The sequence below is a fragment of the Perca flavescens genome, chromosome 11 (genome assembly GCF_004354835.1).
Source record: "Perca flavescens isolate YP-PL-M2 chromosome 11, PFLA_1.0, whole genome shotgun sequence".
NCBI classification, from domain to species: Eukaryota; Metazoa; Chordata; class Actinopteri; order Perciformes; family Percidae; genus Perca; species Perca flavescens.
The window spans coordinates 27,802,418-27,946,596 of NC_041341.1; the positions used below are offsets into that span (position 1 = coordinate 27,802,418).

Genomic DNA, 144,179 nt, shown 5'->3' on the forward strand with positions numbered 1-144,179 from the left:
GATAATGGGTGCAGCCAGACCTATCTCTCCAGCACTCTCCCAGTGCAGTGCTCGAGAGATAGGTCTGACTTTGCGAGACTAGCTCGCTTGCAGGTTTCAAATATGATCACTTGATCAATTCAGATTCCTCTGGCAATTCAAGTGACATAAGTTAGATCTTACTGAGATTAATATGTAGCTGGTTCATTAGAACATTCCGGTTTAACTCCTTGCCATCGCCTCTCTGCAGAGTTCTTCTTCCAGATAACTGGTCAGCTGGTTGATTCCAAGTGTTTTTTATGATCCAAATAATGTGTGTCCAATTACGATAGGGTCACTGAGCTGACACCGGCCCAGCCCTTTGAGAGAAAAGAAGCAGGATATATCTGAATTGCAAAGAATTAGGTAGTTTTTGTTGACAGACTGCAGCCATTCTCAGTGAGAGGCAGATGCCTGGAACAGGGTTTACTTTCATTACTTGCTGTAACAAGACCATCATTTTGCATAACTTAAGTTCCTTTCTTATTTTCTGCTTCTGGACATGTAAAATCATGTGGCAGCGGGAGGTATCAATATTTTATACTACAACCTCTCACACTTTCAGTGTGTGTGTGGGTGTGTATATGTGTGTGTGCCAGTTATGAAGGAATTTCATGAACATGCCTTTCTCCTGGGGATTCCAGGGATGACTGTGGTTTGTTTTAAAAAGGTTCGGGGCGTCATGTGTTTTTGATTTAAATCTAATTCAAGTTGTCATATAAAATATTAGCTCCTACGGGATTCCTAATCTATTTTCGATCATAAACGCCCGGGAATGTGTTTTGTGGACTTTGCAGTGCGGGCGAGGCATTTTTTTTCTATGGAAACAAAGGGGCACACGTGTGGTACAGAAAAAGAAAGACAGGAAAAGAGGAGGGTGAATGAGAATCACATCCAGAGATAGGTGGTGCATTCTGGCAGACAGTAGGAATCCATTTCACGCCCAGATGAAAGCAGTGTGAGAGGGGGAATGTGTGTGTAGCCTGTGTATGATAGGTGTGGCAGGACAGGGGTTAGGACTGTTAGCTTTTCCTAGGTGGAGGAGGGAGGGAACACTTCATAACCCGGACCAATGCTCATTCAGTTCAATCAGTGTTAGACCCAAGGGGATACTAAAAGTTATTGCAACTGATTGTTTATTCAGTATGTTTTCTGTACAGATAAGCCTTCTCATATGAGACTGTCCAAACACAGTATGACACAGTATACAGTTTAATACGGAATGCCATTACAGTATAACAGTACGGTAGATTATATTGATCCACTGTGACTTGTGTGACATTATACAAACTGGGTACAGTATTAGGGTACAGGTAGTTTAGGTCCTACAATTGCTGTGCTTTTTTGTAAACAGAGTCCGCTCTGTAGGCTACTCAGGCACAGCAATGCTTTGAGCTATGCTAGCAGGGCAACATGCTCACAATGACTAATAGCCGCTTTCCGACCAAGTAGTTACAGGAACGTAGAAAAGTCCACTTCTAAGCAGTTCTACTAACTACTCTCCCCGAAAACCGTTTTTGCCATTTGCATTCGCACTGGCCAAGTGGCCATAGGGACTATAGGAGGGGTAAGAGAGTGATGCAAGCACGGCAATGGTCTTTATAGCGTTAAAATCAGAAAACAAATACACCAAAAAAGTATGAACTAAATACTAAATCTAATGTATATAGCATATTTGTCATAATTTAAACAAGTCTACCGAAGAGAAACAGGTATCTCTCTCTCCCCCACCTCTGCCGGCTGCACTGTGGGCGTGTGTGTGTGACGGCCGGACAGCGAGGTTGTCAAGCCCGCAGGGCACGCTTATGGAGTTTAACTCCGAAAAGACAGTTAACCACAGGTTCCCGTTAATCTTATGATGGACATGTGTTGTGATATTTGAACAAACGAACTGTCAACGGCGAAATAAATGCCTCTTATTTACGAGAGACTTACAGCGGGGTTTCTGAGTAGGACTGGCAGAGTGATGAGTTGCCGGGGCAGGCACCCGCTGGCTGTCGCCTCACTTCATGGAGCTTCCCACCTCCGAAAACTTTGAAGCAAATTGTCAATTCGGCATAAATTTTCACAAGACTGCCTATTTTTGAAATGTTAACAGTTCATTTCTCGCCTAAAACATTGTCAGAAGAGAATTTAGAGATGAATAAGATGGTGAAAATTGTTAAAATTGTCCTGTTGTTGGTCTGTCTGTACTGGAAACCCGACCCTCATTTACCTAGGTCCCTATGCTGAGAAGGGAACAGCAAAAAGACCCTGCCCTGAACTAGGAGCTGAAAGAGTTATAGGAACTGCAGCCAGAGGAACTTAAAAATCCTCAAATTGGTCCAGTCGGAACACAAGAAAAAAAGGGTTCTAGGAATTTTATGTTCTAGGAACTGCAAAAATCCCTCCGGTCGGAAAGCAGCTAATGCCGGCATGGCAGGTATAATGCTCACCATCTTAGTTTAGCATGTTAGCATTTAGCTTAATTATTTAATTTTAAATTAATTAATTAATTAGAAATAATCACCAAATTCAAAATTTCATTGCAATCCATCCAACAGTTGATTAAGTATTCCACTTTGGACCAAAGTTGTGGACTGACCAAGCAGCAAGTTCTGGGTCTGGAAAGTGAAGCCAATGCTGAGATGCCTTAAACCTGCATTCTATCTAATTCCCAGCAGGGGGTGACTCCACTGGCTTCAAAGAGAAGTCCAATTGTATAGAAGTCTATTGAAAAATTACCCTACTTCTCACTTGATTTATTACCTCAGTAAACATTTTCCTAAATTATGGTCCCATTTATTTTAAAATAGATACTAAAGCAGGGAATGCTTTAGTAGCGTGATTTCAATCAGGGTAGAGGCTTAGCCTTGCGTATCCATGGCACTGTTCTGTATGTCTGAATGATAAATGGTGCAAATAAAAAATGTATCTAAAAAAACAAAACAAAAAACAGCTGCAAACTTTTTTGGGGTGTTGTCAGTGTCTTCATATTAAAACTTTGACCCTCTCCATGCATGTTTTTACTTTATGAAAGTTAATTGGAACATTTTGGTCACCTAAAAACGTCTTGTTCAGCGTTTGGTAGTAGGCTGCCTTGCAAAGCTAGCGTTATCTCCTAAATTAAGGTAAAGTGTGGGAATTTACAACCAGCTCTGTGTACTGTGTGCATGCAGATGAACAGCGCCAGTACCCAGAGGTCCTCATTTAGCTGCTGGCAAAACTCACCTCAGCAGGTCGAAAATCAGCAACTTTTCCTCTTTGGTGTTTAGCTTAGCACACCACCATTGAAATCATACCCAACACTGTCCACAAGGCCGGTTACCGGTTTTAAGGTTGAAAAGTCACAGTTTTAAAACCACTAACATTTTCTGTCATACCGTTCCTAAGGTATGAGCTGTTGTCAAATCTGGTCACTTCTGGCTCCAAAAAAACAAGATGGCGACAGCCAAAATGCAAAGCCCTGGCTTCAAAACAGTAGTCTACAAACCAGTGGGTGATATAACTGATACTACATCCATTATGTTTACAGTCTAACTGACCCACCGACAATGCCATCACTAGTACCATGTTACTAGCATGGCTAAAAATGGTTGACACTGCCCTTTGGCCCCAAATGTATTACCCTGGGCATTATTGAAACTAAATGCTTACAGTGTTATGAAATGCTGGCTATAAAACAAACTTACTTGACAGGCCAGGTGTGTCTGTGTAAAATTGTATCAGTATGAACAGTGTGAAATTAAAGGTGCTCTCAGCGATGTCACACATTTTTTAGGCTACAACTTTTTTTTATCACATACAGCAAACATCTCCTCACTATCCACTAGCTGCCGGTAGCCTGAACACACTGTAAAAAAAACACGGTCTCTGTAGACAGCCTAGGGTCCACAAACGCCAACAAAAACAAACTGTGCCAACCTGCACCACCAAACATAACAGTGTTCCAGCGTTCCAGCCAATAACCGACAAGAAGGATTTGAGGGTGGGGGTTGGGGGGTTAATGCGCGGAAGCACGGAAGGGAGGAGAGGGGACGGGATGAGGAGGAGGGAGGGACGAGCTAGCCTCGTTTTGTTTGAAAATACGTCAACAAGAAGTGCCGTCACCCAACATCGCTTAGAGCACCTTTAAATAAATGTGTTTGACTGAATATGCATATATATATATATATATATATATATATATATATAAAATACAAGAGTTTAGGGATGCCAAAGGAAAATTAGGAATATATTAAAATTAAGGTCTGACACGTGGGGCTATGGCTATGCTGTGAGATTGAGTCCAATTTTTTTTAATGTCACACAATATCATGTCTTTCACTACTGTCCTTCTCTTCTTCTACTACTAAACATTGTAAGGAACAAAAACAATGTTATAAGTTAAAATGTAATGACTGAAAAATGCACTGTTGGCAGCTCGTAGTGAAGCTCCCGTATCTATCAGGGCGTTTACAATACTGAACTAAGTCCCTACAGATGTATTATACATGCTGGAAGGACACGTCACATATCTCCACTCTGAGCTATGTGATTAAGATGAAACAGCCAGGGAATAAACAACTAAGGGGACTCCAGTTGACCACAAAGCTGTGTAAGGCCAACATGGCGTCATGGGAAGGGATGGTAGAGAGGATGGCCTGTATTAGTGTCTTTGAGCAGGACGCTGAATCTCTTGCTCCGGGGGCTGTCGTTGTGAAACTAACAGGCAGAGGAGTGAGAGAAACACTTAAAAGACCACACTGATGGTTCATTTAGCCAATTAACCACAAATGACTCACACTTACACTGCCAAAGCATACTGTATGTTTTGGACTAATTTATTGCTGAGCAGGCACCTGGTCTCAACTCAATTTATTATTAAAACTGGCATGAAATTGGTAATTATTATTCTTTATCAAATCTCATTTGTAATGGTGTGGCAATGCAGTTGCAAGCACAGACTCGAATAGTCAACCACTGGGTTGCATTCAAGGAAACTCTGGAAGCTGGAATATCAACCCCTTTTATGCAAAACCAATGTATGCACATTGTTTGTCTTTTATTTACCGACGAAATAGCTTGTAAGTGAGATGTGTTTTGCTTTCAGTAGGACAGAATACAATATACAATCTCAAATTAAGGTCATTTTAAGGAGATCAGCGCAGATCAGTGACTCTGTGGTGGTAAAGTATGAAGCGGCACACAGACAAGAATTTGAACAATACACATTATGTATAATGTGAATCTACTGTATGTGGGCTGATGGCCATCTGGTTAGGGGCTGTGCAGTGTCTCCTCCCAGCAGGCAACTAAAGCTGTGAGCCAAGACCCCAGGCCCAACACCCTGCCGGACTTTGAAATCAGATCTTTATTGTCCATAAAGCCTCAGCCAAGTATGAAGAATCAGCCCTCCCTAACAAAACACACTCACCCTGCAGAGAGGGGGACAAGACGAGAGAGAACCTGGGGGTGAGTGAGACACAGACAGAGAAATGGAGGAAGAAATTGGGGAAGAAAGAGATGGTAAGGTGGTTGAGAGATAGACGTAGAGAGAGAGCAGCCAGTGCAAAGCATAGTACAACAATCATGCTCACAACTATGCCACAGTTATTAATAGGTCATTGAGAGATAACTCAATTTTCATAACTTTCTAATTTTGTTACGGGTGGTCCCAGTTCACATATCAATAACTGTGTGTGTGAACTCTGTGGAGTTCTCTGCTAGAACATCAAATTGTGTTCTGTTTCAGCCAATGCATGCCAAATATTCACCTTGCTTTGAGAGATATGCAAGGATAATGGAGATAGAGGCAAAGAGTAAAAGAAAACATATGAAAGGTCAACCTAATGAAGTCGGTTTGAAATGAAATAAAATGGGTGGGGATATGCTTTTAAGAATATACTTACTTTGCAGGATGGATACTTTTTGAATAGAAGGTATAGAAAAGTGTATTTTTCCTACATTAAAACACGTTCAGCTCTTCATTTTTTTATGCAAAGCAATAGAGAGCTAAATGGAGCCTGGACACACCTGCAGGACTAGCAGCCACTGCATGCATCTCTTCTGAAGAGTTGTAGGAACTAGAAAACAACCGAGCGGATTCAGAAAGGCTTAATCACAAGTTAAGCAAAGGCTACTTACTCTTCCCTAGATTTCGTGAATGAATTATGAGAAAAGAAAGAAAAAAAGTCTCTTCATCTGAGACCATAGCTTTAACTCTATTAAAGTTGGGTAGCTCATTCTGTCAGATGTGAAATATCTATCACAATGGCTTAACTACCTTTTTCTTCTCAAAAAAGGTAGTTAAAAATAGGGTAGCTCATTCTGTCAAGGGGTATTATCTATCAAAATGGCCTACCTCCTCTACAAATGTAGTTTAAGGTAATTTTGCTGTTAATTTAAAGAGATTAAAAATGCAGATCCACACTAAAAAACTGCATCTTCTCAATCTTCCCTTATTTAGCAGGCAGTGTGTACAACTCAAAAACGAATAATAAACAATATATTAGAGCTATTACTGTACACCATGGCCTCATTAAGATGTTTTGGCTAAGATGCACATCCAGCAGAAATGGAGACGCATTCATGTGGAGTCACGTTCCTGGAGAGCTGACAAACCAGACGCAAGTCACTCCTAGCCTATCACCAGCTAGTTGTTAACTTTGTCTGTCTGCTGTTTGGTGCTTGGCAGATTGTGTACAGCGCGTTTATCTGAGTTTAAAACAGCTGTCTGCTGCGACTGGAAACAAGGTTAAAGCGAGCGGAGAGAGTGAACCCAAAGAAGTAAAGTAAAGTTATGCACATAATTTGCTCCCTCCAAATCACCAACTCAAAAATCAAACAGCAGGAAGCAATCAGCATCTTGGCGTGGACGCTTACATGTCATAACCATGAACATCTTCCCCATCACTACCTTCCACCTGACATGATATGAATGCTGAATTTGGCTAGAAGGAAAGGAAAACTGAAACTGAAAGACATCATGCTACTCTTTCAATTAGAAGGAACAAAGCGTTTGTTTTGTGGAAGAGCATGCTGATAAAATGTCTTTCATATGGCTCTGTATATCAGGGAGAAAACATTTTAAAAGACCATTGTCCATATGTGCATGTACATACTGAAAGTCAAAATCTGAGGCGATTAAGTGTTCACGCCCATTTTACAGACCATAGGATGATGGTCTAGGTGTTCTTGACACAATAGTCTTAATAAAAATCCTATAAAGATTGGCAAAATGTTGTTGAATATTTTGGGGGAAAATGTACATTCTATCCTCATAAACAGCACTTCTTTATTGCAATAAAGAGCGTTTTTTCATGGAAAAAATGTGTAAATCATATTTATTCAAACACTAATCATATGGCAAATACATTGTATAAATAGTGTACATCTATATTTGCAGGGCTTAATATGAACACCAACCAACCTGCCAAATGCATGTGAAAGTTAACTGGGGCAAAGGCTGAATCACAATCATCTGCACGAAGCAGCAGGTGTCACATATAAGGAATGACACTGTGTCCAAGCACATTATGTGGTATTTTCATTTGTATAGTGAGCTATCAGTTGGATGAAATTAAATAGCAAACGATAAAAATGACTCAAATTTTCAATTGGTTTTGCTCATTATCCAATAGCTACTCCATCTGACTAGCTGATTTGAGAGTTTAAGGAGAAATTAGCATTTATTCAACAATTATAATTTATTCAACAACTATACGGTCACAACCACAACAGTGTGGATTGTTCGATGTGTGAAAGGCTTTCCTTTATACCTGCCTTTTTTTATAGCCAGCCAGCCACACTGAAATGCCAAACCTTATGCATACAATACAAAACAGAAAAACCTGGTTGAATGGATAGAATTAATTGATTAGGGATGTGCATCAATATGAGGCCAAAATGGAGATAAAAGATACATTTTCAAAAGCTTTGACATCTGAAAATCCCAAAAATAAAAATCTAATTTAGATGAAAAACAATACAAAAACATGGATGTTGTGACGGGATCATGTAAATATGCTCACTTCTTACATTAAGAATTAGGCCAATTCCCGAGAATTAAAGACGTTTTTGACAGCACAGGAATGCACTTTTCCAGCTGATTTTTCGTGTAACATTTCTAGCTGTATTACCACAATATGATACTTTGACCAACAGAATGCATGAAATTAAATGTGACAAATTACCTCAAGCAAGCTTCAAGTCTGTACAGGTTGACAGGCAACTGAGGAGGCAAATGACTTGGAACCATGTCTGACAGAGACTTAGGCAAAATGCATCATAAGTTTTAAAAAGCTACTGTATGGCTTTGGTCAGCAGCAATGTAAAGTATACATGATCTAAATGGACCAAATCAAGCAAAACCCTCTATTGTGTTTTCGATGGATTTGTTTCAAGTTGTTTCAAACCTTGCATATGCCATTGACAAATATTTCAATGAATGAAAAGTTTGGATAAAGAAATGAAACCTGCCACTGTGGGTCCTTATTTTGCCGAAATCACACTTCCAGATGAGGTGTTTCCACTTTGAGTAAAATATGACTTCATTCTATTTATTAAACTTCAAGAGTTTGTGTCAAAATGTAGAGGTTGACACTTTTCAATGTCAACCTTAAGTTAGATTACAGCCATGGTTATGGTTTGTGCACGAGTGAGTGGAACCAAGGCCCTCGTGAAAAACAGTGGTACTTGACTGGGTGAGTTTGCCTCGTGTTACACTTGTGATTGATTGCATCACTGCAGTGGAACGAAGTCGGGTGTCAGGGCTTTTATGGGCGACTACAGTACACTGGTGTTAAATTTCAATGGATATGCCCTTGGCCAGATAGGTGATAATAGTTCCCCCACCCACACACAGACACACACACACACAAACACACACATTTAGTCATGCAGAACATACAAAATAATTTTTCTTGAGGGCAATTGATTAACTTTGGCTTATTTGTGTAAAATAACCTTGATGTGAAACATTTCTTTGCTAATCACAACGGAATAGAAAATAATGTAATGTTTCTCAGTTTTAGCCAAAGAAAAGACAAGACACCCACCCAGTTGACTTTAGAACGTGCCAGTCTGCTGGCACAGCTATCAGAAAGGTACCACCACACCTGTGCTGACATCACCTCATTCCATAAGATCTGATTTCGGGTCCACCGTAAACACACTGTATGACAGGTCTGTGTGTGTGTGTGTGTGTGTGTGTGTGTGTGTGTTTACCCCCTCTCTGCTCTCAGCCGGGTCCTCCTGAAGCTAATTGCAGCTTCTTTCTCTCTCCCTCTCTGAGTGACAGCTAGGGTTTCGCTTCGCCCGGAGCGACGTCACACCGAGGTGGAAGAAGACGAGCGCATTTTTTTCCTCCCTTTATCGTCCAAAGAAAACACATCGACCAGACTGTGGCACACAGACGCCTCTACCTGCAGCCGGTGCGCACCGAAAAATTACTTCCCCCAAGTTCATCAGTGCGTAGAGAACGGCCAACCTCCAGCTGCAACCCAAAAGACCAAGATTTTATTTTTTCTTATCAACTCAGCACTGCTTTTCTTCTTGTTTAATATCATTTTCACTCTTACAAATAACCCCCCCGCCACCCCCCACAAAAGAGTGGCGAGACTCCAAGTGTCCTCACAACCACCGTGCGCTGTTTCGCAGGCAGAGAGGACTTGGAGCCACTTCTCGTTTCTCGTCAGACCGTTTTTGAAAGCATGCAATGCGCTGCGATAGATAGAGCAGAACGACAATGAAGAGGTTAACCACACCTTTAAAAGCGGACATCTCTTCAGTAGCCTCTTGACCAACTTTGTTGCGCATTAAGATGCGCCCCAGAGAAGAGGAGTTGGATGAGGAACTTTTTGCGCTCTTGTTGACAGACAGTTTCCAGTGAGCTTTTGCTGAGCGTACCGTCAGAAAACGAGATCCTCCTATGCATTTAAGAAGTCATCCAACTCGGTGTTGGCTGAGCTCGTCAGTAATTTAAATTTTTGCTGTGGAATCTCCTCGAGGATTTGCTGAGTTCACCATGACGGTTCGTCTATCGCGGATCCAGCTGGCCCTGTTCTTTATCTTGCTCTGTCCGGTCAATATCATCGGACTCTGGTGGTAAGTGCTCTGTTATTTAGCACGTGTTTTATGTTTGTCTGTCTCGTGTCAACCTGGGATTTAAATTAATCTCACTTGACTATTTGATTTCTGCGCACAAACATGGGGCGTCATCATGTTTTCTATACTGTATTTACCCCACAGCAGCACCATCACTCAGCATTAGCTTGCCGGCTTTTCACCTAATTACGGATAGCTGGGAATCATGGGAGTCGGGTCCAAATACAAATACGACCATCATATTCAAGTCTGCAATCCATAAAAATAGATCAAATAAATAAATATAAAATTAAATAATAAATAGATTTATCTATTTAAGAGAAAAAAAATATATAGCCTAATCAAACAATTATTCAGACTTCGTTCTTTTTATGCTTTTCATATAATACAATATTGAAATAAACAAAGCTAAAGATGATTAAAAAAAAAATCACCCTCAAAAATTGAATTGAATTGAAAGTGAAGATATGTCTCAATGAGAACAGGGTGTAGGACAAAGAGACAGAAAAACTGGGTGGTGAGAGAGGTGTCTGCTGCTCATTGCCTGCAGTGATACATGGAGGAGAGAGGACAGGGAGATTGGTGGAGGTGGTGTGTGTTTGTTTTTGTGTGTGTGTGTGTGTGTGTGTGTGTGTGTGTGTGTAATGGGGGTTCAGAGTCAGGAATGTCAGGTGGCCCTCTAGGCGCAGTGGATATGTCATCATAAAACAATCCATATAGACTCAGCTCCGCAAGGTGTGTGACAGACAGACAGACAGACAGACAGACAGACAGACAGACCCTGCAGATCTACTGATAACATATTTTCTATGTGGCTCTCTGTCTGTGTGTCTGTGTAGAGCTTCACTTCTTGTGTGCAGTTTTTCATCAGACAACATCCAATATTTCTACGCACACGCACGCACACACACACACACACACACACACACACACACACACACACACACACACACACACACACACACACACACACACACACACACACACACACACACACAACACACTTCTGTAAAGCGGCAGTGTTTGAATGTGAAGCTTTGTGATTTTTTTTCCCCAGCGAATCCTCCCACTGTTCATTCACAGCCCAGTCAAGGTCAGTGTGGGTTGTAGTGTCACAGAGGCTGTGTAAGTCTACAGAATGTCCTTGTATGACTGGCAGATGGACTGCAGCTTCAGACGGGTCTCTGAACGGGAACTTCTCCATTATTCTGTTACTTCACATGCAATCATCATAGATGTGAGGTGGGCGCAGGTAACCTGTGGGGATTTATTAAACTTACAGAGAATTACTATTGTTTAGAAAAATGAACACTTTCCATCAGTATTTACAGAATGTGTTGGATATGAATGGAATGGAAAAAAATGACCTGCTCCCCCTTTGCCTTAAATGATATAACTGATTTGATAAATTTGTTAAGTTACTGATTTGAGGTGACCTCTCATCCTGTTGGAAAGCGGGGTTAACATTGCATGCTAACAGACCATAAGGTGGAGGACATAATGTATCTGCAAGCTCCCCTGTTGGAAAGCTTTTTATCTTCTGGGGTGGCACTGATCAAGAAAATGCACTTCACATGTGTGAACGACATGCATACACACGTGTGTTCTCAGGATGTTTTAATAAAGATCTACATCCACACTTAAATGCCACAGTTCAAAATCTGTTCTTCATCCCCTTTTTTGTTTTTTGGCAAACTACAAGAGTGGATCAGTTAAAGGACAGACACAGTCCGGTTACTCTACTGAGTCTCAGCTGGGTAAACCTCTGTCCTGCCCCGCTAAATGCTCTCCATCATTAGTGTGTCTTCATAAAGACAAAGTGATAATTTGTTCTCTTTTACATATAATTCTGTTGTATTCAAGCTGGCACGTATGGTATTTGGATATTGCCTCAAAAATGCTACCTGTTGATCAGGCAAAAAGAAAGTCCTACACTGCAACGCTAAATCGCTATTTTATGATCGCAAAGGGAACAACTTTGTGACCGTTTTCCAAAAGCTCAGCTTTCCCTGTGCAGGCCAAATCGGATGTTTCAGAGATGGGGTTACTGGAGACAGTTTTCGGGATTGAAAAATGCCGCTTCAGTGTGGGTGGAGGGCATGGTATTGACAAAGTCACTTCTAGCCAGAGGGGTGCTGGTCTGTAGCTGTGCTGTGACCCAGCTGTGGAGGGAAAAAGTGAAAATAATGTCCCTACAGGGGTCAGTCATTTACATTGCCTTCAAACAATAAGTGTATTTGGGCTAAATCTAAATCATTTACCAGGGCTGAATGCACTTCAAAAAGAAAAGGTTAAATAAAACAAATACCAATATAGAAGACATATACAGTACCATATTTAGTTTTTATGTTCACATAAGCATCGTTCCTAATGTGTGGTGTGATCAATTGTAAGACATGAAAGACCATGTAACAAGAAATAAAACACAAGTGATACATTGTAATTTATTACGGTGAAGTTGTAAAAAGCTCTGACTAAGTAGCTCCTTGTGTTCAAATATATTCAATCACTGTAATGCTCATGTCATGGCAGGACATTCTACAGGGTTTAGGAGATTTATTTTAAATCAAACTGTCGTGGAAAAGGAATCTTCCTTTTCATCCCCACTGACATACATTGTCGTCTTCTTTCACTCACTCACTTGTTTGCTGGCTCACTTGCACACTCACTCGCACAGACACACACGTGCACGCATTCACGCACAGATTCACACACTCATACACACACAGTGGCCGACTGTGGTGCAGCTAGGGTGAAACCACACCTGTGGGTTGCTCCCCAGTCTGCCAGCACAATGATGCTCTCTGTTGAAAGCTGCTGGACATACCATCAATACATGTCTCTTTCTCTGTCTCATGCTCGCTCCTCTTCAATGTCTCTGTATGTCTTTAGCCATACTTGTCTTTTGAAGGAAAATACCTATCATACAGATAGGTTGTCGCTGAAGGAAAAGAGAGAGAGAGAGAGCTGCAGTGATAGATGGAGAGTGAGAGAGATGAAATGCGGGGAGATAGCTGTCCTTTCAGAGCCTCTGATGATTAGAGCACTCTAATCATTTGGCCTGAGAGCAGAGAGCACAGCTCAGAGACTCAGAGGAGTGAGGAATGCCTTTGCTCTCGTATACTGGTTTTGACTGCAGTGCTTAGCAGGGCCAACTTTGCTCTGTGTGTGTGTGTTGCAGGCCCAGTTTTGCGGACAGCCCGCCTGGAGCGTGCCACAGGCCTACAGGTGCACACACTCCATTTGTCTGTGTGTGTGTGTGTGTGTGTGTGTGTGTGTTTTAGCTTTCTCTGTTTATGTGCGTGTCAGCCCAAATACATGTCCGACCAGTGGATCCTGGTTAATCTGTTTAACATGCAATCAGAGATGTACGTATGCACTCATTCATTCAAGTTATGGGAAAATAAATGCACATACTGTCACGTTCACACACACAAACCTCCATCATCACCAGAGGAGAGTTTCATTGTAACAGATCTTATCTTGTCCACTCCACTCCTGGTCTGAAAAACTAGATGTCTAATCAGGACCAGGGAGATGGGTACAGATAAAGATTAAATGACGATGTGGGTTTGGCATCAGGGACAGAACTGAATTAAATGTGTTTATGTGTGTGTGTGTGTGTGTGTGTGTGTGTGTGTGTGTGTGTGTGTGTGTGTTTGTCTGCGCTGTTGTGCATGCATGCATTTTGGGATTTCGTGGTCAGTATACTTTAAATATGTTCCAGTGTCAGAAATATACAGGGCAGAGGGTAAAAATGGTCCAAGAAATGCCAAATTGCCTCTACAATTCGGCAAAGAGGGGCAACCACTGTTCTCACAGTTGTGGGGTTGGCAGAAGCCGGCTTGAAATGTAAACGTAACATTGAAGCTTGCAATGTTACAGGTTTTGATGTGTTTCAGATTCCTGTGTAAAGTTGGAGTTTCTGTTGTGTGGAGTTTTGAATCCTTGCTGGTTCTTTACTGTTCATGTTACTGTTTCACGTTTCCAGTCTAATCACAGTTTTCTTATCTGCTCTCATTTGTCAAACTGCCTGAAATGGTAAACAAGTAAGCTTCAAATTTGACAAATTAATCACTACTTACAGTTTGCTTTTATTTGTGGCCTCTGACATTCAGTTGTAAAAATATGTAACAGTGAAAATGACAACATATATAATGCCTAATTCCATTTCAAAAATGTATTTAAAGACTGGGATGACCGTGATGCTGCAGCAACATTTTTTTTGTTGGATTTTCCGCCTTTAATTTTTGACAGGACAGCTAGGTGAGAAAGCGGAGAGAAAGGGGGAAGACAAGCAGGACATTTGTCACAGGTCGATTTCGAACCCTGGACCTCTGCGTCAATGCATAAACCTCTCAGTATATGTGCGCCTGCTCTACCACTGACTGGCCACAAAAAACTATCCCTTTTTTTTTTTTTTAAGTAATTAAAAAAGTGTGTTGCATGGGAAAAGAAAAACGCTATACAATCTATTTCTCAAGTGCTAGTTAACTTGCCCGTGCAAACTTTGATGCGGTGGCAACAGGCTCGAACAGCTGCAGACTTGTACCGGTGGCGCGGATGTGCAAACGGTGCTATACTGGGAAAGTGGCTGCATGCGTCACAACAACACACTACATCATTGCTGAACAGGAAAAGTATGTCCGAGCCTCCCGGACCGATGAGCCTAGGGACCGAGGGACTCGGTTGCCTGCTTGTCGGTGATCGGTTAGTCTACATCGACGAGGTTTCATTTCCGGCATTGTTCACGTGCCGCTTCGAATTACGCCAGATGTCCCTCATTTCCGCTTTCTTTGTGTTGGCGTTCTAAACTCTGGGGGTGAGGACTATGGTAAATCCAGACAGCTAGCTAGACTGTCTGTCCAATCTGAGTTTTCTGTTGCACGACTAAAACAACCTCTGAACAGATATGTTCCACCAAAACAAGTTCCTTCCCGAGGCTTTTTAAAAATGTTGCACCGTTGCTCCGTCCGGCGCTTAGTGCCTCCCAAGATGATTGTGATTGGGTTAAAGCTAAAGTGTGTAGTTTCTGTCGCCCCCATGAGGAATTCTAAGTAATGACAGCGCGTCCACATGAAACAGCCTTTCCGTGATCACGCACTAGCCCCCACCCCTCCGCAACGCAGTTGCTAGTAGCCAAGGAGGACATGGAGGATTAAAAAAACACGATGGACTCTTCAGAAGAGGTAATTATCTTCACTCAAGCTTCTGCTCGAGATAGTCACCGGACGCCACAATCTTCTGAACATAGCCATACTGAGAAATACAGAGAGAGATGTGGGGAGCTGAGAGTCTTAATTAGCTATGTAGCAACTCATTTGGCAATGGCTTGAATGTAACTCACGTTCATTAATATCAAAAAGTAACGCACTAAAGCTTTAAAGATATGCCAATTAAACCAGAGCACGTTTTTCGTTAACAAGGGTCGGCCATTGGTCAGAAAAAAAAATTCTAAATTAGCATCTGTAGTTAGTATGAACCCCTCTTTACTTGCTATTAGTTTGTAGATAGCTATATACTGATGTACGCTACTTCTCTCAGTCATACTTGTCTCTTTAGATACGTGTGGTACAAAAAGCACCAACCTTCATATAAACTTGGCATTTCAGCCCTCTTGACTTCCTGTTTGGGATGTCATTCCCTTTTACGAGGGAAGAAGAAAGTGCATCACTGACTATCACCAGTGCCTGCTGCTGCTCAGCTATATAAGCTGGTGGATTCAGTCAGTTCCTCTTTCTCTCCCTGGGCTGATGGTTTGTTGTTTAGGTTAGGTTTTTCCTTGTGGTTACTCTTTCTGTTCATTACATTTCACTACACTCATTCAAACACGCAAAAAACTATTGATGTGTGATGATTTATATGGTCATATAATCATTGTTTTACTTATATTTTGCTAAATAAATCTTTAGCAAACATCATCGCCATATGTTGTCCTCTCCTCTCTGTTCTTCCCTTGAGCCAGGGTGTGACACTTTCCATATTTCATAGATATTGCTGACCCCTACATACTTTTCGTCTCCATTTGTGGACAATTTGTTTTTTTTGGCTATCACTGCTGTTGGGTTTGCCACCGTACCAAATTGTTACAACAGCACAAACTTGTGAATGTCTTTTTTTTTTTAGTGAAATTGTTTTGGTGGTGTTGGTTTCCCATTGGTCACACTTAATTGCTGCTATTGGAATTGGGTGCAATAGAAATTATGAGTGCTGAAATGTTTTATTGAGACAAACTTTATTGTTTTTAGCAAAAACAACATGATCAAGCATGTTTGAAAGTGCCGTGTCCCAGACTGCGGGGTCAGGGAAACAGGAAAGCAATTATTGAGGGCACACAGACCCTCTCACACTGTACTCACGGGGACACTGGCATGGTGCTGAATTAGTTCACATCAATTTTTCATTTCTTTTTTGGGACACCAGACACATTTTTTTACGACGCTCTCTCTTTAACCGCTTCTCTGACCCGTTTCTTTTTCTCTCTCACACTGGTGTCTCAGACTAGCGCTTGTCGTGACTGTCTTCATCTCCAGCATACTTGGGGGATTAAGGAGGGATGAAATTCACTCAATCGTGGGCGGAGTGAAAAAAAAAAAGAAGGGCCCCGTACAGTACAGCACTTTATCTATGGTGCCGTGAGATCCTTAATGAAACCTGAGGTTGCTCTGAGCACCAATGATTAATCTCTTTCTGACCCACCTCTGGGCTCAGAAAACACTGAATAACCTTTTCTTTTTTCCAAATTTACAGCCACATTATGAAAAACAGAAACAAATGTAAAAACATATCACTGATATGAGCTTATGTAGATTTTTCAAGCAACACAAGTAACCACAAGGCAAAGGGCTTGGATTGGACTAGCTGTTAACTTGTCGCAGGTGGTAGCAGCACAAACAGTCCTGCTACCAGGGCTTTTGATTTGGGTATTTTTGTTGCTTTGTCTTGTTTTATCTCTTACTGTATGTGCCCCTATCTCTGTTTTGGGACTTTATCATCCTGAAGAGCTATTCATGCAAGACAGTGTTTCCTTAAAGCCCCTGATTATATCAATGACTGAGTTATCTGTATCATAAATGACAGTGGCACTTTGCATGAAGAGGATATAATTACTGTCTGGCTTTGTAGTTTATTCTTCAAGTGTGCTTTTATCTCTGTGCATACCTGCACAAAATGTGTGTGCTTGGATAAATGTGCATGTGGGATTTTGCATGCAAACTGCATCTGTGTGTATGTATGCATCCACTTAAAGCATTCCATGAGTATTTGAGCTTTAAGAGGGTCACTTTTATCTTTATATTGAGGCAGGAGAGTGTATTTTCTAAGCTTCATTGAGGCTGCAAAAGGCCACAGAGCAGGAGACAAACAGACACTAGCAGTAGCATATAGTATACAGTAAAAGATGCGATGGACATTACTTCAGTGCACCATTTTGTCCACTACTGCTACTGGAAACCAAAAGAAAGAAGAGAAGTCAAGAGTAGGCTGAAACCTCCTTAAGCCACCCTAGCTCTGATCAATTTGTTAAAAACTAATTTTTTCAAACCTGCCACATGCACGTTTTGGAGTCGACCATGACTTATTCCCATATCCTATTCAACCTTGCAGGGATGCACACTTTTATGTACCAATCTCCATACAAGGGCAAGAATGCTGGGCGCTTGCTGTCATCCTTTTATCCAACTATCGCACCCCATTTTTGGGTATATCGCCAGCAATGTGCTTTTCCACCTCAGTTCACTCCACTTTCCGATTGAGACTACATTCCCACCGTGCCCTGTTTCTAAATTTATATTGAAGACAGTCCAATGGGGATTAAGAAGATAGCATTCAACCAAAATGAAGAGATGATTTTATCCTACGGCATTTCACACTTTTAGTTTTGTACCTTCTTTAATCTGTACAGAACCCTGTCTTTAACAAAGGTCAGCTATATGGTTAGCCTTCAACCAGTTTCATTAAGTCCTGCTATTGCTCGTTTCTCTGCTCTAATCAATGTCTTCCTCCATTGTTTCCAGTATCCCCTTGCAACTGTTGCGCAGCTGCTCAGTCTTAGAAAGATACTTCTGAAATTAATTAAACGGATTGATATGGCAGAGAAACAATCTGTCTTTATCTGTTTTCATCAGTCCACACTGCAAAAGGAGATCATAAGGAAACCTTTCTCTTGTTGTCAAAGCCCTTTAACTGTCTCTGGCTCTTACTTCCAGGAATCCATCCAAACTTCATCCAGTACATTCGCTATAGTTTTACAACTCTACACCTCCCATTGTAAAAACCAGGCTTAGCTATTGTGAGCTGCTGACAGAGCTGGCTTCTCTGCCCCTGGCATGTGCACACGCACAAGCGCACACACACAGACACACAGACAAAGACACAGACACACACACACACACACACACACACACACACACACACACACACACACACACATGCACACTAACAAGAGAATACAAAGTATTTTCCTTACATCCATAACAATTTACACAAACTGTATAGAAATACATTTGCATGCATCTCACTCTCTCTCTTTCTCACACATACACACACACACACACACACACACACACACACACACACACACACACACACACACACACACACACACACACACACACACACACAGAGCCTGATAGCAGTGGGCATATAATGAGTGGTTGTTGAGAGGGCGTGTGCGTTGCTAAGTACTGTACCTGTACCTGCTAATTAACACATACAGACTGTCTGTATGATTTCATTATCTCTGTGACTTCCACACGCACATACACACTTGAGGAACATACACACACACTCTTGCACACACTCTTGCACACATTGTACACACAGAACACCTGTAGTAAGAAATACAGCATTGTTTCCATAGTGATGTTGTCAATACACTTATTGCAGGAATGCAGCAGTGGGTGTGTGTGTGTGTATGTGTGTTTGTGTAGACATTGTGTTATTGCATGCTCTGATGCATTCATGCTTATGTGCCAATGCACTTATTCACTTTTACTATAATTTCCACTTTATACACCAGATATCATTGCTCATACTGGATTTTTACTCCCCCTAATCTTCAGATGAGTTGAATTATTAGAATGAATTACAAGGAAGCCATAACTATAATCCATGTTGTCCGCCATTATCACATGTTTAAGTCCTGGGGGATAACAGTTTTTGGGCAGTTTTTTTCATGAAGATGATGAGAAGATTCCCTGTGAATGGTGTTTTCATTCAATCATGTGTTGACATGTTCGTCTGTGATATAAATAGCTTTGTTACATAAAAATTCCATAACACAAGGACTGAGTATGAAAGGATGAATGTGCATGCATGTGTGTGAGTGCAAATGTCTTACTCGGTATCAGACCGCCAGGAGAGGGGATTGGCGAGAGTGTTTGTTCTGCTTCTTAAAACAAACTCTCGAAGCAGATGAATGATATCAGGCGGTGCGATTAACAGGGACAAGGCTGAATGAAAACCTATGAGGTAGTCTTTTGCTCACTCTCACTCTTTTGCTCTTCCTCTCTCGGTCATGCATACCCTCCTGACTGCTATTTCATGGTAAAACTTGAAGTTATGGATCACATCTGCTAAGATTCAGTGACTGAAAGTCAACGATTGAGAAGAGTCAAGAGAGAGATGGAGTAAATGAAAGAGGGATGTGAGAACAGAAATTGAATGTTAGCAGCATAGAGGGTATGAGTGGGGGACAGCTAAGACTAGGAGAAGAGAAAAATAATGGAAATAAAGTCATCTCAAAAAGCCACTTTCCTGTAATGCCACTGAAGTGGCCACAGATGCTGGCAGTGGTTCTAAGTGGCAGAGCCAAGCCCCTCTTTCCCATTAAGAGTTAGAATAAACAAATTATCTTTATAATATACAGTACAATCATCAGTCAAAACTATTGAGGAGGTCCAGGGTCCACATACAAGATGTATGTATATATATTTTAATGTTTTAAATATTTGCACTACTTGAGGCACGCTTGATTTACACATTTAAACATTCATTTTTTTGGTTCTTTTTAGTAATATAATATGTGCTTTTTCCATTTAGCCGGTCTTAATCTGGGAATTGTTTTAGCAGCGCTGATTCAAGGGATATCTGTGGTTAAAGCGGTGAAGTTCTTAACTGCTACAAAATCTCCAGAGAGGATGTATCATCAGGAAATCTAGAAAGTCTGCCTTCTGGTTTACCAAAATCAACTTAGCATTAAGATCAACTGTAAACGGCCTGTCTGTTACAGTAAGAGACTTCCAACTGTTTCATTTTCAACTTTGAGAGGACCACACAGTTCTCCCAAGTGCAGTCCAATAGCAAAATACAGACTTGTGAATCTGACGTCAGAGCTAAGATTCCTCTGGGAAACTCGGTGCTCTGTTGTCTCCCACGTGCCTATTCATGAAGCACATTGTCGCCACAGCTGAGAAGTGGTGGGTAGATTTGGCAGGCTTAGCAGCCACAGAAAGAACTCAGCTTGCATTTGGTCTGCGGCTGCTGATGAGGGCAGCCACATTGTTTACTGTGTGCTTAAGTTAACAGGTGTTGCCGACCAAAAGGAAAAGCAGCAACTTGCTGTTGTTATAATATTATTGCTGAGAGATTGTACTCTGCTCTAACATTGTGTAAACCTTTCCAGGGCGGTAGGCAGTCCGCTGGTGATGGACCCCAACAGCATTTGCAGGAAAGCGAAGCGTCTGGCGGGAAAGCAGGCTGAGCTGTGCCAGACTCAGCCAGAGATTGTCAGTGAGGTGGCCAAAGGAGCCAGGCTGGGCATCAGGGAGTGCCAGTACCAGTTCAGGTACCGCCGTTGGAACTGCACTAGCCACAACAAGTACTTTGGCAAAATACTGCAGCAAGGTGAGTGAGAGAGGAATGTGTTGATAACTACCTTTTGTGTCTCTTCCTCCCCCCTTCTTTGTATGTTTTAACCCTTTTTGCTTAAGCCTGCTGTTATTATAGATGTCATGTAACTCATTTTAATATGTTGACCATTGTATTTTAGGATGCCTATTGTCAGCTGGCTGGGGACTACAGCTGGAAATTAGCCATTGAGGCTAAAGCTGCTCCTTTTACTGTATAGTTAATTAAGGGGCACTGTCCACGACATTATAAACGAATAAACTAAACTAAACTAGCCTTGCTCTGTCTAAAGGATAAAAAAGTTGCCTGGAAGCACGCTAAAGCTTACTAACAGTTCATGTTTGTTAAATCTGTACACAGGGACTTCCTGGGGTTAAAGCAATACATACAAGATATTAGGTGTCAATTAGTGAGCTTTCGAGGCGCTTGTAGATAGAGCTAGGCTAACTCTTTCCCTCTGTTTTTAGTCAGTCTCCTGGCTCTGTAGCCTCATATTGAATGGACAGATATGATAGGGTTATCAATTTTCTTATCTACTGTAGCTCTTGGCAAAAAGGCAGCTAAGTGTATTTCCCAAGATCTGGAACTATTACTATAACCCCTGCAGGCAAACCCTTAATGAGTAATTTGTCTAATTGTTACACAGGTATAAACTCACTAAATAAGCATCAACATTAACCAAATTGTATTAAACAGTTGTTTGGATTTGTTCAATTTAAATCAATTCAATGTTATTTATAGTGTCAAATCATAACAGAAGTTACCTCGGGACACTTTACAGGTATAGTAGGTCTAGACTAGAGATCTTCATCAGGGGATCCGGGGCCCCTAGGGGGTCCTCAGAGTTACTACAGGGGGGCTACAAAATTATTGTTAATTTTTTTAAGTTTTTTCAAAAACTAAAATGTCTTAACATAATTCCAACATATTATTTGAAAATATAACAAATACAACACATTGATGATAGGCTTACTGCCCTATAGGTAAGGTAGTCACTAAAATAACCATCCACAGATACAGTTAATCCTGAGGATTCACTGTGCCAAATGTATTTTTAACATTAAAACATAATTTATAAAATCATGCCAACAAATATTTTAATAGCTTAGTATCCTATGCACTAAAAAGGTATGTATAAAGGCTTTAGGCCGCCCTGCATGTTATTGTAGACAGAGTTTAAAATACAACTTAATTTCATACAATATGTAGTAGGGGGTCCCTGATCCGTCTCTCTTTGAGTTAAGGGGTCCTTGGCTTAAAAAATGTTGAAGACCCCTGATCTAGACCCAACAATTCCCCCCAAGAGCAAGCATTCAGCTCCTTGTTAACAAATGAAAACACTCGGATGTGACTTAGTTCTATGGATTTTTGACTGTTGACCTAGACTTAGACCTAGACTGGAATTCTCATAATCAACTTTGTGGCTGTCTCCATCAGCCCTTCCAAAAGCCTTTTTACAGAGTTAAAAAAAAACAAAAAAACAAAAAAAATATTGTCATGTCCTATTTTTTAGCTGTGAGTACCTTAGGTTCTGAACCCATGACCTCACGACCGCAGCTGAAGGCCTTACGTCAACTTGAGGTCAGATCCCTGGCGGATGGCACTCCAACAGACAAGGGCAGCTGTTGTATTTCAGACCAGACATATTCACACTTGACTGACTCTCCTCTTCATCAGATTGGGCACGCTTGAAATAATCAGCTAAAATTGCCTTTTTCTCTTAACATCTCTCTTAAGATCTCTTAACATCTTCCTCCAACTCTTTGAAGTCTGTAATATAACTGATGTTGGGTCACCGCTAGGTCCTCTCCAATTACTGTGTTGGTTTTTCTCTTGTATGATTAGATTCATAGAGAGCTGCCTGTCTCGTCTTTGACTGGTACCACAGAGAGCCTTTATCTCTGTGCTTAGTCAACAAGAAATAACGAATATTAATATACAACAAAAAATGTGTCAAGTGTGTTATTATACCCATTTTGGGTCTCCTCGTTGGAAGATGTGCGTACTGAAGTTGTGCGCTCGCCTGTCTTTAACGTCTCAAGGCAGTGTCACGTGAAATGTGAATCATATTACTGGTAATTTTCCAATGCCGTTATATAACAATCAATACTAAATTGTTATTTTCAATTTCTTTCTACTTTTTACATCAAAGCTGCGTAACTTTCCGATTTTGGAAAACTTGTAATTACTTATTGGCTTCAGTGTACATACAAAAATCAAGTTCTCTTTAAAAATTCCATTTGACAGTGACAAAAACATTAAAATTTTCCTGTGCTGAAAAGAAAAAGCCGACAGCGGGAATACATACGCATGTACTGTAACATTTAAGTGTACGGTGTTAATGTTGTTGCTTTCTGCTGAGACAAAGCCAAAAATATTTACATTTTTGAGTAATCAGAAATATGTAAAATAGCAGTTACATGTGTCAAAACGTTTTCCTGGTCCCCGCTTTTAAAATAGAAATCCTTTGTAAAGACAAAGTGTGTCTGTCCTGTTCCAAACTCTGCTAATTCTCAAACTTAATTGTGTTGTATGTTGCAGTGGGGAACTGATATCTGTCATCAATATATAGTTTTATTAGCCTGACAAGCCAGACCCACATCAAGATGTAGGGTCTGGGAACTCACCATTGACAGGGCTCAATCCGAGAGGCGGGATAAACGGTTGTCTTTCAAATTTCCTCTACACGCAATAGGATAGCGCTACAACCAGGCAGAGCAACAAAGAAGGTAGCGAAGCTAGTTGATAGATTCAACACATCTTCCTTTTTTAAGAATGATTTCAGTGCCGTTCTTTGTTCCTTTCACAAAGAAAAGATTAACTCCAAGTCTTCCAGAAGACCGCTGTTCCCAGCAGCAGCTTCCATAAGCCCGCCTACCGACTCTATAAACGATGTGATTGGCCTGACCAGAGTTTGGTTTTTCCAGCTCGCAAGCCAACGGAGAGTGCCTAGACTCCCCTGGCTGCAAAATGAATTTGCTGCCACAAGGGTGCGTCTAGATTTCTAGGCTATAGTTTTATGCCTCGGAGAGAAAAACTAGGATACTGAGACTTTCATTCTTAGGTCTTTGTAATTGCAGTGTAATCTTTTTTAAATCACACACTAAGCTAATGAACATGAAGCCACTTAAAATGCAGAATCTTCCTTGAAATCATTCTCTCTCTTTAAACCACTCAAGGTACATTTTTACACTGGCTTGTTACATTAAAGGACACCAGCCATCTATATTAGTGTGATTTGGACCCAAAGCCACAGTAGCTGGACCTGACTATATAGTTAAAAAGCATGTTCTTTCTCTTATCTCATTTGACACAGTGTTGCCATTGTCTCTGACAGGAAAAAGAATGGAGAAAAAAGAATGCAGATGTAAAGATAGATTGAGACAGAGAGGAAGAGAGAGGGAAAAGGGGACAAGAATATACCAGTAGAAGACAGAGTTGCAATTAATCATAAATTCCTGCCTGTCTATGTATAAGGGGGGCCAAAGTGCTCCTCTGTTTTGAAGTCTTTGTCCTCAATTACCTGGTTCTGCTCCTAATGGCTGATTATCATGAACGAGTAGCAGTAAATGTCAAAATAAAAGTGCCTTTGTATTTAATGTTCACCCTCTCTAAGTGGTTTACTTAACCTCATTGGCCTCTCTTTAGATTGTATGTGATAATAGACTCTTCAAAATTATTTTAATGACATTACTTTTTATTTGTATAGAAATGAGACAATCCTAATGGGGTGGGGTGGGGTGGTGGAACCACTGAATGTTGGCTTTAAAGTTGGAGGTCTTCCTTGCTTCCCTTTGGTCTATTAATGCATTGCATGCCTTATTTAGCTGTATGTTTCCAACTAACATGTTTTATGTAGATGCATCAGTCCCTAATATAAGTTTCACATGTCTATGTGTATACATTTTTCCTTCATCTGCTGCCAGAAAAAAATGATTTTCCGTGTTTACATGCATGTTTGGAAGCGTGTTTTAGTAAATACTTTGTACCACATCAACCTCGTAGTTAATGTGATTGCAATAGTCACTAAACACTGGTCTAAGTGTGTGGTAATGATGATGTCTGTGTGCTATCTGGTTTGGTTTTGTAAATTGGATGTCTGGACAAAGAATATTTCAGTGTGTGCTTATGTTAGGATTATAATTGAACAGTCATAACAAAGCCACTATCCAAACATAAACGGCAATTATATCGTGTGGTGTGTTCATTAGTCAACCTTCCTCAGAAAAGGGCTCTACTTTGTGACATGTTACAGTAAAGGGTAGCAGGGCTGCCGTGTGTCAACATGTGTCTGACTGTAAGGCTTGTCAGTGGTGTAATGGGATAAGTGAGTGCGTATGTGTGTGTGTGTGTGTGTGTGTGTGTGTGCGCGTGCGTGTGCGTGTGCGTGTGCGTGTGCGTGCGTGTGTTTGTATATACTTCATTCATTCTAATTTGTTAGATGATGATATTGCATACATCACATATCCAGCTGTAGGACTGAAATTACACACAAACACACATGCATGTGGTATGGTGTAAATATCTGCTTTTTCACTTAAACACTTTTGCATGAAGCCACGTGTGTGTGTGTGTGTGTGTGTGTGTGTGTGTGTGTGTGTGTGTGTGTGTGTGTGTGTGTGTGTGTGTGGTTGGGTGTATTATAGGGGTTTTAGTTGATTTCACAACATTACTGAAACACCGTAATCTTACACCTTTATTGCAGCAAGTGTGAATGAATGAACATGTCGACACAAGGATGACAACTTATTTTGCGTCGGAATTGAAATGTTCTCTCCTCTGGACAAAACCTTTCATTCAGCTTCAAAACAAGGTCAGATTTCTGGTTCATTGTCATTAATTGGTAGTTATTATCCTCTTTTCTTTCCACCTTGTTTAAATAACACACCGACCATAGAGCGGTCGTGACTTGCGGTGTGAGCCAGCCAGCATACAGTGATGCTAGTAATCACATAAGGGATGTAGCGGCTCTTTGGAAGTCATTATAGATTGTCTACAGTATGCGTGTGTGGAGTATTGTACTACTGTAGAATAAACAAGGACTCCTGCTCTGGGCTGTACAGTGGTTGCAAAGTAATTAAACCAGTCATCAATCATGTGAAACATTTTCACATTAATGACTTTCCCAGGTATACAGAGACAGGTATACACATGTTTACACCTTTACCCATACTTTGTGTTTTCTCGTATTTAACTGGTATTTAAAATAAGTTAGTAAAACCACTGTACTGTATGTTTGGCAGACAATATGATGCAGTGATTCCCTCAAACTTGATAGTGACAACACTCTTCATGGTTTGATTCATGTGAAGAGAGAGTGTCATACATAAAATGCTGATTGGGTCTAAATGAATAAAGTAATACATGTCTGGCTGTATTGTTTTGGCATCAATAAGAAAGGGTGCTGCAGTGTGTTGCTTTCTACACCTACACATCATTTCTTTTATGACATTTTGTTTGTATTGATATAATATGTGGCAGAGTGGTTACGAGATAGCTTCACATGGAGACGTAGAGGTGTTCACAGGTTTAATATCTAACAATACTTTGTTGTTCAAGTCACATAGAAGCGTTTTGTGGTCTGACCCCCCTATCGGCAGGACGACATCATTTGTCTGTGCCTTTTGAAACATTTGTAAATCACTGTTGAAAAATAAATTCAAGTTTTATGATGTGTATTGTTTGGGTTTGGTTAGGTTTAGGCCAAAAACAACTTGGTTAGGTTCAGGGAAAGATTGTGGTTTGGATTAAAGTAAGTACTTTGCTCATGCTAGAGAAACACAGCGGTTTGGGTTAAAATGACTACTTTGTTAACGTAATGGGACCTTTGTCGTCATGGTTCCAATAATTAAGACGTTCCCAATTGACAGCTGGAAACGGGTTACAGCAATCAATCTTTAAGTTTCGATATTTTGTTGACCATCTGCCCTGACCTCTACATGGACTTTGTCGTTCTGTGATGACATCCCTTGACTTCAGTGTTTGCTCCCATAATTACTGCTAGGGCTTTGTCACTTAATGCGTAAACAGATGTCGTTTTGAAGCGCTTACACAAAAGACTGATGCTGTTGAATTTCTTGGTTGGCCAGTCTCAAAATGGATGGATGAAGTGATACATCTCTGCCTGTCAATAATCACTCCAAGCATCGCAGTCTTTGGGTTCCCAGATAACTGTTATGTCCATGTTATGTCAGTAGGTCCACACATGTTCAAGGTCTGCTTTCATTTTAATTTCCGCTCATTGGGTAAGGTTAGTTAAGTGCTGTTAATTGTTCCTCCTTTTGTGTGTTAGATAATTTTTCTTGTACTGTAGATTTATCTTGTATTTATTTCCACCTGTACCTTTGCTTACTTAGCTCAAAGTTCCTTTACATTGGCCTAATATCACAGAGTATAATTTGATGGTGCTCACAGATGATTTCTTATTAAAGTACTCTCGGCTTTAACATCCCATTCCCTAAAAGTCAGAGTATTAAAAGAATATGTGCTAATTCCTGCTGAAGGGCCTTCTGGAATTAGAAGCAGACGTAGACAGGCCCAGACATCCGCCATGGCAGAGAATTTGTTTGGAATTCATGTCTCCGAGGAAAATATGAAACAGGGTGCCTCAAATCATCCGATTTTTGATAGCTTCTCTCTGTATTTTATCTCTCTTAGTTTCAACCCTCTGCTCTGTTTTTTTTTTTTTATTTCCTCTGTCTCTCTTTCGGTTTGTCTGCTTTTAGTTGGATGTTATTTTCCTCCAGGTTACTGATGCTCTTTTAAATAAACCAAAATAACAATCATACTGATAATTAGATCAATCATTTTTTTGCTTGAATTAAAACATGTATCAACATGACATTTTCCTCATGCTTATTTCCTGTACGGCAGTGTTTCACCAGTGCATCTGAGGACATGTTTGGACACAGCTCGTGTAGCTATCACCATATTGTACTAATATTAAGTTGTGTGCTGCTGATGTTTCACACAAGTGTCTCTTAATAAATCCAGGAAGGTTTTGGAGATGACACATCTTAATTTGAGTATGTTGCTGCTCCTTAAAATCACAGCCCTATTCTGAACAGCAGGGAACAGCAAGGTGTGGTCTTAACTGAGCTGCAAGGACGGTATAAGGCCCACACGCAAACACACACACCCACACACACACACACACACACACACACACACACACACACACACAGAGTTGCAAAAATACTCTACATGCACCACCATGTACATGTAAAGTCACACACAAATAAAATTAACTGATTTATTGAACCTGCCAACAACCACAGCAAATCCAGACAAACCCTGAGATAAAAAAAATCCACAGGACTTGTTAATTTGATTAGACACAAAACATTAGACACGCTGACTCTTTGTGAAATGTCATAAACATAAAACAATACTTTTCGCACATGCACACAAACGTACACACATTTGCCTGCATTGGAGACATCTCAGGGTGTTGGGGTGTACAGCTGGTATTGATTTCACGGCATGCTGGGGTGTGCAGGTCTCGTCGCACGCCACCCATTGTGTGTGTGTGTGTGTGTGTGTGTGTGTGTGTGTGTGTGTTTGTGTGTGTGTGTTACCATTCCTAATGAATCCCATTCACTGAATCATGCGATATGGAGTTGGCAGTGTTGACGTTGGTGACTGCACGCTCACAGGCTTCCAGCTCTTGGAAATAAAAGTCTTTCACTTAGTCTCCGCTCACACACATACGATGGCTTGTTAAGTGGCTATTCTTTTTTCTTCCTCTCATTCTGTCTAACACACACACATACATATACTCAGTCCCTAGTTTCTCATCTATCTAGGCAGAGTCCTGCCATTGAAATCATCAATGTCCTGAACAATTCCCACCGCTTGCTTGTTTCTAGGCAAACTTTACAGTCTTATTGTCAACAAATCCCATGAACAGACCGGACTTCAGCAAAGCATTAATCTGTCTCTCAGTACAGTGGCACTCAGCCCAAAGCCCATTCATTCATGTCTGATGACATACATCTTTAACAGGTGACAAATATATATCTCCATTTTTAAAAAAGGCTCAGCGATTTCCTGAAACACGTGGACACTGTAGTTTTTAGCAAACTCTAACTGTAGAATAATTAGTGCATTTGTTTGGGACTATTTTCAGCAGCGGATCACTTCACATTTAGTCCTCTAGTGAGTACAGTATTTATGGCAGCAGGACAGTGTATTCAGGATTGACTGGAAAGAATCTACACTGCCCATGTTCATTGTAATGAAGGAACATATCACAGAGTGCAATGTTCATGTGTTTTTGATTGTTTTTGGACAAAAATGTAGGTAGCATCAGCAGCATTGTTGGTTTTGGTCTTTTTATGGGATCACAATTATTAAACATTCAACATATTCAACATTTTTCAAGCCAAGGACCCCTAAACTGAAAGAGAGATGGACAGGGACCCCCTACTACATATTGTATGAATTTAAGTTGCAAATAAACAAGGCCTACAATAACGTGTAGTGCGGCCTAAAGCCTTTATACATACCTTTTAGTGTGTAGAATACTAAGCTGTTAAAATATGAATTGTTGACATGATTTATAAATCATCTTTTATGGGGCACAAGTAATCTTTAGGATGAGTGGCTATCTTAGAGACATCAAGGCCAGTAAGCCTATCATCAATGGGGATTTATATTTACTAATAATATGTGGGAATTATGTTTAGCCATTTTTCATTTTTGAAAAACAACTTTCAATTCAAAAATTGACAATCATTTGGAGGCCCTCCTGCAGTGACTCTGAGGACCCCTTAGGGGTCCTGGACCTCCTGTTCTAAACAATGTTAAATTTAATTCCAGTAACTAAAAACAGAGGTTTAAAAGGATTTGAAAGATTTGGAAGGTTTTAGACATTGAATTGGTCCTGGATCAACTGTTAAAGATAAAGATCTCCCATCAAAGAAAGATTTAAGTTTGAATTTAAAGTCACTGGACAAAGAGGACAACGGATTGTTTAATGTCTATCCACTGTCACTCTATAATAAAGGGAAAAGCCCCAAAAAATAATCTTAAAAAAAATAAAAGATATTTACGACAAAGCATTCTCTTATTTCAGCCCAGTCGGTCTCTGAGATGCTTTCATAGCTGCAACAACTGAGGATAAAGACGTGTTGAGCCGATGGTGAGAATGATGCTGAAGCCACTGGCGAGGACAGATGATCAATTTGCAGTTGTGGTTGGACATGCCTTCAGCCAGGAGTGTTAAGCTCTGCACCCAAAATAAACCAGCAGCTGTGGTGTGTATGAGTGTGCAAGAGAGAGAGAGAGAGAGAGAGAGAGAGAGAGAGAGAAAGCCATCCTCTCAGCACCACAAATCTCGTGATGCTTGAGATCGTAGTAATGGATCAGGATTGAGAGAAAGGTGCTTTTATCCTGTTCCATGTAGCTGCGATATTAACTGACTGGATGGACGGATGGATGACTGGAAACTAGCTTATGTCACTTGTAGTGCTCCCTGTTTTTTCCAGTTGTTTTCCTTGTGATTGATTGAGTATGATTAAAAGATGTCTGAATGTGGTGTGGTTTAATGTGTAGGTAATGTGCATGTCATGCCACTGTTTCATAATGATAATGCTGAAAGGGTTGAAATGAAAAAGGTCAAAGCCTTAGGATTGCTCGTTCTAGTCTCTAAAACCTATTGTTCCAAATTACTGGACCTGTTTTCTATGGCGATATTTTTGTTTCTTTATAACCCAAGCAACAACAACAACAAAAAAATGTAAGAGCATATTTCTCACTGCAATCAAAACCCAAGTTTCAATCACAACAATATTTTATTTTGAATTCAATTCAATTTCAATTCAATTTTATTTATAGTATCAAATCATAACACGAGTTATCTCGAGACACTTTACAGATAGAGTAGGTCTAGACCACACTCTATAATTTACAAAGCCCCAACAATTACAGTAATTCCCTCAAGAGCAAGCAGTGCGACAGTGGCGAGGAAACACTCCCTCTTGGGAAGAAACCTCGGACAGACCCAGGCTCTTGGTAGGCGGTGTCTGACAGGCCGGTTGGGGATGTGATGAACAGTGGCAAATAATAGTCACATTAATAATGGAAAAGTGACTTCAAATGGTAGTCGTAGTAGTTCATGTCATATCAGTGCGCTGCAGGGCGTTTTTGAATCAAAAGTTTTGATTTTGAATCAAAATGTTTTGCTTTTAAGTCAAAAAGTTTTGAGTACCACGGTACCATACATTGTTATTGAATGTGGGTGTGGCCATGCCCAGTCAAACCCACCAATAGAAACTGTTATCAAAGCCATTTTTGTCTCGCGTCATCTTTTAGACTCAAAACTTTTTGACTTGTAAGTAAAACCTTTTCACTTACAGGCAAAACTTTTTGATTCAAAATAAAATATTTTTCTGATGCAAAAAAGACAAACTTGGTTTTTGAATGCAGTGAGAGAAATATGCTCTCAGACCTTTTTTTTTTTGCTTGGTTTATAAAGAAATAAAAACCATAGTTTTGAACTTCCTGTTTAAATTTTGTTTCCAACATAAAGTATTACTTAAAGGTATAGTTTCACATTTGTTATATATATTCCTATTTTTTATTTTTTTATTTTGGTAGCTACTTAGCTGGTTAGCTTAGCTAGTAAATTCCAATCCACAGAGCAATGCACACAGACAATTTTCAGAAACGAACAGCTTTGATGTCACAACTATACTATATATATATATATATATATATATATATATATATATATATATATATATATATATAGGTAGAAAGTGTCGCTACAGTGCCATTACAGTCATTCCCCGGCTGCAATGATGGTGCAGAGACTCAGAGAGTGCAGATGCAGAAGACCCAGAAACACTGGCCAATCAGAGCATACTGGGGGGGCTTGCAGAGACAGGTGCTAAAACAAAGCATTTCAGACAAAGGGTGACTACAGGTATATTCAGACAGACAGTTTGAGGACAGTAATGAGTTTTTTAAAGGTCCCATGACATGCTGCTTTTTGCATGCTTTTATATAGACCTTAGTGGTCCCCTAATACTGTATCTGAAGTCTCTTTCCTGAAATTCAGCCTTGGTGCAGAATTACAGACATTAGAGCCAGTCCCACAATGAGCTTTCCTTAGGATGTGCCATTTCTGTGTCTGTAGCTTTAAATGCTATTGAGGTGGAGAGAGAGGGGGGGCAAGTTGGAGGGTGGGGGTGTGGCCTTGACCAACTGCCACCTTTTCTTGTTTGCAAGCCATGATGTCTGGCAAAGCAGAGAAAGGGGAGGTAACCTTTCCACTTATGACATCATGAAGGGAAGATTCCAGATCGGCCCATCTGAGCTTTCATTTTCTCAAAGGCAGAGCAGGATACCCGGGGCTCAGTTTACACCTATCACCATGTCTAGCCACTGGGGACCATAGGCAGGCTGGGGGAACTGATATTAAAGGTGCTGTAGGTAGGATTGTGAAGATCCAGGATTTATATCGACAACTTCTCAGTCCCTCCCCCCCTTACTCAAAACTGCCCAAACTGTCTCCTAAGCCCTTCCCCCCACGAGGAAGAATGAATGCGTGTGCCTGAGCAGTGATTGACCACGAGGAAGAATGAATGCGTGTGCCTGAGCAGTGATTGACACACAGTTTAAACACCCCCCCTGGCCCTGCTTGGTAAATCTAAACAGGAAGCGGTGGATCTTTGCATATCACACTACAGGCTGTAGGTGCTGCCAGAGGAGCCACATTTTTTTTTTTATGTAGTTCTACTCAAACATAGGGTCAGTTTTAGCAAATATGTCTCTTACCTACTGCATCTTTAATGTTAAAAAACCTCATTAAGTGAAATATTCATACCATGGGACCTTTAAACATAAAGGCATGTAAGCATGTTATAGTACAAACCCAAAATACAAGTATGAACCTGAGAATGAGCATAACATGGGACAGATTTCTCTATATGTTATCCGTTATCAGTATCCTGCATTTTGGGCACTTGTGTGTGCAAAGAAAAGTTAGAACCAATCAACAAACTAAAAGTCCTCTTTTGCTTGTCCCTTCTACTGTAGATATTCGGGAGACAGCGTTTGTTTATGCCATCACGGCGGCTGGTGTGACCCACGCCGTAACCCAGGCCTGCAGTATGGGAGACCTCCTACAGTGTGGCTGTGAGGCGACCAGGAACAGAGCACCTCCAAGGCCGTCTTCATCCTCCCCCTCTGGGGATGGAGTCAAGTGGGAGTGGGGGGGCTGCGGAGATGATGTGGAGTTTGGGTATGAAAAGTCGAAACAGTTTATGGACGCCAAGAGGAGAAGGGGCAAGAGTGACATTAGGACACTCATTGACCTGCACAACAACGAGGCTGGGCGGCTGGTAAGAAATAGTTTCCGAATGAATACCTCAGTATGTCTGTGCAGTTTCTGTTTACATCTTAAAGAGCAGAGTTAGAAATAGACGAAATACAAATGTAATGTTTGAACAAAAAAAATATGTTTACTGCTACTGCGCACAGGCGTGATATTTTACTATTCTCAAAGATTTTAGCAGCAAAGGTGTTGCTTGTCCTGTGGAATGTTCCATCATTCCACGAACGTGCAAAAGAGAAAGACATTGCCCCGAGCCATATTTGTGTAGCTGCGTAAGCTGATATTCTTACAAGAATCAGGTTTCTGAAACACAAAAACAAGAGCGTGCCACACATTTTGTTTTTAAGCCTCCGAGGCAGGTAGCTTCTTATGTTTCCACAGCCCTTGTAGAAGTTTAAAGTTCCTCTTTGTTGCACGTATGAGCGCCGAGTGAATTATGGCCTTGATGAGTCAACGTGCTAACGAAAGAGTGGAAATAAAGTAGCAACTTCGAGACTAGTTAATTACGTTGATTTGAAATATACCTCGGTAAATCTTCCACATTACATTTACTTTAAGCTGTCAGTGTTGTGTCTGTTTGTTACACCCACTTGCTGAAATGTTGACGCATGCACAAGCAAAACACAGAGTTGCAAAGTTCACTTTAGTTGGGGTCAAAGGCAAGTAGAGATGAGAGGGGAGTATTTTGGGATATAGTCCAATTGCAGCATTAGCGAACAAACCAACAAAAGCAGAGAGCTGCACACAAATGCACAGAGGTTAAGAAATAAGCATGCTGCAGATGTTTGTTTATGTACATGCATGCGCATACGCTTGTATACACGTTTTGCAGGGTGTGTGTGTGTGTGTGTGTGTGTGTGTGATGGGTTAATTATGTGCAGTAATAGTGAATGATCTGTTGTCAAGGCTTGTTAGATGTAGGAAGGCCAGAGGCAAAATGAAGGGAGAGGGGGGTTGGGGAGTTAAATTCCTTCTGAATAGCGTCTGCTTTTATCTTACCTATCTATCAGTGTGTGTATTTGTGGTTTGTGTGTGTGTGTGTGTGTGTGTGTGTGTGTGTGTGTGTGTGTGTGTGCGTGTGTGTGAGATCCAGTGGCTTTGTCTGTGATATATCATGAAAACACAATAATAAATTACTTCTTTAGAGAACTTGCCATTCATCAAAAGCAGTCCTGCTTCACTTCAGGGTACAAGTTTAAAAGTTTCCTTTGTTCCTTTTTTTTTCAACCTTCTCTCTTTCTCCATATGTGTCCCCCATTTGCCCTCCTTCACCTCTCTGCTTTTCCCTGCCACCCAAAACCCTAAACCCACCCACTGCTCCATGTTTTCCCTTCCCAGGCGGTGAAGCTCTACATGCGGACAGAGTGCAAGTGCCACGGCCTGTCAGGGTCATGCACTCTGCGCACATGCTGGAAGAAGATGCCTCATTTCCGTGAGGTGGGCGACCGCCTGCTGGAGCGCTTCAACGGCGCTTCCAAGGTGATGGGAGGCAACGATGGCAAGACCCTGATCCCTGTTGGCCAGAACATAAAGCCACCAGATAAGCAGGATCTGATATACTCTGACGAGTCGCCCGATTTCTGCCTTGCAAATCGGAAAACTGGCTCACTGGGGACGCGGGGGCGCATGTGCAACAGCACAGCCATGGACATCAGTGGCTGTGACCTGCTTTGCTGCGAGCGCGGCTACCGGGAGGAAACAGTGGTGTTAGAGGAGAACTGTCTGTGTCGTTTCCACTGGTGTTGTGTGGTCCAGTGCAAGAAATGCTTGGTCCGAAAAGAACTTAGTCTCTGTCACTGATGAACTGATGAACTGAGGATGACAGCAGTCAATATGACTTGGTTACTTCTGTTACTTTTTGAGGTTTTTCGCTTTTGTTTGGCTTGTGTGAAAGAAGAATAGGGTTTGGACTTTTATGGTAATCCTTTTGTTTCAGTTTTTGCACCAGTCACATTCAGATAATGCCCCAAAAATGTTCATTTTAAATAATATTTAATCTCAGCTCTGGCTGGTTTGGTTCCCAGGAATTTTGACAGACATCAGAGTTGCTGGCCAAAGGTTCAAAAGGTACAGAAAGTAAATGCAACCATATGGAAACAATGGTAGGGCAGGGACTAAAATAGGTCAAATAGAGAAATGTTTCTTTCTGAACTACCTATTTTTCTCATTTTTTTGTTTATGAAAAGGACCAAAGAATGTGAAAATTTGTATTTTCCATCTCAGTGAAAGAGGACGACCTATGCATGGAGGTTTCTTATTAGGCTACGTTCAGACTACAGGCAAATGTGGGTCAGATCAGATTTTTTTGGGGTCAAGTGACCAGGTCACAGATTCAGGCCACTTTGATATGTTTCATTTTTTCAATGCGGCCACAGTATGAAAAACCAAGGCAGATTTGATGCGACTTTTACCTCAATAATCCTTGCTACGCCCTCTCTCTCCGCAGGGAGGGACGGGGCCCCCTGCTCCCAGTGCAGCTGTCAACCGGGACGGACTGTCCTTAGTGCGCCCCAACCGCATCACGTCGCCGGGGGTCTGCGGCGATGTCGGCAACCCGCCTGACCCGTCTTGAAACATGGACCAAGGAGTCAGAGGGTCGCGCGAGTCAGGCGCAATGAAAGTAAGGGCGTGAGGTGGGATCCCGGTCCCTCGGGGTTGGGCGCACCACCGGCCCGTCTCGCCCGCACCGTCGGGGAGGTGGAGCGTGAGCCCGTGCGATAGGACCCAAAAGATGGTGAACTTTGCCTGGGAAAGGCAAAGCCAGAGGAAACTCTGGTGGAGGCCCGTAGCGGTTTTATTTTGAAATAAAAGCGAAAATGCTAACTTCCTCCATAACCTCCCTAAATTTAGTGCAACAGCGTGCTGCGTCTGACGTCATTGTTATTGTTCTTTTGCGCATGCGGGTCAGTTCCAAACCGCAAACAGTTCACACTGGAATCTGATATAGGCCACATTTTAAAAGGTAATTAGAACAGCTAAACAAAAAATCGGATCTGAGCAAAAAAATCAAAATTAAGCATTAAGACTTGCGGTGTGAACATAGCCTTATTAGTGTCACTTCCACTACCAGTTCAACAGCTGAGCTTGATCTAGAATGCCATCTAAAACCAAAGAATTTTAGATTTCACCTCGTGCGGATAGTAATCAAATTTCCTTAACTGAGTGTTCGCTAAGCCCTGTCCCCTTTAATTACTTCCTGTTGCTACTCTTGTCAAGTTTTACATTCTGAAATGGTACATATACAGTTTACAATAACAGCACAATATTTACCACTCAAAAGTCAGCAATGGGTCCTTTATTCCAGAAGGACAAAAGCAGGCTTCAGCTACAACTGTTACTGGAATCTTTTATCAGCTATTGCGAGCTAGTTACGCTAATGAGCTGGTAGAAAGTGCCAACTGACTTGTAGCTGCATTAGGTTATTACTTTAGGTGCTAACTATTGCAGTCTTCATTGGAGCAATCCATTCTTTAGCATACTTTTACCCTTGTCTTTTGGGTGCACCTTGCAAACTCTTTATATGTGGAGCTTCACTCTTACTACAGCCCCATGCACATCACTTCAGCATGTGGAGAAAAAGTTTGACAGACCTGCCATGCCCTGTTACAGTTTCTAAGCTATGATTGGACAGTTGCTGTTTGTGGGAGGGGTTTGGTAAACGGTCAACAGTATAAACTGCCTGCTAATCTACAAGGTCACCACTGACTATTATGAAACCTTTTGAGCCTCTAAGGATATTGTATTATCTACTATTTTAAGTCAAGACATTGCTTTCTTTTTACAATGTGCTGTAGAATCATTGAAAGATTAAGGATCTCACTATGGCCCAACATTCTTGCTTAGGCAATAGCAATAATAAGAGCATAATTTGACCCCAATTCTTTTTATATCAACCTGTCTCTAGCAGCATAGCCTTTGAGTCAATATCACACATCAAATACAAAAAGATGCTGGTCTTGACTTGACTTTTCTGCGACTGCATTAAAAATATACAAAAAAAGGGAAATTGTATCACATTTGAAGAATGCTGTCAGCACCATGGTTTGCAGGTGTGGACTTGGCCTGCCAGCAAAGACTGTTATTTATATAAAGATATGATGACAAGACTACTCACTTCCATCTCCCTCAGAAGCACTTTGGATACAATGGCTGCCATGCACTTCCTCAATAGCTTGTCTTTTTCTATTTAACCAAAAGAGAAACCTTTCCTCACGTGACATTGTTTGGTATCCAGAAAATGTATATAATGTATTTTGTTATCTGTTATGATATACAGGGCTAATGTAATAATGCACTTTGGATGTTAGCTTTCGTTTGATACTGTATTTGCATATGTGTGTGTGTGTGTGTGTGTGTGTGTGTGTGTGTGTGTGTGTGTGTGTGTGTGTGTGTGTGTGTGTGTGTGTGTGTGTGTGTGCATGCGTGTGTGTGTGTGTGTGTGTGTGTGTGTGTGTGTGTGTGTGTGTGTGTGTGTGTGTGTGTGTGTGTGTGTGTGTGCATGTTTGTGAGAGAAAGTGTTGAGTATGTGTTTGTGCAGGTTGGCCAGTTATCAGCGTATCCTTCGGTTGACAGTGGCTTTCATATATCTTTAAGTTGCTATCTGATGTTAAAGTGCATTATGTTGGTTATTAAAAGCACACTGCTCTTTGACTCTCGGTCTCTGTGTGAAGCAGACAAGATCATTTGTTTGTTTTCAGAGGAAATATGTTACCCATAAATCTGTCATGTCATCTCATTTACACTTATGTTTTATTACTAGACAATGTACAGTACATTAAGTATACTAAACGATAATAATGCATTGCCTCCACTTGTTCTGTTCCTGGATATTATCCTACATTTAGGATTCAGAATCATCTTGTTTTGACCTTACAGTTGGTGATGTTTGTGTTTCAGCAAGCTATTATGATTCAAATCTGGCTGTTACATAGTTACTTTCAATAATCTGTTGGAGGACAGCTTTTTGAAGGCCCAAAATGAAATAACTACCTTAATTAGTGGCAGGTTTTAGGATGGCTGTAACGTGGGCAATATCTCCCAAACCCTTTATGTAATTAATGTGTGTACAGTTTTGTTTAGTTACTTTTCAACTAGACCAGCATCATTTTTAATTCCAAAGTGAAATATCCTTCATCCACACTGGTATACAGATAAAGTACATCTTCAGTAACAGGATGCTAGCAGTTATCCTTACATTTATGAGACTATAGTCTATAGACTATAGATTGTTTTTGAAATATTAATTAAAAGCATTTTTCAGAAAGAAATCATTCATTCAAGCGTTCAATCTATTTGTATAAATGAACAAGGCCCCACAGATTCATATTTTGCAGTTGCAAGACTGCAGTCTTGTCAATCCAATGCACAGCAACCAATGGCTACATATTGAGTCAATATTAGGATGATCACTATTGCAGCAATCAAGCAACTAATAGTATTTCTATTAAGAGCACACATATATTTAATATTAGAATGAGATTAACAACTCTCTCACACACTTGTTATGAAAGGGTCATATTTCATCAGGGCTGGTGAATCACCACTGATTTTTTTTTCTGGCACAACAGTAAATATATATAAATGGTTATCATGATGACATGCTTTTCCGTTATTGTTGCTGTAACTTTGATTGTTTTAATCTACTGTAAGGCATCAGGTGGTAATTATCAGAAATAATGGAACTACAGTTGTCACATAATAATATGATGTTTGTATGATTTCTGGGCTGTCATTACGATTTATAGCTACAACTTCTGTTTACTCTCCTTTAATGGAAATACAAGAATGACTCAAGACAAAGTCACATTACTGTGACAGTGCTGTCTGATTTTGTGTACTTCTTTATCCCACCTGTCAAGTGACGTGAACCTAAGACCATTTTAATATTTGCATATTGTTGCCGTCGGACGAAAACCTTTCATGTCCAAAACAGCTTTTTAGGAAATTAAAAAAGGCTAATTCGAAAAACAATGTTTTGAGCTATTTTTCTCAGACATAATAAACCAATAGCAGTGATTTATAAAAAAAAATGTTAAAAGACAAAATAGAGAGATTCAAGGTATCTCTGACAGCCATGCTATGTAAAATGTAAAATTAAGCACATTCCAAGTACTTTTGGATAATGTTCTAACCAGATTTGGTGGAAAACAATAGAATGTAGCAGAAGGGAGCCAAAGGAAGAAGCATATAAATACATTTTTGACAGAATGGCAATAGTGATCAAAAATCCAAATACAACTTTCCATCCAACACGTCACTTATTTAAAGGCATTTTGTCGTTTGTTTCACATTTTGTTATGCTCTTCATTTTTGTAGAAATCATTTCATATCTGGATGTTATGTTGCATTTTCATTTAGCATAAAACTACTGTGTGACACATTCAAAACACTATTCAAATAAAAAGTAAAACATTCATGCTTTTATTTAATGTCATTCTTGCCATGTGCAGTATATCATATGAGATTATGAGACACTCCTTATCATAATTTAATAGTGATGCATTTTGCATACAAGCATATTTTTGTATTTTACTTTGCACAAATTCATTATTTGAACTATGTTAACATATTTAGGTGCACGTGAAATTAAGTAATTGTAAGTATCAAGTATGCAAGACAGACACAGGAAAAACTATTTTTGTTCATCATATTTTATCTCTGTAGAGATGCCAGTTGTAGATGTCAGTAAGAACTTTAAACATGGCTTTGAGCCCAATCATGACAGAAATATTCCACATCAAACCTGTCATACTATAAGCTGCAAGGACAACGCAGCACAAAGCACAGTTTTCAACCTGCCAAATTTATTACAAACATTAAACATTTACAGACTAATTTAATAACATCTTATATCACTTTTTCCTTCCGGAGTTCTTCCAGACATTGTGTGGGTGTGTCATTTATTTTACACAGGCACAGGGTTGAGTTGGTTTTCACTTCAGTGATGATTTTCACCAAACTATATCCTTTCCACACCTCTGCCTCGATTAGATTATTTTTGCCACTCAGCAAAAAGAGGTGTTGTTTTGAGGTATTTATGCTGTAAAAAGAAAAGAAAAGTCGGCCTGTATTAGTTTGAGCTGTACAAGTTGAGACAAGTTCATATTTCCAGGAATTTGGTGCACAGTGGTGTATAGCAGAGTCGGGCCAAAAGTTGTGTTTAAAGTGCCCATATTATGAAAAAAACACTTTTTCTGGGATTTGGGGTGTTCTTTTGTGTCTCTGGTGCTTCCACACACATACAAACTTTGAAAAAAATCCCTCCATGCTGTTTTGAGTGAGATACGGTTTCTGAATGTGTCCTGTCTTCATTCTCCTGGTGAGCTGTTCAAAATCGGCTCGGACTGTGACGTCACAGTCCGAAATGCGCTGGCTAACCGCAACCGTTAGCTCGTAGCGTTAGCGTTAGCATGCTAATGCTAACGCTACCATGCTACGTCGTTCTCAATAGCAAAGCACTGCTACAACACACACAAGTTCACCATCATCTACAAAAGAACTACTTACATGTGCGCCCTCATTTAGAAGTCTCCCAGCTAATCCTGCCTTGTAACTGACCAAAGTTGGAGAAACAGGTTTTCTTTTACTGTCTATGGAGTAAGCTAGCTGACATGATCTACATCTGAGCTACTGAGCATGTGTGAGTGCAATCAAAGATAGTACAGAAGAAGAAGAAGAAAAGAGGTCTCACTCTGTAGCTAAAACAGAAACCAGGTGAAAAGAGGATCTGCAGCAGTGAGAGAGAGCTGTGCAGTACAACAAAAAGATGGTGTTTTTTGAAAATTAAACCATGTAAACCTATTCTGGTACAACCTTAAAATACAGTTATGAACCTGAAAATGAGCATAATATGGGCGCTTTAAGACATGGAGAGGTACATAGGCCAAAGAAGAGGAAAATGCCATGGGGCACTTGTCCCCTTCTCTCTCCTCTCCTCTCCTCTCCTCTCCTCTCCTCTCCTCTCCTCTCCTCTCCTCTCTTCTCCTCTCCTCTCCTCCTCCTCTCCTCCTCTTGTGTCCTTTCCTCTGGTCTCATCAAGTTGTTTTTCCTTTTCTCATCTCCTCTTGTCTCCTTCCCTCACCTATCCTCTTCTCTTCTCTTCCTCATCTTTTCTCCTCTCCTCTCGTCTTCTCTCCTGCTCCCCTCTCCTGTTTTCTCCTCTCCTCTTGTGTTCTTTTTATTCTCCTCGTCTCTCCTGTCCTCTCCTTGTCTCTGCTGGACTTCAGTCGTTTGTGGGCTGTGTGTGTGTGTGTGTGTGTGTGGGGGGGGGGGTCATGCTCTGTGGAAAGTTTGTGGTTAATTTTTTATTACTGTAAGAAAGTACATCTTTATTTTGTTGTGTTTTTTTTTAATTTTATTTAGGATATTCTTCTCTTAACTTGTTTTTGATTTTGTGATTGTGATTTTTCTCTAAAAATAGTCTAATAAAGGGACTTTGAAAACCTTTCCTTGTCTCCTGTCCTGTCCTGTCCTGTCCTCTCCTCTCCTCTCCTCTCCCTCCATCTTTTAGCTGTGCAGGCATTCAGTGCTGCATGGGCAAAGCCAGAGAAAATAGACAAGTGAGCAGATAGATTTATTAGAGCATTGGTATAAATGCGGTTGCCTGTCGACATCTGTGTGCATGTGGCTGCATGTGTCTGTCAGTGTGTGTGTGTGTGTGTGTGTGTGTGTGTGTGTGTGTGTGTGTGTCCGTGGTAGTGCACGGCCAGGTTAGAATGGGTGTATTTTTCCATGTGTCCCTCTGAGAGGGAAACAGTGCCTGAGGAATGCAGCATTGTCCTTACTAGAGTGAGTTTTGTCTCCACCTACAATGACTGTTAAGTACATACACTCACACAAATGCACCCTCACACTAAGCATTAATGAAAGGTTGCCACTGTAAATGGATCTATAGTGTTACGCTGCAGACAGTCATTTCCGTAGATCAGTCAGATAAGTAGAGTCCTCCTTTTTCTTATCCCCTACAGTGAAGTAGGTGGTCTGCTACTTTTATTTACCATGCATTTCCTGTCCATGTGTGTGTGTGTGTGTGTGTGTGTGTGTGTGTGTGTGTGTGTGTGTGTGTGTGTGTGTGTGTGTGTGTGTGTGTGTGTGTGTGTGTGTTTCTGTGGGTCTGTGGGTCTGTGTGTGTGAGAGTTTTCACTTGCAAAAAAACAAGGAGAAAGCTAGAACATGGGAATGAGGGATGAGATTATATAAAAATGAGAAATGAGTGGGCTAGTAGGGAAATGAACGACAAGGGAGGGGAAATTATTAATGAATAGAGGAAAAGGGAAAGGAGGGAAAGACTGAGAGATAGATAAAGAGGGAGAAAGAGACAGAGAGAGAACTTGAGGTAACCTGACACTATAATGCTCCTCCATTTGTGTGAACTCCTCCAATTCTCCATCAATCGAGCAGTGAGATGTTGCTTACACAAAGGGCACATCTCGAGATCAACTCTGTGTGGGGTTTCATCTGATACCAATGACTGTAATTATAGGAGTGGGAGAGACAGAAACAACACACACACACACACACACACACACACACACACGCACACACACGTTTACCGTGAAAGGAAGCAATCTTACTTCTTTTACAGATGAAATATGCACTAAAAGTATAATTTATCATGTTCTCAAGATAGAGCCGTGGACATCCACACATTTGCACACATCCGCATGAACATGCATGACCTCCACTTTGGCTTGGTGTGTTTGAAAGAGACAGTGATCTTTATGAGTTAATGCAGGCCCTGGAGGTGATGGCTCAGCTGCTGCCTAAGTTCCACAGGCCACCCAACTAGGCTGCTAGTACTAAGAGATTTCATAGTTTATTTTGTGCATTACATTGCATCTCCACATTTTAGGCACAGCTTGCCTCAAGACCCTTAAGTGACATTTACCGCAGAACAGAACACATCAGCTTATCATGCACAGGGTTGTTCCCTGAACATGAGTTAAGGTGAGTGTTAAGCCAGATAAATTGCTGTGCAGACAAAGCTAAGCTAGTTTCATTTTAAAATGTAATTTGGCATTATCAGTTTCCTCCTTGGGACATGCACTGTATGAGAAAATATGAGTACTTTCCTTGAGGAACCTGTCATCATTGCAACATCCTGAAACAACACTTGCCTTGCCTTGAGAAACACTCATTGGCCTACATCATTGTCGTGGGTGGATAAACATTGAGATGACCTCACAATGAATCTTTTACTCATCTCTTTCACCCCCCATCCCCCTAAATCTCTCTGCATCTGTCCCACATCTTTCTTCCTCTCTTTTTCTCTGTGTCACGTCTTCCTACCGCTTGTGTCATTTATCAAACTCTGGAACGGTCTCCTCCCCTTCTCTCTGTTATCTTGGGTTGTAAAAACATGGCCGCCAGAGGTTGGTGTGTGTGTGTGTGTGTGTGTGTGTGTGTGTGTGTGTGTGTGTGTGTGTGCGTGCGCGTGCGCGTGCGAGTGCGTGTGCGTGTGGCTGCTTTGGGTCAGTGTCTGTTCCTATGTGAAGACAGGGGCAGGTCTCATTCCCTTTAGAACAGAGACAAATAACATGGCTGTTTGTGCAACAACAGTAGTGGAATGCCTTGATGGAAAGCAGACAACCAGCTTAATAAAGTGTGTGCACATGTACATGGGCAACTTGTGGTCAGTGTATAAAGCATCTTTTCCGTTTGGGGTAACTGAGTAAGAAACAATGACTGTATCTCTCTGCACAACACACACGCACGCACACACACACACACACACACACACACACACACACACACACACACACACACACACACACACACACACACACACACACAGAGAGAGAGCCGTGGCAGCATTCTTAAATTAACCCTTGACCTCAGCAACATGTGAGCTGCTACAGTGTTAAAGTGAAGTGTCCCAGTACTGTATACTACCCTGTGTATGTAGATTATGGCACTAATACAGTAATACAGGGCTAAGCAATGTTTACTACCTCTGCTTTGCAGATAATATATTTGTACACACAGTGGACAGAAATGCTCTATTCATTTTGGATTTTGAACACAAGATGGCGACCTTGTAGCAGAAAGTTGATTTACTCTAGTACTACACCTCTGTCCTGCAAGGGATGACAGACTGCATAGAGAGGACTGCTGGTCATGATCATCATGATGAAAAATACAGTAAATATCAGCTTAAGTAAAATAAAGTAAATTGAAATCAAGTGAAACAAACTCTAATAATAATAATGATAATAATAAAGCATAAATGACTTGAACTTGCAGAGTGGCTTGGTTTCCATCAGCTCAACTTTTCAGCCTATGTAACCATTTATGCTTAGATGATGTGTGGCCGCCAGAGGTTGATGTGTGTGTGTGTGTGTGTGTGTGTGTGTGTGTGTGTGTGTGTGTGTGCTTGTACGTGAGCATTAGTCGTTGTGAGCCAGAAAGAAAAAGAGACATTTGTGAAATTTTTTGCTTAGAAACCCATATCATTATCCAACTGTTCTTCATACGCACTTATGCTGTGAAGCAAGGGTAAGGGTCTCTAAATAGTGTTAGGTCAGCTGGTCCTGTTATCTAGTAGAATTACACAAACAAAAAAACACGTATGGCAGAAGCATGCACACACATACACACACACACACACACACACACACACACACACACACAACAACTACAACAATGTTTTACAATAGCATGCAAACATATTGTAATCATCCTTGATTAGAAACACCTTAAGTGAGGCGGAGAGGACTACAAGCATGTCTGATTCCGCTGAACTAAAGACTGGGTGTATTTGTGTACTGAATGTGCACAAATCCATTTTGGATTTTAAACAGAAACTAAGGTTTCAAAGTAGTGTTATTGACCTGTCTTATCCTGTCTGCCAATTCCAGAGACCGTTTCTTCAATTTGTTAGATTAAAAAACAAAACACACGTGTAATGGGGTCCCTTGGTCTGGTGTTCTGCTGGGTGTGTTAGATTGCTTGTAGAGGTGAGACACTGTAGTTCAAACTCTGTGAAAGTTTTTCCTTTTTTGTACATGTGAGCGTGTGTATAGTAAAGAAAGAGAAAGGTTAGGAGGGATAAGGTTCTACAAGGTCTTGGGCACAAATTCAGTTCATCACCTTAGATTATCAAGATACCTCATACAAGTGGTAGTGAGTAAGGTACTGAACCCCTGAAAACGTGGAGTCACAGAAGCTAATCCTAAACAATGCATTATTGTGATCCTATTGCAATAAACAATTACTATAGCACCTTTGGTTGACCTGAGATTCTAAATGATGACTATTTTACTCCCTTTCCCAAAAAATACAACCCAAGGAAGAATTTCTTTTCCATTCACCGGGGGAAGCAAAAAACAAATCACAGAAGTTTAGCATCCCCTGTTGGTGCCTGTTTTGTTAATGGATCCTCAGTGAGGGTTTACCTCCCCTCAGGCATATGTTCTCTGTACATTCTGTGAACCGTCAGGATCATCCAAAATAAAGCCAGTTCTCACAACTCTGGGATATTTTCATTCCCCGCAGTGACAGATTAATTGATTAGAACCACACTGGGATCTCAGCTTGGGGATTGCAACAAAGATACAATGGTAAGAAACAGCTCTGCGACTGCTCTAACAACATGTACAGTAACACTGTTAATGATTGAATATTAAATGTCAATCATACTGTAGTCAAGGAATCCAGAGTCCTGCTCATTGACCTGCTGATTTGAAAATGATAACCCTGTGTCCTCGACAAAGAAAGAAAAATGAAGTAAAAAGTTTGGGCAAAAGGAGAGCAAAAATGCTTTCACATGAGTACTCTTTGTTTTTGACTTTCTCTTTTTCAAACAATTCAATCTGAGATGCCATCGATCTGGAATGCTGATTGTCTAACTGTTAGCCTTGTCATTTGTCTCAGTTCCCTCTGGTGTAATTGCACAGCTGTCCCTTCCCTTGCACTGTTTGCCCTGCCCTGCCGGCTCTCCACATTTCACACGAAAATCACAAAACATACGGTATGTCCCTGCATGCAAAAATATACAAACACGTGTGCTTATTGACAGCCTTGTGCAACCGCACTCTTTTTTTCCCCTCTCTCCCTGTCTCCTACGCTCACACAAACCCACACAGAGCCAAGCATTTGCTTGCTAGAAGTTTGTTACAAGAGTTGAGCCTTGTAATTGACTAACCTCTGCTCTGCCGCGCTCTTCTCGGCTTTGCTCATTTTTGTCAGCTCAGTCCAAAACTCTCCAAGAATCATGAACTTTGCCTGAACTCCCTTCTCAGAGAGACACAACGAGCAAGGGTGTGACAAACATAACTTCTGTCAGTTATTATACTGCCCATTGTACTGTGTTATTGGTCCATGTGCTGAGAAAGAGTGAGGTGAAGAAAGGCCAAGACTAGCCAGAAACAGAAAGAAAAGATTAGGGATTTTATGAAATAGCCACAAGCTATATATAAATATGTTGTAATTATTTCTGACCTTCTATCTACTACCTACTTCATGTGGGATGTGTAAGATCCCACGGTGACAGGAACAGTAGTTTAGGTTCATGATAGATGCAGTAAACGGTGGAAGTAACCATGACACCCACTCTGCTGTTTCTGCAACAATAAAGTCAATCTTTAAAAGGATTGTGGCAGTAAAGGGGGGTTGCTGCAAACTAATGAAAGCTCATTACTGTACTGTGTAAAATGCACCAAAGTCAAGACAAAATGGGAACCCTCTACAGTGCAAAAATATACTACATCACCATTGACATATTGCTTTGAGTTGTGTGACAGAGGTAATCAGACCAGTGTTACCATGGTTTTCAACCAAGCATGCAAGCATTTGCCTAATGATGGTCCAGTACTGAAGCGTTGCCAGCTATTACATATATTTTTGCAAGTTACTGTGTGCGGGGGTTCTTTGCAACGGCTTACTGGCCTATAGGTACAGTAGGTAGCACTAAGGTAGCCATCCACAGATACAGTTAAGCTTAAGGATTCACTGTGCCGTATTTTAACATTAAAACATGATGCATATTATATATATATATATATATATATATATATATATATATATATATATATATATATATATATATATATATATATATATATATATATATATATATATATATATATATATGAGTATGTCAACAATTATTATTTTAACAGCTTATAATTGTATGCACCATAAAAAGGTACAGTACAGGCCAAAAGTTTGGACACACCTTCTCATTCAATGCGTTTCCTTTTTATTTTCATGACTATTTACATTGTAGATTCTCACTGAAGGCATCAAAACTATGAATGAACACATATGGAATTATGTACTTAACAAAAAAGTGTGAAATAACTGATAACTCTGCAAACCCTTGGTGTTCTCTCAATGAGCTTCATGAGGTAGTCACCTGAAATGGTTTTCACTTCACAGGTGTGCTTTGTCAGGGTTAATTAGTGGAATTTTTTTCCCTTTATTAATAAAAAACATTACATTTTTAACAACTAGTTGTTTTCTCCTTACAGCAATTGCATTGCTGCTTTTGTGCTTGATTGAAAAACATGGCCATTTCTGTTGTAAAGTCAACGGTGACAATAATTGAATATGTAGGTGGATATTAATCCTAAATGGGTTACCTATGAAAACGCAAGTACAAACTATAAAGTGTTTTTTTGGGGGGGGGGATCATTATTTGATGTTCAAGCAAGTTCACTAGAAAGACACAGTCAAGTATGTAAAGCATAATCATTTTGTCAAGCAAGCATTTACATCCAACATTTTGAATGTCACTGTCCCATTTGATAGAAGTGTCTTGCTTTGTATAAAACATCCTTTGACTTTGCTTGGCATTTATTACAGAGGGAGATCACTGTCCAGACTCAACACTTTTTATGTATTTAGGCCTTAAACCCAACAGGAACCTTCACATTTCAGCTGGATTTGTCTGACACAACACAAACATAAATATAAAATCTTATATTTCCATGTTTTACATTTCAGTCATAAATCACTGCTGTTCCCTGATACTTCCACACTAAAAGTTAACAGTCTGATTGCACAAGACCAGTAACAATATATTCATAAATATTGCATAACCTAATGTGTTTACATGGTTCTCGCCACCAGACTGTGAAAACTTAGCTCGGCCGTGTCTCTCCCTGCAGGACAATAGAGTTTCAATTGAACCAGACACAAAATGCTCTGTGTTTTCGCTTATTATTGAATTAAATGCTCAGCCGGTTCATATTTCATGTAGCAGAGTGAGTGAGAGTGCGTAAAGCAAGATAAGAAATAATAAATGTTTTCAAGGGTTACAGGAAGATCATGTTAAAACAAAAATGTTCAGGCATAAAATAGGGAACTATGAAATGAGCCTGGCATGAGCATTTTACAAAAAATAGTCTTTATGTCTCCAGACACAGGAGTCAAGTTGAACTGGGCCTAGCAGTGAAATTTTTCCCATATCATTTTTAATGAATGTAACTGACCAGGAACATACTGTCTCCGGTGAAGAATGGGAAACAATTAAAGGTGTGTGTGTGTGTGTGTGTGTGTGTGAGAGAGAGAGAGAGAGAGAGAGAGAGAGAGAGAGAGAGAATGAGAAACACAAAAAAAGGCAGGGAGAGAGAAGGCAGACCCAACTCCTTGGCAAAGGACTCCAGTCCAGATGTAGAAGTTGTGTGTAGTATGTGTCTGTATGTGCGTGAGTGTGTGTGTGCACAGTATATTTTTTATTATGAATAATGTGTAATAGGTCCACAGCATGAATATGTAACGTGTGTTTAGGCCCCAAAGTCATCATCCCCGACACTTTTTTAGAGTAGCAATACTTAAATGAAAACAGGTGGAGCTTTTAGTTTCTAATGATATTTGGGAAAGCCACATTGACTCACCCACATTGACTGTTAATAATTTGAGGTCTGCGACATCTCATCTGAGCACAAACTTGACCTCTGACTTTGACTTGTGGATTGCATCAAAGTAGCATCCCATTGGAAGCACATATGTGAATGAAAACATAAGGTTACTCATGGTAAGTCAACATTTGGACTTGAGTCTAAAAGGTTAGATTAAAAATTGATTAAAAATATTTCATGATAAGAAAAAAAAAATGCTAATTTTGACTTTCTACTTATCTTAGAGTCTTTGACCGTATTTTTTAGTTAATTGAAGCATGCATAGACCAGTTTTAAACAATATATAAAACAGATCACTTAAAGGGAGCCTATGGTGTACAAGAATCAGCACACTGACGCAGTAATGTCAGTTACAAGACAATGCTTAGCCATGGTGTGTTAGCATTAGCTAACATTAGTCACAATAAACTACTGGTCATACTAGACCAAGTAAGGTTGTAGCAGCAAAACCAGTGAGCATATTGTCCTGAGCACAGTACTGCTTATGATTCAACTTTCCATTTTTAAGATGAGATATGTAGTTTTGTCTTTCGAAAGTTGCCTACATTGTCTTGCTTTAAGTCAAATATTTGACTCATTATTTTATAATTTGGACTAAAATATTTTATTTCACACTTTTGAGTGTGAGTTTTGTTCCATCATGAGCATATTTATATTTGTGATGCCTTACATTCATTTCTTTTTTTGTAAGTAATGGCCTTCCGATTTATGGTAAAGAAAAAATACATAGAGCTGCCTTACTGGGTGACAACAGTGTCACAATAGAGGTCCTCTCTGCCGCTGTTTTTGATTCTCCAAGCGGAGCCAGGGGAGTGGTGTATGAGTCACGATTATAAGGAGCTGTAAGTCAGAAAGTCATTTTATCATCAGTCATTATAAGAGCAAGAAAGACAGAAAGATTGGGATGACAGCATACAACACATCCTGCTGTAGAACCAAACTCAAAGTCACAAAAACCACTAAGTCTACTAACAAGCCTGCTTTCCTTACATGCCTTGGAATAGTTAGGCGCAAAGTTGGCATCCCTGCCAAATGTTCCAGATCAGGGTGCTGTGATAAATAAATATATATCCCCCTCGGAGCAAATTTGATGTGGGATTGTTTCCCTGATCTTCTAAATTTGTGTATGGCAACTTAATTGCGTCTGTGTTTTACTACTCTGGTGACTCTGGCAGAATGCTTACTTCCCTCCAATGGTGGGGGGGAAACCTTTTTATTTGTGGTTTCTGAATCTTTATTCTAGGCTACTCATAAAGCACCGAGATGAGTGATATCATGTGGTCTTCATCAACAAGGGAGCTTTTTGTTATACTTTATAGTCATTTAAAATTGAAAGATTAAAGGCCATGACACACAGGCAAGGTTAGAGAGCAATGGGAACTTCAGTCGACAATTTTAACAAGCCCTCATTTTTTCATCATACTTTTTCTACTCAAAGAGCACACAATGGCCCTCACATTGACATAATTCAAACTTTGCAACTTTGCTTTTAAACAGAAGCTTGTTATTAAAGGACAACTCCGATTTTTCACATCAAAATCAGTTTACTTGTCACTGTTAGCACTACTCAGCCCTGTAGCTCTGGAAGAGCTTTTTAACGTCCAAGAAAATAACCCACCCTGATGATGTAAAGAGGGGTTACCAGGTAGGGAGGGTGTAATGAAATATGCTGTTCCATTATAATGTAGGAAGTGTAACAATTTGTTTTTTAGCTTGACCCATACTAGGGACTAAAAGTGAAAATATTTCAGCCTCTACTGCTCAGTCTTGACCTTTCTTTTTTAAATATTTCTCATTAGACGTTATGGATGTGAATATTGTGCCACCTTAACTCAAGGCATGGAAGGGAAGGGGAAATAAGATTCACTGTAAAATAATTGAGGTAGTTTGAATTTAAAGAGTGAAATTAAGTATTAAAGTATAAAGTTAATCATTTAGATTCCCCCCAGTTTTGTCAGGTTTTTTGTCATTGCAGGATACAAAAAGTGTGCTATACACAGATGCAAAACACACACACACACACACACACACACACACACACACACACACACACACACACACACAGCAGATAAATCCCATGGTCTGATTTAAGGATAAAAGCCAAAACAAATAAATGAATGATCATAAATCCCCTGTTTTATTCACAAAAAGTCAGTCTTCCCTGGTCTTCCTCTTACAACTCATAATCATCTTCATCACCGATCTCATCCTCCTCCTCATAATCATATTCCTCTTTTAAACCAAACCCGAAGTCGCTAAAGTCAATAACAAAAGTATTCTTCACTTTTGCAACACACTGTGTCGGCCCCTCCTCATCCTCAGCATCGCTCCTCCAGTGGATATACATGTTCTCCCTCACAGAGGGCTCAGGCTAAGTGTTTCTGGTTGCTTTATCTGAAAGGATCTCTATCCTGCTTTAACGAGGCACTTGACCTCCCTCGGCGCTCCTCTTCTCCCTGGGTGACGCAAAAAAAAAAAAAAAAAAAAAAAAAAAAAGTGGGCTGGCGAAGCGCTAAGTGCAGTATAGTTTAGAGGAGTATCGGAGCGCTCCGTAACATCACTAGTCAAGCAGACTTCATTGAGAGCGCCTATGTCGGTTCAGCAGTCTCTTTCTCTCCGATGTTATACCAATGCAAATACTTCGGCGGAGATACCAGGATGTGTACGGATGTGTGTGAGAAAAAGACAACACTGACTTGTTCCTCAAACTTTAGCAACATCCTCCATTCAGTAAGTTGAGAGGTGGATGAAACTTTTTTTTTTCTTTTTTTTTTGTGAATGAGTGTCCAGCCGCTGGCTGCCACATTTGGACGTCGTCGGATCTGTCAAGCCAACGTACAGCCGGACCTTACCTGACCCCTCCACCCCCCTTCACTTTTGTCCTCCCTGAACTTTTAAGGCTGGACTTTAAACTAGTGTCTCTTTATTTTTTATTTTTTTTAAACTTTTTTTTCTTCTTTTTTCTTTATAATTACAAGGCACACAATGGAACACTCAGTCCTCAGAATAACATGCGTCTTAATGGTGGTTATCTGTCTCTTGGATACAAGGTGAGTTGAGTTTAATTAGGAACACTAAATACGTTCAACTTCATATCTCATAAAACTGTTCAACAACTTTATTTATTTATCAAATTAACCCTAACCCTTTTTATTGATCTATTTTTAACATAGCCTACATTATTGGTTACTGTGAATTAAATGGGCTACGCAATTATTTACTTTAACAAGTCAGCTTTCATTCATGCAAGCAAAAGTTAAGTTACCCACAGCATTCTGGCTGACTTAGATCTAACATGTAAAAATATAAAAACATAAAATAAAGAATTTAACATTAGTGTGCTTTTTACAAGTTTACGGTCTATTGCCAATTGCCTGCTTCCCATTCCCAAACAATGATGCCAATCATTTAAAAGCTGCCCTTTGGAAAGCTAGTTGTGGAAACAGGTCTACTCTCAAAGCATGAAACATAACAGGTAGCAACAAAAAACTGGAATTACAGAGACACAAACTTCAACATGGAATGCCACCTTGAAAATAGGGCACCACTATATGCAAATCTACAATAACTGATGTCACAGCATGTTGTGTATTAATGCTAGTCAGAATGAGTGAACTTTTGAGTCTGTTTTTTGGTTGAAGAGGCTCACAGAAGAGAAACTTGCTGAAGTTACACACGTTTGATGAAACCATGGAAAGAAATGCAAAGTTTCTGCAGCTGTGTGAGTGTCTGTGTGTGTGTTACTTACTGCACACACCTCCCTACACCTGGGTATTTGTGTGTGCATGTTGGTGAGTGCTGGAGCATGTGTGCAGACAGATGTGCGTCTATCTGCATGTATGTGTGTGCCCACAGCCATACTGTACATGCTCCTGATTTGTGTGTCCCAGTCATACGAACGCTGCAACAGTCAACCTGTGTTTTAGTTGTAATGATAATGAAAAGAAAAAGCTGAGCACTTTTCAGGTCTCAAGCCATCATCAGGGCAGTCTGTATTTTCCTTGTTACTGCTGTTACTGTTTCACTGTGAAGTAGAAAAGAGCCGCTGTCACTCGGCTGAATAACTGTTGTTCACGTGATTGATCTGCAACAGAAGCAGCAGACACAGTTGAGTACTAAGACACACCTTGCAGCCTAAAGTCAAATGTACACGCTAACTGATTTCGTGAGGTGACTTTACAGCACAAGGGGGGTAAGTTGCTTTTTCCCGGCTGCATACCTGGAACTGTTACTGGAACTCTTGGATTCGTGTCAACAAACTGGATGCTGTTCCCTCATCCGACACTTAAACTCACTCACTGAATGCAAGTACAGTATGTTGCAGAATTTGGCGCATGCATTTACATCTGTATGAACCCACAGGTCATAGTCAACAGTTTTTGCTCTCCTTTTATTAAACAGTGAACAAATCTGAAAAACAAAGAAAATAAATAAACCGCCAGCATGTGGAGATGGTTTTGTTACCATCGACCCACAGTATGTGTATTATCGAGGTTTTAAAGGAATCAACAACAGTGGGGACCATCACGTCTGTTTGGTACTGTAGGAACTGAGCATTGGTGTGACACTCAGCGAACAGAAACAAAACAATTACCACTTCTTATGAGCAACAAAAGATGTATGAGCTAATAACCTGACCTATGTGCTCCATGCAGGGTAGACTCCAATGAAATATTGGGCCTGAAGCTCCCCAACATCGACCCAATCCTGAATGCCAACACCGTGTGTCTCACACTACCTGGGTTGACACGGCGCCAGCTGGAGGTGTGCATGCGGAACCCAGACGTGACGGCTTCAGCAATCCAGGGAATCCAGATTGCCATCCATGAGTGCCAGCACCAGTTCAGAGGGCACCGCTGGAACTGCTCCAGCCTGGAGACTCGGAACAAAATACCCTACGACAGCATAGTCTTTAAAAGAGGTCAGTTTTATAGTGCTAATGCAATATACTACAGAAGTAGGCCTGCTGTACAATTTCATTTGAATTCACATCTGCTTTTCTTGTAACCATTTTGCATCTCTTGAGCTTATCGTCATCACCTTAAACATTTGAGTCGCAGCTCCGGGGGAAAACAAAATGCTTTAGATTTTAAATGTTACAAAATGCAAAAAAATCAGTAGCGAAAGCTTACGAGACACCTTTGGGGCATTGAGGTGTAGGCTACAGAGGTGAGAAGTCACCAAAGGGTAGGCTACCTGCTGAAAAAAAAACAATGAAGTACAAGCATGAAGTTCAAAAGTTTAGTCTTCAAACAGGCTGTGGTTTCATCCTCAAACACACTTTGATAGAATACCTTGAAAGGGTAGGATTAGAAAGATTAGTCACCACAAAGATAAACGTCCTGAACAAGCATTGGTGTAATATTATTCTCCAAAAGCAGACAAAAGATTAGGGATAATTTTCCTTCATAGATATACTTCTTGAAGGTTATCTCGATATAAAGTCGTCCAGAAGGTTAGGTTAGCTCTAGTGACTAGCAGACGGTATCTACTTTCTAACCCTTACTGTATCTCTTCAACAGCCCGTACAAAAAAGCAGATCACTTCAAAAGCTGTTAGTCACCTCAAGATTACCAAAATTGATGCAGATCAGTTTTCTCTGACGGTTTTTAGAGCTTGGAGCTTTGCAAGTAAGCCACGGAGGTTGAAAGAGGATCTTTAGTGTTGGGAAGCCCTTTAGGTGGACTCATCCCAGGTTATTGACTGGAAAAGGCATCAGTTTCTTAATAACAAGAGCACCTGGATGGATGGCCAACACAAAATGTGGTCGGAAGTTTGAGTCTTGAGTTGAGTTTGCTTTCAATTTCGTCATATTCGGAAGAAGATAGTGATCAAAACACAAATTATATAATAGATTTATATATACATGTTGCATTCAAATCGTTAGAAATGACTAACAAATCAGGCTCTAAAATGTTGTTAGCAAATACATTTCTACTGAAAGGACCCTGGCATGTTGGAATGAAATGCATCATAGTGCTTTAATGACACCTCTTGCATTTCATATTAATATATTGCATTGTACATCTATCTGTTCATTAACATTTTTTTGTTTTTAATGTATAAGAAGTGCACAAATTGTCAAAAACAAACAAACTGGGATATTTTAAAGCATCTTTTTAGACAGTGTCCCTGAGTTGTTGATGGAATTCCCCATCTTAAAAAAAAAAAAACCAACTGATTAAATGTGCCATATCATTCCTGGAGGGCTGTTGCTATAATTTATGTTCTCCTTAATCTGCGTGCTATACAATCATGAGACTTTAGTTTTGTAACCCTCACTAAGGACTTTATACCTTGTCACCTTTGTGAATCTTAGAAAAAATTAAAAAAAACTATTAACCAGCGTATATGCTTACACACCTCTGGCCATACTTTCACTCCTTACTGACTCATTGAAAGGCTGTTTGTCATTATTAGTTGAGGCAGTTGCTGGTTGTCTGGCATCCCTGGTTTGCCTGGGGTTCAGAAACTCCAAACCACTGACATAAACAACCTTTTTAAATTGGATGATTCATTTGTTACAGTAGATGTTGATGCGTTCACAGAAGCTCCACGGAAGCTAAAAAAAAATGCAAGTGCATGTGCTGCAGGCTCATTGTTGCGTGTAGCTACTGCAGAAGGGCAGTGTTTACAGACGTGGATTAGATGGAATTGTGGAGATTAACATAAATTTTCAATGCAACTTCCCATGGAAAAATAAATTACTTAAGACTTACGTATACCAAACTGATATTTTTGCTTTATAATTAATATACTAATAAGTTTATCTATGTTTTAAAAGCCTGTGAAGCAATGTTTACGCAATGACGTGAAACCATTCTAGTAAAACAAGATACAAATGAAATAGTTTTGGGGAATTGGAACCTCGCCTGTTCAAATATTTTTGCAGACCTTTCTCAAATCTTCTGATTCTACAAAGTCTTGGAGTTCCGTATCAGGGGCCCTGCATCTCAATGTTTGTTTTGAAAATTTTATTACATCAGATGCTGCTCGGATCCTCTCTGGCTCTGCCACGTAGCTCTCTACTGATGGATTCTGATAACTTCTATAGGCCCATGTTCATTGCCATTTAGCTTGCATCAAAAACTAGGCTAAAGAGGACGTCAGGCAAGACATGGATGGACAGAAATAGGAGAATCTCTCTCTCTTTCTGTCTTTCTCCCTCTGTTTCTCTGTCACTGTATCCTCCCTCGCTGGGCTGCTCCTAATGCTTTTACTTCCCTTGCCAGTGCAAGTACTTGTGAATTTGCTCTCAGCACTTTCCCAACTCTCGGCGGCAAACGCATAAACCTGTTTAGTCGGTTTCTGTAACACAAAGTGACAGTTTCCTTTGAATCTTTAATTCATTTTGTCACTTCGGCTGCCATCAGTTCAGCCGGGCATGTCGCAGCTGGTAAATTATTTGTTAGATTGATTTGTTCCCAGTCTTTCGGAGGCCTGCGTTGCAGAGCGTGGCTCAAAACAGGGCAAGAGCTTAAACAGGCTTCCTATGTATAAGGATGTGCCTAAGTGCCATCCCTTTCACTTCCCCCACCTTGTGTGAGTCAAGGTGTTAGGGTGGTGTAAGGGAGGGGGGGCAGATTGTGAGTGAGTCAAATTATATAGTCAGAACAATTTCTGAGTTTGTGTGTGTGTGTGTGTGTGTTTGTGTGTGTGTGTGTGTTCGTCTTTATTTTTTCTGGTATAAAACCAAATTCATAACTGCCCTTAATCAGATGTTGCACATTAAAGCTGCTATAAACAATATTTCTTTATAATAACAACGGATCAAATGACTACTTGTGTGTTGTTATGTTTAAGAGATTAACAGATTAGTGATAAATCCACAGAGAATTATCACCTGACTGTGCATTATGTTGTTAAGGTAGATTATGTGCAGTTAGAGACACTGTAGGTAATGTTGCCAGTTTGTTGAAATGAGGATCAGCTTCCTTGCTACATGAAAGTCAACCTGCATCTGGTCGACTCTCTGCTTTTCTGCAAGTCCAAGATGTTAGGCATGTTAGACAGATGGTTTGTTATACAAAACCATCAGAACAGTCGTCATTGGAAACTGTTTGGAAAAGGGGAGGCACTTTCAAAAAAAATACCTGGCAGGTGATTGGATGAACCATCTGTCTATCACGTCCAGTCCACCGTTGTTGTTTAAACTGTTTTGAAGGAAGAGTTGCGGCCATCTCACACATAAACCATGCCCGTAGCTGCCAGTAGCTCCTCACTAGACGCTGATTGGTTTGGTAAGCTGGTAGTCCAGACAAAAAAGCATTACTTATAGCCTGACATGATTTCCGCGTGATATTACGTTGTTGCAGTTTTTTCAACTGTTTTTATGGTTGACCCTGCATTGTTTTGCCAGAGCCCCCTGTGATGACACCCAGTCTGCGCTGACAGAATGGCAAGGAGAAAGCTGTGGGTTTTTTCATACAATGACAATAGTGCTGCTACAGTATTATAAAGGACAGTTGTATTAGAGAACTGCAGATTGTCACTTGCTTGTATGGATTATTTCTAGCCTGGTCCTACCAGACTCTGGAACATTTCATTTGTACAGAGAGTCTGGCCACTCTCCATTGACAAGTGTTAACTTCCTTGAAGGCGGGTACTCTGTTGAAGTTTAAAACTAGTGGATCTGCCCAGAGCCACTCTGGATCTGCCATAACCAATCTCTAACGTTTGGTCGTGACGTCGGCTTAACTTTGCTAGTGTTCGCCTTAGCCAACTCCTTCACCACTAAAGGACCAAAGACAAAGATTGTTCTTGCTCGGGCTTTAACTCATGGATATTTGGCAGCGTTGCCACAACAGACTGAATGGCTTCGCTCGCATCTTTCTCCGCCGCCATTACGGAACTCACCGAAGGTTACCGAACCTCAACATCATCGTTCTCAGCCACTCTCTCTGTTCGCTGATTGGACCGGTAAAGATGTGACTGGAGAAAACCCAAGAATATACCGCAAACCCAGACGTAGTCCTGAAGGAAAATGAAAATTTAACGGAAATACGTAGGAGGGCGGAGCCAGGCTAGATAATTTCTTGTTTACTCGTAATTGCGATGCCTCCGACTTTTCATGTGCCCAGTGTCAAGTAACTTATTCACAAAAGCAAAAAAGTCCAGAAAACTTATCAAACTTCACATGATACCTTACAAAAACAAAATAATATGAAATTTATTAAAATATATAAATAAGAAAGTAACATCAAATAATGCTAAAAGAGGCAGTTCAAGTAAATAGCCTTTTATTTGACTCAAACAAGCAGCCTGAATCATTTCCCCCCCTATAAACTCCTAAGTGGTTTCTTTTCATGTTTTCTTAACATGTTTCCATTATAATCTTCACTGTTTTCTACACCAGTAAGTGAGTGCCAGTGAGGCTGCTTTAGTAGAACCTGAGGCTGCTCACAGGCAGTAAGCTGAGATCTAACAACAAACACTGTAGAGGGTACAAGTGCAAGAGCTGCTGTCACACTTCATCCTTTCTCAAGATTCACGGATTCCACAATTGGACATGGATTTTTTTTAATCTCAGAAATCCATCAACATGGACACAGAGAATGTGTGTATTGCCAGTGCGTGTGTGTAAGGGAAGAGCGCTGCAACGATAGTCTGCTGAATTACAGATCAGTTGTGGTAGAGTTGTACTCATTACATGTGCCGCGTGTAAGTTTGACTTGCTGCTGAGGAGAAAGGGATGTGTGTTTAGCTGTAAAGGCAAAAGCAGTCACACGTATAGAAAGATTACGTGCACACAGCCGTTTAACCACCTCCTCTACATGCAGTAGTCCGTCTGAGCCAAGTGGAAGTGATTACAAAGCAAAAGCTGCGGTGTGGCATAATCAGCCTCTCTTACCTAAACACATGCAAGTACAGTAACACAGTTTGGTTATAAACTTTGATGGTAAGATACAGAATGACAAAAACAAATAAAAGGAGCAGCCATCTGATGCAGAGCCAGAGGACCTGTTTCGTACAGTGCTGTAGCACACATTCAGGAACTAGCACCATTCCATTCACTGAAGATAGTACAGACATCAGGGAGTATAGACATCAGTGAGTTGCACAGCCACATATCTTGTATCTAAGAAGGAGACACAGCCCTGTTCAGTGTGTGAGTCCTCTGATGGGAGTGGTGGGAGTCTGTTCATGTTCACATGGCCCACAGAGACATAGTACGCAAGTGTTTGTAACACTTAATTGCTATTGTCCCAGATGTTTCTGCAGGATTTTATGAGTCTTGGAATGTGTGTATACAGTATAAACGTGTGAATAAACTCTTACAAGTAAAATAGAGGAAGCTGTTTTACTACAGCATTGTTGAAACAAAGCGTGTAAACTCACAAATTTGACACGTGTTGCTAACAGAGAAGTTAGAAGAGGTTAAATTGAGTTTTAGTGCTAGGAAAATGACTTGACAAGTTGTATCCAGCAGTTTTACAACGGAACTTGAATGAGGGGAATGAAATGGTTTTGTTGCTATTCCGGATGCTGTTTCAGTTAAAAACAGAAGATGTAACACAACTGAAAAAAAACACTTGTAAACAGAACTTTAGTCATACTAATTTGAATTTTGAATTGTTATCAAATGTCATCCTCCATCGCTCTGGTAATCCTCTCATTTCATGCCATATGCACACTGGTACAGCACGTTCTGCCTGCAGGTTATTGAAAAAGAATTGATATTTTACACAAACTCCATCATACGTTATACGTTATAACACACGTGAATGCCTCTACAGCAGCTTCTTAAAAGAAACCTGTCACAACGCTGAATATTGACACGGCCCTCATTTCAGCTTTCATAAGCTTTTTCATGTGATGAATGTGTCATGTGTCATCGCAGTGTCAGTTTAGAGAGTTTGAATTCCAACCTGGTAACTGCCATTTTAACTGTAAACATGTCTTGGACTACAAGCCGTGAAACTATGTGTTATGACATATATCTTTAGACAAAATATCCCAGTCTTTCCTTTCCCAAACTTTGTTTCCTGATTGTGACAGTTCTTATAACCCTTCAAATGAGGCAATATAACAACACCACTACCCTGTCCTTTCACAGGTTTCAGAGAGAGTGCCTTTGCGTATGCCATCGCAGCAGCAGGCGTGGTGCACGCAGTGGCCAACGCCTGCTCCATGGGCAAACTGAAAGCATGCAGCTGTGACGAGAAGCGACGTGGGGACGAGGAGGCCTTTCGTATCAAACTGCACCGTTTGCAACTGGAGGCCATCCACCGGGGGAAGGGTATGGTACACGGTGTCATGGAGCACTTCCCTGCCGACTTGCCGGGACCCCAGGACTCCTGGGAGTGGGGCGGCTGCAGCCCTGATGTGGAATTTGGCGAGAAGTTCTCGAGGGACTTCTTGGATGCACGTGAAACCTACAAGGACATCCATGCCCGTATGAGGCTGCATAATAACAGAGTTGGGAGACAGGTGAGTTGGGAGGGGATTGGAAGTGAGAGGATGTGAGTGTATGAGAGCATGTGTTTCTCAGAGTTTGTATCACTATTTGTATTTGTAATATTTTCCTCGTGCAGGAGTAAGCCGTGCAGCTTTTTGTCTGAGAGCAAGATTTTGATTTAATATACCCATTCATATCAGACATATTTGAAAGCCTCATCTCTCTATCTAATGGTTTTGATTGAACTTTGAATTCAATTACTTTGGCAAATTTGTGGCTTTTCCTTCAAATCAAAGGAGCACTCCACCAATTTTACACATCAAGTTTCTTTTGGCACAAAGAGTTTTGCTCAGATGGTAAACACAGTTGTGTAACGTCTTTTGTGGCTCTGAGGTAGCTTTCCAAAGACTGAAAAATAACCCTGATGACATCATCATCAGAGGGTTATGTTCTCAGCTTGAGGTATAATTCTGAATTACAAACTGTGGGCATGGAGATTGAAAGACGTGTGCATTTGCCAGGCAGAGAGGATCTAGTTAAAAATGCTATCCAGCTGCATTATCGGAAATGTAGGATGAAGGTGTTTTTTGGGCTTGATTCATACCTGGGACTAAAGATTGCTGCTTCAATTATAACCTTTTCTAAAACAATAATCTATCTCTCGCACTTAAATTACTAAAGTCCTCCTTTAAATTGTTAATAATGAAGTATGAGAGGGATAATACTCTGTTATTACTATTATATTACCATCCGGGTTAAATGAAGTTGACTCTAACCTCGCTGTACCCTATGTATCTACAACCCTGTAAAGGAAGTGAAACGCAGTTAGAGACATTATCTCCTTCTGCTATCAATGTTAATATTACACTATCTTTAATATGATTTATACAAGGAAACATATTACACAATAAAACAGGTGGAGAATGGGTGGGTCGAGTGCTACTGGGCCAATGATAACGCCTACAGTGCACAACATAAATCTGATTTTGTTAGCTAGGTCAACGTCTTTATTACATTGCTGTTTATTTCAGCTGGCGGAGACTGTGTGTTTGTGTGTGTGTGTGTGTGTGTGTGTGTGTGTGTGTGTGTGTGTGTGTGTGTGTGTGTGTGTGTGTGTGTGTGTGTGTGTGTGTGTGTGTGTGTGTGTGTGTGTGAGTGTGTAGGGGTTTTGCCTAAGCTGATAGTTACTCTACAGTTCAAGTCTAACAAAAATAATAACAGTAAATCTGTTCTTTGAAAGTAACTTCAATCAAAATGGGCACACTGTATATTTATTGCAACAATTATGATAAAATGTGTCCCAAATGGGAATTTCCTCTTATCACAACTACGGTTGTGTTCTGTCCAAACATACAGTAACTCCTACTAGAGGTCCCATTTCAAACACTTTATGTGGTACCAGAGGGCAGCAGAAGTTGTTTTTCCTGAAGAAGAATTACTCTTATTAATGGAGTAAAGACAGGGTCAGAGGCTGCTACCCTGGCTGCTAGTGTATTTTCTTTAAGTTTTTATGTGCAAAAGTAGAGGGTTATTATGAGCCATATTTCTATAATTATTATAGTTAGGTATTATTGTAATTGCTGTCCATCTCTCTCTCACAATCAGCATCAGGTTGTTGACTACGTAAAAGGGTCAAATAAAGTTTATTAGGTTATCCTTCTAATAAATACTTACAACTATTAATTTGAATCTAGATTGTATGTTGTTGTAATTAACCATTCTGTCACAAAGAATAATAATACGTTCCTACAGAGTTTTCTGCCTTGGGCAAATGGGAGAGAAAAGATGTAAATGACAGTGATAAGCCTTGACGATACTGTGGTGGAACAGAGACAAGAAGCCACCGTAAATTACTCATTGTTCCCTGTTTCCTCCTGAGTAATTTGGGCCTGTATCTCTCCATCAGTTTACTTCTGGTTTCCTTGATTATGCAGACAAAACACAAATGTGGAAGACGTCAGCCGAACTCAACAACAGCTGGCCTCCCTGCAGTAGCTGTAATGGTAGAAGGTAGTCATAGATGTAGAACTGGTGACATAAATTCCAGTCAGTGCTGTGAACTTGGGTGTATACACTTTAGATGGGGGCTGATATGACATGAGTCGTAATTCAATTCAATTCAATTTTATTTCAGGAGTTATCTCAGGACACTTTACAGATAAAGCCGGTGTAGACCCCACTCTATAATTTACAAAGACCAAACAATTCCCCCCAAGAGCAAGCCTTTGATGCGACAATAGCGAGGAAAAACTTTTTACAGGCAAAAACCCTGACTCTTGGTGGGCGGCTGTCTGTCGCTGCCGGTTGGGACACAGAGACACTGATACAGATATACAGAAATATGATTTATAATAATTTAAGCAGTTGGTATGATGAACAGTGGCAATCATAGTAACAATAAAGATAATAGAACTATGAATATAAATAATAGTTGTAGCAGTTCATGGCGTAGCAGGGCGTCGAGCAGGACCACGGCAGCAGCTGCAACCACGATTTAGGTGCCCCCCCAATCCAAGGAAATCTGCAAGGAGAGAAAACATAAGGACTCCAGGGAATAAACTCCTTGGAGCTAAATTAGTAATTTACATAATGTTTTTCTTTTAATAAGGCATAAATATACACAGACACCAATTAGCCTATTAGCCTCATATTTAAATGCTGCTTTTATATATGTAATAGGCATGACCTCAATTATATGTGATACATGACTATTGCAGAGAACAGTTTGGCAAAACGATGGCAAAGAAAGACATCACGGTTCATGTTTCGAAAAATGGACAGAATCATTATAAAGTTGCTGAGAGAGAGAGTTAAAACCAAGCTGATGTGTCTCTTCTGTTTTGGCGTAGACTGTGTGGCAGTATATGGCTTGATGTCTGCCATGAGTTATGGGATGTGTTATGGATTTGATGGGAAAGAAAAGCCAATTTTACCTGTAGATATCACCGGAAGCAAAAACTGACAGAAGACGTTCATTATGGTGCTACTTTGTTATATGGGGAGGTAAATGTTTATAAAGTAAATTATGTTAATACTTTATGACATTTTCTACAAACAAGTTTATCAAATCTTTCCAGTTCCACCATTTGGCAGGTGAAGTGCTCTGAGGAAAAGAGAAACAGAATATGTAATCAGTCACACCCATTCAACTTTGAAAAGAGCTCGAAGAACGGTAGCTCAAAGAAAACAAACCATACCTGGCACTACTCTGCCTTATTTTAATTTACAGTTTGATCTTTCCAGAATGCTATTTAGAAAGGCTAACTATTGGCTCTCAGATTCCTCACAATAAATTCAGTTTACTGTGTGCCAGGCTGCAAATTTCCAGCCAAGCAAGCCGGCGCATCAATCAAACATGAGAAACTCTGACTCAAAGTCATCAACATCAAAGAGATTGTACCTCGTCTTTTTGGAAAAGATTCCGGTTACGACCAGCGAGGACTAAATTACACCCAGTGCTCCGGACCTTCACCTCTTGTATTTAGACAAAAGCTTGACGACCCATAATGACCTCAGTATGGGATCAGAGTGCAAGTCTTTCGCCTGCCCACTTCTCTGACAGAGCTATACATCAGTGTTCCACAGAGAAAAAGAAAGCATCTCCAAACTAAACAGGAGTGGAGATAGTAGGATCCCTATTCCCCTACTATGCGGTTGAAAATACAAACATGAGTTCAATGGATGTTTAATGGAAAATAGAGATATTAAATATTGTTTACATGGAGATGCTTAGAGGGGCCTGGCTGACTTGTGCTGTTATGTACAGAGGCAACTCCTGGCTATGGAGAAGGATGGAGGAGAAAGAAAGAAAGAGATAGAGAGATATGGCCCTGAAGGACAGGAAATAGAAGGGAGAGACAGAGAACAAACTTAGTATGAGTCATTGCAGAGGTGTTAAACTGTAAAATACCATGCACCTTGATGATTTCAATTGGTAAAAAAAAGCTGCAGCAAAACCTCTCTTATCTCTTTCTGGCAAGTCATACACCAAGCTGTTGGTAGTGTTAATGTGGCTCCGCACACACACACACACACACACACACACACACACACACACACAGCCCCCAGAGTCAAACCTCAAAATAATGCCTACCCTTCCCGTATCTCTTTCCTCCCACCGACCCACTACTACCACCACCTCACCTCCCTCCGCCCTGCTCCTCCCCTCCACCCCCTGCCCAACTCCCCCCTTGTAGAGAGAAGTAGTCTTTAGGCAGAGGAATGCGGTGGTTTCTTAGCGGGGTGTGCATGTCGCCTCATGCCCACCCCAGGGTTCTCACGACGTTCCGTCTTGTTTTTAGCCCTAATTAGTGGCTGCTGGCAGTTTGGAAACAGATGTTTAAAACCCTGCAAAAGATTTTAGACTTCAAACACCGGGGCGGAAAGTAGAAAGAGATTCGCCCTTCCTTCCCTCCCCTCTTCCCCCTCTCCTGCTCTGCCTCCTCCAACTTCTCTCCAGCAGGGCTGATTACAGAAAGAATACTGTACGCTAAGGAGGCACAAAAAAATGAATGTGGAGGGGAGGTTTATTTACATATGATGTCAGCATATCACCAAGGCCACACATATGTAAACTTTACAGGCTGCTTGTTAACTTGTGAAACAAGAACATATTAGTTAGAGTAAATACATACTTATTACGCCTTTACTTTACATTGTTAGATAAATCCTAGTCTATATCCACAATCCACTTCCGGGATTGCTCCGGTGCCGCAGAAAATTCCGCCCCATGTCATTCTTTTCAGTCGGACGTCCGTTACCTTCCGCTTTCTTTGTGTTGTAATTTTATACTCCGGTCGATTTATGAGGACTATGGTTAACCTTTTCTCAGATCTCTGCAGGGTAAATCCAGACAGCTAACTAGACTATCTGTCCAATTTGAGTTTTCTGTTACACGACTAAAACAACTTTTGAACGTACACGTTCCACCAAAACAAGTTCTTTCCTGAGGCTATTTTGCAGAGGCACCGTGGCTCCACCCGGCGCATAGGACCGCCCAAGACAATTGTGATTGGTTTAAAGAAATGCCAATAAACCAGAGCACGTTTTTCTCCCATCTCGGCATGCTATGTGGACTATCCAGACCCTCTTTCCCAGCGCTGTGGAGGAGGGTCTGGCAATGCGAGACTAGATAAATCCAAATCCAATCCCAAACTAAATTTTAAAAATGTAAAAGTAAAAGTTGTTGCCTAACTAATTTGCATGGCTCCACTTAATATGAAGTTGCTTTACAAATTCAACTGATATATAATTATTTCATTATTCTTCAGATTAATATGAATTTATCATTTTTAAAACGTCAGAAATCTGCATTAACTTTACTGTGAAGATAAACAGTTCGGCCCTCCATGGTGTTGTTGCAGTGAACCAAAAACACACACACTGTCAATAAGAGCGGGTTTAAAGTGGCTGCTTCTGTCACACACTTTACCAGGGCAGTAATTTCTTCGCCAAGTTTTTTTTTTTCTTTGAGCGTTCTTCCCAATCGTTTAGAGAGCATACCTCGAAACAAACACTTGGCACGCTTTCCTGTGTTCATATTGCAGAGCTTAGAGCCGTGCAGAGGTTCTGTTGAATCTTGTCTGTTCATTAGGCAGGTGGTGACAGTGCTGGCTATGAAACAGTCTGCCATGTTACTGGCAAGCGTCGTCTGGTAATTACAATTTACCATCAGGGCCTGACTTCAGGGGAGTAAGAAGAGGTAGTATCCCCCTTTTCAGGAAGGAAATTATACATTTCAACTTTGTTTGACCCCCCCTTTCCAAATTTGTAATAAAGCCAATCTGCTGTTCAGTACTTGAAACTATCTTTGAACATTTGGAGACATTTGCCCTGACTGTCTCCAAATCATTTTCTAGGGTGTTAATAATGGCACTTGTGTCTTTGGTATTTTGTTGAGTCTTGGTGATCTTCACAGTTTCAGTAAGTGAGAGTGGAGGGGCATGTGGACAGGCTATAGTTACAAGAGGGATTTAAATGAAATCCTTCAGATCTGATTGGATCACCCAAAAGTGACTGTTGGCCTCTAAACACACCTCCTTCAACTGTGTTGTGAGCTCATTAGGACAGGAGGACTTTTACAATACAGAACAACCATTTATTTAGGGAATGTAAAGTTATTGGAGACCGACATCCAAACACCAAAAACCCAATAGCTAGCCACAAATTGCATTTGATTGGATTAAGATGAGTCAACAACATATTACGGGAAGAGAAAAGAGAGGAATTTTTATATAATTGGTATATATTGGTATAAACAGGCCTAAGATTGGGGAAATGTATTTTTATTTCACTTTGTCATTAAGAAAGACTGGGATTTGCATTTTTTTCTGCTTCGACCATGTCTAAAGCATTCAACACACTTTTATTTTGAACTTTGCAGCTTAAACAAGTGATAGAAAGGCTAATTTATATGAGCAGCAACAGAAACGTGTGTATATGCTGGGCCGAACACTCTATAGCCAGTCCCTCTATCGTGTGATGGACTGCCTTATAAATGAGTGATAATAAACTGCTCTGGAGAGCCCATTCATGTTAATTAATTTGCCTCAAATCCCACATGAAAAGCAAAAGTGTGTTTGATCAAAAATAGCAACATTAGAGCGGGGTTAGTCCTGTGCTCCTCAGAGGCCTTATCATCAGTGGTGTTCAGAGCATTCCAGAGTCCTGACAGTACAGCGGCAGAGCATTTGATCTGACCCACCACATACTGTACACACACCAACACATGCACACACAAACATCAATGTGCATATGTACACACCTCTCCTTTACTCACACACAAACACACACACACAAACACACACACACACACACAAGTAAATATACACAGAGTAAAATGTTTCATAGTAAAAGCTCAACAGGTGTAAGTGCTTATGCTAGTAATAACATTTTATTAGAGTCTCAAAGAGCTGTGGACATTGTGTGCAATTAACAGTGGGTAAATACTACACACACACACACACACACACACACAAACAGACTTGTTCTAATGTAGTTCTCACTGTATACTTAATGCTTTTGCTCAGTAATTGCATGTCATTGTGTTGGCATGCGTGCGTGTGTATTTGTCTGTGTACGCTTAACTGTTCTTTTGAAGCGAGGCGTTTGATTTGTTTAAAGTGATGTCTGGGCTTAATGTGCTGCTGTGGGATTTGTTTGTGTGCTTTGATATCGCCTTGGCTTTCTGCTTGGCTTTAAAGGTCCTTTAGTAGATTGTCTTTGAACTGACAAACACAAGGCAGCATGCAGACTAGTCTGCTGTTTATCAGCAAGAAGGGTCGATCGTGGAACACATAGACATTAGATTAGGATTTTCCCAAAAGCAGTTAGTGGTGATGACAGGGATTGGCCAACGATTAACTTCAATATGCTCAACAAAACAGAGAATTAGACATAAAGTATACATGTAGTTAGTACGTATACTTACCAAAATTGTGCAGCTGGTTATGACTGGCAATGAAGTTGCCAACCACATGGTGAACATTTACCATATTATATATCTTATATTGCAAAAAGTGTTGATTATTAATGTGGATTAAAGGTATAGTGCAGGATTTTCTTTTTCCGGGTGGATCATCAAGACTATTGGTCCTCCTGGTTGTCAATCATTCTGGTGATATGTTTACGTAAGGCCGTCATACGTGCACGTCCCTAGCTTTCAGGTGTATATGTGTTGTGAGCTTGAGCTACGGTTTCAGCCATTCATTGAAGCATTGAAGCTTTTGGGAGAATATTTCACACGCTGGCGTGCGCTAAAAGCACAGGTTGGGCTTCCCACTGATACCTCAGTCGTGAAGTTTCTACTCCACAGGTAAAGTTTGGCATGCTATTTGGAGAAATCCATTTAAAATCACTGCTAGTAAAAGTTGATGTAAACTAAGATTAGCGATGCTAGCCCTGGCACAAGTCACGCACCGCGCACACACGGTAAACCTCTCAATTTGTGAAAAAGTGCAAATCTTCTTTTGGAAAGTAGGCTTGTATGAGCCATGCCGACAGCAACTTTGCAAACAGTGCACTCTCGTGCACACGTTTAACCCTCGTATTATGTTAAGGTTCAATTTGACCATTTTCCGTTTTTGTGTTGACCAAAATACTGGTTAACCTATCTTTTTCTTCATGAACTTGTATGACATTTCCTCATTTAGGGTCATGAACTTGTTCATAAAATTTGGACACACTGATGTGTAGTGGAATGTCTGTTTAGAGTTTGTATACAAAGATGATGTTGCGGGTCATTTTGACCCGGAGACTTTCAACACCCATTTACGTGTGTGTGTGTGTGTGTGTGTGTGTGTGTGTGTGTGTGTGTGTGTGTGTGTGTGTGTGTGTGTGTGTGTGTGTGTGTGTGTGTGTGTGTGTGTGTGTGTGTGTGTGTGTGTGTAGAGGAGGAGGAGGAGCTTTCTTGCGCTTGTCCTCTTCTCTGTTGTAATATCATCTCTTTGACACGCACACTACAAAATGAGTTCCAAAAGGTTTGCAACTGAAGAAGTTTTAGCACAGATTTTTTGATGGTAATAGTGATGTAGAGATAGAGATTTCATAGTCAGAGGATCTTTCATAGTCAGAGGATCTTTCAGAGACCGAGAACAATGCTATTGACGATCCGGATTGTGAATTTTGCTATGATGAAGAGGATTCAGGGGACTAGTCTGGTGTAGTCTCTACATTAGCTGAAAACAATGGACAGCAATCATCCTCAACATGGACAGCTAAAGATGGTAACATAAAAATGGTCAACATCACCACACAGACTGACTGACTGTCATCAAAATGACTCCAAGCCCCACAAGATTTTCTGCCACACTAGTTGATGATATTCAATCACCATTTCATCTCTTCATATCCCAACCAACAGATAGGATAATAGTGGACATTACCAACTTGTAGGGGAGGTGTGTATTTCAAGAGAAATGGAAGCCACTGGATCAGATTGACTTGCATGCATACATTGAAGTTCTAGTCCTGCTGCGTCCGCAGCATCCACCCATGCTCTGCAGCGCCACGTTACATCCCACAACACCCTGCTGTGATGTTCATACGCACAGAGTAGTCAGGATCCGGTATAGGAGACTGCACTACTCAGTATGACAGGATGTGCCCTGCTATGACATGAACTTCCATGACTACCTCAAAGTCACTGCTCCATTATCTCTATTGTGACTATTATTTGCCACTGTTCATCACATCAGCAACCGGCCCCGTCAGACACCGCCTACCAAGAGTCTGGGTCTGCCGAGGTTTCTTCCTAGAAGGGAGTTTTTCCTCGCCACTGTCGCAACAGCCACTGATAATGCTTGCTCTTGGGGGAATTGCTGTAATTGTTGGGGTTTTGGAATTTATAGAGTGTGGTCTAGACCTACTCTATCTGTAAAGTGTCTCGAGATAACTCTTGTTATGATTTGAAACTATAAATCAAATTGAATTGAATTAAATTGAATAGTATTAGCTGGAGTGTATAAGTCAAAGGGAGAAGCAACTGCCAGTCTGTGGAATGACGAGAGTGGAAGGCCAATCTTTCTAACAACAATGTGTTTGGAGTCAATTCATACAAAAGCTTGGGTGTTCCACAACACTAGAGCTGGTCGACGTGAAAGAGACAAACTAGCTGAGATCAGAGATGTATGGGATAAATGGGTCGAAATTTTACCTGTCTTGTTCAATCCTGGTCCCCATGTCACTGTAGATGAACACCTTGTTCCATTCAGGGGTGTGTCCCTTCTGACAGTACATGCCCAACAAGCCTGCCAAGTATGGCATCAAAATATGGGCATCCTAGGATGCCAAATCTAGCTATGCATGGAATATGCAAGTGTATACCGGAAATATTTTCACTAAATAATTGGTAAAAACAGTTTTGGGGGAAAAAATGTTTGTGATGAGGAAAAAAAGTTTGTTTTGAGTGTATTTTGGGTCATTTTGACCCGTAACCTCATCAATGTAATTTTTTTTAAGGGTTAATAGGCGTTCCCTCTCGGGAGCAGGCAGAGTGTTGTGCATGTGCATTTTTTGAAAAAGTACAGAGGGCGGTTCTTTTCTAAAATTCGGGAAAATCCTCCACAATACCTTTTTGACATAAAACCAAAATTGAAGAATTTTAAACTAAACTAGAAGGGCACTCTGAGAGTGCAGACCTCCCCCAAGGCATGCCCAATCTCACAATCTTAATGCAGTGTGAGTTTTTCTGATTCTGATTATTCCCACACAAAACATAACCTCCTTGGCAGAGGTAATAACACACTTTTACAAACTTTTTCATCTTTCTTGCATTAGGGCTGCTCGATTATAGAAAAAATCATAGTTACGATTATTTTGGTCAATAACCAAATCATATTGAAAAGATATTGCTTTTATTGAATTACAACAGTAAAACAGTTAAACAAATCAACAGTGAAAACACTTTGAACTGTGAAATTTCCCATAATACTTTTCCCGTTGAACTTTTTGAAATAGCTCTTTAGAACACAACACAAAGTAAGAGTTTACTTGCAAAATGTAATGTACAAATAATCGTTTGTCTCGATTAGATTGTTTTTGTGATTGTCAGGAGCCGAAATACATCACAATTAAAATTTGAGTAATTGCACATCCCTAGCTTGTGTACATATACATAGTTTGACAGAATATACTGTACAGGAATGGGATCACTATTTGACAACAGGGAACATTTCTAGTGTGGGATTCCTCATTAATGGTGTTACAAGCACAGACAGACAGAACATTGTTCAATTCTTCATTGGCATTTGCTTCCCTTCCTCAGAGATTGATGGTGTTATGTGTATCATGCTAAAGGACTTTCCCTCTCCAAAATAAGCTATGCTGTAAGTTATCCCCAACTCCTTCATTACCGGGTCAGTATAGACCTTTTTCACAGCAGACATTTTTGACTTGTCATAGTAGGAAAAGCATAGCTGAAATTGATAACCTTAACGATGGCTCAATTCCATCAAGTGTCCCAGTAAGCTATTTCAGTGAGTCAGCATGCACAATACCAGGGCCTCTCCTAAGTGGAATGCAGCCATCATTAATGGTTTTGAATCCACCTGTACGTTTCCTACTATGACATGTCAACATGTCTGCCGTGGAAAAAGGTCTATTGACTCAACCAAATCTTGATATTTGGTCAGGATGACAAAATCAGGCGTAGGTTAAAAGGAGTATGTGGTAGCCCTTCACCTTTGGCATACTCCAGTACTGCAGTTGATCACAGTTTTCAGTAAGGCTGGTGAAGTCAACAATATCGCTACAATTATTGACTAATGCTATAGCGAATGGAACACATGAAAAAAAAAAGAAAAATGGATTAACGTGTTCATTTTATCACAAAAAAAAGAAAAATAGTGTTGATGGACTAAAATAACAACCTGCCAACTGATGACTTCACCAGGTAAAAAACCCCAAAAATAAACAGGACAAAGTTTGAGTGTACTATTTTTCCTGGTTGTCTACTACTCCACATAACTGAAACCTTTTGTGGTTCATTTCTGGCTGGGGAACTGGGTCACATGCCGTCACCCATCCTTTCTCTGCTGTTGTATTCTGGCTTTTGATTCTGCCTGCTGTTTACTCTCCAGTAAAGCCAAAGCATCAGATTGTGGTAGCAAGGCCAGACCCCAACTCCGATCTTCAGTTTCCTTCGTCCCCTCCTCTTGATTGCACAGTAGTCTGCTGTGCTCTACTACTCCAGTTTGCTGTACTTGTCCCCAGCCTACTCTATTATGTAGCCTGCAGTCCTAATCTGCCGCCAACATGTTGTATTTGATCTCTGTCTGGGGTTGTTTTATAGACGCCTCTGTTTTACTCTCTTAGCCAATTAAAACTTGCCAGATGTTTGTTTCTAACTGTGGTCCAACATTGACTTTGAAGCAATTACATCTGTCAGTGTATGTCCAATGTCGGTGTTTAAGCAATGGAGTGGCATATACTGTATTAGCAGGTTACCATTATTTTTTTGCTGGCAACAACTATTCTAGAAAAAAAAATCAGTTTCCTTAACTCTGCGTTTAGATCCTCTGCCTATCTTACATTAACAGGACTTGTTTCATCTATAAAACATTAGCTCTTTTCCTTATTTAACATAGTAACCTATTTTATTCCTTTTAAACCCAGACTTTAGGTCACCTCTGAGTCTCTGGTCAGATTATCATGCACCACCGTATAGCTGACAGTAAGTGTGTCACGCAAAGTGTTCATTTTTTATAGCTTCCATAAAGTGACTCAAGCTGTGTGAGATGTACAATATTTGCATATTTCCAAACTCGCGCTGCCAAGACAATCACAGCTGATGACAGGTTAGATAGGATTGCTGATTCAAATCTAATCTCCATGGCCAATACCAGCACGACATGTTGACTGAGCCTCGATAGATTGTCCGCTTGACAGACAGGTTATTTGTAATATCACCCACGCACATCCTCACACACAAAGATCATCTCCTCCTCCTGTCATTCTCTTTTCCTCTACCCTCCTCTCACCCCCGTATTTACTGTACTCCACCACCCAGCCCCTCCTCTACCAGCCCGGAGTGTGCCCAGGGCTAATTCTTAAGATTTTCAATAAGGCAACAATAAATCACTGCATCACTTTTCTTTCCCTTTTTTCAGCAGTAAGTCAAATTAGATAAGGTAAACACAGACAAAGAGACAGACACAACATTGTTTGGTGATAGTCTCTCTCTCTTTATCAGTCATAACCCCAGTTACTAAAAATGTAACACTTTTTTTTTTTTTTCTGACTCATCTTCTGACCCGAAATCCACACCAAAAACCAACAAGCGGATGATCAGGGCTCACTGCTTAAATTTGTTTCCTAGTTTCTGGATTAAAAACAATTCCATGCATTTGCCCTTGTGATGCTTTATTTATTTTGTCACGCTTTGAAAAAAAATGTAAAATGTAATTTAGCAATTCAATTGGATTAAGTTAAATCAGGTGCTCATTTGTGAAATTATTTTGTACAAAATACTCAAGTGTTTCCCCAGCTGATTTGTCAGATGGATTAACCCTCCACATGTCACACTGACAGACCGCTTGTAATATAGCAAGAGCAGACAGCTTTCCTATTTTCTGTTAAGGCTCTGGTTTGTACCTGTAGAATATGACATTCTCCCTACACAGTACACAGGTACTTACATAATTCTATTTAGAGGTTATATCAGAATAGGTTTACATGGTTTAATTTTCAAAAAACACCATATTTTTGTTGTACTGCACATTGCTGCAGCTCCTCTTTTCACCCTGTGTGTTGACCTCTCTGTTTTAGCTACAGAGTGAGGCATCTTACTTCTGTACCATCTTTGTTGGGAGTTGCACATGTGCAGTAGCTAGGCAAGGACTACTAGCCAGTCAGAAACAGAGTATGAGTGCGTGCCATGCTAGCAGCTAGGCGAGCATTATAACGTGTGTTACAAAGTGACCACGTTTGTCACGGAAGTAAAGGCTGGACTACAATAGAGCTGTTTGGAGCAGTTTGTGAACAGTATTTCCTGTTGGAGATGGTAAGTCCCTTTGAGGTGGACTTTGGGCTTTTTCACTTTGTAAACCTATAACATGCACAAAAAAGATATATAACACAATAAAGGAAAGGGGGGAAAAAGCCAAAAAGCATAATATGAGCACTTTAAGCTCTGCCCAGTCAGAGCACAAGGTGTGCAGCATGCCTGATGTGTATAACAGCTACATTCACACTGAAACAGAACTTGAATGTTATTACTTTAATGCTCAATGTATGTTCATTTTTAAATGGTGTGGTATTCCTGTTTAAATCGTAACAGCTAATGTTGGCTCTATAAGTTGGTTGAAATAGCTGGCTATGTTTTTAATGTTTCAAGCAGAGTCATTTTAAAATGAGAAATAAAATGGACATAAGGATTGTAGGTTTGTATTTTCAAAAAATGACAACAAAACTGTCGGTGCGTCCCCTTGATACAAGCTATACGCAATCGCACCCCCCCACCTACCCACACACACACACCTCCTTCACACAGTTGCCAGTAGACAAGGAGGACACAGAGGATTGAAAAAACATGATTGACTCTTCAGAAGAGGTATTTATCTTCACTCGATTTTCTGACCGCGAAAGTCACCGGACGACACCAGTTTCTAAACACAGTCATACTAAGAAATACAGCGAGATTTTTGTGGAGCTGACAGTGTTAATTAGCTTTTTATCAACTCATTTGGCAATGGCTTGAATGTAACGGACGTTCATTAATATAAAAAATGTACGCACTAAAGCTTTAACTTAACATGCTTATTTTAGACAACATTATTATTATTTATTTTATTACATTTATACAGAGGTGTCAAGTAACGAAGTACAAATACTTCGTTACCTTGCTTAAGTAGAAATTTTGGGTATCTATACTTTACTGGAGTAATTATTTTACAGCATACTTTTTACTTCTACTCCTTACATTTTCACGCAATTATCTGTACTTTCTACTCCTTACATTTTAAAAATAGCCTCGTTACTCATATTTCAGTTCGGCTTGTTTTCATTCCAGCTCGTCAGTCATCGTTCAAAAAAACACACAAAAAACCCTATCCAAATCGCTCCATCCGGAGAGAGTGACTTTGATTGTGGTTGGATGACAAGTATAAACATAGCTATTCCGACACCCTATTGGTTTGTACGCGATCCATCGCACCTGCACAGACCCGGTGCTAATACGCCACCGGTGCCTTAACGACCGTTATCTACCGGAACGAATAGCAACACGGATTTCGGTGCCTTATTTAGGTGCCACTTAAATGCCTGCGCGATGCTCCGAAAACTGACGTTAGAGGGAACTGAAACATCGCCGCACGGGACGCTAGTCAACACTACAGTTGGAAGCAGGTTAGCCTAGCGTTAGCTAGCAGCTGGAGTAAACATGATAAAATTCTGAGAGCTAAACGGTGTAAAAGTGTTTCTATATTTCACTAGAGAGGAGTCTGACACCAGACTGTAGCTGCCGTCTGAAAAACACAGAAGAGATGTAGCCCACTTGTCACCTTTTTCAGCCCTTCTGAGTTTGCAGGTATGATTTTAATATAACATTATTATAGTCATATGATTTTGTCCCCGCGTTTTAGAGTTAAGCTGTTGTCCTTAATGGCATTCCCCCCCCTTACATCAGGGGTCTTGAACGTTTTTTAAGCCAAGGACCCCTTAACTTAAAGTGAGATGTAGCACGGACCCCCTACATATTGTATGAAATTAAGTTGCATATTAAACTGGGCCTATAACTGTTAGGGCAACCTAAAGCCTTCTTACATACCTTTTTTCATAAGCTATTAAAATATTAATTGTTGGCATGATTTTATAAATCATATTTTAATGTTACATATGTGGCACAGTAAATCTAGGATTAACTGTATCTGTGGGCTGAAATCTTAGTGACTACCTTACCTATAGGCCAGTAAGCCTATCATCAGTGGGAATTTATATTTGCTAATAATATGTTGTAATTATGTTAAGGCATTTTATTTAAATTTTTTTTAAAGACTCAAATGTACAATAATTTGGAGGCCCCCCTGCAATGACTCTGAGGACCCCCTGTTGAAGATCTCTGCCTTACATTACTTTTACTTTTATACTTTAAGTAGTTTTGAAACCAGTACTTTTACACTTTTACTTAAGTAAAAAGCTTGAGTTGATACTTCAACTTCTACAAAAGTCTTTTCAAACCCTAGTATCTATACTTTTACTTGAGTAATGAATGTGAATACTTTTGACACCTCTGCATTTATATAGCACTTTATCATAGACACTCAAAGCGCATTTGGGGGGAGGGGGGGTGGGGATTGCTCTCTAACACCACTAATGTGTAGCACCCACCTGGGTGATGTACGGCAGCCATACAACGCCTTACAACGCCAGAACGCTCACCACGCATCAGCTAGTTAGGGAGGGGGAGGGGAACATATTTAGTGGTGGGGGAAACCAGAGAAAACCCACGCAGACTCCACACAGGCCTGGATTTGAACCCAGAACCTTCTTGCTGTGAGGCAACAGCACTAACCACTGGGCCACCGTGACTCCAGAAAAAAATTAAAATGATTTTTAGTAATGACTACTAATGTAAACTTGACTCCAGCTGTCTAGGAAGTGTGCCGGGCTTTGAAGCCAATTGAACATGGTGGCCAAACAGTGGAATTACAACTTCCAACCAATCACGTGATGCCCGCTGGCCCAAAAAGACCATTTCCCACAGACTTACATGGCGAAAGACACGTCTGTAAATGAGTGCATACATTTTTGCAAGCGTCACAAGCCCCGCAAAATGACTCGTTTCACTAACAAAATGTAATACATTCGGTCTGATGAAATTTGGACAGTCCAGAAGAGCTGCACGATTAAATCAGTTGATCCCAATTCAAATTAGCGGAGCGCTAACCCGGAAGCAGAAGTCTGTAGTGCGCCTGCCGATTATCCAGGTATTTTTCAACACTGTTTTGGCGCCATGATGACTTCCTGCGCCACTGAGCAACTCTCATTGGAATGAACGGGGCTTCGCCTCGAACGCTGTATCCAGTTCTTATAATACATGATTGCTACAGCCCCATACGCACTGCTTCAGCATGTTGAGAAATCCACAGGCCTGCCATCATAGACAGTATATAATGGACCAATAGACCCCGTTGCTCTGGACGGAGACCAGTGAAGGATATTAGAAGCACTTTTCCGGTGATGGCCAGCTTTACTGCGCAGCCTCCAACTGAGAGAATGTGACGTGAGCAACGTGTCTGAAAGTTGGAAGTCTTCTGGTAGCTGTGCCAAGAGAAATCTCAATCATTTCCAATCTTACAGATACGGAGACTGTAGGTGTATGTAAGGAGATAACATGGGCACAGGCTAATTATTGATCACTAACATGCTAGTTAACATTAGTAATTAAACCTAAACATCTCATGTAAGTCGAAACTGCCTGCGAGCTTCTCCTGTACTATACGGTAATTCCTCTACTATGCGACAGTAAGTCACTTGGTTATGACACAATCGTTAGCCTATTTTTACAAAAACGTCTGCTACGGAGCCATAACGTAAGGTACAAGGTAATGGAGCCTTTTATACATTGTCGTGTTTCTTTGGAACTAAACAACGGACAAATAGTCTTTAAACGCTTCAGATGTAAAGTTATTCGCAGTCAAGTGACGTAAAAAAAAATTGGCGGTCAGCGGAATGCTAACAGGAGGTGATGGCCAGTTAGCAACAAAATGGCGCCATGATGGCTCGAGTTCTGAAGCAAAGCTTACCCCCTTGCCTGCCATGCCTTTTACGGTTGCTAAACTATGATTGGACAATCACTACTCGAAGGAGGGGCTTTGTCAACATTAAATTTCATTTTGTTGCATTCTGAACATTAGGTATGGAAGCCAGTCATGCAATACTGGAATGGTTTTGTTTTTGCCTCAGGAAAATACTTACTCTTATGTGAACTATACTCTTCTCTGATAAATATTAAAAAAAAAAAAAAAAAAAGTTTTAAACCCGCTGCTGTGGATCATAATCTCCCAGAACAACTTGGCTTTTTATTTTTCCCCCTTCCACAATATAACAAAATGTTAGAAGTAACACTTTCCGTTGTTTTTGTTGTTTTACTGTCCTTTGAAACCCCTATCCTGCTGTAAATGTACCTTCAAACAGAAGCAATGTGGATGCAATTATGACTCCTAGGTCAGTTTGTCCCTTTAAGGTTTAAGTGGGTTGGAGAGTTTTATGATTACAGACTTTGCAGTGTGTTTAAGGTCAGCACGTTTGTGATTCTGGGGTTGCCTCTGCCACTATGTAAAAACTGAACCAAACACTGCAATCTGAACTCAGTGCAAGTGCTGTTTGAGCTATTATAATGTTGTTTACTATAAAGTCTTACAGCCTCTCTCCACCACTGAGCACAGCTTCTTTGAACGTTGTTTTCAACACTCTCAATAACAGTAGAACCATATTTATCCAAAATGCATACTTATTGGTCACTTTCTGTTATCCTGACACACACTATGAGCAAAACATGTAATGATGCAAAGACTGAAAAGGTTTTGTATTCTTTTGCATACTTGTCATAATTCACCATTAAAATGATTTTAAGCTGCACCATCAATGTTCGTAACATTTAATGTTCTTAAATGCTCTACATTACTGGCTGATTTGATGAGTGACAATAACATACACATATCTTAGTATAAGCATATACAGATGTATAAATGTGTCTAAATATGAAAGAAACTAATATGTACAAATATGTAAAAAATTTGACCCAAACTCTATGAACACATTTACATTGCCTTTAAGAATTTGTTGCAGCTCTTAATAATGCGTCAATACGTCTTTGCTCTAGATGTTTTGGACAGTCGACTAAAAATTGTTTTCTTTCATTGTAATACTTTTTTTAATACCATGACTGATCACTATTAACCGTGACTCTGTGGCAAACAAGAGTGTTTGCTGCAATTTTTATCTTGTTCATTTCAAACAGATAAGTAGTTCCATTTATTACCATTCCATTGTCTTATCCACCTCTCGCTCATTCATGCTCCAGAACAAGAAAACATGTTTTTTCCCATCTTTTCTCTGCATAGTTTGCTCAATTGGGAAACCCACAGCACAGCATGACATGAGGCCTTACAGCACTCTAACCAAGCCCTCAACAACTTGTTCTAGCTCCTTCTGAGAAAGATGGAAGCTAAAAAGGAAATAACTTAGATAATATCAATATTAAATCATAAAACACATACAGTACATACATACTTTACATTTACGACATGAAAAAAAAATGCATATTGCTGATATCTCCCAGAGTTCCTGGACACAATAATAATCTGGAAACAATTCCAGATTCTTTTTTTTTGCTGCTTTCAAGTATGTTAGTTTGCATCGGACCTTGTCTTTGGAGAAGTGGGTAACTGGATTGTCACACTCAATAGATCTCTCCCCCATCTCTGATGTTTCCCCTCTGTTCTTCCGCTTCTACTGCTGCTTCTTCAATGAATGAGATCCTGGTTAAATAATGGAGGGAGGATTGACTATGTAATATATAATCCATGTGATGCTCTTCTTGGAAAAGTTTCATGTTCTGAAGCAAAGCAAAAAGATTCTACATGATCATTTCTGCACACACACACACACACACACACACACACACACACACACACACACACACACACAATAAGCTCATGTCCTGATGTCTTTAAATTGGTCATACTTTTCATGGCTTGCCATTTCTGTTTCATTCTGCGTGGATGACACCAGCGTGTAGGTGACAGTCATGTTTTGTGTGTATGCGTGTCTGGAGATTAGCATTATTGCTTGCACATGTGTGGAATCTGTTGGACCGTGTGTGTGTGTGTGTGTGTGTGTGTGTGTGTGTGTGTGTGTGTGTGTGTGTGTGTGTGTGTGTGTGTGTGTGTGTGTGTGTGTGTGTGTGTGTGTGTGTGTGTGTGTGTGTGTGTGTGTGTGTGTGTGTGTGTGTGTGTGTGTGTGTGTGTGTGTGTGTGTGTGTGTGTGTGTGTGTGAGACAGTAATAGGGGCAGCAGCAGCATCTGTCAGTACCCTGGGTGGCCTGGTGTTCCTGTTGGTAATTGGATCTTAAAGTTTAGAAGAGATGATGACTGATGAACACACACAGGCACACACATAAATACATACACATAGCCTTGAGGAAATATTATTGGAATGGACAGGATTCATGCCATGTAGTATGTACTCGGTGTGTGCTGCTGAAAAGGGTTTGTAGGTGCAGTGTATTTTTGTAGTACTTTTCTATAACAGGGCCTATAGGAAGCACAGTTGGATGAACGAGTACATTAAGTGTGTAAAAATGGCTTTTATTCAGATTTTCCCCATAATGTAATAAAATGAAAACAGCCTACACACACTGGCCACTGGCTGTTGATATTGATGTACAGTAGTTCCATTGGCTAGCACTAAACCATTAAAGTAAAATATAATAATATAAAGACTGAAATGCTCAAATGTGCAGCTCCATGTGTGTCATGCTTGGAGTCATTACCTGAAGACAAAAAATGAATAATGACACAACTGTCTGTTTGGGTAATGCCTGCATCCATATGTGTTATTTGATATCAGTATGTTTGACAACAGGCTCAGAGTCAGACCACCTGGCTTGTTAAATGCGGGACCGATATTCCTTCAGGGCACTATCTGTCATTCACTATACGGTGGAATAGTAGCGTGCTTAGAAGAACAAACAAATTTAAGAAGAAAAAAAATCCAGTTTGAAATATGACATGCAGTCTGCAACAGCCTGTACATGTATATATTGAACTTCAAATGTAGCCAGTAATCAAGAAAGTCATTAATCCTTCTCATTTTCTTTCTCCCCCTCCCCTCCTCTCACTTCCTCGCCTCTCCTCACTTCCTTTCTCCATCCCACTCTCTCTTTTTGTCTGTCTCCATCTGTGTTTTTATCGCAGGTGGTGCTCGACCACATGAGAAGGAAATGCAAGTGCCACGGGACGTCGGGGAGCTGCCAGCTGAAGACCTGCTGGCAGGTCACCCCAGAGTTCCGGGTGGTGGGCTCAATCCTCAAAGAGCGCTTCCACATCGCCACGCTTATCAAGGCTCACAACCGAAACACCGGGCAACTCGACCACTCCAACCACAACAACAACAACCACCACCACAACCACCATAACCATCACAATCACCACCACCACCATCATCAGAACAACCACCACAATCACCACCACCATACACATCGGCGGCGGCCAAGCATCAACGAACTGGTCTACTTTGAAAAGTCGCCAGATTTCTGCGAGCGGGATCTGGGGTCGGACTCAATGGGCACCCAGGGCCGGATCTGCAACAAGACCAGCCCCGGCATGGACAACTGTGAGAGCCTGTGCTGCGGGAGAGGCCACAACATCCTGCAGCAGACACGGAGCGAGCGCTGCAACTGCAAGTTTCACTGGTGCTGCTACGTGGTGTGCGAAGAGTGCAGGATAACCGAGTGGGTCAGTGTCTGTAAATGAAGAAACACACACTAAAAGACTGTACACAATAAAGAAAACAAAGAAAAAGAGACTTTAAAAAAAAAAAAAATCAAGACTATTAATTTGAAAGGGGAATATGACTGTAATATATGTGCCCCAGACCTTTTTGCGGTGGACTGCTTTTTTTTCCAAAAGAGCGAGGACAGAGTGTTAAAGCAGTTGAGCCAGCTGAAAGATAGATGTGCATGCTGATAGTGTTTGCACATGCGGGATATGTCTAAAGCTGCCACAACTCAAAGAGCTTGGATTTTTACTGGCTTCCTTTTGAGACAAAGGGACATAATTATATCAGATAAATATCTGAAAGCTCTGAATATGACATCTGGGCTCAAACAAACAACAAAATATTGTTGTTTCAACAGCGTATGTTGATTGACATACAGCTGCATGAGATTCAGGTAAGCAAAGAGGAAGTTGAGAGTAAGCATTAGATTGCATGCAGAAAGAAAATAATATTGCTTCATAGCACCAGCAGTATATAAAGTGGAAAGGCTGATTTAAAAAAAAAAAAAAAAAAAAAAAACAAGATAAACCTTTTCCCACATCAGGATTCACAATGCACAGGATTTAATACAGCACAACACACCTGGAGCACTTAAGGATTTAGTACCTTGTTTAAGGGCAGTTCAGAAGTTTCAATGTTTATAGCAACTATCATGTTACACCCAGAAAACTCAGCAGGGGATTGTCTGGCTCAGCTGACACTTTGTAGATGCATCTGTCAGTGTTACTATGTTGTATGCATAATGTGTAGCCCTGCTAACAGTGATCACACCCCTCAAGAAATACATTCACACAAGTCCCAGGTCAGACTGGGCTATTTAAAGTAGAAGGTTCCATTATAGGGGCAAACTCTTATTGGAGGACTTTACAGCAATGATGAATCAGAGTCGATCAAAAGACAGATCTGAAAGTCTGATTGTTGGTAAGATTCCTAATATTGCACCCTTGCAACTGAAACCATTTCCTTCCCTCTAATACAGGGTGTTGAAATAAAATCCAAACAAATTAGCTTCCAATAGAGTAAGGACACACACTGGCCCTATACACAATAAGGTTCATTTTGTAGCTTATTGAGCTTGTACAGGTTTTTTTTTTAAAGTTTATTACAGCCTACCTAAAACAGAGCACAGATACATTGTCCTTAATTATCCAAGATGTCCCATGTGTTGTCTGTGTTGTGTGTTTTGTAATGTAAGAGGGCTGCCAGAGGACAGTGCACAGTAGACAGTCATTTAACAACTACAGCTTTTATCTTTGGCATGTTCTGACCAGCATTGTACATAAAACTGAAAAATTCTGCACAAATAATAGCATCAATAAATTGACAGTGCCTCAGGAAACTGAGCGCACATGAACAGGCTTTGGTTCCTCACACTATAAACATCCCAAGCTGCCATCAATCAAAGTGTTTCCTGTTTTGTGATGCAATGTATTGTGTGCAACACTGTAAGCTTCTTTTGATATATCTACACTCACCTTCACACTTTTTCTATGTGTGAAAATAAGGATATTCTGATGTCAACTTCAAAGTATATACTAAATAAAGTTAATATGGAAGTCTGCCTTTGCACATTTTGAAGGTCATACTTGGTTTCAAGAAACGTGTATGAGTGTGAGGCTCCTTATCAGACAGTGTAATTTATTTCACGCAAATATGTGTCTGTGTTGAAAGCAGAAAAAAAATGAATCTGGAATTGTTTCCAGTTGACTAGATTATTTTGATTCTGATAAGAAGTTTGCACATACAGAACTGTGTCCAGGAAAACTCTGGGAGAAATCCGCAATATGTATTTTTTTTTATTGTCATAAATGTTATGTATGTATGTATTTTTATGTTTTAATATGGTTATTATCTAAGTTATTTTATTTTTGTGGATAACTTAATATTTGTAAGACAATAAAAGACCATAATATTGAAAGGCCCTTCATTCAATGTGATGAATAATAAAATATATGAAAGCAGTGTATTTTGTAAGATAACAGTTTTATGCTTGTTTTGTCATGAGTCGATGATGATGAATCCCTTAATTACTGTATGCTAGTATAGTATGACAAGGTTACTTCAGAGTTCCTTAGTTTTCTTTAAGATTTCACATATATGCCAATTATCATTACTTTATTTTGTACCATGGTTATTTTGTACAGGTAAGAATACCAGCTTCCTTATTGCAGATTACACCATTATTGGCCAATATTTTAGTCACAAAGAAATCAGGCACAGTTGTAACAAAAACCAAGACAATCCACTGTCCGAAACACAAAAAAACGCTAACATGCACACGCAGGTACAGGTACAGTGTGTACCTTAAAATGTTCTAATCGATGTTTGATGTTTTTTAAAAGATTACCTGTCGCTGTTTCTACTGCTATAAAGTTGACAGACTGCTAGTGATTTGAAAAATAAAAATGGACATAATTAAAGCAGCAGAGTTTGACTTATCCTGACTTAGTCTCAATAGAGAGCCGACCTCACCTCCAGGCTAGCCTCTGTTCCACTAGCTTCTGTTTACTCACTGCTCACCTCAATGGAATCTATCATTCAACATTTCTTTCATCGGTCCTCTTAAAGAAATTAAAAGTTTTCCTGTCGTTTACTTTACATATTCTAAGACAAATCACCATCCACTACAGTAGTTGTTATTACATATGGAAACCTAGCAGACGAAAATGTTCCAATCAACTTTCATGAAGTAAAAAACACACAGTGGATGTAGTCTTCTCATGCTTTAAAGAAGGTCTTTGACACAGAGCTCAGCTATTAAATGTCAAATCTTCTGTGGAGAAAGTGTGCAGAAGCTTTTATTCTTTCCACATAACAACGAAAATAGACCCTTCATTCGAACAGTTGGTCTCCATATTGTAATTACAGCTATTACAGTGATTGCTTTTGACTGCACATAGTCTGGATGTTTTGTTAGGAACCTTAAGATATATGCAGACCAGATAAGACCACAAGTCTGTGGTCAAGTGTAGACCCTCCCTTACCAGTTGCTGATGGCGTGCAGAGAGAAATCCTGTTGAGCGTCCTCAATCACTTCTACAGTATATTCTGTGCCCTGAGGGAAGTGATGATGTCACCAAGTCCAGTGTAAGAATGCAAGAGATACACTTCAGAGTAAACAGATGTGCAAAAAAGGTGCTATTTCAGAGTCATGCGGTGCTATTCTTATCCAAACATGCTGCTTGCCGCTCCTCTCTCGTCCCTGGTGCACCATCTGTATGTTGAGTTTAGCTTGCAAAGTGCATTTTTTAGTGCAGTGATTTAAGTGAACATGCTCTTCATCTCCCACCCTGCATGTATAAATAGTTCATGTGTGGATCTGTTCTTGTCTCTGGTGACAACATCATTGCGTGCGTGTTTGTTTATGCAAGAATGTATGTTTCTTTTACCGGGCACACTCATTTAAGTGACAGGGTGTGTGTATGCATGGTCATATTTTGTGTTGACAACGACCTGATGCTAACGTTGAGAAACCTGATTAGATCCCTGCTGGCTTTTGTCCACCAGCAGGTTTCAATAGCTGCCAAATCAAAGTTGAGTAGAGCTGATCCTCTATTATAAAAAGTAATTGTGAAGATATAATTCAAAACATTCACTTGTATTCTGCTTTAATGATTTCATCTTGCATGGAAAGAAACACATGCCAAATGATCGTATGACTATTCAGAACCTGAACAGATATTATAATCCTTAATAAATACTTGTTCAATATCAGTTTACTCGAGAGCAGAGAAAAAACATTAATCTTCATGAGAATAGCTCCTGCATGTGAAAAAAAAACACCAGGCCTGGACTTGTGCGTTGAGTTTATTTGAACAGTGGCTGTTATTTTGATAGAGAGCAGGTCCCAAAGTGACTGCAGATTTGACCTGAAACAGCATTATGCTGGTGAATGAGATTTATTATGTTATGATCCCTTGGCATGAACTAGCAGGTCTGCATCACTTGTTAGACATTCTTTAATGTTTTCAAGGACAAGGTCAGGTTGTTTTGCAATGATGCCTAAATGGACACTCACTATGCATGTAAATAACGTGTAGTGACATGCGCGTCGTCACTGTGCAGAGCGAAAGGGCTTGTAAAACCAATGCACTGCCTTGAAAATCAACATCTTAAGTTGGAATTCTGTTGAAAAATTCAGTTATTCTGAAAATAAAAGGTTTTCCCAGGACACTAACAGGTTTGGTCCTGCATACCAAACTGTCAACAGGTGTATTCATTAATCTTAACCTTAATTGCCTAATTGATATTGTTGTTTTCTGAGATGACTGTAAAAGATTGTTTTAATAACTCAGTTATCCTTCAAGTAAACAAACTAATTAAAGGCATACATTTTGCATATTGCTACAAGTAACAAGACCACAGCGTGCAAACTGTAATCAGTGTGTTTGTAACTGCTGGGCATTTGTGTGTTAACTATGGGTGCATGAGATAGCAGGAGGGAGCGTGCATCTGTTTTTCTAGCATACTGTATGTTTGTGTATTAGCATTTGTGCATGCAAGTGTTTATACATCATTATATGATAATTTGCATGCATGTGTGCATTTGTTTGAGTGTAAGTATGCCTTGTGATACTCAACTAATCTTGAGGTTTAAACCTTGAGACCATAAACTGTATCACTGGTCACCTACGCCGAGGTTAAGTTGTTAGTTTAACCAACCAAAAAGTAGGTGCATCACAGCAGTGCTTTTACAACGCTCGAGAAAGCAATAAGGTGCAGAGACAGAAGACAGTGTGAAGTGTGAAGATTAAAGGAAAGACATGTAGGAAACTGAAGATAATACATGTTCTCTTTGCCTTTTCCCTCAAGGGTGGATTGAAATGAAGAAATATGAGGGACCAGTCCCTACAAGTAAACGCAGGAGAAAGAAGACTGAATACTGCATTACTGTATAACAGTTATCCACATATGCTGTGGGCGCATGCCACATGTAGCAAACAGCAATGAAAAACATCAACAGCATTGGGAGTGTTGATCATTTCAGTGATGAAATCTGTGTGTGACTGATCATCCTAAGAGTTACTGACCATTGATGTAATGTATGACTTAAGTGTTCTGCCTGCACTAAGGACATGTTACATTGGTGTTTGTTTAAGTTCTGCGCTGGATTATGATTTGTAACTTTTTTTATCCACTTTGAGCTACAAATATTTTCCAGTGTTTGCTCAGATCGCAAGAGCATCATGCAAATGGTTCCATGATTTGGTTGTCTCTAGAGGTTCTGTAATTTGTCCATAAAGTTGTCAGTTTGTGAATCACCAAATGATGAGAATTCTAGTCATACTGAGCTGCCCAGTGCACTATCTGGTTATAAGGGGACTAGTAGCAAATTAATATTAGCAAGTGCTTTTTCTGTTGCATGGCATACCCTTAATAGACTGCACATGACCACTCACTCCAACTCCAGTAAAGACTGCTTAAAATGCATATTACACTAAGATTTGGAAGGACTGCAATCCCTGACTGTCATTTTAGCCATACCACATCAGCATACATGACCGTTTTGAGGCTAGATCAGAGAAGACCACACAAGAGAATAGTTTAATCCAATTAGTTGAAGCAGACCAAATTGCTGAGGTTAAATCAGTTTGAAGTTATCTGCTATCAAGTGATTTGTTCACCAACTTTAAATGTAGATTATCCAGAAACTGATGACTCTATGCTCTTTTTTTTCTGGTGGCAAATTTTTCAGTTAAAACTTTATGAAAACAGCTTTTTAAAACCATTTTCCAAGACATTTCTGTCCAAAGATAGGTCTTGTGTTTTGATAAGTAATTCATCATTCTTATACCTTGTAGAATTGCTCCATTCCAAATTAAAATTCAATGTGACAGGAACAGGGAACACGCAAGGCACATCCACATTATCTCATAGGACCTATTTTGTATAAAGTCCTTTCAGCTTCTTTACAAATACTTGATCTGCGATAACACTGCAGTTTGATCTGTATTACTAATTTATGCCCTCTTCCACCAGGGAAGGATCGAAGAGGAAACAGGGATCATTTTTTGTGGGTCTTCTTTCATTAATTATTGAGAGCGGAGGCCAACGAGTACATGCTTTTAACACCATTTGCAACATGTTCTGCTCGACCTAAGCTGACACTTGCTCCACTGGATTTGAGTTCCACTTTCTTGAAGCTTGAAAGGAAATAAGATGGTGGGTATGCTATGGGCCTGCTGACGCTTTCACTTTCACTCAAGCCTTTCTCTCACACACACACACACACACACACACACACACACACACACACACACACACACACACACACACACACTGCAATTACATCCTTGTCAGCTTGGGAGATGGGGAGTGACACAAGGAGCAATTTCCTAAAATATTGATCAGTGAGGGTCAACCATTTCCTCACAGGAAGGGCTATATATGGAAAATGGCCAACCCCTCTGGTCCAGCGGTTTTTCCCAGGAGGAACCTTTAGCTTTACTGAACTGTTTGAAATATTGCACTTTGAGCTAAACCAAGTAGAAGACAGCTAAATGTTTGCAGGTATTAGGTAATTACTTGGCTAAATGCGGACTTCGAATCAGGACAGTACTTAGGCAGTGACTGATGATGTTTTTTATGTATTTAAGAACAAAAGTACACACAAAAAGGGCAGATTGAAAGACATTTCAGGTGCATTTTGGCAACTGCACGGCTCAGTAATCATCGCCTCTTCAGCAGTTCAAAAACATTTGTAAGTGGTGATCTAACTAGCACAGCCATAGTGCCAAGCTTCCAACCGACAATCTATTTTTCTAAGTGCATGGTCAAACATAAGCAAATGTACATTATTACAGTATTTAAGATATTAATTAATGCATGACATTGCCTGATAGTGTTTGATGCAGTGTTGCGGCGGTAAGATAGCAATCACTGGCTTAAATATAAGTCAATTCCTTACCTCAAGGCAGCAGCATTTCTGTTCTTAAAAACACTAATTGTCGAAGTTGTTGATGCATTCAAATCGACCAACTGTAGTTGTAGTTCAAATTCTTAAGCATTATTTCAAGAACCTAGATTCAACAAAAGGCCTTTCCCTTTACGATCACACCATAAAAGAATAATTGGGGGAATTTGGGGGATTTTTATACAATGTTTGAATGAGTTGCTGGTAGGCAGATTTTGTTATACTTTGGAGAGAGCCAGGCTAGCTAGTTTCCAGTGTTAACGCTAAGCTATGCAAACCAGCTGCAGGCTGTAGCTTCACATTGGATGAGTGGTATCAATCTTCTCATCTAACTTCTGGCAAGAAAGCAAATCATTGTATTTCACAAAAAGTCAAAGTATTCCTTCAACCTCAGAGGACTTGCCTCAGCTGAATTAAAAAACACATCTGATGACTAGATGGCGGATATCTTGAGTATTGTCCCCAAACAAAGGAGTGCACATAATGTGTCAATAGTGTTTGGTATTTTGTTTCTGCATTCTTTCCTCATCTGTCAAGCATTCTCTTGAATTGCTAGAAACACTTTCCCACCCACGATCCCAACAACCACATATAGTAAAAGTAATACAGCCATTATGGAAGTTGTCATTAACATCCATCTACTGTTGCTGTATGTATCTGCAGTGGTTGTTTTTATATTATATAAGAAAGGGCTGAATTGACATTCCTGTATTAATCTCATACTATTCATGCTTTGTCCATCAAAAATCTTGGATGTCTTAGAAAAGTTGTGACTCAGCAGCTCAATGCGTCTTCTATCCACCCACATTGTTGACAGATAGACAATATGCATGTCTTAGGTAATGCCACTATGTTTTTGTTGATCATTACTATTACAGTTCTTGCGAACGTTCAGTCAGGAAGATTATTTGTTTGCTAAGGCCTGTAGTTTTATTTCTCATGCATCCTTCCATGCACTCCTCTCACGCATGCTCACTCATAATTGCGGTCATTGTCTAGGGCTGTCAATCATGATACCAGCTGTTCTGATCAACTGGTCACATCTATCCAAAAGCACAGTGACACGCCCACATTGTTAGCCTATCATCCTGCTGCTGCTTCTGTTTAAATATGATTCTCTGCCTTTAGTACATTTATGCTGTTGTTATGTGCACCCCCATCTCTGTCGAATCTGAGTTTTCTGCAAACAAGAGAAAGTTTGTTAACATTTTTGCTTCCTAAAAAATAGCCTAGCGCCGCCCACACTCTGTGATCTTTAATTCAGGTAGCTTTAACAAAAAACTTTTCTCATCAAACTTTTATATTCAATAAATGTATTTAATCACCAGCCTCCCTGGTAAAGTCTACTCCAAGGTGCTGGAAAGGAGGGTTCGGCCAATAGTCGAACCTCGGGTTGAGGAGGAACAATGCGGATTCCGTCCTGGTCGTGGAACAACGGACCAGCTCTTCACTCTCGCAAGGATCCTGGAGGGAGCCTGGGAGTATGCCCAACCGGTCTACATGTGTTTTGTGGATTTGGAGAAGGCGTATGACCGGGTCCCCCGGGAGATACTGTGGGAGGTGCTGCGGGAGTATGGGGTGAGGGGGTCTCTTCTCAGGGCCATCCAATCTCTGTACAACCAAAGCGAGAGCTGTGTCCGGGTTCTCGGTAGTAAGTCGGACTCGTTTAGGGTGAGGGTTGGCCTCCGCCAGGGCTGCGCTTTGTCACCAATCCTGTTTGTAGTATTTATGGACAGGATATCGAGGCGTAGTCGGGGTGGGGAGGGGTTGCAGTTTGGTGGGCTGGGGATCTCATCGCTGCTCTTTGCAGATGATGTGGTCCTGATGGCATCATCGGCCTGCGACCTTCAGCACTCACTGGATCGGTTCGCAACCGAGTGTGAAGCGGTTGGGATGAGGATCAGCACCTCTAAATCTGAGGCCATGGTTCTCAGCAGGAAACCGATGGAATGCCTTCTCCAGGTAGGGAATGAGTCCTTACCCCAAGTGAAGGAGTTCAAGTACCTTGGGGTTGTGTTCGCGAGTGAGGGGACAATGGAGCGGGAGATTGGTCGGAGAATCGGGCGCAGCGGGTGCGGTATTGCATTCAATCTATCGCACCGTTGTGACGAAAAAGAGAGCTTAGCCAGAAGGCAAAGCTCTCGATCTACCGGTCAGTTTTCGTTCCTACCCACACCTATGGTCATGAAGGCTGGGTCATGACCGAAAAGAACGAGATCCAGGGTACAAGCGGCTGAAATGGGTTTCCTCAGGAGGGTGGCTGGCGTCTCCCTTGGAGATAGGGTGAGAAGCTCAGTCATCCGTGAGGAGCTCGGAGTAGAGCCGCTGCTCCTTTGCGTCGAAAGGAGCCAGTTGAGGTGGTTCGGGCATCTGGTAAGGATGCCCCTGGGTGCCTCCCTAGGGAGGTGTTCCAGGCACGTCCAGCTGGGAGGAGGCCTCGGGAAGACCCAGGACTAGGTGGAGGGATTATATCTCCAACCTGGCCTGGGAACGCCGGGATCCCCAGTCGGAGCTGGTTAATGTTGCTCGGGAAAGGGAAGTTTGGGGTCCCCTGCTGGAGCTGCTCCCCCCGCGACCCGACACCGGATAAGCGGACGAAGATGGATGGATGGGTATTTAATCATTTTACTTTGCTTTAACTGTCCCATGCATGTCATGCATGTACAGTATCTTTCTTCTTTTCTTTCTCTTTTTCTCACCTTATAATGTAGACGTGTGGACCTCAGCCTTCCCCTTTACGACCCAGGCTGGTGTCCTCCTTTGATCAGTTATCTGCCTCAAACAAGTTAACTTGCTGCATCATCAACCAAGCCTTAAAAAACATCTGGGACTATAATTACTAATTTTGGCATTATTAACGCAACGAGGGACAAGCAGTGCTACCCTTTAATCTTAAGCTTTTCAGAGGCTTGTTTTTATGGCCCTTCTCCTTTCCACCTCCTACCTTCTTCTTTACTTCTACTGAACATAGACTGCAACCCACGGTCTTCTACCAGACCAGACCAGACCTTAAGCCTCAGAGAAAGGGTGTGTATGCTTCTATAGACAGATCTGAAAAATAGTGGTTAGCCAAACAACTTCATTTGTGGATATTTTCTCATTTGTAGTCTTTTAATGCCCTATATATTCTCCTGTGACCTGCTGTGCATCAAAGGATTATAATGAAGTCGAAGGATCAACAGAGACTCAGTGGAACTGTTGGTGGTCCGGCCTGATTGGCTGATTGAGCATAAATTGCATAACAAAAGTTACACTGTGTAACATGTATTATGCTATCACAAACACTGCAAAAAGACATAGAAAAATACGATATGGGTCATTTGCGTACATTCTGTTCATTGTAACCTTACATTTTACTGATTCCAATTCCCATTAGTATACATTATGTATTGTTCAGGGACTAAAACCAGCTCTTCAGTTTAGTCCAATGTTGGTGAACTTGTTGGTGACGTAAAAATCGTGCAATGACCAAAAGCAAACTATCTTGACGGTGGTGACCTTAGAGGGAATGGAGTACAAAGAAGAGGAAACTATTGTAACGTATTAGCTGAGTGGCACATCCACTTTTATTTAACCCAAACTAACCATTCTTTTCAGACAGCTATGCGTCAGTGGTACAAATACATCTTTTAACTGTGTATTTAATGTTCAAGCTATTAAGCTTGTTAACTGACAGCTAGGACATAAGCAATTGAGAATACAGACTGTGATTCTTCTCTACGGATGGAGACAGTGTTGAAGAATGGGTGTGAGGGTTGATTAGATGTAGGTTAATCAGTAGCAAGTTCTTTGTGCAGAGGCAAAGGCAAAGATATGTCCTTAGGCCATTTCTAGCACCTTACATAAAGTTCACTGCACATGCTGTCTCTGCACAGACCTGTCGGGCTGAGCTCACCCTTCATTACTCACATTCTTCCCTCCTCCGTTCCCTCTTGTCCATCCCTCCTTTTACTCTCCCATGATCCCGCAGGGCAACCTTGTCTGCAGACTGTGGTACAACGTGGGATATGCCGGGAACAATCTGGATTACCTGGCCTTATTTTATTTACTTGTGCTTATACTCTTTAGTTCTGTCATGCTGTCGCTCACATGTGTGGTTCTACGTATACAGAACTGTATGTATATTTATGTATAGATATATCACAATGATTTTCCTATTTTTCAATTAAAATAAACTCACTTTTGCTATCACTTTGCTTTGCAACAGAAACAGACATGATCTTTTGTCTGCAATACATATCAGTGCCTCTAACTGCTTCTTCTAAAACACATGCACATACTTACACAAACACAAGCACAAACACACACACACACACACACACACACACTAGTTTCTCACTCTTTTGCACACATATACAGTACATTGCACGTGTGTAACTAAAGTGAAGAGTGTAAGGAATGTAGCTTTAAACTTTCACCTTCTGCTTCATACAGGTGTGAAGCTAGCAAGCAACTCACCCACCACACCAATACCACCACTTAAACCTGCAGATGATGTTCCATTTTCTTCCAGTTTAACTCAAATTTGCTTTATTGACCTCCAGTATTAACGTATAGAATCAAATTATAAAGGGACACACAGAATGCATAATTTCTTTCTTTCACTCCTCCCTTTGCGTTTTGATGTGACAGAGGTGATCAGCTGCAGATTAAGTAGAGAATCAGTATTGAGGACAGATTTCAACATGTTAGACGGGGAGTGCCAAGGCTTCACTGCTACCACAATGTTCAAACCTGTCCTATGCTGAAGGCGGGTGAGTGAGTGCACATGTATATGTGCATGTACATACATATAATATCTTTTCAAAGTATGTATCTCTGCAGACCAGGGACCCCCCCAGTGGATGAAACCTAAGCCACAATGAGGCAGAGACTTCCAAACACAAAGTCTTGATTAGGGTGGTCATTAACGATGGTCAGTATTGTCTACACAAACAGGGTTAAATATGAAAAGGCATTTTTTTCTCTTTTGGCCTTTGGCCAATGCCAAAATGATGCTTTTCGCAAATGCATTTTTGAAATCTGAAAATGGCCATCTGTGCCCTACTGTAATGTGGACAGGAAAAGCAATGCGTTTTGAAAATGAGGACATAATGCCTTCAAAGAAAGGGTACTATGTGGCAAAAATATTAAGAAACAAACTTTCTGTGCCACCCAATTGTGATTGCTCACTTTAAATGGCATAATAGCTACATGGCTAATGGTATACCTACATAAGAGTCTGCAGCCCATCTAGCTCTCTGAGGCTCTTCTTATGTAAAAAAGCAGGCATAATGTTTACTGCATTCAATATCTTAGTTTAGCATGCTGGGAGACATGAATGTGTGTGCCAAAGATCATGGCAATTCATCCTACAGTTGTGGAGTTATTTCAGTCTTGACCAAAGTGATGGACCAGCAACAAAGCCACATTGCCACCCCAAGAGCCATGCCACTAATAAGTCAAGATCACCAGTATTCTTATCAACAGCCTTCAGCTGTATATGAACATCTCATCACAGTATTATGATCATTATAAAATATAAGTTACCACACACACACACACACACACACACACACACACACACACACACACACACACACACACACACACACACACACACACACGTTTGTGACCTCTAAGTAATCATTGTATCATTGTGAAACATGTGGTATACGAAACATCCCCTTTCTTCATCACCAGCACCTGAACATGATGACATAATATTTGACCATGGCACATCCTTACCTGCACCAGATGTCTTATGTACAGCATTCCTTTGTGTATTAGGCAGCCACTGCTGGTGTCTCACCACCTCTCTACCACTGACATGATTACACCTTCTGGATGACGTGTGTGTGTGTGTGTGTGTGTGTGTGTGTGTGTGTGTGTGTGTGTGTGTGTAATGGAATTGAGAATTCTTTCTGATGCGAGTGGGCATTCATCTTACCTGATCTGCCCAATACAATGATACACACACCAGACATCTGGAGGGCTGTGCTTTTATTGGGGTTATGACATAAAGAGTATACTCTTACAGGGATCAACTAACAGTGTGTGCGTGGATGAGTGTGTGTGTGTGTGTGTGTGTGTGTGTGTGTGTGTGTGTGTGTGTGTGTGTGCTTGCAGGTACTTGTATTTATTCATCGGTGTGTGTGTATTTCCACTCATGCATGCGCGTGCCAGTGTGTAGGGAACAAAGAGATCAGACACAGAGAGGGAGCGTTTAAGAGTTCGCCTACCTCCCAGTGTCACAGCAATAGCCTTCATCTCACCCAGAGAAACCACAACAGAGGATCAGGGGGGATACCTCAATGGCACATGACTGATTGCTCCCGCCTAAAGGGGAATTCCACCCTAAAATATTCTATGCACAGGTGGGATATACGGCAGACACCTACTCTTTTATAGTAGTCCTTGTGCAGCTGGCACCCAAATTGAATTCAGTTTGAATACATAAAAACGCCACTGCAGAGGAACACCTTGTAGAGTCCACCTCATCTCAGCAAGTCTAAATAATTGTAATAAAATTAAAGTTTTAAAGAATAAGCTTTTTACACATGAACAAAGGAGGTATTTGTCCTGATACACTTTACTCAGGACTGAGCTCTATCATTAAAGGAAAAGGAGTGAGAAATGGTCTTTGTGGATGGCTATGTCCTGTTTATAGTGATGATTTTACTTGTCTTAAGTCATATTATCTTAATGCTTAAACCAAAATAGGATTATCACAGGAACAAATGTCCAATATTGTCAATTTTCTGGTGAGGACAATTTCCAAGTGACACTTTTAAAAGCCAGTGATGTGTTTCAGTGAAAAATAATGACACACAGTAATGAAACACCATGACAGTACAGTTCATGACACAAGAAGCCAAAATAGAGAGGGAGGAAAAGAAAGAATGGGATTGTCATTACTTTCAACAAGAAATGGGATAGTGTCAAATGCAACAAAGTCCTTTGAAGGTACACTCAAATTATGTTAAATGTTAAATATCATGTGTTTTAAAGTCATATCACTCGTCTTGTGGCTCTGACAGTGATTTTTTAATCATACCTTATCAACTGTATAGACTTGTCAGGTCTGTCAAGCTTTAAGTTATCTTGGCCAGGTCTCCCTTGCAAAAGAGATTTTTAATCTCAATGGGCTTCTCCTGGTTAAATAAAGGATAAATAAAAAAAATAAAAATAAAATAAAAACATTCTCAACATGTTGAAGTGGACAAACTGTGTCTAATAGCGTTACTTCCAAGGCAGAGAGGGAAGCATAACATTTGCTAGCACTAGCTAACTACATTGTTGTATGGTAGTACAGGTCTTATTGGAAAAAGCCCTGTTCAGAACTGACACGCTCACCGGGCGGGAGTTGGCCCTATGTCAGAGTTTAGGGTAACACAAGTGGCTTTGTCCTACACTTTATTATATTTTGGGAAGTTCAACAGTTTTAACAGAGTAATAAAACTGGTGCTGATTAGCTCTACCCTGCAACAGCAATACTGCTCATTTATTTCCTTTTTTGTGAAACATTAAATCCGGCTTATTAAGCATGATATCATACTGTATATGTACACATCAAATGCATAATTTGCAGATCATTTTCCAATGTTTAAATATCTAGCTAACTACAACTGATAAAACCTGCCAGCATCTGTCGTCATTTCAGCCGGAAAAATTGACAAATCCTGCTTTGGTCTTCTTCTGACTTATATCAAGGACCTAAAAAAATTACGATAAATTTTGAGTGGTACGTTTGATGATTATGATTGTACATGACACGCCGTGCTAGCATGCAAAGCTAGGCAGATGTAGCAACTGTAACTGAGAAGGGTCTTACGAAATTGTCATTTCCCAACAATCACCACTAGTATCCATCCATCCATCCATCCATCCATCCACCCACCCATCCATCCATCTAACCATTCACTAAGGGCATCCAGTGCAGTGCAAGCCTCTAATCTGTGGGCCTGAGCAGCTGCTGCCTTGTGGCTGACAGGCAGCAGGGCTCTTATTATTGTACACACATGCCTGCACTTACACACATGCACTTACACACACACACACACACACACACAAACACATGCATACACCAAAGTCCTCTGATGTGGTAGGCCAGCTGCCAGTGGCGTGCCTTCCCCTCACCAGTGTGACACAAACACTGCTGCTGCAGCTCCTGGTGCCACTGCTAAACTCAGGGGACTTTCCAGGGGAGAAGTGAGAGAGAGGGGTGGGATAAAGGGAAGTGAAGGTTGTGCTAAGAGAGTGCAAGGTGTCTTAAAGACAACAAAGGAGAGAAAGAACAAAAGTGAAAAAGTGGACGTGATAGCATAAGTAGGCAAGGTGGGAAATGACAGCAGATGAAAAGAAGAGGATGAGACTGAAGGTAAAGTGCAAAAGCATGGAGAGGGTGGAGACATCTGGCAAACAAATCAAAATTTCAGTTACTGAGTTTCAGAGGTTTTTAATGTTGAACAGCTTGGAGAGCTCAGCCCAGATCTAATGACATTGACGTGGCTTAAACAATTTAGATTGTATTATGTTCAGGTGTAAAGATATCAGTACACCAACATGGGGTCGAGTCTTTATGAACACTGGGCCGTTAGTGGCCAAGTGTTATTTTTCAGCAGTTACAGAACTTCAGCAAAGCTGATCTGCAACTTTGTCTCATCTTTGTGCAGGCATTAGTGATGGTGTGCTCCATATTGTAAATCAGCTTTGCATCCTCTAGCACAGAGCAAATACACATTAATCTAGACCAGTGTTTTTCAATCATGAACAGTTGTCACGTAGAAATATGCAGTACAAAGCAAAGGACTTTGACACTCCCCTGGCTGCCTGTGCCCCCAGATGTTTTGGATCTGAATCTGAATACTCCAGGCGATTCGGCCTTTCCTTGTATCTCGCTCTCTCTCCCTTGTGTGCACATTGTCCTCGTCTCTCTCTCCTTCTGTGGGCATGTTTCTCTCTCCTATCTGTGTGAATGGTGTGTTTGAGTGTTTGTGTAGTCTGTCCTCTTCCAGGTCTCCATGATGGAGAGGAGGTCATGTTGCTCAGTTAATGTTCGCCATCACCTGGATGTTGCTCAACATCCTCCTGGATCAATATTATTCACATATGTTTACAATCTATCTATAATGTTTTCATCCTGATTGTCCAAAATTGAATTTAACTGCATTGGTCTATTCTGTACACACAACATCTATTGCATGTCTGTCCGTCCTGAAAGACAGATCCTTCCTCTGATGCTCTTGCTGAGATATCTTCAATTTTTTTCCCCTGCTAAAAGATTTTTTTCAGGGGGATTTTTTTTCCTTACCTGAATCAAGGATCTAATGGAGAAATCGCACACGTGGTTGAGTCTAGGCTACGAAAACACTTTCTCTCAGCATCAGTGCACTACCTGACTGTTCAGTTATACATACATTGGGTAAATGACAATTAAATCATAACTGTACTAGCAAGATGACCAATTATAATCATGCTAGCTAAATGGCCGTTGAAGAACTTGAATGGGAATGTCCATGTAAATTCATCAGTCCAACTCTTCCCTGCCCAACCCTACAGCCCAGCCCAGCTAGCAGGCTGCACATCTGCTGGTGAGGTCAGCAATCTCTTCCCATCGCAGTAGCATGAGGATGATGAATGCTTTGGCCACAGAGGTTTTCTCTGTGGTTTCATTTTCTGTAGAGCTCAGATCTAAACTCACTCTGTCTGTTTCTCTCCCCTTCTCTGGTCTCTCCTTCAGTTATCTTCCTGCCTGCTGTCTTTAGCGAATATGTCGTTCTCAGAAACATGTTTTAATTACTCCATTTTCTAATGCATTTTTTTTCTCTCTTTCTGTGTCTCTCCCTCTCTTTTTGCTTGTCAGGTTTGGGGCCATGAGGAAAGCTTTGGGCAGCGCTAGGCAGGGTTAGGTCTATATAAAGTAAGTGGAGTAATATCTGTCATATGTTCTAAATCACCATGGGTTGGCAGTGGCAGCAAAATGTTTATAACAGAGGCATAACATTCTCATTATGGCTATATAACTGTGAAAAATGCTTACTGCTTTGTAGAACATGCATGAGAGTGATCCATGTGTTAATTGACAATTGTTCATTTGTTAACTAGTTAGCTGTTATTGTTGTAACCAAGCCAAGGGGGCTTGGTTAACCCTAACCCACTGGGCTGTGAGGCGTAGTGGCCACACTCGGTATTGCGAACTTCAACAGCATATCACAAAATTTTTAGAGTGACACAAACAGACTGAAATTACTCTTTGTATTTTGAATTTGATCCATTCGTGTGATGATATCATATGATCAGATTAAGAAGTTCAAAGTTCAACTTCAAAGTATCTTTATTTTCCCTTAGCGTGAAATTGGTTTGCAGCCATGTGTGTGGGGAGCCGAAAAATAGTCTCGGACAACATGCTCCCAACTGACTGGAGAAGGACTTTAGTGTGCTTTCCTAATGGGCCCAAAACCTCAGAAGCATGAGGAAGTGCGCAGAGATTTTTTGCATATGCTATGTAATTTTCATAGGAATGAATAGGGCACCAACTTCAAGACAACATGTTTCATTAAGTGGAAAGGGACTGACTGAATGAATGTTTGGTTTTGTATGAGTTCTTGAAAACACAGCATTAAAGCATAAAATCAAGGCCTTAGAGCCCAGTGTAGAGTATAAAACCTCAAGAGCAGTGGTGTGTCCGTGCTGTGCTGTCATGTACTGTGTATCCCAACCTGACGGATGACCATCGGCAGAAAATTTAAATGGCAGTTGGACTGATCAGTCGGCTCCCCAAGGTCCAAAAAGTGCCTTGGAACACACCAAAGCAACACCGTCTTGAGCGTACGTTCTGCGTGTGCGCGAGACGTAATACAAAAAAATGAAAACCAGAAATAACGAACGCGTCACGTGGGTCTGGCTTCTCCAGCTGATTGATAATGGCGGCTTGTTCGAAATACGATCTCGTATTTTACGAAAATTTCACTGAAACGTGTTTCAGAAAACATTTTAAGCGAGAAATAGGCCATACAGTTGCTGAATCTGTCTTCATTTCAGATCGACAAAGGTCAGTTTAAAAGATTTTCGTCAGATTTTGAGAGGCATTCGTCACTCATCCCGGTCGCCATTTCCAGGTTAGCACTCCACCAATCTGATTGGTCATTGAGTCCGACTGCCTGCCCTCTGACCCAGCAAGTCAAGTCGGCCAAAATCAACGCTGACGGCCCCTCCAACAGATGACGGCACGGAACACACCAAACTGACTCGAGTCACCGACCACGCCAGACTGTCCGACGGCCGATTATCGGCTTGGTGTGTCAGGGCCTTTAAAGGACTAACAAAACAGCTCACTGGTCATAGGCAAATGAAGCAGAGAAACGTTACTTTGTTTTGTAATATCTCTAGTCTGATGCCAAGAGATACACTTTAGTAATGCTTTGTTTTAAGGCTTTTGTGGTTTATGAAATGAATGCTAAAAAAAGGATCAATGCCCCTTAGTTTTCAAAAGGTCGTGTTGAATCACACATTTCTTACCTAACCTCAATTTCACCGTTCTACCGTTTGAAAAACATGACATTGTAAACGGTCAATGGGATGAACATCCCCCCTCTATTGTAGAAAAAAGAAAGTGCTGTTCTCACACATGTTCACGCCATGTATTAGACTTTCATTCACATTTCATTTTGTTGGATCATGTACAATACAACACACACACACACACACACATACACAGCACCATGGCCAGCTGTGTCTGTTCAGGGGAGGTGGTGGTGTGATCAAAGCAGTCATCTTGTCATCACACACCAGAACACACACACACACACACACACACACACACACACACACACACACGAGCATCAGGATGTTAATCAGTAGCAGTGGGTGCTTGAGGATAGGAAGGAAAGAGAACTAAAGAAGAAAAACTTTTATTTCATGTGATGTCCACATGGCCATTTTACGAAGCCTGCAGGCCTGCAGGTGTCAGTAGTAATTTATTTTTACCCCTTGCACCCAAATGAGTAAAATGCAACAATAATGTGCTGATATTAAGCTACAGCTATAGGAGGTGGTGTAGATGTAAGAATAATATTAATTGTTTAAATTGGAAAAATATGATTGTTTGTCGATTGACTGATAGTTAATTCAAAATAATAGCTAGATCCAATTAATTCATTGGGCTATTTCATCTAAATAAATAGGTCAAACAGGTCTGTTGCCTTAAGGTATTTAACATTAATATTTAAATCACACAAGGAAGACAATGGTTAAAGGACATGTACATTATGTCATTAACTCTACAGATTATATACAGTACACTTTAAAAAACGGTTGATAAAAAGACAAAAAACAACCAGCTACCCCACTGGATGTTCAGCCATTACCCAAGATCCAAAATGAGTCACAGGCTTGTGTCTGGTGGGTCACCACATGAACTGGATGATTCAATAGGCCTGTGTCCCACGATGAGACTGTATTTCCTCAGTAAAGGTGCCAGATTGAAAAACTCAAGCAAACTTTGTGAAAAACAAATCCTCTGCACACTGCTCATATGCTGTATTAAACAGACTGACCAATCACTGCTTTTTCTCTCAATAAAATTAACTATATTTATACTACGTTCCAAGTGTAAATCTTTCTGACCGTTAAGATGTCTAAAATGCCCACAAATTGCTCTACATGTGGGATGAAGTCTTTGATTCTAGGAGAAGACTAAGTAATGACTCGGGAGTCATTAGATGAAGAAGTTAGTACTGACCCGCTTTGAGGGGGAAGGCTATGTGCTGTAGCTAAATAATAGGGTGAGGTCGGCTCCAAGATCAGGTGAATGAGGGGTTGTCACTTTTGTGGATCAAAAGAAAATTATTTGTTAAATGATCCACACTTACAGACACACACACACACACACACACACACACACAGTCATAACATGGTGAAGGAAAATGAGAAAATCTCTATAGTTATGTTAATTGAGTGATTTTCTCTGCTAAAATTACCAATCTGGTAAGAATAGATAACACCCTTTCCTTTCACTACAAGGACAATTACAGCATTTTAGTACAAAGAGGCTGGTGTATTTTCAAAGGCTGCACATGGATGGATGGTACTCCAGGAATTATAATGCTGCACTCTAGGGAAGATCATGCTGTGTTATCATAAAGTGTTGTTGATGTATAGATAGTTGAAACCAGGTGATTTAAATAGCTTTTTAATGAGTCTTTCTAGTATAACTGCCACAGCTGCTCTATGACATCCAGCACTTCAAGCAGCTATGCACAGTTGCAAGCTGTTTGGAAATGTTACGGGAACAAGTGTCTAGAGTTACGGTTAGTGTTTGTGTATGTCTGTGTTGAGTCACCATTCTTGAACTAGTCACAAAGTGAGGTCAAAAGTCAAATGAGGTCCCATTTGCCTCGACGGGAACAACCTTATTTCCTTTATTCCCGAGCGTCTTGTGTGGCGCCTGAGATTGGATACATTGGAGGGGAGAGAGGGAGTCAAGCGAGGAATGGATTGAGAAGTTAAGTTAATTTTGAAGCCTTATCATTAGGGTATTTAACAGCCCCTCACTCAGAGACAGGAGTCAGCTGTAATGACACAATTGTATCCAGATGATCGCGATGGAGGGGAGGATCTCTTTAAAGTCTTTTCTCACAGGAACTTTTTTACTTGCTTTTACAAATGGACTCGTAGACCTGACAAATTGGCTTGTAGCTTCTGATTGTGATAAGCTTCTTTATTTGGCTGTGCTTTCATCATCTGTTGAACACATGAACCCACGCTAGTACATTAGTGTGTCCAGATTCTCATGAGCAACAAGTATGTCTTTTAGATTTGTACTATTGCTGAATTAATTTTCATTTCTGGCAATTCAGAATCCTCAGTGGAGCTACATTCCCCTGCAGCTACCTGCTTATATTTAATGAAGTGAGCAAAAAAGAAAGAAGTTAATCAACTACAAAAGAGAGATGTGGACCCTTACCGAGAAGTGTTGTTTGGCATCACAAAGGCAGTCGTTCAGTCACTTTCTTGATTGAGTCAAGTTACTGTTTTCCTCAGAGATTTCAGCTGACCCTAACCCTAACCTTTACCAAATTGTTTAAATGGTCTAAGGTAAAAACATCTTTGTTTTGATTATCTAAATAGAGCCTTGACACATAACGTAGAGTTGAAAATGGCCTGTCCAATTCATAATGTAAACATATAATCCCTTCTGGTAAATTGAAGTTATTCACAATATTTTCTTTTTCAGATTTGATCCTCATTTTACACCTTATTTTGACCCTGTGGGACTAAGGCCCTGTTCAGACCTGGCATTACCATGTTTCTTGGGAGATCCGATCACAAGGAGACAGCTCTACAGGTGTAAATGCACCCAGATCTGATTGTTCAGACCACATTCGGAGGCAGTCTGGGCTGTGTATGACCAAATTTCTTTTAGCAGTGTGTATGCAAATGTGTCCTGGTCCACATTGAAGGACCACCTATTCAACTGACACTCTATGTGTAAGCAGCCTACTCCTTTGCTTGCCCGTTTTTATTCATTCCATTTGCTTTCTTAGCAACACTGATTGGTTGAGGTTAGGCATTGACCTCCAGTGGTTAAGGTTTAGGATAGCCCACTGGTCAGGGGATAGGACCTGAACAAATCGGGTTCCAGTACCTAGCACAAGCATGGATGCCTGGCCAATCCTAGTGCTTAAGTGCTATGCAGGACAGGTTTTGCCAAGAAAGCAGGTGGGTTTCATAGTAAGGCTTCGCTGGCTTTGTCCACGATGTCTGAACATTTTGAAAAGTCAAGAGTTATATGCGTGCCTCCGTTGCCTGGCAAAGGTGGCAGTGTCGGCACGGAGATCCCTGGCAAGAATAATCTTATATTTTTAGCTTCATAAAATGTACCTGTATTCACAAATATGTAGGATATTACTACAGGCACAGCCCATGGGCCCACCACCTGTGGGAGGAACCGCTGGAGTTGGGTGCGATGCCACATGGGTGGCAGTGAAGGTCAGGGGCCTCGACGGACCAGAGGCAGCAGACGCTGGCTCTGGGGACGTGGAACGTCACCTCTCTGTGGGGGAAGGAGCCGGAACTGGTGCGGGAGGTGGAGCGCTACCGGTTAGATCTGGTGGGGCTTACCTCTACGCACAGTCTTGGTTCTGGAACCATACTCCTGGATAGGGGTTGGACTCTTTTCTTCTCCGGAGTTGTTAAACCAGAGTGGTTGTTTGTTGTTGGACTTCTGTGCTAGTCATGGATTGTCTATAACGAACACCATGTTCGAACATAGGGATGCTCATAAGTGTACCTGGTACCAGAGCACCCTAGGCCGAAGGTCAATGATCGATTTCATAATCGTTTCATCTGATCTGAGGCCGTATGTTTTGGACACTCGGGTGAAGAGAAGGGCAGAGCTGTCAACCGATCACCATCTGGTGGTGAGTTGGGTCAGGGGGTGGGGGAAGACTCTGGACAGACCTGGTAAGCCCAAACGTGTAGTGCGGGTAAATTGGGAACGTCTGGAGGAGGCCCCTGTCCGACAGACTTACAACTCACACCTCCGGCGGAGCTTTTCGTGCATCCCTGTGGAGGCTGGGGGCATTGAACCTGAGTGGACAATGTTCAAAGTTTCCATTGCTGAAGCTGCGGCAAGGAGCTGTGGTCTTAGGGTCTTAGGTGCCTCAAGAGGCGGTAACCCACAAACACCGTGGTGGACACCGGTGGTCAGGGAAGCCGTCCGACTGAAGAAGGAGTCTTTCCGGGCAGCCTCTGCCGTGAAAGAGGCAAAGCAGCGGGTGTGGCACTTTCGGTCGGCACCAAAGTGCTTCTGGAAAACTGTTCGCCACCTCAGGAGGGGGAAGCGGGGAACCATCCAAGCTGTGTACAGTAAGGATGGGACACTGTTGACCTCAACTGAGGAGGTAATAGGGCGGTGGAAGGAGCACTTTGAGGAACTCCTGAATCCGACTAATACGCCCTCTATGTTAGAGGCAGAGCTGGAGGATAACGGGGGATTGTCGTCGATTTCCCAGGCGGAAGTCACTGATGTAGTCAAACAACTCCACAGTGGCAAAGCCCCGGGGTTTGATGAGATCCGTCCAGAAATGCTCAAGGCTCTGGGTGTGGAGGGGCTGTCCTGGTTGACACGCCTCTTCAACATTGCGTGGAAGTCTAGGACGGTGCCAAAGGAGTGGCAGACTGGGGTGGTGGTTCCCCTTTTTAAAAAGGGGGACCAGAGGGTGTGTGCCAATTACAGGGGTATCACACTTCTCAGCCTCCCTGGTAAAGTCTACTCCAAGGTGCTGGAAAGGAGGGTTCGGCCGATAGTCGAACCTCGGGTTGAGGAGGAACAATGCGGATTCCGTCCTGGTCGTGGAACAACGGACCAGCTCTTCACTCTCACAAGGATCCTGGAGGGAGCCTGGGAGTATGCCCAACCGGTCTACATGTGTTTTGTGGATCTGGAGAAGGCGTATGACCGGGTCCCCCGGGAGATACTGTGGGAGGTGCTGCGGGAGTATGGGGTGAGGGGGTCTCTACTCAGGGCCATCCAATCTCTGTATGACCAAAGTGAGAGCTGTGTCCGGGTTCTCGGTAGTAAGTCGGACTCGTTTCAGGTGAGGGTTGGCCTCCGCCAGGGCTGCGCTTTGTCACCAATCCTGTTTGTAATATTTATGGACAGGATATCGAGGCGTAGTCGGGGTGGGGAGGGGTTGCAGTTTGGTGTGCTGGGGATCTCATCGCTGCTCTTTGCAGATGATGTGGTGTGAAGCGGTTGGGATGAGGATCAGCACCTCTAAATCTCAGCCATGCTTCTCAGCAGGAAACCGATGGAATGCCTTCTCCAGGTAGGGAATGAGTCCTTACCCCAAGTGAAGGAGTTCAAGTACCTTGGGGTTTTGTTCACGAGTGAAGGGACAATGGAGCGGGAGATTGGTCGGAGAATCGGCGCAGCGGGTGCAGTATTGCATTCAATCTATCGCACCGTTGTGACGAAAAGAAAGCTGAGCCAGAAGGCAAAGCTCTCGATCTACCAGTTTTGTCAGTTTTCGTTCCTACCCTCACCTATGGTCATGAAGGCTGGGTCATGACCGAAAGAACGAGATCCAGGGTACAAGCGGCCGAAATGGGTTTCCTCAGGAGGGTGGCTGGCGTCTCCCTTAGAGATAGGGTGAGAAGCTCAGTCATCCGTGAGGAGCTCGGAGTAGAGCCGCTGCTCCTTTGCGTCGAAAGGAGCCAGTTGAGGTGGTTCGGGCATCTGGTAAGGATGCCCCCTGGGCGCCTCCCTAGGGAGGTGTTCCAGGCACGTCCAGCTGGGAGGAGGCCTCGGGGAAGACCCAGGACTAGGTGGAGGGATTATATCTCCAACCTGGCCTGGGAACGCCTCGGGAAAGGAAAGTTTGGGGTCCCCTGCTGGAGCTGCTCCCCCCGCGACCCGACACCGGATAAGCGGACGAAGATGGATGGATGGATGGATGGATGGATGGATTACTACAGGCACTCCAAGAATCTTACTGTGGAAGGCTGTTAGCCATGTGTGCACAGCACTGTGTGCTCATTTTTATATAGAGCTGGGAAGTGAGATCCAATCACAAGTGATCACTCAAGATGCATGTGGAGACACATGTTACTGTAATGCCAGGTCTGAACAGTGCCTGAGAGAAGGATGACATCTAATGTAAGTCTTCTATTGAAAAACAAATTTTGACCTAACTTGGAGTAAAACATACCAGCCGTGAGCCAGCCATCTAGCGCAATTTCCATCGTTTCTCGTTTTATCGTGTTATTTTTAACTTTAAATCACTGCACTGGAAAGAACAAAGCTGTCTGTCTCTGAAATACAGTATACAGTCACTGATTATCATGATGTTTCTTTGGTCTTGGAGCTCTTCGAGGGTTCGGTTACGGTTGAAATCAGGGCCATTTATAGCTATAGCAACCATACAAGACAGAGACGCTGATGAAAAAGTGATTGTGTGTGTGTGTGCGTGTGTGTGTGTGTGTGTGTGTGTGTGTGTGTGTGTGTGTGTGTGTGTGTGCATGTGTGCGTGCGTGCGTGCGTGTGTTTGTGTGTGTGTGTGCACATGTGGTATCATGGGAAGGTTTTATCGAGCGGACTGGAGGTCCAGACTGAGGGGTGAGACGTTGACAACTTGGTCAATATTTCCATTAAGTCAAACGGTTACTTCACTCCGCACTGGCCTGACATTTAACTCCCATCTGTGTGGATTTGTTCCTGGAGAGCTGCCAGATAACACAGACAGATACCTAAATATATTCAGCAACATGTAATAATTACTTGTTAATAATAACAACTACCTGTATATACAACACAAATGTACATACTAATTAGACAATGTACTGTATATATGATTGCTGAAAAATAATACAGTTTTGAATCAAGAATGTCTTATGTGTTTATGTAAGATTTGTTTTAATGTCAAGAAATATTTTGGAGATATTATAATCATTCATCAACATAAGCATTAGTTAACAATCACTTGTTATTGTACTGTAGTTGAGGGTTTCAATTCAACTCATTATTTTTCCCTTTTTTCTCTTCAATCTTTCCTGCACTACACACTGTGTGACCTCGCATTGCCAGACCTATATCTCCTCAGCGCTGTGGAGTAAGGTATGGCTAATAGTAGAAAAAACGCTCCCGGTAGTTTTCACAATCGTCTTAGGTGCCGCTAAGTTCTGGACGCAGCCATGATTGCTCTGCTAAATGGTCTCGGGAAGGAATTTCTTTTGGTGGAACATTTGCACCCCACAAAGGAAACATTAAATGTAGTTAACTGTTCACACAACAGTAATGTGAGCTATTTCATTTGTCATTTGCTCCTACCAGTGCATTGCCATGTGTAGCATGAGTGTGTGTGTGTGTGTGTGTGTGTGTGATAGTAAAACCCGTTAACATATTCTTTGTAAATCTCTTGCCATTTTCAGCGTGTGACTTGCTAGTTCGAAGGTTGTTGTTTCCCGAAGTGCAGGAATTTTGAGAACGGCAACACACAGAGAGTGGACCGGAGCAGACATCCTGTGCGTGGCTTTATCCTGGAAATGTTCTTTTGTTGACCCAGACTACAAACTGTGTAGTAAAGTAAAAATATTATAATCACAATGCCAATATTAAATAAAGCAATGTTATCAGAAAACTATAATAATTTTGTCTCAAAGAGTTTAATTAACCAACAAATAAAATGCATACATTCATTCGCATAGCTTATTTTAAGTCCACGTGGGACTTCATTCAATATAATACTACTAATTTAAAGATAAACTATTTATAAAGTCATTTCATAATGTGTATAAAAATCATTGTCCATAAGACATCAACATCTGCCCAAAGGCAACACCTGCATGTCATTGGCTCAATAAAGCCACCATTAACACCCTGCCACCGTCAGCAGGTAATTTATTGCTTTAATTACAGACAGAAAGAATACCAGAAAGAGTTTATAACCACTCTAATGGCCCCTGCAAGTCCTCTACAGGGTCAAAGAGGGTCACCATTACTCACTAAATGGGTTCAGGGCCTGGGAATCTGAAGTGCATGCAAGGCTTCAGAGCTTTGAGTTTGAGGTGCTTAAAACGTCTGCAGAAGCTAAATGTGATATTGAATAAGTATGCTCCTCTATATCTACTAGAGAAAAAGATTCTGGGACATAGAGGAGGATGATGGAGCTTGCAACATCACATTCCTTTAATGTATTGAGGAAAAGTATAAAGTGAGCTATATCTGGAGAGTCCTGCATTGCAGCGCTTCTGTCACTGAGTCAAGAAAAAGAAACAGAACTACAACGGAGAAGCAAAAACAGCTGCAGAATGCACAAAACGTTCATTAAACATTTGAACAATGGTATTTAATGCTTGTCTTTGATGACGATTCAAATTCTAGCTGCATTCCTTTCCCACGGCATTTTTTTTAGATTTCCAAAAATTTCTTAAACCAACCAAAACCACAGTAACATCAACCAGATTCGACCAGGAACATTTCTTAGTTGAAAAAAAACATTATTGGTTTGAACCCCTGCATGGTTCCATATGTCTATGGTCAGCCTGAGCATGCATCTGTTTGTGTGTGTGTTTATGTGGTTTGTGAGTGTATTTGCATGTACACAGTTAAAAGTGTTGTGTTATACTTGTATATTAGTGTTCATTCGTGTTACATTTACGTTACAAAAGGCTCACAGACGTGTGTGTGTTTCTGCTTGCATGTGTTTGTGTGTGTTGGATGCTGTGGGTGAGCAGGGTGGTGAAAAAGACCCTGATGTGGTTGACTCAGCGCTACTTCAACACATAGTGATGGGGGCATGAGGCTCCACGCATCACCAAGAATGTCTGGGAATCTTCTTTGTGTGTGTGTGTGTGTGTGTGTGTGTGTGTGTGTGTGTGTGTGTGTGTGTGTGAGCGCATATGCACGAGTGTGTAAGTGCATTTCTGTACGTGTGTGTGTACAGTATGATTGTGGATGGGCCGATGTGGCCATACTGATCATTATGTATTTGTGTTTCATGACGATGGCCTGGGAATATTTGCTCCTGATACTAGGAACAGCTGCCTTGCTAACGACCAATGGTACACCGCCATCACTATCAATCTTTCTGAGAATATATCTCTCTTTCACTGTATGATATGGTTTTTCACTTTCTGTGTTCATTTGTTTCTCTCATGTTTTTCTATCATAAGAATGTCACTTTTTATATGCATTTCACTGATTCTGCACTGTTTGTCTACAACCAACAGAAAGTGTTTAAATCAACATTAGATGCGTAACATCTAAATTGCTATATGTGGTGGTACAATTTCACAGACATAGGCACCTCTTTGTCTCTCTGTCCTTTAGGGCATACACTTACCAAAAGTGTGTCTGGGTCCTGTAAGAAATCAGCACAGTTATGTCTTACAACATTACTGATGTGATTTCAGTTAGTAATACTTTTTTATTTATTCCATTGTTTTGCGTTTTGTTTAGTTTTGTTATGTTTTCCCATATAGCAACAGACTCAAACCCAGCTTGTGTTCATTGTGGCAGAGGTGGGTATGCCATCCCTCTTTATAATCCCTGGGTGACTGCTTTTTGTCCCTTGTTTCCTTTTTCCTTAAAGTTTTAGGAACACTCGGCTTTGTGAGCTTTTTGTAACATGAATGAGCAAAAGACAGCACACATACAACACTTGTAACTGTGTTTACATACAAAAACACCCACAAACCACATATATAGAGAGGAAAGTTTAATAAATAATGGAGATTTAGTGTTTTGGGGCAAAGATCTACATAACAACTGTCATCTCTGTATAGTAAAGATATGCTGCATTACCACAGACCAGTTAGACTGACTGACAATAAGGAGTATTAGCCATCCAGGGTGGATGGAAACCAAGCAACAGTCACATTCAAAATGTAACTTAGTAAAAGATAATTATGTCCTAGCTCTTTAGCGAGCAATAGCTATGGCATCCCTGTTTATGCTAATTCACTGCAAAGTACAGTGTGGTAGGCTTGCACAGGGCATGCATGTGTGAGTATACATGTTTCTGCACTGTTTGGTAAGAGCTCAAGGCATGACAGTTTGATGCACAGAAAATAAATTAAAATGACTGCAACTGCATGTGAACAAAAGCAGAGAGCACGCTGAGAAACTCCACATTGCTGCAACCAAGCTCGTAGTTGGTAGGACTTATATACCTTTTCCAAAATAACTTTGTTAAGTGTTGTGATATCATATATCTGTTTCATAACACACAACTCTGTAAATTGTGGCTATGACACATGTCGAGGTTCTCCACGCGGTTCCGTGGCGGTTCCCCGAGTGGTTCCTTGAGCGGTTCTCGTGGTGTTCGCTCTCTGAGCAGCTGCACAGAATCGGGGCCAATCCGCTGCTGACTTGACTGTTCTGCTTCCAGAAGTCAACCAACCCAGGCAAATGGAGTTCAGCTTTTCCAGGGATCTCGGGCTCCCGGGATCTAACAGGCGGCCCCGGCAGGCAGGCAGGCAGCGGTCACCACAGCCCCGGTCCCTGGGCCAGAGGGAAACACCCTCCCTGTGGCTTCCCTCTCCTGACAAATATTAAAGACCTGGCCTTCCCCTTTGACCATTTCTGCTATCCTTTATTTGTGTGCCATTTTGTGGTGGTGTAAATAAAAAATGTAAATATAATATTGCACTCCATTATTTGTGTTTAATATCAAAGAATATGCTAATCCAAATAGTCAACAAAACACATCATCTGTTATACCTCTCAGTCGCTTACTTTTATTTATTTTTTCCTGTTATGCTTCCCAACTGTTCAAATATAAGAAAGCATTTTTTCTAAAAGGTTGGAACAGAAATCTTTGCAGACATTTCCATCAGCTACAAGTGAGTGCTTTCTTGTCCCTTGTGTAGGCATCTCTCCCTCGCTTTGCCTTGCTTCTCTCTCTCTCTCTCTCTTCCCTCCCTCTCTTTCTCTGACAGGGTTACAGGATTAGTAGCTGATTCTTCAAAGGCAGGTCCATATGCATGGTGCAGATTTACTACAAACACACAGGATAATTGCACCGAGGGCAAAGGATTTACACTACAGCAACATAGCATCACAGGACTCTTCACTGACTACAACTGTTACCTTTCGTTGTTACCTTTCACCGGCTTGACAGAAACCCACATGTAGCACTTTATCCATTGTTCAAGTTAAGACTAATTTTTTCTCTGAATCATTATGTGACTCATAAAACATTTGCGCGTGGCAACTCCCTCCGTTTCATCCCAAAGAAAGAAGAATGTACTAATTACACAATTTAGCCACAGTAAAATGAAAGAGGCATTAAAGTGCTCATATTATGCTCATTTTCAGGTTTATAATTGTATTTATATCAGAATAGGGTTACATAGGTTAATTTTCAAAAAACACCGTATTTTTGTTGTAATGCACATTGCTGCTGCTCCTCTTTTCACCCTGTGTGTTGAACTCTCTGTTTTAGCTACAGAGTGAGGCATCACACTTCTGTTCCATCTTTGTTGGGAGTTGCACATGTGCAGTAGCTAGGTAAGGACTACTAGCCAGTCAGAAGCAGAGTATGAGGGCGTGCCATGCTAGCAGCTAGGCGAGCATTATAACGTGTGTTACAAAGAGACGCACGTTCATCACGGAAGTAAAGGCTGGACTACAACAGAGCTGTTTGGAGCAGTTTGTGAACAGTGTTTTCTGTTGGAGATGGTAAGTCCCTTTGAGGTGGACTTTGGGCTTTTTTCTCTTTGTAAACCTATAACATGCACAAAAAAGATATATAGCACAATAAAGGAAAGGGGAAAAGCCCAAAAGCATAATATGAGCACTTTAAAAACAAATACCTCATCATTATTGGTTCAAGGGGCTATATTGAGCGTGGAGAAGGCATATGGGAGGGAGTGGCGTAATGGAGTGATGTGAAGAGGTTCCCTTGTGTCTTACGTTCTGTCAGCAGGTGAGGTTTCAGTTCCTTCACTTCACCTTCGCCTCTAGCAGCTTGGGTACAATAAAGACTTGTGTAAACAACCACAGCATGGAAAAGAAGGGCCAAAAGACAGAAAGTGAGAGGTGAGATTAGTAAGGTGAGGAGAGTTCATGAAGAAGGTTGCCTTTGTGAGAACGTTTTTTTTAAGGATAGTAAGAAAGGGAGAGAGAGAGAGAGAGAGAGAGAGAGAGAGAGAGAGAGAGAGAGAGAGGCTGACTAAAAAGAGTACCACAAAGTTTGAAAGTCAAGCTCATTTTCTCCTCTTGCAGAAGTAAACATCTGGAGAGCAGGTGTTAGAGCCAGCTGTGGTAGAAAGAAGAGACAGTGCAAGAGCATAGGGAACCGCTCCCTCTACAGTTCATTCAGAAGCATTACAGATCAGTGTTGAGGACAGAGACAGGCCAAGACATGCCCAGGCAAAGACCATTCAATCCAAAAGACTGATTACCCCCGATTGGGTAACCTTAGTTAAGATCAAAGATCAAAAAGATCATGTACCACAAGCATAGTATGCTGAGCATTTTTGCATTGAAGCTGGTCCCAGTGCCAAGAGTGACCAGTGTGGCAGCAGTGAAATTGCAATTACACAAAAATTGGTATGTTTTAGCCTGAAATTGTTGAAAAAGTTGTTGATGCCAGAAATGGCTGTCTCTGTAAGTGATGCCAGTGTTATGCATCCCACCAGAGGGAAAATGAATATAAAACGGAGTGCAATGTTGTAAAACACAATGGAGCATTTTTATTGCTTCATGAAAAATAGCTGAATGTTACGGACATGTGGTCTCCACACACTCCGGGATTTAGCTGATGTAGCCACAGTTAATGCCACTGGAAAATGGAATGAATGTTGGGTGTTAGACAAAGTCCTGTTCCCCCCTTCCCATTTCCCCCATTATGTTCCCTTTATCTCTAGTTGCCCTGGTAGCAATGCTGAGACACAAGCAATTCACATTAAAGTCATGGTGAAAAACTGTCTCAGCATGACACAGCCTGTACTAAGCAAAAAATACCTAAGTTTGATGATGTATTCTATCTTGTAAAGATTTCCCATTGTGTGTGTGTGTGTGTGTGTGTGTGTGTTCTCTCCTGTATAACTCCAACATATGTATGTATACCTTACAGCAGTGGTTCCCAACCTGGGGGGGCGCGAGTCTTTATCTGGTTTGAGGTTGAGGTAAAAAAAAAATGTTTTGCACATGTTAAACAAATTATAATACACTAGAATATATAATGTATACAAAAGTCTGTATGAAAACTATATATTTTGTTGTATCCTCAATTTTCCTGCCCCACGGCATCACTATTTTATGAATGAAACATGCCGGAGAAACAGTGCTGATAACTCCTCTGTATCAAAAAAGAAAGAGAGGCTCTATCTCGAGAGTTACCTCAACTTCGGTTTTGGGTGGGGGGGGGCTCAGCTTTTCTTAGACATGAGTAGGGGGGGCGCCAAGGAAAAAAGGTTGGGAACCACTGCCTTACAGTATTTGAATGAAAAATCAAAACCTAGAACATATACAGAAAATATAGTTGTAATAAAAAACAGATATATGTGCATATCTGTATTGCATGTTACAGTATCCAAATGGTTTCTCCAAATGGTTTCAAACCACTGAGCAAAAGGCACAGTTACAGTATCCAAATGGTTTCTCCAAATGGTTTCAAACCACTGAGCAAAAGGCAAACATATTTACAATGTATTATGTTACTTCCATATTTTTAAGCAATAATTTTCATAGGCCAAAATGTATTGAGGCTACGTGGTTGTTGTTGAGGCCATCGAAGACACCAGTCTTGCAGTGGCAATACATTGTACAGGCTTGTCTGTAAAATAAACCCTTAAAATAAACCTTGAAAAGTCTACCCCAAAATCATGATATAAAGTATCAAAAATAATACAGTTATTCAATACTTATTTACAATTCCTGACATTTTTATTTTTACATCTTAAAAACATGTATTGCACAAAGTGCCTATTTTTGAATGAGGTTCCCAATTGTCAAGGCCAGACTCTTGCTGACCCCGAGCCCCTGTGTTTTTCATGAGGAAAAGATGGATGACACTAAGGGATACCCCTGCTGTGTAAAAGCCTGCCACCTACTTACAGTAAGGAAAGCTTCACAAAGGAAGCATCAGTCTTTACTTTAATAAACCAAGTTGATCACTAGGTTGAGGATACCAGAGCTTAAATGCAGCCATACTATGATGAAATGTTCACAGCAAAAAATAAAAAAATTAAAAGTGAACAGCTACATTTATGGAATAAATAAAACAAGATGTGTCTTGGGCCGTGTTAGGCATTGATCAAGTATGAGTGAAGTCAGTCCGAATTTTGGACTTTGAAGTTCAGTTCAACCATATGTTAAATAAGAAACATTTAATTATACTGCCACATTCAAACATTCAGTTTCATTGGCGGTTATGTGTGCATGTAAGGGTCCCCACACAAAACAGTCAAATTCAATCATCCAATTATTCTATTCAATAAGTGGTTTGTGATGGTGGTTTTGATCGAGACACACCAGCCAAAAATTTTGCCTTTTATTTTGTCAATGTCTGAATATGGAGATTTACAGAGTGCAAAGCCGAAAACAATTTGTGGAAGATGGAGAATGTCTTGTTTTTTATGGTTACTGACCACAGTATTCATTCAGCTGTTGAAGAATATCCTCAATTTACACAGGAAAGACAGAGCCAACTTAAACATTGCAAAGAGTTTGAGCTGTAAATGGTCATATAAAACCTTACATACAGAAGAAAATGAGGACATGTGATTGTCCTTCCTGTGTTATGATCAGTAACACAGGAAGGATTAAGTCTGGAGGCTTAGACTAAGTAAATCTAAGCCAGAGTTTTTTTAATAATAGAGATAATCTCTAGATGAAGATGTTTTAGCAGTAATTATATTTAATCCACTCCTCAGTATGTGTGGATAATGACCCTGGAAGTTTTTACAGCTCATTAAATACTGACAGTCAAAAGGTTATAACAAGTGTGTGTGTGTGTGTGTGTGTGTGTGTGTGCGCGTGTGTGCGTGTGTGTGTGTGCGCGTGTGTGTGTGTGCGTGCGTATGCGTGCGTCTGTACACAGTAAAAATAAGGGTATATATACTGTATAATAACCTATATTTTGCAAATCGTCTGCACATTGGTGTGTGTGTATGTGTCTCCATACGTGTGTTTGTGTACGTGAATTAGTGTGTTTGCACATTCCTGGCCCTCCAAAACCATGTTTAATAAGCTTTACTTTGACATGCCCTTATGATGAACTTGCAAATCAGCATCGTTTGACTTCTTCACTTTTGACATGGCTGCCAGTCATCATCAGTGGTTGGATGAAACCAGAGCTGCTGCCCTCAGAGGATCTTCTCCCCCCTTTACTGCTCTGTCTTGTTTTTCTGTTCTGCTCTCGGCAGTTCTCTGCTCTGGCCAGGTAAATCTGTGTCATATGACTTTGCAAAAGGGGCCCTCTGCAAATGTTAACACCATAGAATACCATAATCAAAGAAAATTATTCTTTCTGCAAGTTAATAATTCGCAGGCCTATATGATCTAGGTTGATAAAAAATATGTATTTATACATCTTACTACCTCTGTATTTGACCTACTAATCCAAGCTAAGTTTGTGGTAAGTGGCATTTCTTGTGTTATCAATACTGTATCACTACTATCAATACATTTTTGGACAATCTTTTTTTTACAAGAGTTAGATGATAGGATCGACACCACTATGGTGTTTGTTTGAAAAATATGAAGCTGCAGCCAACTTCAGTTAGCATAAAGACTGAAAACAGCTAGCCTGCCTTTGTCAAAAGGCAGGCAGCAACACGTTTACATTAACAGAACTGAAGTTTTAACAGTTCAGTTTGTGCAAATTAAACAAACGAGATAGGAGTTAGTTAGTGAGCGTGAGAGGTCATGGCGGGTGGATTTTGTTAGCTTTGGACAGAGCCAGGTTAGCTGTTTTCCCCAGTCTTTGCACAACGCTAAGCTAACTAGCCAGCTAGCTGTTGGCTGTAGCTTCCTTTGTAATGTGTGTATTAATCTTCTCACCTGACTCTCGGCAAGAAAGCTAACTTTTTAAAATGTCAAACTATTCCTTCAAAGGTAGGCAAATCTTAAAAAAAAAAAAAGAACATCAGTCATAGCAAGAATTAGCATACACTTTGTACGTATTCTTTCTTTTGACTTGTCGGTGATAGTGTTATGTTTAATCAATATGTGGTTTTGGAACATTTGTATTTGTTTGAGCTTACTGTATACATGTATGCATGCATATGATTGCAAGAGCGCATAAATGTGTGGGTGTGCCAATCCGTTATGCAGTATTCCTGGTTATGGTAGACCTATATCTTAATTATCCCCAAAATGTCCAACCTGTATACATTGAACAGTTTAAGCAAACCTCATAATCCAAACCCATAACAGATGAGTTTGGGTTCTCTGTTTTCAGAGCTTTGATTTTTTCCCCAGCCATAAATTGGCAAATGGGACATGAGCTGGTTGTTGCCAAGTTACAAAAGGTGAAAGGTCAAGGAATGCCTCTCCCTGTGATGGTGTTTTCAGAGAAGGCCAGTAAAAGTACCGCTCACTCCTGGATACTTAGAACGTGCTTGTCTTAGCGAGGAATCAAACAATGATGATTTGGCTCAGTCTCTTGTTTGACTTTTGTCTCTCGGACTGCACCTTCTCTCTCACTCTCAAAGTTTTATCTCAGTGCTCTCTAACTCTCTGCTTCTTCATCTCTGGTTTGTCTCTGTCTCCCTCTGGACTTATCTCTGCGTCTCTGTCTTCACTTTCTTCTCTGTCAGTCTTTCTCTCTGTCCTCTTAACATCTTCACATTTCTTGTTCAGCTGCTGCTGTGTGCTTAAACAGATTGTTCTGTCTAGAATAGTTTACTACTACAGTATGTGAGAGCCCACAAAACATTACTTATCCAAGAAGAGGCATGCACAGACACACATTCTCACACTGGCACACGGCAAGATCAGTCATACTTGCTAATTCAAACAGGATCAGAGAGCTAAAGGAGATTTGACAAGGTCTGATGTTCCCCCAGATATTTTCATATACAGTAAGCTGACAAGAAAAACCCTGAAACTGTCATCCAAACCTATAACATCCAAGACTCGAGGTCTATGAACCAGAAATGATCTTTGGCAGCTTTTCTCTCAACAAGAAAATTACATTTTAGTCCATACTTGATGTCAGGTATCATCCACGTTTCACTAATCAAGTAGTTATGCCGCAGCTCATCTCTGTTTTACACATACAATCTCTTTCTCCTTGTGTCACTCAATTTCTCTATCCATCTCTCTTACCCACACACACACTCGCAGAGAACCAGAGTCATTATGGAGAGCCACCAAGCCAGGCGATCAGAGAAGAGTGCAACTTAACCTCAAAAAACCCAAAGAGCATGATAAGTAGCCTTTTACATGGTCTGATATTATCATATTCATGCTTCGTTCATAACAGACAAACTGATAAAAAAACCTTGAGTTGTTCCAAAAGGTCATCTTTGGGTTCACTGTAGGTTAACCTTACCCATGAAAGCTGAGGGTCATGGGAAGCTGCAGTTCTTGGCTCGACTGGATAGGAACTTCACTGACAGGTTCTCTTGAAGGATGTTTGTAAAATGGCCGACCACTGATACCACAGCAAAGAGCAGCACTCTGTGACTGTGCTGTACATCCTGGGCCAAGGACATGGCGAGCACATCATGACCAATGATCTGAACCAGGGAGGAGGCACTGAGAAAGGAGTGGAATAGTGTGGCCTTTACTCTGGGTTTGGAGTAGGAAAGGGTGTGTGTGCGTGTGTGTGTGCGTGCGTGCATGCGTGTGTGTGTGTGTGTGTGTGTGTGTGTGTGTGTTTGAGAGCAGAGAGAGAGTATGTTTTAGTGGGTTGAATTGGTTTGATTACATTTGGAGATAGCAATCAGCTCCATTCCACTCGCTGCTTTATTGTGTTTGATGTCCGACGAGCATCCAGACGGAGCAACTCAACACGCATAGCCTGCTAATGTACACACGGACACGCACACACACACACATGGTGGAGAGGAATCTCAGACAGGGCACCGTTTAACTGTAATCTTTCTCTCTGTTGTGCCAAAACGTTGTATGTGACGGTAGCCGCACAGGTGAAAAGAGAAAACTAGCCTGACAACATCTGCTGGAACCTTCTGACACTTTATCATTTGTCATCTCCTCTTGCTTTATGTTCTCCCAATTTATTTATTTATTTGTCTATCTGCATTAGTCTTAATATCTCATTTTTGGTTGCAAAGGTTTTCTTTGTAACTAAACACATTTGGAAATGCTCTGTCACTGTTTAGGGTGGGAAAGAAGTGTGTGATGTGTCTGTGAGTGATTGTGGCGAGGAGGTACAGCTCACACACACACACACACACACATGCAAATGTTTGACTCGATGCCGTGGAAACGGGCGATGTTTGGTCCTGATAGTTTCTCTCTCTCTTTAATTGTGGGGAAATGGGTTTCAGATGTTACTGCGCGACTGATCACTTTGGGCCCCACTCGGCCCCGTCATGTCCTCCCAAACCACATCAAGGAGCCCAGGGTTGATGTGGGACGATAGCAGCCCAGTGAGGGAGGCCCTCTGTGGGGATAAAATGCTCCTCTGGGTGCCCTTGCAATAACAGGATCCACATTAGCAGTAGCCGTGTGATCTGTCTGCTAAGCTATGCTGTGTTGCTGCCTACCGTGTGATATGTGATGCTACTGTACAAAAACAGCGTATCAAAAATGACTGGAGCAAATTTTTTGAGCTGTAGTTTAGTGAATGTAGCATGTTTTTAGATGTAATTTGGTCACACATTTGTGATGTCTTTGAATTGTGGTATGAGTAACTAATAATGCTAAAATGTATGCTGGTGTTGGGGCCTTCTCTATTAAAAAAAAAAAGGACGTTGAAAAGGGACATTTAAGCAGGCCAAATACTTGACCACACAGGAGCTTTACGAGCTGAGATTCTTGTGTAAATTTTCCTATTTGAGTGTTCAATATTTCCTTCCCATGTTAATATTTGTGGTGACAGCCAATTTAAAAAAAAACAACCATAAAGCTACATTGAAAACTTTATGAGTACAATCAAACTAATGAAAATGTTTCTCCACATATTTTCAGCACCTGTTGAAGAGATGGTAGATCACTGTGGGTGTAACAAACCCACATTCCAGTAATAGAGCCTTTTGGTTGCTTTGGTTTGTTTTCCTTGGATGACTCCTTACCCCTGGGTGAGGACTCTGGTTATTCACATGGGAGAATGTAGGGGTTGATGTCATGTGTTCCAGTTTTAAGAGCGGGAGAAAAAGAAAGACACAAAGGGGGAGAATCAGGGAAATATGGGATGCAATACTGCCCTCTGCTGTTGGGTGAGACAATGATAATAGCAAACATCTGGATAGAGGAACAGCCTTTTTACAAAATTATGACATTCACAGGTCTTACCTCCCATGTACAAAGCCCTATATTAAAACTAACACAAGTCTTAGTGACAGACCTGCACTGTATTGTGGTGGGGGAAAAACCAAATACATTTACTCAAGCACTGTACTTACCTGAGTACACTTCTCAGATACTCAGGTACTTTACTTGAGTAATTACCCTTTATTTTTTATTCTTCCACTACAAGTCAGAGTGTGTTTTTGTGTTGATGTAACGGTGGAATGGAGAATGGAGGGGGGGGGGGGGGGGGGGGGTGGATGTGGTAGGGAGGGGAAGTCAGATAGCCACCAGTTGATAGAAATGTATCAGCCAGCTGGCCGGCAGCCGCAGGACTGGGGAGCTCTCCCTGATCTCTGGCTCAGAGAAAATACAACAGCCAGAGGCTAGAGGGGGGCTGAAAAGGGTCTATTTGTATTGCAGCTCACAGGGTAGTTGAGTTTTGTTGAAGTTGAAATGGATATTACAATAGAGTATTTTCTTTGTCTTCACAGTTTACAATGGAAGAGCTATTGGTTTTATAGTTTGTGAGTTGGACTCGCACCTGCAACTTCGCAAACATGTTACTTTGTGTGGTGAGCTCTTAATGACTGTTTGAAATACAGTGCAATCCAAATGAATGAGATTTACTTAAATAAACAGAATGCTGAATATACACACAAATCCACAGAAAACCAGGACAGATCACGGCGCCTCTGCCCTGTGGGCATGATAAGCCCACGGACAAAAACGTAAAACATCTGCTAGCCATATTTTGTGAACCTTCCAAGAGGAGCAATCCAAGGTTGCTCTATGAAGGTCATCGTAATTTCAATCTCTGTCTCTTTCCAACTCTCTCCGTCTTTCTCCTGCTCCCTGTCAGTAGCTCCTATTGAGCATCAAAGCCTCAACACTCTGGTCCTATGGAGCAGGAATCTCCCTACTGGGTAAACAGCACTCCATTGCTTCCCAACTGTGAAACAGATTGAATTTGGACCTACGTGTGAACCCTTACATATGTACTATTTTCAGCCAAAGTGAAATTAGGGTGTGGGTTGAAAGAGGTTTATCTCATTTTGGGTCTAATTTACCTAAAGAACAAAGACAGCACGGATGGACACTGGTCACCGGTATTCAAGAAGTACCCATCTCACAATGTTAATCTAATGGCATAGCACTTCAGGACAGGTACACACAATTTACTATAAAATATTTTGGATGGATCATACCAGAACAATATATATATATTTAAAGATTTCTAAATAAAGCATTAGGCCTACCAGAAACATTAGAATTTAAACTGTGTGAATAAAATAAGGCCTTCTGTGAAGACAATAAAAAAGTGTTGCCACTTGTCGCTGCTGATAATTTTTGAAAATAAAAATTGTCTTTTGTGCCTTCTTTGTCTGAAAGACTTACGGCAGGTGTGAACAGACGTACTTAAAGCTGTCCACTTGTTATCGGATCACCCAAGATGCATGTTACAGTAAGGCCAGGTCTGAGCAGGGTCTAAGTGTGACATGGTCTTCCAGACACAAAGGAGAGGATGATAAAGGAAGGAGAGGAGAGAAGAGTTTATTTTTGAAGAACCAAGAGGGGTTGATTGGACTATACAGCATGCCATCAAAGGCAGGGTTTGATGGCAAGCAGAGAGAGTGTGTGTATGAGTGTATGTGTGAGCAAAAGTAAGGGAGTGTGGTTGTGTGTCTGCCATGGTACTATCTACAGTACTTGGGCACTTTGATGAAGTGTGGGTTTTGTCTAGCAAGGATTTGGCACTGAGGATCAACCCTGTCTATGAATGAACACACACATCATGCACACACTTCAGTAAAAAGGTTCACACACACACACACACACACACACACACACATTGCAATACACACTCACAAGGCTGATTATCCTGCTAAAAACCTCCATACAAGGGCGCCGCCTGGTGGTCATGAAGAGTAGTGTCACCTAATCTGTACCTTCATGTTTCACAACATCTGCATTTTATGAAACCACAAGCTTAAAATAACATGTGCGCAAATAATAGTTTTACTCCAAAACTGTCCTTTAAATTTTTACGTTAAGTTTTTCTAACATGTATGAAGTGCTGAAGGAGACACAGAAGATACTACAAATCTCCTTCAGCACTTCATTGTAGGTAAATGATGCTTGCTGTAGAACTGTACATCATTTAAGACTCATTTTCCATCAATTTACCTTGAATGTTTGGATCATCATCTAGATTTTGATTTGACTTTCTGAAAACACTAAACTGAACTCAATGAATGAGAACTCCATACTGTACACCAACGAGAGAGTATGTCTAGATCTCACATACAGTAAATGTATGAATGTTATTAGTTTTAGTTATGACATTACTGTAATGAGTAATAGATAGGCTAATAGTTCAATCTAATCGTATCAGAACTTATAGTCACTTCAACACTGTACAGTATTGTTGAATTTTAAAGTAATAATTATTTCCAGATGAGCATGTCTGTTTGATTGTGTGTGTGTGTGTGTGTGTGTGTGTGTGTGTGTGTGTGTGTGTGTGTGTGTGTGTGTGCGCGTGTGTCTGTGTGTTTATGCGGGCATGAATGAGAGATGGAGCCTATGTCTGAGTGTGTCCCAATCTGCCTTTTGGCTGCTCCAGATAAGAGCATCAAAGCATATGAATGCTTATCGTCCCCTTGTTCTAATTATAACAGTGAGGCACAACAGAACAGGATAGAACTTCAGACTGGTTTCATGTGAGAGGAAAGACCTACATCCACCCGTAACTGTGTGTGTGTGTGTGTGTGTGTGTGTGTGTGTGTGTGTGTGACAGAGAGAGATCAGAGCCTTTGATCACCTAGCTGTGTTTGATTGAATTGGTCCAGCATTAAAGGCCAGTTTTGATATCGCTGTTTTTGTCTTTTGTTACATTATTCAATAGAATAGAGCAGGTGGGGTTGTTTAACACCAGATGCTGCTTTTGTGTTGTTACATGTGCCTAAACAGGGCGGCCAGATCATCTTTGTCAGCTCCTGCTTCAAAGCTGGTGTCCATAATTTGTTTCAATTGACTAAAACACAAACCTGAATATTTAGTGTGGTCATAAATGCTTATTATTATTATTTTATATCATTAGGTATATATGTGTCATTATATATGTCTTACTTGTTGACTCAAACAATAAAAGTCTTCTCAAAGCAGAGCCAGTCCACAGCAGAGCTCTTGCTGCTGCAGAATATGACAATTACTAAGATTATCCATAAAACCGTTGCCTTTTTCTAGTGATAGAAGGCTTTTAGATCATTACTTAAGTAGTAAAAGAGACAGTAATGAAAACTTGAATTTGAATATGTCTTTGATTCAAAATTTGAATTAAGTAAAAGTACAGAAGTATATCATAAAACGTAATATTGTTGTGTATAATATATATTTGGGTTGATGCCATTGATACAGAATTAATGTTGTAGCTGGTGGAAGTGAAGCTAATTGAAACTACTTCATACATTGTCTGATAGTTTAATCTCTTCATCATATGTTTCATCCATAAAATCTGCAAATTAACTATAGCTGATAAATGCAGTGGAGTAAAAAGTACAAAAATTCCCAGTTAAGTGTAGTAGAGTAAAAAGAATTAACAATTGTACCTAACTGCACTACTTCCTTTCCACCACTGTGTACTTTAATATGACATTTTAATGGCAGTTGATTTGAATCTTAGTCATACCCAGCTTCACAGCTTCATTCTTAATGTATGTTAGCGTAAGCAGCTTGAAAGAACTATACAGACTAGTTGCATATTTCTCAATTAGAGGACAACTCTTTATGAAATATGAACTGCCCCTTTCAGTGGGGTTAACAATCCTGCTTTGTCATGGATGGGAAAATATGTGAATATCTGGTCAGTGTGTGTGTTTTGTGTGTGTGTGTGTGTGTGTGTGCGCGTGTGTGCGTGTGGGTGTGTGTGTTATCAGCAACTCCATGGTCACGCAGCTGCAGAAGAGAGAAGAGGCAGCTCTTTTACAATTCTGTGACTGTCACAGTGACCCACCTGTCTGTGTGTATGAGTGTGTGTCTGTCTGTCTGTCTCTGTGTGCGTCTGTATGATCCCACATGCCTCTCTCTCACTCTGTCCCCTCTAGATTGCAGTTTGTCTCCACCTGCCTGTGTCGGCCATGCTAATCCCTCCCACCGGCTTTGACAGACACGTCTGCGATAAGACACGACACCCAATCCCTTTACTACCGTTTGATCTACTACACAGCACACACACGCACGCACACGCACACGCACACTCACACACACACACACACACAGGCAGAATTCTTTCAAAAGGCAGCAGTCATAAAATGTATTTCCTGTTTAATTTACCATACTTTCATCAATATTTGTCCAACACTGGTAATTACTTTCAAAACAAATTTTTTGCTTACAGCCGTTTCATAAAATTATGGGGGTGGATGTATGCTGCAAAAAATATTCTTCAACTTCTCAGCAACTAGAGAAACAATAAATAAAATGTAAAAATGTTCAAATTAGTTATGATTTATTTTTGTGAATGAAGTGATTTACCTTTTTCTGGGCTATAAACATTTACTTGGCAGGTACAAAAAATAACAAACTCTTCATGATAAACTGATCAACTTGTGCTTACTTTTGCTCATTGTCAGGCAAGTTTATCTGGGTTATGTTGACAGGCTTTATGAGTTGCTTTCCCTTTATACCCTGACAATGTTTTGTAATTGTGAATATGTTAACAAATAAGTACTAAAGCATTTTTTTTCATTAAATTATACCATTTCCAACATTGTGCACGTTTTCCATGTACATGCCCATGCGTTTTATTAATAATATGTATAAAACAGGTTTTAAATCACAACCATGTGCAACAATAAAACAAAAAGGATTTAAAGCATTGCATTATCTTTTCCCTGTTCACTCCCACTGTCCTGCTTCTGGCAGACCCTGAGTTAGCTGACGGGATAATTCTGTCACTAAAGCTAATATTAGTCAGAGGTCTCAGAAACCTTTACTCCTTATTTTTCCTGATATGTCATCCCACGGTTTCACTAGAAGTAATTAAATGTTAGGATGAGGTGGTGAAGACGCCTGCTGACAGGAAATGTCACCAGCAAGGCCTTCATGATAAATACTTCCACTCAGTCTGGGTTGATATGCAGCTGGATGTGAGTGCCCTCCACTGGTCAATTTGTTACTTATCCTCCCCAAATTTCCAGGTTGAGAGTGTTTGTTATAGATTGGCTGGCTGTTTGAAAAGACATTGATCTGCTTTAAGGATAAATCATAAAAGATTAAGGATAAATCATAAAAGGTTAAACAGATTTTGAAATAGTATAATTTATGGGGTCGAATTTTAATGCAAGTATTGTATGTGTTCAAACTGCAATGTTTTGATCAAGCTTTCAAAAACCATTTGTAAGCCAATCAGAGGCAGAATAATGGCACGTTCATGCCACCTGGGAATAACAGGGACCGCCCCCCCGTGGTTACGTTGTTTCTCCGATTAGCAGCGTTCACATGGTCGGCATGCGTGTTCTTCTTCTTCTGTTATATTGGCGTTTGGCATAACAACTTGTTGCATGACTGCTTGAAGATTTGCTGCTGTTTTCTTTTACGAGCATGGAAACAGCACACGGACAGGTGTTTTTTTCTGTTACCTGCAGGACAACCAACGGGGAAGGACACGGATAAGGTGTTGTTTTTTTATACATAGGCCTATTTATGAATAATTTGAAACATCTTATGTATGTGTATGTTTCTTGGCAGAGGCGTTTGTCCACAATTAACAGTTTGTGGTCACTGAATATGTTCAGTGACCCAAAGTCGCCTACATCAAATGGCCAGTCACCAACTGCTAGCAACTGTTAGCAAAATTCAGCCCGAGTTTCCCACCTCTGATTCCCACAGGAAGTGACGTGAATGGTGACGTTTTAACTCGGAAAAATGTTTTTCCGATGTCCATGAACGCACGGTTAGGCGGGCCACGAGGAACGTCCTGTGACGTCGACACGTTTAGATCCAATCTAGCACCTACCTGCAGCCAGTTCGTCACTTCCTGGTTTGCTCCCATCATAACTACTACGGACACTAGAGGGCAGCGCCACTATAAACGCAAATTTAGCTTGTAATTGCACAAACGACCTCTGGGAATATTAATCATCTCTCGTTCTGTGTTAAAGGTCACATGACACAAAGTGTCATTACAAAATTTAAAATTTGCACATTGAAATCGATGCTGGAAGTTGAAATCAATGGTGGAAATTCACAAGTAGAAATCTACATAGGAAACCACAAATTAAACCACATCCATCACAAATATTTGAGTGCAGCTTACCTTGGGCGGGATTTAAACTCACATCTCCTGGGTGTCAGTCAGCATCATTCGCCACTGGACCATCGCCCGGCCTGAAAAAGAAGAAACACCACCTTCATCAACCTGCAGAGAAACAAAGTTTGTCTTTTCCGTCTGTTGCCCCTTAAACCTCTTAAATAAGCAGATAATCCATTAAAAACATCTTAATTGTATCAATAATCCTTCACAAAAACATTTAACACTTTCCAAGAAAAAAGTGATAACCAATCAATACCTTTTAATATAGTGTAATACATTTATCTAACCATTAAATAACTTGAAAGCTGATTCACAGATGTCGACCGATTTTGTGAAGTTTAACCATAATTGAAATATTGAGAGAGTTTTTGTCAGCCTGATAGCTCAGATGTAAAGAAGCTGTTCTGTAGTAACACAGAATATTGCAGCTACTACAATTGCACTAAAACACCACCAGGAGGCAATCCTGCCACAGGAAATGGAGAGAGACAATCTTCTAAATGTTCTCCACTTAAGTATCTTCTTGCATAATACAGAATATGCACACAGAAACTGACATTTTTGATGATGTTTTGCTATTTTTCCTGTCAGCTTGGTCAGCAGTATATTTTGATAACCAAGGCTAGATGTTACGTTTGATATTGCTGTGATGGAATATGCATAAGGCATACTAGATTAGATACATACATAATGTAAGACGAAGTATGAGGATGGTGCAGCATGGTAAAGAAGAGAAGATGTGAATAAGGGAAGACTTGCAACTGATACATTTCAAAATAAGCAGTTTACACTCTGACTGACTAAATGTCCTGAGATTTACTGTATACACAGATAATAAAAAGTTGTTTAAATTCCTTTTAACATCGGGATGAGATTCATGTAGTACATAAATGATTAAATTCATAGTTTTCAGATGTGTTGCCAGCACTGGGTGTTCTATGTGTCAAATGGTCCCTTTATGATCACATGAATAATCTGAGCTAACATCTGGAACACAAAAACAACTAGTGGAGACAGTGTTATGGAAGGCTATGTAGACATCTTGCATTTATGTATTTAACATCGGGATGAGATTCGTGTAGTACATAAATGATTAAATTCATAGTTTTCAGATGTGTTGCCAGCACTGGGTGTTCTGTGTGTCAAATGGTCCCTTTATGATCACATGAATAATCTGAGTTAACATCTGGAACACAAAAACAACTAGTGGAGACAGTGTTATGGAAGGATATGTAGACATCTTGCATTTATGTATTGTATAAGTTAATTGTTTAATAGTTATGTTACTTTATTATATTTTCTTTCTTACCTATTTCTTCTATATGGCTGATGTGGCATGGCTGCTACCACATCACAAATTCCTTGTACAAGATTAGTAAGGTATTAATGTACATGTCTGTCTACATGCTCTTGCCTCCAACCTTCTCTTTGGGTCTTCCCAAATGATTCTGTCTTTCTCTTTTCTATCACTGTATGAGCCACTTAACTCTCACCTCCCATTACTGTTTGCTATTTTCACTCTGTCTCTCAAATTTGAGCAAATATGTAAAAAGCAAGTGGTCCAAATATTTTATGTAACTGAACTTCCTAAAAAATAACCTCATTGATGTAGTATTGCACAATTAGATGAGAAAAAGTTGTATTCATACATACATTGTTTATGTATTTTGCCTTTGTCTTACATGACCAAATTGCATGGCCACTTTCATGAATATTAAATTATCGAAAAGATTATACTACATGTTTTAAAGCTGCACGTACTAATATATGTATATGTGCACTGAAAAACCCACATAATTATCACTGAACTCTGCATATCCCCTCAATCCTATTTTGGATCTTTGTTTTTGTTTTGGGGCCAGCAAACTCTTTAATAATAATTATTTATTTATTTGATTGGGACAGTGCATGTTAATAAACAAACATGGAATACATGCATGTAAACATGCCGGATTGTAGCCAAGGGCTAATTTCCATCCGTAGTCCCACGGGCTAAAATCACACAGGTCACAAAACATTGCATAACTACAGTAAGTACATTGTTTATCAATAAAATAACAAAATCCCTATATACAATATTCACATAAGACTTAAAAAAATCATTCAACTTCAAAAATCCATATACACATTACAAAGTAAAGAAATTCAGAAAAGGATACAACATACTCACTAATGTGTGCAGCTTTGGTTTTCCCATAGCCATTTTGTCAACTCTGCTCTCATCATACTTATTCCAGACACAGCAGACAACAAATTGCACTGATAATCCCTTTGTGTATCACCATACCTGTACAGCACCAACAAGCAGACCAACAAAGTTTGCAACAGGTGAACATAGTGGAATATTTAGAAGCTAAAGAGCCAGACATTTCTTTCAGGAGTTGGAGACCAAAAGGAGTTGGAGACCAAAAACAGAGCTACAAGGAGAGAGAATATTGGATTTAAGCCCTATTCGCATGGAGCTAGTATTACCTGGGGACCTCTAGTCATTTGTAATAATTACATAGATTGTCTGTGATCTTAATCCTGTGTGCAAATCTGCCATGTCTGTAATTTGTCAAGTACAAATTCCAACACATATTATCTACCATATTTCATCAGACATAGAGGTCTCGTAACAATATTAGTCCCAGGCAAATCGGCATCTCAGTGATTTAAGGGTCGTATTGGCTGCATTGGCAATTATCAATTAAAGTTTTGATATCATATCAGGGGGATAATATCAGTAAATTTGAGTAAAATGCAGACTTCGCTTATTTGCATGAAATGCTAAAAAAGTTCATGCCTCTTCAAACTTACATGCTTTGTACATGACATGCATTCATTTTGTATTCAAAACATAATATATAATAAAATGTGTAAAAGTGTACAGAAACACAAATAACCTTTGTATTAAGAAAGCTAAAAACTCTCCCACACAGAAAGCAAACCATTCATCTTCCCATGACTCCACCAAGTAATCCCCACCCATCCACCCACCCACCCCCAATCTTAACCTTAACCTTAAGCTTATGATTAGACGTAGACATTTTTCTTTGCAATACCTACATCAAGATACATGATTGCGCAAGAAAAGCTTGATGTTTCATGTCATACATCCATTAAGATTATTCCCCAGTAACATCCTGTTGCGTTTTGTTTGATTTGTGATGAAAGAGTTTCTTTTGATCACGTCTGATTTATGTTGTGTTGGATCAAACGTTGGCATGATCAAACGTATGTGTGTGTGAAATGGGTGGCACTTTAACAGTTTGCAGACATTAGTGTCTTTCATCTAAATTCAGTGAAACTGCATAAATACTCATGGCTTGGAAAAAATAAAGGAAGAAAAAAAATGCTATAAAAAGTTATTGGATATCTGTCTTATGTCTTTCTATATAGCTAAAGAAATGCATCCGGTAAAAACAGTCAGGGTGGAATTTATTAAATACATAGACCATTAAAGCCATTGAATATCTCAATGTATGAAGCAACTACACAGTAAATATTTACATAGAAATAATAGTTGGCATTTCAATAAATTGCAGTATGGGAGAAGTAAGAAGAATGGGGGTATTGACAGTATTTATCACATAGTCTGTATGAATGGCAAAGCCCTATCTGAATAACTTCAGTGCTATTTGTATTTCAACTTCAAGCTGAATGGAAAGATCAGGCAGCAGGCGTGGAACTTAGTGGAGGGGTGCCAGTTCTGCTGAGTGTAATTGGATCACCTGTGGCGTGTCCTGAGACATGCTTGTGATTTTACAGTGGCTCGGTGTAAGATTAAAACTCTGACCTGTGAAATCCCTACTGTAGCACGTCACTAGCGGTTCCATGGTAGACCAAAATACTTTGATGTTATTTCAGTCATAATAATAAAAGCTTTGCAAGGCAAGCCCTAGCCACAACAAGTCCCCCTAGCCAAAGGGGATATTTGGAATATATGAGTATTTTTGTGGTTTCAAATGGTAAAACCAGTTTTAAAATACAATGCAGTTTAGTAACCCTTGTTTGATTTCTCGACTTGTTTACCGGGTAATTTTATGGTGAGGTTCAGAATATTTAGTTGTTTGTGCAATGCTTGTTATGGACAAATCACTATGTAAACAAAACCAGCGGTAGAGCAATTTAGGTTGATTAAGGGCTGCCATGTTTTAGAGTTATACCAGGAGGGAAAACATGGCATTGCACCTCAATACTGTTCCAAATATTCTCACTCTCTGCAGCAGTTATCTGCTTATGATGCTTATGCTTGATTTGATTTGAAATACGGAAATATGTCACTGATTTTCAAAACTGGACTAGTGGAGAAGAAAAGCACAGGGCCCTTTATAGTGCGTCTTACCTGTAGCCTATATAGGCTATCAATAGAAAACCTAGACCTAAAAACAACAACTCTAGCGATTGGATCATTGATTGGCTTTCTCATTGGCTGGCTCAGCTGTCAGTTAGGAGCTGCACTTGCTGGGTCGTTTAAATCCATGACTTAATGCTGGGTGACTAATCTCCGTTTATGCTGCAGCCATAGGATTGTGTCGCAGCGTGTCCCTGCTCCTGACAGAGCATCTGTTGGAATACAAGTTCACTCTTAATAGAAGCAGCTCCATCTTCGTCTTCTGCCGCCCAGGAGCCACCACACGCGGACCAACGAAACGTGTAAATGGAGTTTCAATCGTTGTCGTGACTGTTCTTCACCGCCTCTCACCCTGCAGAAGACTGCGTTGAAGTTGCAGCAGCATCCATATCCCCGCTGCTCTCTCCTGATCGCAGACATGGGTACCGTCCTGTCTATATCTCCGGCGACGAAGAAGTCCTCTATTATGGACGCCGAGCTCGCAGGAGAGGCACACAAAAACGACAAGAGTCTCAAGCGGCCTTCAATGTTCGTCTCCATCTCCTGGAAGAAGCTGGTGGCAAATCCGGCAAAGAAGAGTGCCAAGAAAGTGACCCCGAACCCGATGCCCGTCTGCGAGCTCCCGTCCGGCCGAGTGGGTCAGCTTAACAGCGAAAACACCAGGAAGACTCACCAAACCGAAGAGAAGAAACCCAAAGCGCCGATCCCGGTGCCGGTGCCCACAGTCCCCACGCAGAACAACGATGCTGTCGTCCAAAACGGGAAGCCTTCCGCGGCCCAGAAGCAACCCAGCAGCCTGTCTCTGGTGTCACCGAGGCGGATAGTTATCCAGGCTTCAACCGGGGAGCTGCTTCGCTGTTTAGGGGACTTCATGTGCCGCAGGTGTTTTAAACTGAAAGAGCTAAACAGCGGAGAGGTGGTCCTCTGGTTTCGAAACATCGATCGGACTCTTTTGCTCCAGGGCTGGCAGGACCTGGGCTTCATCACTCCGGCTAACGTGGTGTTCGTGTACCTGCTGTGCGAAGACACGATAGCAGACAGCATCGACAGCCAGGCCGAGCTGCAGGGCACCTTTCAGACTTGCCTATACCTCGCATACTCCTACATGGGTAACGAGATCTCCTACCCGCTCAAGCCGTTCATGATCGACTCGAACAAGGACGTTTTCTGGGAGACGTCGCTCCGGATCATCAACAGGCTAAGTGCCAAAATGCTGCAGCTGAATGCAGACCCGCACTTTTTCACCGAGGTCTTTCAGGACCTCAAAAACCAACGAGACACGTGCGAGGCAAACCTGGACCGCTGACAAGGAAAAAAAACGGTGTTTTTTTTGTTTGGTTTTCTTTTTAAAAGATGAATGTTTTGCAAAATCAGACAACGTTGGTTTTGAATGTAAAGGCCAACGTTGAAGGCTTCTCGCGTCTGGGCTGAATATCCCTCTGATGATGTTACAGCTTCGGTGTGTTTAGGATACAGTGTAGGAGGTTTCATAAATGCATGCCAATGGTAATATTGTCCTATTTTGTCTTGTCCCTTGAGTGACGCAGGGATTGACTTCGTAGTACAAAGTGACACCCAAAATCCCAGTTTCATTCATGATTAGTCTACTATCTGAGTCTAAAGTAATTGGATGTCGCAGTGAGGTGCAGGTTCGATGCGGGACCAGGACAGGTCTGTGTGCTTGTGAGTAGTCGAGAGGTGGAGCTGTCCGAGGTGCTGACCTGTGCAGCCCTTTCTCCTCCGCTCCCTGCTATTTGAGTCACATCGTCAAAACAGAGTCGAGCTGGCTTAAGAGGACCAGAGCACAGTTCGGCACATTAAGCTTAAACCTTGTAAGTGCATATTGCTTTTTTAGATTCTCAACCAGCTGATAGGTAAGCTGTTAAACATGCAGCAGATATCAGAAGTATGTTCCCTTAAGGGGACAAAAAATGTTAGGCCTACTTATGTAGATATCTCTCTATTAAAGAGGTAGAAAAGCAAGTCTCCATCTTCTGCTGAAAAGCATCATGCTGTGTATGGCTTCAAAACATCACTTTGAATTAAAATAACGTTTTTTCGCCTACCAACGTGATTTACCTGTAAGTGGGCCATTGGTTCTGGCTGAATATGAAGATACGGGGCAGACATTATTAAAGTGAGTATCTTCTACCTGGAATGTGATAAACTGCACTAAATGTTCCCATAGATGGCCATACAGCAAGATTATTTGATTATTCAACCCAAGGCCCCTGTTGTGTATTGTTTTCCAATACATTGCAGAGGTCAGCATAACTAGAGACTGAATGGAATGTAGAGTTTTTCGAGAGATTCTTTTTAAATCTCATACGTGCCAACTACCAAATACTCTTGGCCTGAAACTATGTGGTTTACATGTACATATCCCATATTTTAGATTTGCTCTTTTGTTTTTGAAGTTGGCTGTATATGCTGTAGTTCAAGCATAACAAAAAACGAATAGACTGTAAAGGTCAAATGGTATTTTTTTGCCCTGCTCTGTAAATGTGTTGTGATCCTCATTTTGCCGGGTTTAATTTACTTTCAGTGCAATCGGAATTCGGATTCAGGAAGGACGTTTCCTCATAATGTAAATATTGAATGTGAAGGTGTCATTGTTCAGTGACTGTCATTTCCACACATTATTGTAGTTTGTATAAGCTAAACGTGATTTGACTTCAACTCTGAAACCATGCTTATTTGGCAGCCTTGACAGTTATTCAGTATTATGCTTCGAAATAATCATTGTGATGTTGTGTTGTGAAACCATTGCTTGGAATGTAGAATATAATGCTGCTATTTTGCACAGCTGTGAACAAACCTTGATGTTTTGCACAGTGGTATAACATAATGGTCGTGTACCAGTGTTTCCTACCACAGACTGGAGTGTTCGCCATTACATTTTGCAGTTAATGTCACCAAGACTCACTCTACGGTTTTTCCTATATGTCAACTATGGAAAGTGATGTTTAGATGTGTGTGTTGTCTGTGGTTGCACCACAGTTGCATTCACTCTCTATACATGTTATTATAAGGTCAGTACAGTAATTGTTTATGGTAAACATCGTGAAATAAATCCAAACTTCTGTAGGATCTCTTGTCTCTCTCACATTGTTTTGTTGATTTAACACACACTCTTTATGCCTTTTGATGCACAACTGTAGATATATATATATATATATATATATATATATATATATGTATGTGTGTGTGTTTGTGTGTGTGTGTGTGTGTGTGTGTGCGTGTTTGTGTGGCCTCTTATCCACTCCACTAATCCGTCGATAAACAGGGAACCCTTGAGACACGGTTATGCAATACAAAAAAGTCGACCAATAAGCTTACTGGGATTAGACTTCTTTGGTTGCCATGAAACAAAAACTCAAAAGATAGAGATATTCTTACATTGAAAAGCTTGTATTTACAGATACTGACACAAAGATACAATTTTCTGGAGGTTTTATATCCAGTTGGTTATGGGTCTAAAAGCAAATGGCAGATTTGCATTTCATCCCAGAATATGTTGCAGTTGATTTACCTGTTTTGCACACGGAGCACAGTGAAGTAAGTTGACACATATAAAGGATATTTTTGGTATCCTGTCAGTGTGTCTTGGGTATTCTAAACGGGGCCACATACTGAAATGGGAACAGAGAAACCAAACAGTAGAAAAGTGAGTTGTGAAACAGAAATATGGTAGGAGGAATGTACTAACTGGTCTTGCACATTATTGTGTTCATTCTTTTGTACAGCATTTATACATTTTAAAATATAGAGCTTTTATCAACACATTTTTACAAGATTTGTCAGCAAGTACCTTGGGGAACCAATGGTTGCCAGTTTAATATCCGTCTACGGCTACCATTTCTACTAATACAGCTAATTTTAATACTACTACATGTTAAAATGTGCCACATCTTTCAAACAATGTGAGTTTTATATTCATACACACATACTAACATAGACACATTTTAGAATTCAGATGACACCTGAGATATAACCCTTTTAGCTGTTACTTTTGATCTAGAACCTCAGTTGAATTAACTTTTACTACACCAGCTGTTTTATCAAAACAAAAAGAGAGAGGTCCACAGAGAAGTCTTCCTCTACAAAACCCAAAGAGCTTTTTCAACCATAATCCATGTTTTGCTTTAACATGTTAGCCCGCAGCCATGAGAAACCATGTCCAGCAGACTTAGGTTTCATAAGACTCCTAAAGAGCTGGTCTGATGTGGTCCAGCACAACCCATAAGATCTCATCCTAACCAAGGTTTTTGGGTCAAAGATATAGTTAAACAAGTTTAACACGCATTATTTAGCAGTAAATGCATTTTCTATTTAATAATGATTTCCAGAGATATGCAAAATTGACATATACTTTAATTGAATCGTATTTTACATTAAAATGTAACAAATTAAGAAGTTTTAGAAGCTTCCTTAGTTTACAGTATGGATACATTGATGATATGATTTGCTTCAGGATGTTAATATACTTCATGAGCAATTGGAGCTGAATTGATTAGGGTTCCCTCCTGTTTTTATCAATAAGCCACATGTGCTGGAGGTTTCCTTCATGTGATTGGTTAGAATCTGCTGCAGTCTCAGACTTGTCTGTGACTCTCTCTCTCTCTCTCTCTCTCTCTCTCTCTCTCTCTCTCTCTCTCTTGCTCTGTGTGTGTGTGTGTGTGAGTGTCTGGCTAATAGGGACATACAGAATCTATCTACAGAGAAAAAATGAAAAAAGGCAGACAGAAAAAGACAATAAATTCATGACAGAAAGGGAGCAGGAGCAAAATAGTTTGAGAGGTATAGGTAGAGGTAGGCAGAGGTAGGTAGAGGTAGGTTCGAACAACGAACACTGTGCAACGTGCATTCAGTTCAGCTCACGTTGCACAGCGTTCGTCGTTCGACTGGTCATGATTGTTTTCCCAAGATGGCGCCCGCCTATATACGTGAACGGTACTGTTTTTCTAAACTATCTTTTTAATAAACTGTCTGTACACTTACAACGTTCTCAATGCTTGGGGTTTACACGTAGGGACCCTCATTATGCTACCATGGAAGTGTGGTGCTATTTTGAGCCTTGTTAGTCGTATAGAAATAGCAATTTCTTTTTACTTTACCTGTGCTCCGATGACTAGCTTTATAAGGTAATTAACGGTTTGCAATAAAACTGGTCACATTCGATTAGCATGAAAACATATCCCAGAGAACGGTGAACTCGGTACCCAGGTTCATTATGCGCTGGATTTGTCCTTTAACAAAGATCTGCAAGTTGTTATTAGTTTTACATTGGTACATGAAATGAGTGGAAAACAGCAAGCCAGAATGGACAAAATAGCTTTCATGCAATAGTTTCCTTTTCTCTTTTGCATGAGTCTTTACAGATTCATGGCAGAATCCTGCAGCAGCGTTATGTAACAGCCTCCCAGCACAGTGTTGTGAGCCTTCTCTTCATTATTAAGATTCAACCCAGGTCTCCTGCATATCTGTCTGCCAGCCTGCCTTCTGCATTCTTCTCCACTGTGTCTCTATAGTAACGGGTAGGTAAGTGAATGAGAGCTGAACAAAGTGAGCTGTGTGGGGCTGAGCGTGGGCTGAACCACAGCACATCACATACACAGTGTGGTTATCAATAGAAGACATGCACACAGTTTTTGTGGGTGTCAGTCGGTGCAGGCATGTCTCTGTCTTTTTTGAGTTACCTCTGTCTTGGTGTTGCTGTGTTTCCCACTCTGCTGGATTTGTCCTCTTCATCGTATCATCAGTAATGATAGAGAAGAGAAACAGTACAGTTTATCCTCTGAATTACTGATGTCACACTTTCACTTCTGTTATGCATATAAATCCTCATCACATTATTTATCACTTAGTGTGTGTGGGCTGCAGTCAAATTGAAGAACTGCATTTGCATTCAGTATTTTATTTTCTATTACATAATACGGTGAAGTTACCTAAAAGTTCTCCTGTCTTAATGTGTTTTAGGCCAATGTTGAACTAGTCAAACGCGTCTGCAGGCTTGTAAATGCCACAGCTCAGACCACGATAGACTCTATGTGTTGGGATTGATGGCATCTCCTACTGCAAACGAAAGACAGTGTCTTGTCTCATTTCAGAGTTCCACCACAGAGACATTTCCCATCCAAACTTCTCAGATGGTTAGATTAGAATAACTGTTGTAGAATAACACTCAAAGTAGTCAAAATTTACAGTGCACAAAAAGCAAAGATTAGAGAAAAGTCTAAAAAAATAATACCGAATCAAGGTAGCAAAACTTGTGACCCTGAGGGGCATGACCCCTAGTTTGGGAACCTCTGGCCTAACTACCTAACTAACTAACTTTTATAACTACCTTTATAAAGTAGTTAAAAGTAACTCCAATTCAACCATCTCCAACAGTAAATGCTTCTTACACAGCGATGGATCAATATTAACAATCTAAGAAAATCACACATAACAATAAGCCAGCCACAGGGGACACTTTACTGCAGAACCAGTGCTTGATACTTAAATCATATATTGATGATAACACGCAAGTACTTTTATTAACTTCCTTACTTACTTAGTAGGATTCTGATTGCAGATTTGCTTCTAATGGAATATTTTGACAATTTTTGATCTACTGGTACTTTTGCTGAAGTGAAGGGTTGGTGAAGAAGGACAATGAAAGTGTTTATTGTTTTATAAACTTAATTAAGATTGTTACCAGTACAATCCCAAGGTTACTTCAATGTGTCTTGGAAAGGGATTCTCGGCCCTAATATTCGCCAGATTCACCCGAGTGGAAAAAAAAGGAATCTAGACCGACTGAGGGAGCACCGTATAGGGATTATATCTATTTTGCTTTCCTCTTGCTACATAACAACCCTGCTGCTAATCTCTTTAACTAGATTACTCCAGCGTCAAGTTGCAGTGAGGGGCAGCTGCCCTTCACTTTGACATAGCATGGTGAAGTCATGCTCAGTGGGAACAACTTGGTCAAAGAATCTTAATTCACTTCATAGTTCAGTTCATTGAAGAGTGGCATGAGTCATCTGTCTGTCATGCTGTATATATTATAGCTATGTACTGTTTTACACACTTTTTATATCTATATTTAAGTTGTTATACAATATGAAACCCATCCATTGCAGTACACTGATTCCTTTTTTCACAACACACCTACACTGTGTCAATTGTTATTTTTCTCTTTTTAATTTGCCAGTGAATCACTTCACACTACATTAATCTGCATTATTAGTCATCCATTTAGTGTTATGTAACAGCCAAAATGTAAGGTTTAAAGGTGCTACAATTTTAGACCAGTATCAAATTGGAGAAAAAAACAACATTTTACAAGGAAACCGTTATCTGTTTTCTGTTCTCCAGCTTTCATATTTGTCACATTTGAGACACTTTTAAATACTTTTACACTAAACTATTACCTTAATGGTATGTAGCCTGAAGGATTTTTGATAATGGTTTAACACAGGTTTAAACAGCTTGATATACAGTCTTGTAACACTGGTTGTGTTGTACGATGCTTTGTGCTGTCTTGTGTAGTTGTAGTAGGTTAGTAGTAGTAGGTAGGGTCATGTCTATTTTAGTGACTTTATTTGTTCAAGGATTAAAGACACCAAAGAAGGTAAACTCTTTAATCATTAATCCAGTGTTAAACAACGCCTAAAACTCCTTAAGATAACCAGTAATGGTGAAGTCACAATGTCTTGACAGGGAAACTATGTTTCCACTGACTTTTTGCTTTGGTATAAGTAGTTTATTGACAATTTAACATAAGTGTGGAGGATGAATAAATACAGAGAGGAGATTGATTTTAACCTGGTTGTTTTTAGCTCACAGAATGTGGGTGCGTATCCAGACAAGTGTGTGTCTCTGCAAAAAGACATGGGTCGAAATAGTTCTTCCCTGAGGGTTTACTTCTCTTGTCTCTGTGTTCCCTACCTCTTTGAGTCTATCACCTTCTCTTTCCATCTGCATCCTAGTCACAAGTCTATTTCAGCACCGTGTAGGTGTGCTGTTCTAATTTAGCGCTGCATTCATTACCACTCTCTCCAGCTGGAAGAATGAATCACTGACTGCAACACTTCACACAGCCACACAAAGCCCTCAACTGCCTTACCCTGTGTCCTAATAATACCCCCCCATGAATATGTGACTGTCAGGATATAATGTCAGTGATTATTATTTATATTTTTTTAAGTGGCTTGCAGCTACCATTGTCCCTTTATTTTATGTAGGTTTTTCTTCCACACTGTCTGACAGATTCTTTAAAAATGTCTTTAAGTTGATTTTAACCCCATGAACTGAAACCAGTTGCTGCCAAGAATGTACAAAAACCCAGTGTGGTCCTTAAGTTGTTTCATTGAGGCAGTGACAAGCCCAAATCCTGAGGGACGCTTTGAGACTGACTGTCTGCCCAGACAAACTCTGTCTCTTCGTAACAAGGATCATGTCCAAACGGCTTATATCTTACTAATTTTACTTAGCAGCACTTGTGTTCTCTTCCTTCCCTCTACTCCTCCTCGTGTTTTCTTGCCGCTCCTCAGTCCTCTACAGTCACACTCTTAATCCTGTGGCTTGCAGCGTAAACACCCACCTAGTTTGTGACGCAAGAAGAGAGAGGATGAGTGCTTAGCAGCAACAATAGGCACAGCAGATTAGTGGCAGGGCAGTTGGAAGACACGATAGTGACAATTACACTGTTGTGGAGTGGAAGTGATCCCTGGAGAGTTCTCACTGCGTTATCCTAAGAAGCACGATATAACAAGTTTACATGGGGTGAACAACATATCCAGGATGCACACCTGTCGATTTTTCACTCTCTCTCTCTCTCTCTCTCTCTCTCTCTCGCTCTCTCACACACAAACGCACACACATACACAGTAAGAAATAAACAGACAGAGAGAGAGAGAGAGAGAGAGAGAGAGAGAGAGAGGTTCAGTTGTCAATAGCGACCCCAAGTCTTTCCTTTTGGTGTGCAGGACACATACACAAAAGCTGTTGTGAATGAAGGACCCACTCTCTTTTCCTTTCCTCTTTCATTCACAAACACACAGACAATTTCTATTTCTGTTGCTATGTCAAAACTGTCAAACCCATTCTCATTCCCAGGCATATCATAAGAAGAAACCTTGAAAGCGGGATTTATAATAGGGAAATATACTTCCGGAAGGCATGTCCTGTCACAGAATCCCTGACAAAATGTATGTTTGAAAAAACAGATGTTTGACAAAACTTATGTAATGTATGACCGAATGAGATTGTGTTTAACTGAGACCTAAACTATTGCTGACTGATTTTTACTCAAGCATTACATGCCAATAGAATAAAAGGAATTATTATTTATATAAATAATAAATAAATAAATTATTTATTATTGCCTTCCCTTGCCCCTCAGACAGCCTGAGTTCACCACTGCTTTCCAATTACAGCTGTCTTTTGTAAATCTACACCTAGTCAGATGCACTGTTTTTCATATTTAGGCTAATGGGTATAAAACTCCCATGTCCATTTAATTGTCGGATAGTGCTCAGTCCAAGGCCAAAATGTAATACTTGCACATACATATATATATATATACTGGTACCAAAGACTTGCACATACATGCATACTTCACTTCCGCATAGATACATACTTCATTTGCACATACATATATACTTCACTTGTGCATACATATATACTTCACTTGCACATGCATGCGAGTATGTATGTATGTGTGCATAAGTATGTATGTATATATGTACAGTGGGGGAAATAAGTATTTGACCCCTTGCTGATTTTGCAGGTTTGCCAACTTACAAAGAATGCAAAAATCTACAATTTTAATCATATGTACATTCTAACAGTGAAAGACAGAATCCCAAAGAAAATTCCAGAAAATCACATCATATGAATTTATTAAAATTGATAACCATCTGATGAGGAAAAACAAGTATTTGACCCCCTGGACAAACAGCAAGTATTCTGGCTCCTACAAGCCAGTTAGTCTTTCTTTAAGACACAGCCCCAATCCGAACCAATTATCTACATCAAATACACCTCCCTCACCTCGTTACCTGTATAAAAGACACCTGTCAACACCCAAACAACCATCATCCAACTTCACCACCATGGGCAAGACCAAAGAGCTTTCTACGGACATCAGGGACAAGATTGTTGATCTGCACAAGGCTGGGATGGGCTACAAGAGAATCGGAAAGCAACTTGAGAGAAAAGATCAACTGTCGGTGCAGTTATCAGGAAATGGAAGAAGCACCACACCACCGCCAACCTCCCTCGGTCTGGGCCTCCACACAAGATCTTGCCTCGTGGGGTGTCCCTGATCATGCGAACGGTGAGGAATCATCCCAAAACCACAAGGGGGGGGAACTGATGAATCAACTGAAGGCAGCTGGGACCACAGTTACAAAAGAAACGGTTGGTAACACACTACGCCGTCATGGGTTGAAATCCTGCAGCGCACGCAAGGTCCCCCTGCTCAAGAAGAAACATGTACAGGCCCGCATGAAGTTCGCCATTCACCACCTGGACGACTCAGAAGAGGCCTGGAAGAAGGTGATGTGGTCAGATGAGACCAAAATAGAACTTTTCAACTTGTCGTGTTTGGAGGGCAAAGAACACAGAGTACAACCCAAAGAACACCATCCCCACCGTCAAGCATGGTGGTGGCAACATCATGCTTTGGGGGTGCTTTTCAGCCAAGGGGACGGGACAACTCCATCGTATTGAGGGGAGGATGGACGGGGCCATGTATCGTGGAATTCTGGACCGACATGTCCTTCCCTCAGTGAGAGAGCTGAAGATGGGTCGAGGATGGGTGTTTCAGCACGACAACGACCCTAAGCACACCGCCAAAGCAACAAAAGAGTGGCTGAAGAAGAAGCACATCAAGGTTCTGGAGTGGCCTAGCCAGTCTCCAGACCTGAATTCGATTGAAAATCTTTGGAGGGAGCTTAAAATTGAGTTGCCAGGCGACAACCTCGGAACCTGAATGATTTGGAGGCTGTCTGCAGGAGGGTGGGCCAACATCCCTGCCGAAATGTGCACAAACCTTGTCACCAACTATAAAAACCGTTTGACATCTGTGCTGGCCAATAATGGCTTTTCTACAAAATATTAACATGCTGTTTGTCCAGGGGGTCAAATACTTGTTTTTCCTCATCAGATGGTTATCAATTTTAATAAATTCATATGATGTGATTTTCTGGAATTTTCTTTGGGATTCTGTCTTTCACTGTTAGAATGTACATATGATTAAAATTGTAGATTTTTGCATTCTTTGTAAGTGGGCAAACCTGCAAAATCAGCAAGGGGTCAAATACTTATTTCCCCCACTGTATGTGTGTGGGGTTGGTGGTTGGGGAGGATGGTGTAGTCCATAAATACTTTTCAATCAGGAGGTCAGGGTTCAAGTCCAGTCCAAAACACTGGGTCCATTTCCTGACCTAGTGACTTATTTATTGATTTATTTTTCTTTTGTAACGAACATACTTATTTATCCCAACTTTGTGACGTTGACTTGAAGTTGCTACAACAAGGTGGCACACCAAGCGCCAATAACATAAATGAAGAGGTTGAGAAAATGCATTATGGCAGTCAATAATGCAGCTCAGGCAAAGCTGTCTCTTTGCTTGCTCATAACTCCTGTGATCAATCAATCCACAGCTGTGGAAAACAATAGTAGTCAAGTATCAGAATTGCCAGATGTAAAGTGCTGGGATGAAGTTGGGATAAATAAGTATGTTTGTTACGAAAGTTAACTGAGTTATAAATAAGTCACTAGATCAGCCAATTGACCTAAGGTTTTGGACTGGACTTGAACCCAGTGTGAAGCAAGTGAAGTATGTATGTGCAAGTGAAGTATATACTGTATGTACAGTATGTGCAAGAGAAGTATATATGTATGCAAAACTGAAGTATATACTGTATGTACACTGTAAACCCAGATTTAGTTGTAGTTAAACTTTTTAGTGGTCACTACTTAGTCTTTCATGTTTTGTTAAAAACCATACTCATTACTAAATTACATTAGTTGTTTGCAATAATCAGCTTAAGCATGCAGTGCACAGCTCATGTTAAGCAGAGCTAACTAAGGATGTTAACTTTCTGTGTGGGAGGGGCGGGGTCTTTTGGACTGTTCTGCGCTGAAACGGTGCAAAGTCAAATATATAATAAATGATGAAATAAATGAAAAATGTGTTTTGAACAGTTTCCGTCCTAGTTAAAGTGTTTTATAATGTTCTGTTAATGTTGTGTTTGTGCTTTTATGTTATTTGTGTTTTAGTTTTGTAATGGTTGATATAGTGTTCATATTTAGCTACATTTATTGTTGCACGATGACCGAGACCCGGGTGGGGACTGATGGGGTCTGGCCAGTGAGAAACACAGACTGGGAACTAGTAGCTCTGGTTCCTTAGTGAAATGGTTTTTGTGTACTGATCTCTTTTTTTTAATTTGTAAACAATGTATTTAACACATTACTTTTGGAGCACCCGCTTCGGTGCACCGTTCTGGCCTGTGTGTTAACTGTTTTGAAAATGTGGAGTTTGAGTTGACTGCTGGATCAAAGCAATCAAGAAAAACTGTAGTATTGTATACTGTAGTACAGTGCATTGTAGGCTGTATACTGTACAATGAACACATTGTATGACCCTGAACATTGTGCTTTCCATTTGTTAACAGTACTGACTGCATAATAGATTTTGACTGGTTGCAAGTTCATATCAACAAAGAACAAGAATTACTGTATCACAGAGACAAAGGACAAGTTTGAGAGATGCAGGGTACAGTACTGTAAAATTAGGGGTACAAGAGATTTGTTGTGAGATTAAAAATGTCCTTCTCCCTGAGAACTATATGTTTTGAACAATGTGTTTTATATTTTTTGGTGTATTGTTTACTGACTGATTGATAGTGTATATCATTTGATCACTTTGTTTATGATTTGAGAGCAGTGTTTGATTTTGAACTAAGGTAGAACTGTTTTGAGGCGAAAGTTTCATTGTGCGAGAGGAGTCAGAGGTTTTGTAAAAAGAGCTTGAAGATGAGGTTTTTCAGAAAATGGAGAAAGGATCAGAAATTGTGTTTAAGCAATTGAGAAAAACTGTAATACAACTTGACCTGTTAAGTTTCATCTTGTGTAAAAACTAAGACTGTTTAAGGTAACAGGTTTCCACGCATATTTCTAGTAAAGTCAACTAATTTGGCAAAATGGTGTACGTTTTAGTGTTAGTGAAGTATTAAATTCTGGCCTTGGCGGCTTCTCATAGCCCAGACATACTTTAATCTCTGTAGAATTGCACTGATAAAATGATATTTTGGATTAATCTGCTTTTTGCAGATGCTTCTATGATCTGTATTAGACCAACTCTGTTATCACTTGGTTATGTAAGCAGATGTTGGAAGAGTTATGGCGCCCCCACGTGGCTGACAAGATCCATCCATCCATCCATCCATCTTCGTCCGCTTATCCGGTGTCGGGTCGCGGGGGGAGCAGCTCCAGCAGGGGACCCCAAGCTTCCCTTTCCCGAGCAACATTAACCAGTTTCGACTGGGGGATCCCGAGGCGTTCCCAGGCCAGGTTGGAGATATAATCCCTCCACCTAGTCCTGGGTCTTCCCCGAGGCCTCCTCCCAGCTGGACGTGCCTGGAACACCTCCCTAGGGAGGCGCCCAGGGGGCTGACAAGATCTTCTGTCACAATTTGTCACCACTCGATGCTACAGTATAATCATCAGCAGCAACATCAGCAAACAACGCCATACAAAGAACTGTTTGGCCAACATGATAACAAATAACGACTACTTATGAAATCCGCATGTAATACAGCAAACGTGAAGTTGTTTGAATGTGTATTTAATTTTGAACTGTAGATGTGTTGTCTACTGAGTCAATCTTATCGATAAAAACGTTTAAAGCAGTGTGATCAATGATGCTGGCATTTCAAAATACACTAGTATCTTACAATGAATGGTAATTGCTACATTTCATTTTATTTAGACAACATATTGTAGCTGATTGGGATTTGTTCCTGACACATTACCTACCTCCACTTGTAATCTATTACGTTCTTCAGCAATGCCAAGGCAAATATCTCAATATGCATCCTTTTCATCAAAGCTAAGCCACATCTGCATTGTATCTGTGTAAGTTGACCTTTTATATTAAAAGTATTAAATGTTGAATTTAT

The 144,179-nt window shown here is 40.7% G+C and overlaps 3 protein-coding genes across 4 annotated transcripts; all 3 read left to right on the forward strand.

The window, feature by feature from the left end:
• The first annotated feature begins 9,281 nt into the window (after positions 1-9,281).
• Positions 9,282-36,134, forward strand: wnt6b (wingless-type MMTV integration site family, member 6b). Its single transcript, XM_028591395.1, has 4 exons — positions 9,282-10,083; positions 20,708-20,928; positions 32,974-33,278; positions 34,610-36,134. Exons 1-4 carry the CDS (start codon positions 10,004-10,006, stop codon positions 35,069-35,071), a joined length of 1,068 nt encoding a protein of 355 aa, XP_028447196.1. The 5' UTR covers positions 9,282-10,003; the 3' UTR covers positions 35,072-36,134.
• A 15,990-nt stretch (positions 36,135-52,124) lies between these two features.
• wnt10a (wingless-type MMTV integration site family, member 10a) lies at positions 52,125-83,340 on the forward strand. 2 transcript variants are annotated; one of them, XM_028591241.1, is made up of 5 exons: positions 52,125-52,181; positions 53,787-54,052; positions 60,188-60,561; positions 80,944-81,125; positions 81,216-83,340. In XM_028591241.1, exons 1-5 carry the CDS (start codon positions 52,153-52,155, stop codon positions 81,499-81,501), a joined length of 1,137 nt encoding a protein of 378 aa, XP_028447042.1. In that variant the 5' UTR covers positions 52,125-52,152; the 3' UTR covers positions 81,502-83,340. The 2 variants fall into 2 exon arrangements, with proteins under 2 accessions (XP_028447042.1, XP_028447041.1); XM_028591240.1 differs by having other exon boundaries at positions 80,944-83,340.
• A 46,810-nt stretch (positions 83,341-130,150) lies between these two features.
• cdk5r2b (cyclin-dependent kinase 5, regulatory subunit 2b (p39)) lies at positions 130,151-131,374 on the forward strand. Its single transcript, XM_028591822.1, has one exon. The coding sequence runs from the start codon at positions 130,417-130,419 to the stop codon at positions 131,302-131,304; it is 888 nt and encodes a 295-aa protein (XP_028447623.1). The 5' UTR covers positions 130,151-130,416; the 3' UTR covers positions 131,305-131,374.
• The last annotated feature ends 12,805 nt before the right edge of the window (positions 131,375-144,179 follow it).

Coding starts and splice junctions, on each gene's coding strand:
- wnt10a (XM_028591240.1), top strand. CDS start 52,153: ATGGTGGTTATCTGTCTCTTGGATACAAG. Junction 52,182..53,786: donor ATCTGTCTCTTGGATACAAG/GTGAGTTGAGTT, acceptor TGCTCCATGCAG/GGTAGACTCCAATGAAATAT. Junction 54,053..60,187: donor CAGCATAGTCTTTAAAAGAG/GTCAGTTTTATA, acceptor GTCCTTTCACAG/GTTTCAGAGAGAGTGCCTTT.
- cdk5r2b (XM_028591822.1), top strand. CDS start 130,417: ATGGGTACCGTCCTGTCTATATCTCCGGCGACGAAGAAGTCCTCTATT.
- wnt6b (XM_028591395.1), top strand. CDS start 10,004: ATGACGGTTCGTCTATCGCGGATCCAGCTGGCCCTGTTCTTTATCTTG. Junction 10,084..20,707: donor AATATCATCGGACTCTGGTG/GTAAGTGCTCTG, acceptor AAACCTTTCCAG/GGCGGTAGGCAGTCCGCTGG. Junction 33,279..34,609: donor ACAACGAGGCTGGGCGGCTG/GTAAGAAATAGT, acceptor TTCCCTTCCCAG/GCGGTGAAGCTCTACATGCG.